Source organism: Bos grunniens, chromosome 6 (genome assembly GCF_055505025.1).
Source record: "Bos grunniens cultivar Pamir isolate PY7600 chromosome 6, Bosgru_T2T1.0, whole genome shotgun sequence".
NCBI lineage: Eukaryota > Metazoa > Chordata > Mammalia > Artiodactyla > Bovidae > Bos > Bos grunniens.
In genome coordinates this window covers 33608844-33740925 of record NC_141170.1, presented here as the reverse complement: position 1 = coordinate 33740925, position 132082 = coordinate 33608844, and the positions used below count along the sequence as shown (strand labels likewise).

Below are 132082 nucleotides of genomic sequence, written 5' to 3'. Positions count from 1 at the left end.
TCTGACCGTTCAACCAGTGCTTCAGAAGTTGAAAAAATTGGGCTATGAAGTTTTGCCTCATCCACCGTATTCACCTGACCTCTTGCCAACTACCACCTCTTCAAGCATTTTACAACTTTTTGCAGGGAAAATGCTTCTACAACCAGCAGGAGGTAGAAAATGCTTTCCGAGAGTTCATTGAATCCTGATGCATGGGTTTTTGTGCTACAGGAATAAGCAAACTTGTTCCTCATTGGCAAAAATGTGTTGATCGCGGTGGTTCCTATTTTGATTAATGAAGATGTGTTTGAGTCTAGTTATAATGACTTAAAAATCACAGTCCAAAACCACAATTAACATTTGTACCAGCCTAATAGATATATATTGTTCAGTTGCTCAGTTGTGTCTAGCTCTTTGTGACCCCATGGACTGCAGCACATCAGGCCTCCCTGTCCTTCACCATCTCCTGGAGCTTTCTCAAAAACTCATGTCCATTGAGTTGGTGATGGAATCCATTCATCTCGTCCTCTGTCGTCCCCTTCTCCTCCTGCCTTTCAGTCTTTCAAAAAAAGGATTTATTTTAAATCTCTGCAGTGGGGTTGAGAAGAAAGAACACTTATGTATTAAGAAACCTGGATTCTGAATCAGCATTGCCTTTGATTAAACCAGTTGGTAATAAATTTCACTAACATTTTGTTTATTCACCAGTACATTTTACAAGTTAATATCAGTTCAGTTGCTCAGTCGTGTCTGACTCTTTGCGACCCCGTGGACTGCAGCACGCCAGGCCTCCCTGTCCATCACCAACTCCCGCAGTTGACTCAAACTCAATGTCCATTGAGTTGGTGATGCCATCCAACTATCTCTTCCTCTGTCGTCCCCTTCTCCAGTCTTTAATTTTTCCCAGCATCAGGATATGTGTACATATATTTAATTCATTGACCCAACCATCATAAAAAATTTTGCTTCTTTCCATATCAGCCGTATTTTTTATCTCAATCCCTCCACTGAGGAATTGTGACCACTATCTTTAGCTTCAGAAAAAGCTTTGCTTGTCTCTTCATCTTCCTTTACTGCAGATTCTTTTACTTCTCTCTTTGCCAGCACTTTGGCTGTTCTAAATTGCTAGTCTGATGGGATGACATGAACCTTGACCCTCAAACCACCCTACCCATGTCAGTTCATGGTTATCACTAGCACTGAGTTCTACCCCCCTAAATTTTAGGCACCCCTTTGCATCCTGGGGCTTCCCAGGTGGTGACACTGCTGCTGCTAAGTTGCTTCAGTAGTGTCCGACTCTGTGCGACCCCAGAGATGGCAGCCCACCAGGCTGCCCTGTCCCTGGGATTCTCCAGGCAATAACACTGGAGTTGGTTGCCATTTTCTTCTCCAGTGCATGAAAGTGAAAAGTGAATGTGAAGTCGCTCAGTCGTGTCTGACTCCTAGCAACCCCATTGCCTGCAGCCTACCAAGCTCCTCTGTCCATGGGATTTTCCAGGCAAAGAGTACTAGAGTGGGGTGCCATTGCCTTCTCTGCAGGTGGTGCTAGTGGTTAACTCACCTGCCAATGCAGGAGATGTAAGAGACTTAGGTTCGGCCCCTGGGTTAGGAAGATACCCTGGAGGAAGGTATGGCAGCCCATTCAGTATTCTTGCCTGGAGAACCCCTTGGACAGAGGACTTTGGCAGGCTATAGTCAATGAAGTTGCAAAGAGTTGGACATGACTGATAGATTTTAACACACAGCATAGCATGCCGCATCCTGAGTCTCAGATTAATCCCTTCTTTCCCTGTCATGTAACTATGATCCTATCTCCTGACTTGGATCAGGGTTCGTTGTCCACTCTTAACAGTTACTATTTTCTTTGCCCACCGAGTGACTGGTATGAAGAGTCAAAAATGTGATATTCATAGCTTTATGTTTAGTGGTGACTTTACTGTGACCCCTGATAGAACTGTCTTCACTACTGTACCCCCAGAAGCAGAACCTAGAAGATCCTGGGTATTGAGCATTTTCAGGCTTACTCCCCCAACCCAGGTTTCAAGAGTTCCCCATTTTTCTATCTAGACCCTGACTTTGGTAGGAAAACTGTTGAGCTTGAGTTGAGTCTTCTTTGTAGGCTTCTATCTTAGCAATTATATTCTAAGCCTGGTTTTCTGCTGCTGCAGAAGAAAGAGGCTAAACACTGCCAAGGAGAACTTCTGACTTGCACAGCGTATTTTGATTTGATGTCTACTTAAACTGAGTTTATCATTTATAAGACTTCTAAAACTTTTTGTTTGTTTTAAAAAAAACCCATGTCACTCTGTAAACTGTATTATTACCAATAGTAATTTCCACATAAGCATTATCTGGTGACTCAGATGGCAAAGAATCTACCTGCAATGCAGGAGACCCGGCTTCCATTCCTGGGTCAGGAAGATCCCCTGGAAAAGGGAATGTCTACCCACTCCAGTATTCTTGCCTGGAGAATTCTGCAGGGAGCCAGCCTGAGGAACTCTACCCGTGGCAAAGGTCATGAGGAAGGAGGCTCAGCATACGCAAAGGCGGGATCGAGCCTCAGGAGTCCCCCTGGAAATTCTCGAGCATCTACCCCCAAAACCAGAGTCTGCCTACTTTACTGCTTTGTGCTCTCACCTACACCTCTGACTTTATGGGGGGCTGTCTCCCACCACCATCTCTCTCCTGAATAGGTTCTTCCGGCCACATGTGATTGTTCAGAGCCTCCCAACTGTGAGAGGCATAAGATGTTCTAAACTGTCTACAGATTCCTTTGAGCAGTTAAAAGATTGATTAGAAATTGTATTGGTGAAGGGTTTTTCACTTGTTGGGCCAATGTTTGCTGCTAAGTTTCCATATCCCTTACCTGCTGTGTCCCTGGCAGTGTATTGATTAATATAATTGGTGTAAGTAGTAGCTTTAATGTTTGTAACCTTGGACCCTTGAGTTAATTCTTTTTATTGTTATGGCCCACCACACCTTTGCCCTGTAGTAATGCAACTTTATCTAATGCTTTTGGAGGGTGGTGCCTGACTAATTACCTTTAGAGAAAAATAAGTTTTCTGAAGAAAGGGTCTTAAAATGTTAACAGGCCTCTGGGCCAGAAGATGATGCAAATCACCTAAACTTTTGCATATGATAAGTTTGCAGGAAGAAAGCCTGGCTTGCTGCCTGACTCTACCCCTTCCCCCATTATCCTCTATGCATAACGTAAGGTATAAAAACTACTTTGGAAAATAAAGTGCGGGCCTTGTTCACCGAAACTTGGTCTCCCCATGTCGTTCTTTCTCTCACCTTCTGGCTGAATTATTCAGCCTCTTTTCTCCACTGAACTTCCTCACTGAGCTATCCTTATTTAACCACTCTTTATATCCTTAATTAACATTTAATTAAGCAATTGTTTCCTGATCCTCGCCGACACGGTCGCTGCTTTGAATTCCCTGGATCCACCGGGGCTGGACCCCTGCAGAATTCCATGGACAAACGAGCCTGGCAGGCTATAGTCCATGGGTTGCAAAGAGTTGGACATGACTGAGTATCTAACACTTTCACAGTGTACTGTCCATAAATGAATACTTTTTATCTTCTGCACATACCTCACTGGTTGTACGATTCTTATAAATTGTAATGTTGCCAAATGCTAGGATCTCTCAGTGTTGCACATGTCATCAGGAGTGAGATTGTTATTGCTAGTTATCAATGAGTTAGCCAGTTCCCACGTCTTATCGTGCAGGTCTGCTTTTTAGAGCCAGTTCTGGTGCAGCCTATTTCAGTATATTCTCAGAAAACAGAGCCTGAGATAAGGATCAGAAAGCAGTAATTTATTTTGAGCAATCCTAGGGTACAGGAGTAGGGAACAGGAAAGGATGAAACAGGAAGCGAGAAAAGTTAGTACATGTATTACGAAGCTAATGAGCACATGGAACCTAAGTCCACTGGGACCCAGTAAGAAGCCATGTATAATATACTCACAAATGACCACCTGCACGATGGGAGGGGGCTCCTATTCAACATTCTGCTAGATTATGCTTGTGTGAGATGCGTTCCTTCAGCAGTTGCATGCAGTGGTGTTAAAGAAGCTCTTGTGTAGAAAGTGAGAGATCTGTACTATCCAATTGTAACTGCAGAAGCTCCTTGGCACAGCAAAAGCTAGTGAGCAAAATAGGTTTAAAAAGGTAGGAGATAGGACATAGAGGTGTGAAATATACAAGACCCCTCCCTTTTTCCTCATTTCATTTTGTAGTAATTATGAATGAAATTTTTGATGACCTCTGAGGTTACTAAGGAGAAGGCAATGGCACCCCACTCCAGTACTCTTGCTTGGAAAATCCCATGGACGGAGGAGCCTGTTTGGGCTGCAGTCCATGGGGTCACGAAGAGTCAGACATGACTGACTTTCAGTTTCACTTTTCACTTTCATGCATTGGAGAAGGAAATGGCAACAACTCCAGTGTTCTTGCCTGGAGAATCCCAGGGACGGGGGAAGCTGGTGGGCTGCCGTCTCTGGGGTCACACAGAGTCGGACACGACTGAAGTGACTTAGGAGCAGCAGCAGAGGTTACTAAATAAGGTTAAACTTTATTTTTTAAAATTCTCATTTGTTCATTATGTTTATTCTGGTGTGTGTGTGTCTGTGTGTGTGTGTGTGTGTGTGTGTTGTGTGTGCTGGCCTTAATCTGGCATTTTATAAGCTATCCATAAATGTTTTCTGATCTTTGCTTGTCTCTTCGTATTTAAGAATGAGCAATAGATCAAAGAAATCACTGGGAACACTCTGTACCTGTACAGGATTTGTTAACTATCTGGCTTTGATTTTTATGCTGAGTGCGTATTACTAGATAGGACTCAAGGGAGTTATACGTGCCAGAATGAGAAATGATTTACTTTGATGTGTTACACTGATTTTAGGTACTTTATTTCTCCCTGGACAATTTTTCAATTTCTTTACAAAAGAACTCTAATTCTGGGAGTTGGTGGGTGGGGGTGGAAAATGGGGGTAGGTAGAATGTAGAAACCACAGTGTTAACAGTCTGGCTACAGATTTTTCTGTTTCTAACTTTTTCTACACCAGGATCCAATCCAGGTTCATAGATTGCATTTAGTTGTCACATCTTCTTAGTCTCTTTTAGTCTTAGATAATTAATCTTTTAATCTTAGCATTTAGGTGTTACACCCTTCAGTTCAGTCACTCAGTCGTGTCTGACACTTTGCGACCCCATGAACCGAAACACGCCAGGCCTCCCTGTCCATCACCAACTCCGAGTCCACCCAAACCCATGTCCATTGAGTCGGTGATACCATCCAACCATCTCACCCTCTCATCCCCTTCTCCTACTGTCTTCAATATTTTCCAGCATCGGGGTCTTTTCCAATGAGTCAGCTCTTTGCATCAGGTGGCCAAAGTATTGGAGTTTCAGCTTTAACATCAGTCCTTCCAATGAACACCCAGGACTGATCTCCTTTAGGATAGACTGGTTGCATCTCCTTAAAATCCAAGGGACTCTCAAGAGTTTTCTCCAACACCTCAGTTCAAAAGCATCAATTCTTCAGCACTCAGCTTTATAGTCCAGCTCTCACATCCATACATGACTACTGGAAAAACCATAGCCTTGACTAGACGGATCTTTGTTGACAAAGTAATGTCTCTGCTTTTGAATATGCTGTCTAGTTTGGTCATAACTTTTCTTCCAAGGAGTAAGTGTCTTTTAATTTCGTGTCTGCAGTCACCATCTGCAGTGATTTCAGAGCCCAGAAAAATAAAGTCAGCCACTGTTTCCACTGTTGCCCCATGTATTTGCCATGAAGTGATCGGTCTGGATGCCATGATGTTAGTTTTCTGAATGTTGAGCTTTAAGCCAACTTATTCACTCTCCTCTTTCACTTTCATCAAGAGGCTCTTTAGTTCTTCTTCACTTTCTGCCATAAGGGTGGTATCATTTGCATACCTGAGGTTATTGATATTTCTCCTGGCAGTTTTGATTCCAGCTTGTGCTTCCTCCAGCCCAATGTTTCTCATGATGTACTCTGCATATAAGTTAAATAAGCAGGGTGACAATATACAGCCTTGATGTACTCCTTTTCCTGTTTAAACCCAGCCTGTTGTTCCATGTCCAGTTCTAACTGTTGCTTCCTGACCTGCATACAGGTTTCTCAAGAGGCAGGTCAGATGGTCTGGTATTCCCATCTCTCTCAGAATTTTCCACAGTTTATTGTGATCCACACAATCAAAGGCTTTGGCATAGTCAATAAAGCAGAAATAGATGTTTTTCTGGAACTCTCTTTTTTGATTACTTAAAATTATGTATATATTATTAAACATATGCATTCTAATACTAATGAAATAAAAATTGATGTAATACTATTAATTTCAAACAAGTAGAATGAAAAACAAAAAGTAAAATGTGATAAACATTTCTATGGGTAGAAGTAACTGACCAAGAATTAACACATAAAAATTGTGATATTTTAATGTACTCTTGGAAACTGATAGTCAAGCAAACAAAAATTAGTATGAAACTTGGATTATTTGAGAAAACAAGTTTCATCCGTTGAATTCTGTAGCTCCATATAGAGTATATACATTCTTTTAAAGAGCACACACATGAAACATTTGATAAGATTGACCTTGTGCAGGGTCACAAATGAAATCTCAATGAATTCTAAAGTATTTATAGAAACATCTCTGACTTCATTAAAATTTAAAAAATAATTAAAAGGGAATGTCTTATCTGAAAATGCTGTAATTTGAAAAGATGGCATCACTCCAATATTCATAGCAGTATTTAGCAAAGACAAGCAACCTAAATGTCCACTGGAGGATGAATGGATAAAGAAGATGTGGTGTGTGCATGCACACCCACACATACACACATAAATATAGTGGAATATTGCTCAGCCATAAGTGCATGCATGCTCAGTCATATCCTACTCTTTGTGACCCCATCCATCTGTAGCCTGCCACGTTCCTTAGTCCATGGAATTTTCCAGGCAAGAATATTGGAGTCGGTTGCGATTTCCTACTCCAAGGGATCTTCCCAACCCAGGGGTTGAATCTAAGTCTCCTGAATTGGCAGCCAGATTCTCTTACCACTGAGCCACCTGGAAAGCCCCACTCAACCATGAAAAGAATGAAATAATGCCATTTGCAACAATATGGATGGACCTCGAGATTATTGTACTAGGTGAAGTAAGTCAGATAAATATCATTTGATATTGTTTATATGTGGACTCTAAAAAATAATAAAAATTTATTTACAAAACAGAAACAGATTCACATAGAAAACAAATCTATGGTTACCAAAGTAGAAGTGGGGGAAAGGATAAATTAGGATTTGGGGATTAGCAGATACAAACTACAAGCTGCTATATATAAAATAGATAACAACAAGGTCCTACTATATAGCACAGGGAGCTGTATTCAATATCTTGTAATAAACTAATGGAAAAGAATATATATATATATATCACTTTGCTGTACACCAGAAATTAACATTGTAAATCAACTGTATGTCAATAAATTTTTTTATTTAGAAAGGCATGTTTAGACTGTTCAGAGATGAAAGTGCAGGTAAGAATGGGTTGGGGTGGGAAGTTGACTATAAAAAGAACCGTTAGAAATTCTAGAAATCAGAAATATATTCATTGATTGTATGAACTAAAATGGAACTGAATGGATGAAGAGAAGAATGAGTATGATAAGTTGTAGACAGAATTAGTGAATTTTCTGTTTTTCTGACTGAATCTTAACAGATAGAGCCTCTAGCTTTCACATCAGAGCTCTCCTGATTATCTATGGTGCTTTTAAAGTTCTTGTGTTTCTAATTGTTTTCCTGGCCATACTTACCCATTCTGTGCTACATTGTAGTATTTGTGATCTGATTCAATGTGTTTGCCTTCCTTTTTATTTCATTCTTTCTTGGGTCATGTAACCTGCATGTCCTCATTATGACTGATCAACCCAGCTCCAAAGCTCAACTTCTCTGACCTTGAATTTCTGGTTAATTTTTACCAGTTAATCTGTCTTTTGTGAGTCTTGTTTCTTTGCCAGTCACTTTCACTCATGGTCATCCATGACTCTGGGATTCTAGATTTTTTGTTTTTACAAATGACAAATTGACCTTTCATACCTTCTCTAAGCCAAGAAAGAGTCAATAGAAAAGCACCACAATAGAAAAGGAGTTCAGTACGTACAAAAAAGAGACTTGAATGGATAAAAAACAACAAAACCACTATACAAAAAAATGGGTGATCGTATTAATAGAGATTTGCCAGTTAAATCAATAAAATACTGTATTTCCATTTATTTTGGATTGTTTGATTTAATATCCATCATAGAGGAGACACCAATTATCTGGTCACTCTAGTGCTGGTTTGATGGATGTTTGAACAGATTGGTGATGGGTTCAGAGATGAAGGCTTATGTGGGCTTTTAGGGGAGGAAAACTTTCCTTCTCTTCCAGGTTCATTGTCTGATCTAATAATTAAATTTATGTAAGACAGATAAACAGGGAAAAACATTTAATTTTGTATATACGAGAGCCCATAAAAATATGAGACTCAAAGAAATGACCAGACAGGCAGATATTATACCTTTTAGACAAAGAAATAATACCTTAATGAAGAATTGACAAGGTAAAGGGGTTTGCCCTTGGCATAGCAAATTCATGAAAAAGTAACAAGTTTTGTTTAAATAAGTCTTAGCCCTAAATTCCTTATCTCTGTTGATAAGGATGCCTTCCACTCTCCTGGAATAGAGGGTAGCCTCACAGGGCAATTTATTTCCTGCTATCAGTGGGGACAGAGGAAAGTCAGAGTATCCTTATACCAGTTTTCTCCTAAGTAACTTTACTTTCCTAAGTATTTAATTCAAAGTAACATGCCAAAGTGGCATAGTTTGGGATGGCATATTCGGCTCACCTTCAGGTCCAACATAATGGATTTCCCATAACCTAGACTGAGCTAGCTATTACGTAGAAAATCTAGTCTATTCTACCATACATTTGGACATTAAAGAAGAAAGTCATCATTTTTGGTTGATGTAAGAGGAAGATGAAATTTGAATTGGGTTTTGAGAGATAGGCAGGATTTGAAAAGTTGAAAAAGAGAAAACATTATTCTGGGCATCATTCCAGAAATAAAAGGCAGTATGAATATTTACATGGAAGGTGAATATGAAATGTTTGGAGGCACAGCGAGTAGATCAGTCTGGCTAGAGGAAATGAAGTTGAGGCATACAGTTCAGTTCAGTTCAGTCGCTCAGTCATGTCAGATACAAGACAGGGCCAAAAAGGTAAGAGATAAGGCTAGAGGGCAGGTGTAGAAAGCCTTGTAATCAGTCTGGATTTTATATAACAGATGATAGGATAAACTAGTTAAAACCAGAAATTAAAAGAAATTAGGAAGATTATCTTTTTTTCTTTTTCTGGCTGCACTGAGTCTACTGCATGCAGGCTTTCTCTAGTTGAGTCATACAGGGGCTTTATGCCTGGGACAGGTGAGATCTTACTCCCAGATGAGGGATCGAACACACATCCCTCACATTGGAAGGCAGATTCTTAACCCCTGGACCACCAGGGAGTTCCCAGGAAGAGTAATCTAAAAGAACATTTGAGATTACTTAAGGGCTAGACTTTCTCCATCTCTTGTTTTTTTTCTTCCTCCATTTCCCTACTCCACTTTCAGTTAAAATTCAGTCTCAAAATAATTTTTTATTGAATTATAATTAAAATAGATAAATAAATTATTAGTTTCAAGTGTGAAAAAAAAAAAAAAAGAAGTGACCACCAGGGGTGCTGCAGACCCGAGGGGACCTAACTTTTATTCATCTTTGTCAGGAGCTCTATCTACTACCACTTCTATGAACTTCATTTTAAAAACAAGCTGTGCCTTTTATTTGGCTTCCCAGGTGACACAGTGGTAAAGAATCTGCCTGCCAATGCAGAAGGTACAGGTTCATTCCCTGGATCAGGAAAATCCCCTGGAGAACGAAATGGCCACCCACTCCAGTATTCTTGCTTAGGAAATCCCATGGTCAGAGGAGCCTGGCGGACTACAGTCCATTGGATCACAGAGTCATACATAACTGAGCACCCACACATGCCTCTATTCACCTGAATTTTATTATGATGCTGGGCCCAAGGATGCAAAAACCTTTGGGATGTTAATGAATGAAAAATTTGAAGTACTATTGTCTGTCATACCAGTTTTCAATTTATTGTTTCAACTCCAAATTCAGCTTTGTGATACAGACGTATTGTGTTTTGCTTTATTATTTATTTATTAATCTGTTTGCTGTAGGTTTGTCATGCTACTACTAAGTCACTTCAGTCGTGTCAGACTCTGTGCGACCCCATAGACGGCAGCCCACCAGGCTCCCCCGTCCCTGGGATTCTCCAGGCAAGAAAACTGGAGTGGGTTGCCAGTTCCTTCTCCAATGCATGAAAGTGAAAAGTGAAAGTGAAGTCGCTCAGTTGTCATGCTGCTGCTGCTGCTGCTAAGTCGCTTCAGTCGTGTCCGACTCTGTGCGACCGCATAGACGGCAGCCCACCAGGCTCCCCCATCCCTAGGATTCTCCAGGCAAGAACACTGGAGTGGGTTGCCATTTCCTTCTCCAAAGCATGAAAGTGAAAAGTGAAAGTGAAGTCGCTCAGTTGTCATAAATGCCCTTAATTATGTTGAATATGCTCCATTGCTCAGTTGTGTCTGACTCTTTTTGCTACCCCATGGACTGTAGCCTGCCAGGCTCCTCTGCTCATGGGATTTTCTCAGCATGAGTACTGAAGTAGGTTGCCATTCCTTCTTCTAGTGGATCTTCCTGACCCAGGGTTCCAACCCGTGTGTCCTGTGTCTCCTGCACTGCAGGCTGATTCTTTATCCCTGAATCACTGGGGAAGCCCCTGTGTTGAAATATGTTTCCTCTGTACCCACTTTGATGAGAGTTTTTGTCATGAAGAGATACTGAATTTTATCAAATTGGTGATATTTGTGTGATTTTTATCTTGCCTTTTGTTACTGTAGTGTATCACATTGATTGACTTTCATATGTTGAGCCATCTTTGTAATCTTAGAATAAATCCAAATTGATCATGGTGTGTGATTTTTTTAATGTATAATTGAGTTCAGTGTACTAATTTTTTTGTTAGCTAATATTTTAAAAGGATTTTTGCATCAATATTCATCAAAGATATTCACCTGTAATTTTCTTTTTTGTTGTAAGTTCAGTTCAGTTCAGTCGCTCAGTCGTGTCCGACTCTTTGCAACCCTATGAATCCCAGCAGGCCTCCCTGTCCATCACCAACTCCCAGAGTTCACTCAGACTCACGTCCATCGAGTCAGTGATGACATCCAGCCATCTCATCCTCTGTCATCCCCTTCTCCTCCTGCCCCCAATCCCTCCCAGCATCAGAGTCTTTTCCAATGAGTCAACTCTGCATGAGGTGGCCAAAGTACTGGAGTTTCAGCTTCAGCATCATTCCTTCCAAAGAAATCCCAGGGCTGATCTCCTTCAGAATGGACTGGCTGGATCTCCTTGCAGTCCAAGGGACTCTTAAGAGTCTTCTCCAACACCACAGTTCAAAAGCATCAATTTTTCGGCCCTCAGCCTTCTTCACAGTCCAACTCTCACATCCATACATGATACAGGAAAAACCATAGCCTTGACTAGACGGACCTTTGTTGGCAAAGTAATGTCTCTGCTTTTCAATATGCTATCTAGGTTGGACATAACTTTCCTTCCAAGGAGTAAGTGTCTTTTAATTTCATGGCTGCAGCACCATCTGCAGTGATTTTGGAGCCCCCCCCAAAATAAAATTATACATAAATCAGTATTTTAAAAAGTAGAATTAATTACTGAAAGATTTATGAAATTAGAATTTTAAATTGACTATAATCCACCTTATATTTTTAGGTACCATTTTTCTTTGGTTTGATGAACAGAACTGATCATTTCAAGAGGAATATTTAAGTGTTTATCAAGAAATACACAGGATTTTCATCCTTAGAGTTGAGTGGATTAACTAACACAATATATTCAATCAAGATTAAAATTTTGGGTAAAACAGGAAGACACAGTTCTTGTCAAATATGGAGGAAAATCTGGTCACAACTTGATCCATAGTGGTTGAATTAAATGGAATAACACTATCTATCATGTCTGCTAGCCTGAGATCTCACAGTCTACTTCCTCTTTTTCTTCTTTCCTGTCTTAACAAACTTTTGATAGCAAAGCAAGCAACCTTTTATGAGAAGGAAAATAACAGTTGTCATACAGGCCAGCAGGAACCCAGTCATATCCAGGGAGTGGTACTGGAAGCAGTTGAGGTAGTCAGCTGGCCACAGGTGCTTGGCTCCTTTGTGGCACATGACAAACTCAATCCAGAAGACTGCTCGGTCTAGGAGCTTCATAGGCTGATCACGTAGAATGGTTGATAACCTCATCACATTCTCTGTATACCTAAAGGAAAACCAAAGAGACATTAATTTATACAACAAACCAGAAAAGATAAATGTGTGAAATTTTCATGCAGATGGTATAAATGAATGCCACATAAAGGAAAGAAAATATATTATTTTCCTTAGGGACAATTATAGAGAGCTTATGGGCTAGAATTTATTAAATGAATAGAATTTCAAGCTAAGAGAGAAAAGATGGGGAAGGAGAAACATTGAAGCCTAAAGAGTAGAATTAGTTAAGTCCCTAAGGCAAAGAAAGAGAAAGAAGAGAAGAAATAAATACATGATTTGAGTGTTCAAAGCTGGAATCATCCAGTAAAGAATTTTTAATAAGTTTTAAAATGCTGTCATAACCCAGAGATACCTGGTATATCTATGATGAGGTTCAGAGATACATTCAGGCAGGGATGAGGAGGAGTAGCCCAGAAATTGATGATGATCTTTTATTAGTGAAGTAACAGTTAAAAGTGTGGCAGTGAATTGCCTTGGTTTGAATCCTGACTCTGACACTTATTTGCTGCCTGTTTTTCATTCTTCCTAGTTCACAGTTTTTTATTGTGAAATGGAATGAATGGAAATAGTACCTTATCTGATTATTTTGAAGAATAATGTATTGATTCTTAGAGGCATTCCTAACATAAAGTAAGCTCTCAGCAAATGTTTGCTAATATTGTTTTCCTTGTTAGTTATTTTAGAATCTGGAGAAGGCTCAACATTTCACTTTCAGGCTTTGCAGTTACATTTATTTCTACAGTTGAAATGATGATGGACTAACAGTCAAGAAAGAAGGAGGAATAAAGAAATTCAGGAGCTCTGAATCACAAAGTGCTACAAAATGGCACTGTAGCGATAATTATTGAGGTAACTTCTCTCCCTGTTCTGTACAAAACATATGGGGAGCACTGGGTTTTTGAGAAAAGGTCAGTAATCCAGACACATTTTTGTTATACTCTAGGGAAAGACTATAATGAAAAAGTTACTTAGTATGTGCCAAAAGACTTAGTACACCTTGTAGAGTTTCATAAACATTCAGTATATATCTGGTAATAAATTATTTTCATTTTTGGACAGCAACTTTACAATACTAAAGATTAAGAAATATATAAAGATACTAGAGAGATGTACTTTTACATAAAAACCACCAAATGAAGCCTATAGCTCTTAAAAAAGAAGAAACTGTGATTCTTATGGTACTCATTTATTGTATTTGTGCTAAAATAAAAATAATACTACTTTTAAAACAAAATTGTCCACTGTCACTGTGCTATTATTATCAATATATTCTCAAAATGTTTTCTTTCCAAAGTTACCATGAAGCAAAAGGGGGAAGATATATACATCATAGTTATGATATTAATAATAATAATATTGAAATTAATGCATATCCTGAAATAATTTGGAAATCTAATATTCCTGGTTTAAGAAAATTTGGCTTTTCTACAGGAATGTCCCAATGTATATCTTCTAAATCAATTACATTATGATTTTACATTCTTCTAAATAACATAACAACCAAAAGAACTAAGAATATACCTATATTTATAAGTGATTCCTCTCATTCTAATGAGTAACTCTTCCAAAATTGTTCCACTATCCCTAAACCTGAGATAAACCTTTTCCCTAAAAACCACAGAGAAAAAACTCAATGTGACACTCAAAATGGTTACTGATGACTGTTTTAAAAGTGTTGAACAATCTTACTCCTCATTGTGTTTATATGAAGACTCATTTGTCTTCATATGAGAACTTCTCTAGGAAGAGTAGAAAAACAAAACTATACTTAAAAAGGATTATTAATGACTTGCTTCAAAGCATTGAGCAAATCTGTCCTTAACATTTTCCAAGTCCAATCTGACGGCTGCTCCCTTGGCCTTCATATGAGTGATGTTATCATGTTGATCAGCAAACAAAGGAAGGCCCACCATAGGGATCCCATGGTAGATCACCTTGTAAATGCCACTGGTTGTACCACGAGTTATGAAAGCTTTGGTTTTTGGATGGCCTAGGGTTGAGTGAATTTCAGTAGAATTATTAACTTTAAGTCTTAGAAATAAAATGAAAAATGGATATTATAAGGCACTGAAAGAAGCAGTGTCTTTTAGATAACAGATGATGATACATGGGAAACTGCATTTAAACTGCTTTCAGAACTCAGAGCAAGAATCCATTAAGTCTGCTGAAGAGGTAAGTGAAGACTTTCTGAAAAGAGTGCTTCGTCACTTTAATTCCAGAAGTGAATCCAAGATTGGCAGGTGAAGAAATGGAAAGAACAGTCTGGATAAAAGGAAGCACATGAACAAAAAAAACAGGGAAGGGCATGTCAGAAATATTCTCTCTTAAAGAAATACTGAAGCTATTTATTCAGATAAGAAGGGAGTCAAGGCAACAGGAAGCATAATTGTAGTGGGAATGCAAGCAGAGGGAGGAAAAACCAAATTTTATCATGAAATGTGACATGGAATGCCCACATTTTATGTACTTATTACTGTTTCTATGCAGCCATGACCTTTCACACATAATGGCATAGACAAATGAGATTTTCAATGACAAGTATAAATATTTGAGAAATCATTAGGTGGTCTTCACTCTAGTGCAAAAACAGTCACAGATTACTAATAACTTGCAATTTACTTTATTTCATATACTAGCTCTCAAATTTAATAGTTACTGGTTTATTTCTTTTTGACTGTTATAGAAGGGAGCTAACTTATATTCACTTAATATAACTCATTATTTCATTAGAGTTTTTATTTTTTTATTTACAGAAAGGAAAGTGCATACAATCATGCATGCAATGAGAAATATTTTTACAAATTGATGTAATTGTGTTCAATTCTTTGTGACTCCATGGACTGTAGCCCACCAGGCTCCTCTCTCCATGGGTTTCTCCCAGCAAGAATACTGGAGTGGGTTGCCATTTCCTTCTCCAGGGGATCTTCTTGACCCAGGGATCGAATCCAGGTCTTCTGCACTGCAGGCAGATTCTTTACCATCTGAGCTATAGGGAAGTCTCTAATTTATCAATAATCAATTTAACTTATGCTGCGTAGGAAGTATAAGTTCTTTGAGATTGCAAATTGTTAAGCCCTACTTCCAACAAATATGGCAACTGGTAGTATCTTACATGAATCCAGAGTATTAGCACTATTACTAGTTTCAAAATTATTTGAATTTAGAAAAGAAAACCATGTTACTACTTTTAAATATCAATAAGGCTGTTGAAAAAGTTCCAAAATGATGTTGCTAAAATTTATTGAATCAGTCCTGAACATTTTGACAATGAGGCACAAAGCATTGACAGCACTGATTAATGTGGTTTGCTTGCCCAGAATCAAAATAAGATAACCAACTTTGATTCCCAAGCAATTCCTTTAACGGTATTTTAATTTACTAGCATTTGACTTCTACTTGTCATGTGAATGTAAAATAACTCTAAGTTCTCAGCAAAAAATTAGTGTAGGTGCTTAGAAGAAGACTATAATATCAGATAGCAAACTAAAAAGTAGTTCACAAATTTCCAAAACGATATTTAACATAGTAGAAGATAACAGCCAAGGGTATTTTACATAGTAGAAAATAGATTACTACTATATTTTATGGAGGAGGAAGCAACTGAATCTTTTCCATGCCAGTCTTCCTCATACTTGACATCTTCTTACAGCCTCTTTTCCTTCCTCAATTTGGAGGAGAAACAGAGTCCACTAGGAGTCAGACTTTACAATGGGCAGGGTTCATTCTAAGGGCAGGACCCCATCTTCACACTTTGGTCTTTGATCTGACAGGGCCCAGTCAAACAGGGATGTTGATGTTTCTCTTTCTCTAAATCACTGTGGCTGGTTGGATGTCTGGAGGCAGTTTGGGGGGCCCTGACCATCCTTTCTCTATCTAGGTAGTTCCCTTGAAAAGCACACTGAATAGCACACTAAAATTTAGAGGAAATAAAAGGGGCCAGGATTACCTCGCAAGTATACATTGCATGGCACATTTCAGGCTTTTATCAAAATTAACATTATTGTGCTACTATGCTTACTGGATCATCAAAAAAGCAAGAGAGTTCCAGAAAAACATCTATTTCTGCTTTATGGACTATGTCAATGCCTTTGACTGGATTACACTAAATTGAGGAAAATTCTGAAAGAGATGGGAATACCAGACCACCTGACCTGCCTCTTGAGAAACCTGTATGCAGGTCAGGAAGCAACAGCTAGAACTGGACATGGAACAACAGACTGGTTCCAAATAGGAAAAGGAGTACATCAAGGCTGTATATTGTCACCCTGCTTATTTAACTTATATGCAGAGTACATCATGAGAAATGCTGGGCTGGAGGAAGACAAACTGAAATCAAGATTGCCGGACGAAATATCAATAACCTCAGGTATGCAGATGGTACCACCCTTATGGCAGAAAGTGAAGAGGAACTAAAGAGCCTCTTGATGAAAGTGAAAGAAGAGAGTGAAAAAGTTGGCTTAAAGCTCAACATTCAGAAAACTAAGATCATGGCATCCGGTCCCATCACTTCATGGCAAATACATGGGGAAACAGTGGAAACAGTGGCTGACTTTATTTTTCCGGGCTCTGAAATCACTGTAGATGGTGATTGCAGACATGAAATTAAAAGACACTACTCCTTGGAAGGAAAGTTATGACAACCTAGACAGCATATTCAAAAGCAGAGACATTACTTTGTCAACAAAGGTCCGTCTAGTCAAGGCTATGGTTTTTCCAGTAGTCGTGTATGGATGTGAGAGTTGGACTATAAAGAAAGCTGAGTGCTGAAGAATTGATGCTTTTTTTTAATTTAATTTAATTTTATTTTTAAACTTTACATAATTGTATTAGTTTTGCCAAATATCAAAATGAATCTGCCACAGGTATACATGTGTTCCCCATCCTGAACCCTCCGCCCTCCTCCCTCCTCATACCATCCCTCTGGGAATTTATGCTTTTGAACTGTGGTGTTGGAGAACACTCTTAAACACCAATACAGTATACTAACGCATATATATGGAATTTAGAAAGATGGTAACAATAACCCTGTGTACGAGACAGCAAAAGAGACACCAATGTATAGATCAGTCTTATGGACTCTGTGGAGAGGGAGAGGGTGGGGAGATTTGGGAGAATAGCATTGAAACATGTATAATATCATGTATGAAACGAGTCGCCAGTCCAGGTTCGATGCACGGTACTGGATGCTTGGGGCTGGTGTACTGGGACGACCCAGAGGGAGGGTAGGGGAGGGAGGAGGGAGGAGGGTTCAGGATGGGGAACGCGGGTATGTATACTTGTGGCGGATTCATTTCGATATTTGGCAAAACTAATACAATATTGTAAAGTTTAAAAAAAAAAAAAAAAAAAAGAGTCCCTTGGACTGCAAGGAGATCCAACCAGTCCATCCTAAAGGAAATTAGTACTGGGTGTTCATTGGAAGGACTGATGTTGAAGCTGAAACTCCAATAGTTTGGCCACCTGATACAAAGAGCTGACTCATTTGAAAAGACCCCGATGTTGGGAAATATTGAAGGCGGGAGGACAAGGGGATGACAGACGATGAGATAGTTGGATGGCATCACCAACTCAATGGACATGGGTTTGGGTGGACTCTGGGAGTTGGTGATGGACAGGGAGGCCTGGCGTGCTGCAGTTCATGGGGTCACAAAGAGTCAGACATGACTGAGCGACTGAACTGACTGACTGATGTTTACTGTTAAAATTTAACTCCTGAGAACATCTGTATGTGTACTGTATCCTCTGGAGTCCTTCAAGGTAAAGGAGTAAATAACAGGGCATAATTTGGCAATTTCTGTACCTGCCCACACTACTATTATAATACCAGAATTCACAATGCATCTCTTAAATATACTTCTTTCTTATCACAATACTACTTCAAAATTCTCATCAATCAAAGGCACGCTGTGCTACTTTAGCACCTGCTGTGTATATTTTGGTTTTTATATATATATATGAGGGGCTTCCATGCTGGCTCAATGGTAAAGAATCCGCTTGCAATGCAGGAGACACAGTTCACTTCCTGGGTTGGGAAGATCCTGTGGAGAAGAAAATGGCAGTCCACTTTATTATTCTTGCCTGGGAAATCCAACAAACATAGAAGCCTGGCAGGCTACAGTCCATGGGGCCACAAAAGAGTTGGATACAACTTAGTGACTAAGCAATAGCAACAACATAAATATTTGAGATAAGCTGAAGCTATTAAAATGGTTTATCTTTCTTACAGAAGATGTCTAAAATCTGACCTTTTATAGAGTGTAACCAAGTTATTAAATATTTATTTATGTATTTATTTTAATTAGAGGCTAATTACTTTACAATATTGTATTGGTTTTGCCATACATCAACATGAATCCACCACGGGTGTACAACGTGTTCCCAATCCTGAACCCCCCTCCCACTTCCCTCCCCATAAAGAAAAACACCAACTTATTAAATGTTAATAGTTGCCCACTGGTTAAGTTACTGTGCATACCTTTTGTGGAATCTGGGCAAGGGCTGATGCAATAATATTAGCTCTTTCTTCTGACGTGTTAGAAGTTTTCTTCTAACAATTGACCCCAAAGAAAACACCACAATACCATTTTCTCCAGAGGTCTGCACAAGCTCTTTAATTTCCCGTGAAAAAAAGCATTTGCTCCATCACAAAAGAGCAACAGCATACGAAACATTTGTTGAAGGATGACTACAAACAGTTAAAGAGAAAATCTGATATTTTGAGGAATTATTAGAGTTGCGGCTGTTTTTCAAAATATTGTGGTAAAATACATATAAAGCTTACCACCTTAATTACTCCTAAGTGTATAGCTTAGTAAAGTATATTCATATTCTGCAACCAATCTCCAGAACTTTCTCATCTGGCAAAAGTGGTAGTCTATGTCCATTAAGAAACTCTATTTTCTTCTTTCCCCAGCCCCTGGCAACCTTCATTCTTCTCTATGTTTCTACTAATTTTACTAGTCTGGATACCTCATATCAGTTGAGTTTTACAGTATTTGTTTTTTTTTGTGATTTACTTATTTCACTCATGTAAGATTCTTCATTGTGACAAATGTCAAAATTTTCTTTTAAAACCTGAGTAATATTTCATTGTTTGTAGATACCACATTTTGTTTATGGATTTATCTGTTGATGGACACTTTGGTTGCTTCAGCCTCTTGGCTGTTGTGAATAGTGCTTTTGTGAATGTGGTGTGCAAATAGATCTTGGGATCCTAATATCAATTCCTTTGGATACATGCCCAGAAGAGGAATTTATGGACTTTAATTATATTTTCAAATTTTTGAAGAATATCCAAATTGTCTTCAGTAATAGCTGTCTTTTAAGACTTCACTCCTTAGGTCCTTGAGAAGGATATGTGTGATTTGAAGACAGTTTTTTCTATTAGGTATATTTGTGGGAATGTTTGTGTGTGTGTGTGTGTGTAAGCAAGAAATGAGATAAAGCCAGTACACATAGTAATGAGGGGATAATATAAGCTTAACACGATTATGCTTAGACTCTTTATCAGTAATGTTATCAATTACTAACATAGATTCTTAGCAGGAGGGATGACCACAGGATCTTAAGTCACCTTTAATTCTCTCTCTCTCTTTTTTTTTAGAACATTCTAAAGCCTTTATTAGTATCAGGTAGATTATTTCATTATAACACTTGTTAACTTTGAGACAGCCATTGAAATAACTTACTGGCAGTTACCTAAGGCCCCTAGGAGCAAAATCTCAGTTTGGGGTTGGGTAGATAAATATCATGTGATTAATGTGCCCCAATTAAAGGGGCAAAGCTACTGTATAGTAGGTCTCCGTACATATCTTAAGTACACAGGTGCCTTGCAAACCTGAAATGCACAAGACCTCCTTTTATATAGTTTGATATTTATAATACATGAATACAACTGAGTTTCTCTGGTGGCATTTGCCACTGGAAGTTGAAGCATTTAAAAAGGTTTGTCATTATGTAATGATGGTGCCTAAAACCTCTATTTTTATGGTATTTTTGTGAATTGCTAGGTTTTACACATGTTTTCAAACATACAATTCAAACACCTTTTAATTCTAATGACATTAATTATAGAAAATTGTAAAAGTAAATTCAGAGTACTAAAATAAGCAAATGAAATACCTTTTCCAGCTTCGAATTTTCAAATTAGGAATGTCTCTTCCGAACACTCAGACATTTTTTTTTTCTTTTTAGGGATGGGAGGGGGCAAAATTGAGAGGATTAGTCTAAAGAAAAGCCATCTTTTCAATGTAATCTTTACAAAATGACATACACCTCTATATTTGAGCATATAAACCTTGTATAGGAGAATTTTAAACATTTCAAAGTTAAATCTAAAACATTCAAGCATGACATCATAAAAATATTCAAAATAACTTGATTTGGGTTACTATATAATTCCATAAAGCTAAAGTTACATTTAGGTATAAACCTTCGGTAAATATGGCAACAGCAACCATCAAAAGCATATTTGCCAGCAGTTTCCCATACCTCTGTATAAAATAGTATTCCAAAGAAGCACGACCTAGCAGAATTACCCATTCTTCCTAAGACTTTAATCACTGGTATCACCCTATACCCCACTTCTGTTGGGTGAAGGGCAAATTATCATGAGAGGGTTTTTTCCGTTTTTTTAAAAAAATGAGTAGAAACCAAGGAAGAAAATTTTAAAACATAGGTTTAAGATTTATCTGCAGATGAGTCAAAACGCCCCAACTTGTCTACATTTTAATAAATGTCAGGCAAATTGAAGTAGTTTCTGTCCCAGTAGCTGCCTGAATAAAGCCAGTCCTGGGCTCCGCTGTAGGGATTAGGGCCTTGATGGAACCACCTCGTCTTCCAGTCCTCCTCCGACTTGGACCTGTTCTTGCGGGCCGCTCTCTGTTTCTCCTCGAGTCGCTTTTTTTCTTCACTAGCTTGATCTATCTCCCCGTTCTCCATGGCTCTGATGTCAGGCCGCAGCTTGCAGTCTGTCTTAGGAATCACGCTCTCCATCTCCTTGTCTACTTCATTCAAAACCATTGCAAAGCTAGTAAAATTGTACATCTGGGCTGAGTTCGGAGGCCGCGGGGCTATTCGCCACAGGAGAACGCTCCTGGGGATGACGAACACGCTCTCAGAATCCGGCATTGGCATTTCATCCGACTCCTCAGAAGCGCTCACCTGTTTGCTGTTTTTCTTCTCTTCAGTATTTTTCTTATCATTTTTTTTGTAAGCATCAAACGTGGCTGGGTCAACACTGTACGAACATTCTGTCCATTTCCCGTAGAGGGCACGGAGCTTCTTTTTGCTTTTATCTTGAATGTAGCCTTCAACTTTGTGTAATTCTTTACCAAAAAGGCCGCACGGCTTAAAATTCAACACACATTTATCCCCAGTCTTGTGGTTTGTGATCTCCACGTTGCCGTACTGCTCAATCCAGAGCTTTCCCACGATGATGTTGTGCACACAGCACGTAGGATTCGTCCACGTATATGCTTCATTGTGCTCAAGAAGCTCCAACGTGATGGTTCCTTTGGGTTCTGCTTCTACGCTCTTCCCCCAGAACTTCAGTTTGGGATAGATTGAGCCATGAAAGATGAAATCATTGTTTAATCCTTCAGCATGAAATGCACTAATGGGTGGGTGATGGCTGACCTGCTCAGAGATGAGTCTGAAACCAAGGTCATCTCGAACTAACTCGTAAGTCTCTCCCAGGAGTGGGTTGAAAGGCTTTCCAGTGCGTTCCCACTGCGAGGCAACAGCGGAGACAGCAAATGCAGCCACACACTGCATCCTTTCCACAGGATCAGCGAGCGAACTGGCCTTGTGGATGAGGTATGTATGCTCCATATAGTCAGTGAGTCGCTGGAGGAAGCTCAAAGGCTCATTAAATATAACTGGCATGGTGATCTTGGAGAGTTCCATTCCGATGCATTTTCTGAGGATGCTCCAGATACTGAAGTCATTTCTGGAAAACATACGGGAAGGCAGGCTTGTTCTGACAGTGCATCATAAAACTCGTCCTCACTAAAGATGCTCAGAGGCGGGGAACCTTTAACCAGAGACTGCTCTAATTCGTGATGTTCAGTGGCTACAGTCGCCAGCGCTTCTGATAAAATTTTGTTTTTTTCTTGTTCCTGTTCCAATTTAAAATTCCTCACCTGGGCCGGGGTCGGGGCTCTCCCCGGCGGCGCGCTCCGCCCGGCGCAGCTCGCAGCTCTTGCAAGAACGCGCTCGACCCGTCCCTCCGCCTCCTCTCCAGCCCAGCTGCGAGGCGCGATCCAGGGCGGCACCGCAAGGGCTCTCTAAGTCACCTTCGCGCGGCCCGCCCCCGGCTCCCGGCGAGGTCGAGCAGGGAGAGAGGCGCGGCCCAGGACTAGCGCCCGGGCCGCCCGAGGTCCGCGCTGGCCCTTCGGCCGCACCGCCGCCCTCCGGGACTACAGCCGGCGAATGAATCTAATTCTTTATTGTTGTAGTTCTACTACATTATCTGTTTACTCCAGTCAGACTTTATAGGGAATTATTTTAGTTTAGTCATTACTGTTTCACTTCTCTATGAGCATTAAGAAAGAATTATAATATAAATGACTTTATCAGTTGGTCAGCTCTGTAATTTTTATGCCTTACTTTAAACTCTTTCAGAATTTCTAAAACACTCTAAATCATTAATCACTGACATTGAAGAGTCTGGTATTATGGTTTGGAAGTTCTGTAAAGCAATCCTTTGAGTCCTATTTATATATGACCCAGAGATATGCCCATGTCGTTACATATTTCAGTGACCATATTGCTGAGTTTGTTTACATATTACACCCTTTGCCCTGAGCTCATATTGTATGATCAATGTCACAGTCGGCTGTGCTATATGCAACTGCTGTGAGGGACTCTTGCCATCATCTCAATGGGTACCCCAGAGAGCACCTGTTCCCCAGTGGGACAACATTATCCTGATACAAAATAAATAGGAACATCACAATAAAAAGCTATAAGACAATATCCAGGATGAATATACATGCAAAAATTCTCATCCAAATATCAGTAAACCAAATTCAAGAATACATTAAGAGGACCATATAGCATGACCAAGTGAGATTTATCCCTGAGACGAAAGGATGGTTTAACATACCAAAAGCAAATATAATACTTTATACCAATAGAATACAAGACAAAATAACTTGATCATCTCAGTAGATGCAGAAAATGCATTTGACAAGACAAAAAAAATCCTTTTATGATTAAAAACCCTCAACATACTGGATATAGAAAGAACATACCTCAATAATAACAGCCATATATGACAAATCCGAAGGTAACATTATACACAATGGTGAAAAGTTAAAGGTTTTTATCTAAGATCAGAAACAAGACCAGGAGGCCCACTCCCACACTTAGTCAGTTTAACCTAGAAGTTCTTGCTAGAACAATTAGGTAAGACAAAGGAATCAAAGGATCCAAATCAAAAAGAATGAATAAAAATTATCACTTTTTGCAGATGACAAATGTTTTTTTGTATAGAAAATCCCAGTCAACCATAAAACTGAACTAATCAACAAATTAAGTAAAGTTGCAAGATACAAGGAGAAGGCAATGGCACCCAATTCCAGTACTCTTGCCAGAAAAATCCCATGGATGGAGGAGCCTGGTAGGCTGCAGTCCATGGGGTCGCTAAGAGTCGGACATGACTGAGTGACTTCCCTTTCACTTTTCACTTTCATGTATTGGAGAAGGAAATGGCAACCCACTCCAGTATTCTTGCCTGGAGAATCCCATGGACGAAAGAGCCTGATGGGCTGCTGTCTATGGGGTCGCACAGAGTTGGACATGACTGAAGCCACTTAGCAGCAGCAGCAGCAGCAAGATATAAAATCAACATACAGAAATCAGTTGGATTTCTGTATACTAACAATGAAACATCTGAAAAAAAAGTATCTCATTCACAACAGCATCAAGAATAAGAAAATAACTATAAATAAATTTAACCATTGAAGTGAAAGATCTGTATAATGATAACTACAAGACTTTGTTGAAAGAAATAGAATAAAACACAAAGAAATAGTTAAGTGTCCACACTATCCAAAGCCAAAGATAACACACCTCTCAATTTCAAATTATAGTACAAAGTTACAGTATTTAAAATAATATGGCATTGGCCTAAAAATAGACACATAGGACAAGGGAACAGAATACAGGATTCAGAATTAAATCCTTGCATGTACAGTCAACTAATATTCAACAATGAAGGCAAGAACACCCAATCTTGAAAGGTTAGTCTCTTCTTTCTCTTCTGAGGAAACTAGATTAACACATGCAAAAAAAAAAAAAAGAATGAAATAAGACCTCTAACTTACACCACTCACAAAAATTATTCGAAAATGGATCAATGGTTTAAATATAAGACCAAAAATCATAACACTCCTAAAAGAAACTCTTATTTTTTTTTTTTGATATGACATCAAAATCACAACAAAAGAAAAAGAAATCAACTAAGTGGAACTAAATCAAACATAAAAGTTTCTGCACAGCAAAAGAAACAATCAGTAAGATAAAAATGCAACCTACAGTATAGGAGAAAAATATTGCAAACCACACATGAAAAGAGGCATTAACATCTTATTTATATATATATTTATAAATAGTAAATAATATATATTATTTATATATAATATATAATATAAATAATTATATATATAACTCATACATCTCAATAATCAAAAAATTCATTGCAATTAGCAGATAGACAGGATAGATTTTTCCAGAGGTACCCAAATGGCCAGCAGGTATATGAAGAGATGTTTAACATCACTGATACTCAGGGTAATGGAAATCAAAACCTCAATGAGATACCATCTCACAACTGTTAGAAAGTCTACCATCAAGAATATAAGCAATACATGTTGATGAGATGTGGAGAAAAGGAAATGTAAATTGGTTGAGTGTCTATGGAAAACAAAATGAAGTTTTCTACAAAATTAGAAATATATCTATTACGTGATCCAGAAATTTCACCTCTGGGTATATACCTAAAGAAAGCAAAAGCAGTGTAGTGAAGAGATCTATGCTTCTATGTTTGTTGCAGCATTATTCATGGAGCCAAGGGGAAAATTCCAGTCCCTTATAATGAAAAAATAAAATGGCTGTCTGAGCAGGCCTTAGAAATAGCTGTGAAAAGAAGAGAAGCAAAAAGTAAAGGAGAAAAGGAAAGATATACCCATTTGAATGCAGAGTTCCAAAGAATAGCAAGGAGAGAGAAGCCTTCCTTAGTGATCAATGCAAAGAAATAGAGGAAAACGATAGAATGGTAAAGACTAGAGATCTCTTCAAGAAAATTAGAGATACCAAGGGAATATTTCATGCAAAGATGGGCTCAATAAAGGACAGAAATGGTATTGACTTAACAGAAGCAGAAGATATTAAGAAGAGATGGCAAGAATACACAAAAGAACTGTGCAAAAAAGATCTTCACAACACAGGTAATCACAATGGTGTGATTACTCACCTAGAACCAGACTTATTGGAGTGCAAAGTCAAGTGGCTTTTAGGAAGCATCACTATGAACAAAGCTAGTGGAGGTGATGAAATTCCAGTGGAGCTATTTCAAATCCTAAAAGATGATGCTGTGAAAATGCTGCATTCAATATGCCAGCAAATTTGGAAAACTCAGCAGTGGCCACAGGACTGGAAAAGGTCAGTTTTCATTCCAATCCGTAAGAAAGGCAATAACAAAGAATGCTCAAACTACCACATAATTGCACTCATCTCACATGCTAGTTAAATAATGCTCAAAATTCTCCAAGTCAGGCTTCAACCATAGGTGAACTGTGAACTTGCAGATGTTCCAGCTGGTTTCAGAAAAGGCAGAGAACCAGAGATCAAATTGGCAACATCCTCTGGATTGTTGAAAAGGCAAGAGAGTTCTGGAAAAACATCTGTTTCTGCTTTATTGACTATGCCAAAGCCTTTGACTGTGTGAATCACAATAAACTGTGGAAAATTCTGAAAGAGATGGGAATACCAGACCACCTGACCTGCCTCTTGAGAAACCTGTATGCAGGTCAGGAAGCAACAGTTAGAACTGAACATGGAACAACAGACTGGTTCCAAATAGGAAAAGGAGTACATCAAGGCTGTATATTGTTACTCTGCTTATTTAACTTACATGCAGAGTACATCCTGAGAAACCCTGGGCTGGATGAAGCACAAGCTGGAATCAAGATTGCAGGTAGAAACATCAATAACATCAGATATGCAGATGACACCACCCTTATGGCAGAAAGTGAAGAGGAACTAAAGAGCCTCTTGATGAAAGTGAAAGAGGAGAGTGAATAAGTTGGCTTAACACTCAACATTCAGAAAACTAAGATCATGGCATCCAGTCCCATCACTTCATGGCAAATAGATGGATAAACAGTGGAAACAATGACAGACTTTATTCTTTTGGGCTCCAAAATCACTGCAGATGGTGACTGCAACCATGAAATTAAAAGATGCTTACTCCTTGGAAGAAAAGTTATGACCAACTTAGACAGCATATTAAAGAGCAGAGACATTACTTTGCCAACAAAGGTCCATCTAGTCAAGGCTATGGTTTTTCCAGTAGTCATGTATGGATGTGAGAGTTGGACTATAAATAAAGCTGAGCACCAAAGAATTGATGCTTTTGAACTGTGGTGTTGGAAAAGACTCTTGAGAGTCCCTTAGACTGCAAGGAGATCCAACCAGTCCATCCTAAAGGAAATCAGTCTTGAATGTTCATTGGAGGACTGATGTTGAAGCTGAAACTCCAATACTTTGGCCACCTGATATGAAAAACTGACTCACTGGAAAAGACCCTGAGGCTGGGAAAGATTGAAGGTGGGAGGACAAGGGGATGACAGAGGATGAGATGGTTGGATGGCGTCACCGACTCAATGGAGATGAGTTTGAGTAAACTCTGGGAGTTGGTGATGGACAGGGAGGCCTGGAGTGGTGCAGTCCATGAGGTTTCAAAGAATCGGACATGACTGAGTGACTGAACTCTAATGAACTGAAGGGAAAAAACCTAAGTGCCCATCACTTGATGAATGCATAGAGTAGATCTGAAATACACACACACACACACACACACACACACACACACACACACAGGCACAGACGTAGAATAATATGCATCCATGGGAAAGAAATTTTGTCATATTTGATAACATGGATGGACTTTAACAAGATTATGCTAGAATTTGTACATTCATTCTAGTCTTTTATCTACTTCTATAATTAAATATACATTATGACATGTATTTTGAAAATTGTAATCTAACTTATATTCTTTTTTATCCTACAGGAAAATTATGATCTTATTATGTTTGTTATTTTCCACTTGTTTCCAAATAAGTCTCATATGTAGATGATTTAGGGTAATTAAGGGTAAGTAAGGGTAAAAAAATTTCTTTGATAGTTCAATTATAATGGTATGATGTGCACATTGATACATTGTTTAATCATTGCTTAATATTGGATATTTAGATTGCTTCCTGTGTTGACTCTTATGAATTACTGCCCAAAATATTGTTTTTGCACATCTTGATTATTTTTTTCTGTATCATTTCATAGGAGTATATTGTGAAGCCAAAGGCTATATGCATTTTTAAGATTCTGGACACATTTTGCCAAACATCTTGTTTCTTCAAAAAGTACAGAAATTTTCTGAAAACCTAATAATTAATGGAAAAGGTGATAGTTTGAAAGAACCATTTCTCTGTATAATAAAGTCTTCACAGTCATTGACTTGGATTCTAATCTTGTTTCTCCGACTTAATAACAACACATATTATTACTAATTATTGTGATTTACTGCTATTTATCTTTCTCTTTTACCTTCTTCCTCTCCTGCTAATCTCTTCTCCTATTAGCATTGTCACTTTCCTGAAATGAGAATGGGGAAATCTTTTAAAAAATGGAGTTAGGTAGCACATAACTTTCACTAATCTTATCTCAGCTTTTGGACATGCTGAAAGTTACCAGAGATAACCCAAGCTTTTGTAATCAAAAATGATATTGTGTTTTACCTTTGAAAAAGATGTTTCATTTTTCCACCAGTAAGAGACAAGAAGAATTACTTGAGCCATCACAAAATAGTTTACAGATTAGATTCTTGCTTTCCTTCACATGGACTGTCATGTCATCCTAAACCAAAGACAGTTTTTTATAATTTGAAAATATGGGCAATTTTCAGATTCATGTATGAATAATTGTTTGGTCCTTATTACATGTGCAGAATTTATGGTTCTTATGTATGCAGTGTAAATTCTATCAGGAAGCTATGATGTTGAGACCTACATTCTTTTAAGGGAGATTTTCTGATGTTTTCTTTAGGCTTAGTATAGGCAGAAAACACCCGGTTATTAGAATAAATGAGAATAAATTCTTCCTTTTATTCTGTAAGATGTAAAACCCAGGAGTTTTTAGTGAGGAATGGTTTAAATGCTGGTGTGAAGGTGAGGAAATGTTGGATTTTGTTGCAAAAATTGTTAGGTCATACATTTCATACATTTATATTGTTGAATAATTTTTTTTTTAAAGCTAAAGCACTGGTGAAAATCCTCAACCCTTACAAAAAAAACATTGCATTTTATCTTGCTCATCTGTTTGGCAAAACCTTAAAAAATTCTTAACATTATAATTTTAAATTGAATATACTCATTAGACTCTTGAGAGTCCCTTGGACTGCAAGGAGATCCAACCAGCCCATCCTAAAGGAGATCAGTCCTGAGTGTCCATTGGAAGGACTGATGTTGAAGCTGAGACTCCAATACTTTGGCCACCTGATATGAAGAACTGACTCATTTGAAAAGACCCTGATGCTGGGAAAGATTGAAGACAGGAGGAGAAGGGGACAACAGAGGATGGGATTGTTGGATGGCATCACTGACTCAATGGAGATGAGTTTGAGTCAACTCTGGGAGTTGGTGATGGACAGGGAGGCCTGGCGTGCTGTGGTCCATGGGGTCACAAAGAGTCAGACACAACTGAGTGACTGAACTGAACTGATTATATTTCATTTAACTTAATTTTATTAAATGTACTAAAATTTTTGATTAACTTTATATTTTAACATAAAACATTAAAAAATTTACTTTTAAACAACTCCCTAGAATATCTACTCTCTAGGACTTTACTGGATTATATAATCTTGATGTATTGGAAAACTGATTTCTAAATATCAATTCACAAAGAAAATCCAAGTGGCTGGTGCACATTGGGCTATTGATAGTATGTTATAGTAACAAAATTACAATAATGACAATAGTTAATATTTCTTCTGGATCACTGAGTATGTGTCAGAAACATTTTAGGTACTGCATACCTACTAAAATTATTTTTTCCTAAAATGACAATATGAGGTTGGTACTGTTGTTATGTTAGTGTGCTTATATCTCTATGAACACTGTAGTCTAGTTTTCCATCCTTGTTGTCTGTGTCTTGCCTGCTAAATGATGGCCATTTCCACTCTAGCCCCTTTACAATCCAACACAGTGACTAAATCTTGTGTTTCTTTTAAATGTGATTATCTCTCTCCCTTTCTTAACCTTTTTAATTTTCTCTGTAGTGCTCCTACTAGATGTTTCAAACTCCTTATACTTATCTGTCTCCAGCTTACCTCTCTAACATCATCTGCTTCTTTACTCAGCCTCTTCCTGTTTAGACCAAACTTAGACTTCTTGGGAACTGTCATTACTACTCCACCTGTTTTTCTTTCCTGTCTTCCCCCCGCACATGCCCTATCCCTTCTGTTTTTTCCTAAATATCCTTCAGATCTCACCTTAATAACAGTGCCTCAGAGATAATTTCTGTGATTCACTCTGGATATTTCCTTAGTGTTGTGGTCTTTTCTTATTATAATAATTTTCACACAATTTTTGTGTGCTGCTATTCTATCTTTTACTTCCCTGGTGGCTCAGAGAGTAAAGCGTCTGCCTTCAGTGTGGAAGACCTGGGTTCGATCCCTGGGTCAAGAAGATCCCCTGGAGAAGAAAATGGCAACCCACTCCAGTATTCTTGCCTGGAGAATCCCATGGACAGAGGAGCCTGGTAGGCTACAGTCCACAGGGTTGCAAAGAGTCAGACACGACTGAATGACTTTACTTTCCCATTCTATCTTTCCACATAGAGTATCAGGTGGCAGAAACTGTGCCTACACATCTCTGCATTGTAGCACTTACTTCTGGAATATGCTAGTCACCATTATAATTATTTTTGAATGAATGTCTGATGCTTTATTATGTGTTCAATAATGAATTCATGATTTGATCAGCATATTCTCAAAGTCTCATGGGTTTCTCATTTCCCCAGGATACTCTCCTTCCCAGTTTATTCTTTTTTTTTTTTAACTTTACAATATTGTATTGGTTTTGCCATATATCAATATGAATCCGCCACAGGTATACATGTGTTCCCGATCCTGAACCGTCCTCCCTCCTCCCTCCCCGTACCATCCCTCTGGGTCATCCCAGTGCACTAGCCCCAAGCATCCAGTATCGTGCATTGAACCTGGATTGGCGATTTGTTTCATATATGATATTGTACATGTTTCAATGCCTTTCTCCCAAATCATCCTACCCTCACCCTCTCCTACAGAGTCCATAAGACTGTTCTATACATCAGTGTCTCTTTTGCTGTCTCATACACAGGGTTATTGTTACCATCTTTCTAAATTCCATATATATGCATTAGTATACTGTATTGGTGTTTTTCTTTCTGGCTTACTTCACTCTGTGTAATAGGCTCCAATTTCATCCACCTCATTAGAATTGATTCAAATGTATTCTTTTTAATGGCTGAGTAATATTCCATTGTGTATATGTACCACTGCTTTCTTATCCATTCATCTGCTGATGGACATCTAGGTTGCTTCCATGTCCTGGCTATTATAAACAGTGCTGCAATGAACTTTGGGGTACACGTGTCTCTTTCCCTTCTGGTTTCCTCAGTGTGTATGCCCAGCAGTGGGATTGCTGGATCATAAGGCAGTTCTATTTCCAGTTTTTTAAGGAATCTCTACACTGTTCTCCATAGTGGCTGTACTAGTTTGCATTCCCACCAACAGTGTAAGAGGGTTCCCATTTCTCCACATCCTCTCCAGCATTTATTGCTTGTAGACTTTTGGATAGCAGCCATTCTGACTGGCGTGATATGGTACCTCATAGTGGTTTTGATTTGCATTTCTCTGATAATGAGTGATGTTGAGCATCTTTTCATGTGTTTGTTAGCCATCTGTATGTCTTTTTTGGAGAAATGTCTATTTAGTTCTTTGGCCCATTTTTTGATTGGGTCGTTTATTTTTCTGGAACTGAGCTGCAGGAGTTGCTTGTATATTTTTGAGATTAGTTGTTTGTCAGTTGCTTCATTTGCTATTATTTTCTACCATTCTGAAGGCTGCCTTTTCACCTTGCTAATAGTTTCCTTTGTTGTGCATAAACTTTTAAGTTTAATTAGGTCCCATTTGTTTATTTTTGCTTTAATTTCCAATATTCTGGGAGGTGGGTCATAGAGGATCCTGCTGTGATGTATGTCAGAGAGTGTTTTGCCTATGTTCTTCTCTAGGAGTTTTATAGTTTCTGGTCTTATGTTTAGATCTTTAATCCATTTTGAGTTTATTTTTGTGTATGGTGTTAGAAAGTGTTCTAGTTTCATTCTTTTACAAGTGGTTGACCAGTTTTCCCAGCACCACTTGTTAAAGAGATTGTCTTTAATCCATTGTATATTCTTGCCTCCTTTGTCAAAGATAAGGTGTCCATATGTGCGTGGATTTATCTCTGGGCTTTCTATTTTGTTCCATTGATCTATATTTCTGTCTTTGTGCCAGTACCATACTGTCCTGATGACTGTGGCTTTGTAGTAGAGCCTGAAGTCAGGTAGCTTGATTCCTCCAGTTCCATTCTTCTTTCTCAAGATCGCTTTGGCTATTCGAGGTTTTTTGTATTTCCATACAAATTGTGAAATTATTTGTTCTAGCTCTGTGAAGAATACCGTTGGTAGCTTGATAGGGATTGCATTGAATCTATAAATTGCTTTGGGTAGTATACTCATTTTCACTATATTGATTCTTCCAATCCATGAACATGGTATATTTCTCCATCTATTAGTGTCCTCTTTGATTTCTTTCACCAGTGTTTTATAGTTTTCTATATATAGGTCTTTAGTTTCTTTAGGTAGATATATTCCTAAGTATTTTATTCTTTCCGTTGCAATGGTGAATGGAATTGTTTCCTTAATTTCTCTTTCTGTTTTCTCATTATTAGTGTACAGGAATGCAAGGGATTTCTGTGTGTTGATTTTATATCCTGCAACTTTACTATAGTCATTGATTAGTTCTAGTAATTTTCTGGTGGAGTCTTTAGGGTTTTCTATGTAGAGGATCATGTCATCTGCAAACAGTGAGAGTTTTACTTCTTCTTTTCCAATTTGGATTCCTTTTATTTCTTTTTCTGCTCTGATTGCTGTGGCCAAAACTTCCAAAACTATGTTGAATAGTAATGGTGAAAGTGGGCACCCTTGTCTTGTTCCTGACTTTAGAGGAAATGCTTTCAATTTTTCACAATTGAGGATAATGTTTGCTGTGGGTTTGTCATATATAGCTTTTATTATGTTGAGGTATGTTCCTTCTATTCCTGCTTTCTGGAGAGTTTTTATCATAAATGGATGTTGAATTTTGTCAAAGGCTTTCTCTGCATCTATTGAGATAATCATGGTTTTTATTTTTCAATTTGTTAATGTGGTGTATTACATTGATTGATTTGCGGATATTGAAGAATCCTTGCATCCCTGGGATAAAGCCCACTTGGTCATGGTATATGATCTTTTTAATGTGTTGTTGGATTCTGATTGCTAGAATTTTGTTAAGGATTTTTGCATCTATGTTCCTCAGTGATATTGGCCTGTAGTTTTCTTTTTTTTGTGGGATCTTTGTCAGGTTTTGGTATTAGGGTGATGGTGGCCTCATAGAATGAGTTTGGAAGTTTACCTTCCTCTGCAATTTTCTGGAAGAGTTTGAGTAGGATAGGTGTTAGCTCTTCTCTAAATTTTTGGTAGAATTCAGCTGTGAAGCCGTCTGGACCTGGGCTTTTGTTTGCTGGAAGATTTTTGATTACAGTTTCAATTTCCGTGCTTGTGATGGGTCTGTTAAGATTTTCCATTTTTTCCTGGTCCAGTTTTGGAAAGTTGTACTTTTCTAAGAATTTGTCCATTTCTTCCACGTTGTCCATTTTATTGGCATATAATTGTTGATAGTAGTTTCTTATGATCATTTGTATTTCTGTGTTGTCTGTTGTGATCTCTCCATTTTCATTTCTAATTTTATTGATTTGATTTTTCTCCCTTTGTTTCTTGATGAGTCTGGCTAATGGTTGGTCAATTTTAAGTATCCTTTCAAAGAACCAGCTTTTGGCTTTGTCGATTTTTGCTATGATCTCTTTTCTTTCTTTTGCATTTATTTCTGCCCTAATTTTTAAGATTTCTTTCCTTCTACTAACCCTGGGGTTCTTCATTTCTTCCTTTCCTAGTCACTTTAGGCGTAGAGTTAGGTTATTTATTTGACTTTTTTCTTGTTTCTTGAGGTATGCCTCTATTGCTATGAACTTTCCCCTTAGGATTGCTTTTACAGTGTCCCACAGGTTTTGGGTTGTTGTGTTTTCATTTTCATTTGTTTCTATGCAAATTTTGATTTCTTTTTTGATTTCATCTGTGATTTTTTGGTTATTCAGCAGCGTGTTGTTCAGCCTCCATAGGTTGGAATTTTTAATAGTTTTTCTCCTGTATATGAGATCTAATCTTACTGCATTGTGGTCAGAAAAGATGCTTGGAATGATTTGTATTTTTTTGAATTTACCAAGACTAGATTTATGGCCCAGAATGTGATCTATCCTGGAGAAGGTTCCATATGCGCTTGAGAAAAAGGTGAAATTCATTGTTTTGGGATGAAATGTCCTATGGATATCAATTAGGTCTAACTGGTCTATTGTATCATTTAAAGTTTGTGTTTCCTTGTTAATTTTCTGTTTAGTTGATCTATCCATAGGTGTGAGTGGGGTATTAAAGTCTCCCACTATTATTGTGTTATTGTTAATTTCTCCTTTCATACTTGTTAGCATTTGTCTTACATACTGCAGTGCTCCTGTGTTGGGTGCATATATATTTATAATTGTTATATCTTCTTCTTGGATTGATTCTTTGATCATTATGTAGTGACCATCTTTGTCTCTTTTCACAGTCTTTGTTTTAAAGTCTATTTTATCTGATATGAGTATTGCTACTCCTGCTTTCTTTTGGTCCCTATTTGCATGGAAAATCTTTTTCTAGCCCTTCACTTTCAGTCGGTACGTGTCCCCTGTTTTGAGGTGGGTCTCTTATAGACAACATATGTAGGGGTCTTGTTTTTGTATCCATTCAGCCAGTCTTTGTCTTTTGGTTGGGGCATTCAACCCATTTACGTTTAAGGTAATTACCGATAGGTATGATCCCATTGCCATTTACTTTATTGTTTTGGGTTTGAATTTATACACCATTTTTGTGTTTCCTGTCTAGAGAATATCCTTTAGTATTTGTTGGAGAGCTGATTTGGTGGTGCTGAATTCTCTCAGCTTTTGCTTGTCTGAAAAGCTTTTGATTTCTCCTTCATATTTGAATGAGATCCTTGCTGGGTACAATAATCTGGGCTGTAGGTTATTTTCTTTCATCATTTTAAGTATGTCTTGCCATTCCCTCCTGGCTTGAAGAGTTTCTATTGAAAGATCAGCTGTTATCCTTATGGGAATTCCCTTGTGTGTTATTTGTTGTTTTTCCCTTGCTGCTTTTAATATTTGTTCTTTGTGTTTGATCTTTGTTAATTTGATTAATATGTGTCTTGGGGTGTTTCTCCTTGGGTTTATCCTGTTTGGGACTCTCTGGGTTTCTTGGACTTGGGTGATTATTTCCTTCCCCATTTTAGGGAAGTTTTCCACTATTATCTCCTCAAGTATTTTCTCATGGTCTTTCTTTTTGTCTTCTTCTTCTGGGACCCCTATGATTTGAATGTTGTAGCGTTTAAAATTGTCCCTGAGGTCTCTGAGATTGTCCTCATTTCTTTTAACTCGTTTTTCTTTTATCCTCTCTGATTTATTTATTTCTACCATTCTACCTTCTAATTCACTAATCCTATCTTCTGCCTCTGTTATTCTACTATTTGTTGCCTCCAGAGTGTTTTTAATTTCATTTATTGCATTATTCATTATATATTGACTCTTGTTTATTTCTTCTAGGTCCTTGTTAAACCTTTCTTGCATCTTCTCAGTCCTTGTCTCCAGGCTATTTATCTGTGATTCCATTTTGATTTCAAGATTTTGGATAAATTTCACTATTATTATTCGGAATTCTTTATCAGGTAGATTCCCTATCTCTTCCTCTTTTGTTTGGTTTGGTGGGCATTTATCCTGTTCCTTTATCTGCTGGGTATTCCTCTGTCTCTTCATCTTGTTTAAATTGCTGAGTTTGGGGTGTCCTTTCTGTATTCTGGCAGTTTGTGGAGTTCTCTTTATTGTGGCATTGTCTTGCTGTGTGTGGGTTTGTATAGGTGGCTTGTCAAGGTTTCCTGGTTAGGGAAGGTTGTGTCGGTGTTCTGGTGGGTGGAGCTGTATTTCTACTCTCTGGAGTGCAATGAAGTGTCCAGTAATGAGTTATGAGATTTCTATGGTTTTGGGGTGACTTTGGGAAGCCTGTATCTTGGACCTCAGGGCTGTGTTCCTTTGTTGCTGGAGAATTTGCTTGGTATGTCTTGCCCTGGAACTTGTTGGCCCTTGTGTGGTGCTTGGCTTCAGTGTGGGTATGGAGGCGTTTGATGAGCTCCTGTCAATTAATGTTCCTTGGAGTCAGGAGTTCCCTGGAGTCAGGGTTTGGACTTAAGCCTCCCGCTTCCAGTAATCGGTCTTATTTTTACAGTAGTTTCAAAACTTCTCCTTCTATACAGCACCATTGATAAAACATCTACGTTAAAGATGAAAAGTTTCTCTACTGTAAGGGTCACCCAGAGAGGTTCACAGCTTTATATGGAGAAGAGAAGAGGGAGGAGGGAGTTAGAGGTGACCCGAATGAGATGAGGTGGAATCAGTAGAGGAGACAGTGGGCTAGCCAGTAATCACTTCCTTATGTGCACTCCACAACTGGACCACTCAGAGATGTTCACGGAGTTATACAGAGAAGAAAAGAAGGAGGAAGGAGACAGAGGTGGCCAGGAGAATAAAAGGGGGGAATGAAAAGGAGGGAGACAGATCCAGCCAGTAATCAGTTCCCTAAGTGTTCTCCACCATCTGGAATACACAGAAATTCACAGAATTGGGTATAGTAGAGAGGGGTTAGGGAGGAGACACAGGCGACCTGGTGGAGAAAATGGAGAGTCCAAAGGGAGAGAGAGCAGTCAAGCCAGTAGTCTCGCTCCCTAGTGAAAAATGGGTACTGAAGATTGGGTTCTTAAAGGTACAAAATTGGTAACAAATACATAAAAGCAAAAATTAAAAATCTAGAGTAGAGTTTGGAATTTCAAAAATACGATGTTAAAGAAAAGAAGAAGGAAAAGTAAGAGAGAAAAAAAAGCAAACAAGGTCACGAAAATTATAAAGAAAATGTAGGTACAAAATTGATAACTAATACCAAAAAGCAAAAGTTAAAAATCTAGAGTAGAGTTTGGAATTTCAAAAATACAATGTTAAAAAAAAGAAGAAGAAAAAGAAAGAGAGAAAAAAAAACAAACAAAAACAAAGTCACAAAAGTTATAAAGAAAATACAGGTATAAAATTGATAACAAATACCAAAAAGCATAAATTAAAAATCTAGGGTAGATTTTGGAATTTCAGATATACAATGTTATATAAATGAAGAAGAGATAGAAACAGAGAAATTAAAAAGTCACAGAAATTATTAAAAAAAACTATAGGTACAAAATTGATAACAAATACCAAAAAGCTAAAATTAAAAATCTAGAGTAGAGTTTGGAATTTCAAAAATACAATATTAAAGAAAAGAAGAAGAAAAAAAAAACAAGGTCAAAAAAATTATAGAAAATGTATATATGAAGTTTGTGTTAAAAAAAAAAGGGTCTTTTTTTTTTGCAAAGTAATAGGTTATAAAAGTGAAAATTAAAGGAATAATAGAGGACGTAAAATTTTTTTTAAAAATTAAAGAAAGAAAGAAAGAATGATCGTAAAAATAGTAAAAATATATCTAGGACTTTCTCTGGTTTTGTTGTGAATATTGTGGGTTCAGTTCATTTTTGGCTAGTTCTTTGGTCTGACTTATATTTCTCAAGATCTATAGGCCCCTTCCTATGTAGTTGGTACTAACCACAGGGTTTTAATCTATTGCATGTAGCTTCCAAGGCGGTTCCCTCTGTTATAGCTTCTTCTGTTTGCTGGTCTCTTCAGTGTCTGGTTTCCACCCTGACACAAAGGGGACGGTGGAGGACACTTTTTTTTTTTTTTTTTTAGGCTCACTTGTTCATTTGTGCTGTAGGGAGGGAGGGAGGGATGCTGCAAACAAATAACACTGGCATGTGTTCGCAGTGCCTCAGCCACACTGGGTCTGCCCCCGCTCACGGCGCGTGTAGCCTCCCTGCCCACACTGCTCAGGCTCTAGGTTACTCCGCCAGGAACCATCCGTGGCTGGCCCTGGGCTGCCTGCACCTCCCAGGTCCAAGCCGCTCAGGGTAGTCCTCAGAGGCCCAGACTTGGTTGGGCCTGCGTTTTGTGCCCTTCCCAGATCCCAGCAGCTCAGGTGATGAGGTGTTTGGCGCACGCGATTGCTGCGACTTATCGCCTCCCTGCCGCCCGGTTATCTAGGTGTGCAACCGGTGCACCTTCTCAGGCAGATATTGACTGTCCAGACCCCCAAGAAGTTTTAGTTAGCAAAGAAGCCTGCTTACAGTTTTATAGATAATGTCTCTCTGGGGCAGCGAATGCCCTCTTCCGGCTCTGGCTGTCTGTCACCGGAGGGGGATGGTATGCAGCCGGCTATCTCTGTTCAGTCCTTTGTTCCATGCATGGGCCTGGCGGTGTCTTAGGTTAGGGCTGGCTTTTTGCGTGGTAGATATCCCACAGTCTGGTTTGCTAGCCCAAATTATTTTGCTCAGATAGCGCTCGGGTTATTCAGGCCAGATCCTTACTCTAAGTGGTGCAGCCCGTGCCACGCCTCCCTGCCCAGCCCCTGATTGCTAGTGGCGTATGCAGGCATCTGCGCTGCTTCTCCGCTGGGGGAGTTACCGTAGGGCTCCTAATCTGCAGGTTTTAATTGTTTATTTATTTTTCCTTCCTGTTATGTTGCCCTCTGTGCTTCCAAGGCTTGGCACAGATTCGGCAATAAGGAGGTTTCCTGGTGTTTGGAAACTTCTGTCTTTTTAAGACTCCCTTCCCAGGACGGAGCTCTGTCCCTCCCTCTTTTGTCTCTTTTTTTGTCTTTTATATTTTTTCATACCTCCTTTCGAAGACTTGGGTTGCTTTTCTGGGTGCCTGATGTCCTCTTCCGGCATTTAGAAGTTGTTTTGTGGAATTTACTCGGCGTTTAAATGTTCTTTTGATGAATTTGTGGGGGAGAAAGTGTTCTCCCCATCCTACTCCTCCGCCATCTTAGCTCCTCCCATCCTGATTTTTTTTTTTTTAAGTTAAAAAAAATTTAGTAAGTTGGATATATAGTTGCTTGGAGAATTTCCAAGTTATTCAGTTTGTGGCTTGTTACTTCCTGAAATGTTCTGTGTTAGTGACGGTCCATAGGCTTCTACTTTCAGTTCAGTTCAGTTCAGTTGCTCAGTTGTGTCCAACTCTTTGTGACCCCATGGACTGCAGCACGCCAGGTCTCCCTGTCCATCACCAATTCCTAGAGCTTTCTAAAATTCATGTTCATTGAGTCAGTAATGCCATCCAACCATCTCATCCTCTGTCATCCCCTTCTCTTCCCACCTTCAATCTCTCCCAGCATCAGGGTCTTTTCAAATGAGTCAGCTCTTCACAGCAGGTGGCCAAATTATTGGCGTTTCAGCTTCAACATCAGTCCTTCCAATGAATATTCAGGACTGATTTCCTTTAGAACTGACTGGTTATATCTCCTTGCTATCCAAGGGACGCTCAAGAGTCTTCTCCAAGACCACAATTCAAATCATTAATGCTTCAGTGCTCATCTTTCTTTATAGTCCAACTCTCACATCCATACATGACTACTGGAAAAACCATAGCTTTGACTAGATGAACCTTGTTGGCCAAGTTGTCTCTGCTTTTCAATATGCTGTCTAGCTTGGTCATAGCTTTTCTTTTAAGGATCAAGCGTCTTTTAATTTCATGAATGCAGTCACCATGTACAGTGATTTTGGAGCCCAAGAAAATAAAGTCTCTCATTGTTTCCACTGTTTCCCCATCTATTTGCCATGAAGTGATGAGACCGGATACCATGATCTTAGTTTCCTGAATGTTGAGCTTTAAGCCAACTTTTTGACTCTTCTCTTTCACTTTCATCAAGAGGTTCTTTAGTTCTTCTTCACTTTCTGCCATAAAGGTGATGTTATCTGAATATCTGAGGTTATTGATATTTCTCCCAGAAATCTTGATTCCAGCTTGTGCTTTATCCAGCCTGGCATTTCTCCTGATGTACTCTGCATATAAGTTAAATAGTTAAGTTCAATTCAGTCGCTCAGTTGTGTCTGACTCTTTGCGACCCCATGAACCACAGCACGCCCAGCCTCCCTGTCCATCACCAACTCCCTGAGTTTACCCAAACTCATGTCCATTGAGTTGGTGATACCATCTAACCATTTCATCCTCTGTCGTCCCCTTCTCCTCCTGCCTTCAATCTTTCCCAACACCAGGGTCTTTTCAAATAATTCAGCTCTTTGCATCGGGTGGCCAAAATATTGGAATTTCAGCTTCAACATCAGTCCTTCTAAATAAGCAGGGTGAACATATACAACTTCGATGTACTCCTTTCCCTATTTGGAACCAGTCTGTTGTTCCATATCCACTTCTAACTATTGCTTCTTGACCTGCATACAAGTTTCTCAGGAGGCAGGTAAGGTGGTCTGGTATTCCCATCTCTTTAAGAATTTTCCAGTTTGTGGTCATCCACACAGTCAAAGGCTTTGGTATAGTCGATAAAGCAGAAGTAGATATTTTTTCTGGAACTCTCTTGCTTTTTTGATGACCCAACAGATGTTGGCAATTTGATCTCTGGTTCTACTTTGCCATATAATTTAAGTGTTTCTGTATTACTTATGAGATCAGTGGATCATTTTATATTTTCATTCCATCTTTACACTTACAGGAGAAAAATTATTGGAATTCTATACAAACACACTTTCTGAGGCACCAGAAAAGTTAGGGCTCATCCTAAAAACTAAAAGATAACTTACCTAAGCACTTCACTGTAAAACAGACTCCATTTGTTTACATTAAATGCCTGGAAACAGAAGTCAAAATAAAATACATATATCATATTTTTTTAGCCTTTCCATAATGTCATATGGTCATTTAGTTCTGACATAATAACAGGTATCTAGGATGGTGGGAATGGAATTTTTCCACTATATTTTTCAATTGAATAACCAGGGGTGAAACGAAGACTGTACATTAAAAGAATTTTAAGTATCTCAGCCAGAAACTCACCACAAGTCCAATGGCATCTGCAAGAACAACCTTGAACCTTGATTCCTGTAGCTTTGTCATACGTTTCTTGTTTGAAACAACATCTTCTCAAAACTTCATAGTAGTATCAAAATATTCCCAAATTGCATTTTTCAGCATTGAGAAATGTTAGCTAAAGATGCATGGAAAGCCTCAAACTTAATAGCAGATGGTTTGTTGGGATCAATAAGAGTGCAATGAAGATGTCAAAACAGTCAGATCATGACCCCTTGTGACAAGTTGATCCAGAATCATCTTCATTAATCCAATGACTATATTTCACTGGCCATGCCAGCACCTTTCCACAACTTCCAGAGCTAAAGTAGCAAGTCAGCCTTAGCAGCAACAGGTTTCCAAGGCAAACCATTCAATATCATAGTAATCCAAGTCTATGCCCTGACCAGTAATACTGAAGAAGCCGAAGTTGAATGGTTCTATGAAGGCCTAAAAGACCTTCTAGAACTAACACCCAAAAAAGATGTCCTTTTCATTATAGGGGACTGGAATGCAAAAGTAGGAAGTCAAGAAACACCTGGGGTAACAGGCAAATTTGGCCTGGAGTACAGAATGAAGCAGGGCAAAGGCTAATAGAGTTTTGCCAAGAAAATGCACTGGTCATAGCAAACACCCTCTTCCAACAACACAAGAGAACTCTACACATGGACATCACCAGATGGTCAACACCAAAATCAGAATGATTATATTCTTTGCAGCCAAAGATGGAGAAGCTCTATCAGTTCAATTCAGTCGCTCAGTCGTGTCTGACTCTTTGCGACCCCATGAATTGCAGCACGCCAGGCCTCCCTGTCCATCACCAACTCCCGGAGTTCACTCAGACTCACGTCCATTGAGTCAGTGATGCCATCCAGCCATCTCATCCTCTGGCGTCCCCTTCTCCTCCTGCCCCCAATCCCTCCCAGCATCAGTGTCTTTTCCAATGAGTCAACTCTTCACATGAGGTGGCCAAAGTACTGGAGTTTCAGCTTTAGCATCATTCCTTCCAAAGAAATCTCAGGGCTGATCTTCAGAATGGACTGGTTGGATCTCCTTGCAGTCCAAGGGACTCTCAAGAGTCTTCTCCAACAGCACAGTTCAAAAGCATCAATTCTTCAGTGCTCAGCCTTCTTCACAGTCCAAATCTCACATCCATACATGACCACAGGAAAAACCATATATAGAAGCTCTACACAGTCAGCAAAATCAAGAGTTGGAGCTGACTGTGGCTCAGATCATGAACTCCTTATTGCCAAATTCAGATTGAAATTGAAGAAAGTAGGGAAAACCTTTAGACCATTCAGGTATGATCTAAATCAAATCCCTTGTGATTATGCTGTGGAAGTGAGAAAAAGATTTAAGGGACTAGATCTGATAGACAGAATGCCTGATGAACTATGGACGGAGGTTCGTGACATTGTACAGGAGACAGGGATCAAGACCTTCTTTAAGAAAAAAAAAAAAAAATCCAAAAAGCAAAATGGTTGTCTGAGGAGGCCTTACAAATAGCTGTGAAAAGAAGAGAAGCAAAAAGCAAAGGAGAAAAGGAAAGATATACCCACTTGAATGCAGAGTTCTAAGGAATAGCAAGGAGAGATAAGAAAGACTTTCTTAGTGACCAGTGCAAAGAAATAGAGGAAAACAACAGAATGGGAAGACTAGAGATCTCTTCAAGAAAATTAGAGATACCAAGGGAATATTTCATGCAAAGATGGGCTCGATATAGGACAGAAATGGTATGGACCTAACAGAAGCAGAAGATATTAAGAAAAAGTGGCAAGAAAACACAGAAGACATATGCAGAAAACATCTTCAGGACCCAGATAATCACCATGGTGTGATCACTCACCTAGAGCCAGACATCCTGGAATGTGAAGTCAAGTGGGCCTTAGAAAGCATCACTATGAACAAAGTTAGTGGAGGTGATGGAATTCCAGTTGAGCTATTTAAATCCTAAAAGATGATGCTGTGAAAGTGCTGCATTCAATATGCCAGCAAATTTGGAAAACTGAGCAGTGGCCACAGGACTGGAAAAGGTCAGTTTTCATTCCAATCCCAAAGAAAGGCATTGTCAAAGAATGCTCAAACTACCGCACAATTGCACTCATCTCACACACTAGTAAAATAATGCTCAAAATTCTCCAAGCCAGGCTCAACAGTAGGTGAACCGTGAACTTCCTGATGTTCAAGGTGGTTTTAAAAAAGGCAGAGGAACCAGAGATGAAATTGCCAATATCCGCTGGATCATGGAAAAAGCAAGAGAGTTCCAGAAAAACATCTATTTCTGCTTTATTGACTATGTCAAAGCCTTTGACTGTGTGAATCACAATAAACTGTGGGAAATTCTGAAAGAAATGGAAATATCACCCCACCTTACTTGCCTCTTTAGAAATCTGTATTCAGGTCAAGAAGCAACAGTTAGAACTAGGCATGGAACAATAGACTGGTTCCAAATAGGTAAAGGAGTACGTTAAGTTTGTGTATTTTCACCCTGCTTATTTAGCTTGTATGCAGAGTACATCATGAGAAATGCCAGGATGGATGAAACACAAGCTGGAATCAAGATTGCAGGGAGAAACATCAATAACCTCAGATACGCAGATGACACCACCCTTATGGCAGAAAGCAAAGAAGAACTAAAGAGCCTCTTGATGAAAGTGAAAGAGGAGAGTGAAAAAGTTGGTTGAAAGCTCAACATTTGGAAAACTAAGATCATGGCATCTGGTCCCATCACTTCATGGCAAATAGATGGAGAAACAGTGGAACTAGTGACAGACTTTATTTTTTGGGGACTCCAAAATCACTGCAGATGGTGACTGCAGCCATGAAATTAAAATATGCTTACTGCTTGGAAGGAAAGTTACGACCAACCTAGACAGCATATTAAAGAGCAGAGACGTTACTTTGCCAACAAATGTCCTTCTAGTTAAGGCTATGGTTTTTCTAGTAGTCATGTCTGGATGTGAGAGTTGGACTATAAAGAAAGCTTAGCACTGAAGAATTGATGCTTTTGAACTGTGGTGTTGGAGAAGACTCTTGAGAGTCCCTTGAACTGCAAGGAGATCCAACCAGTCCATTCTGAAGAAGATCAGCCCTGGGATTTCTTTGGAAGGACTGATGTTGAAGCTGAAACTCCAACACTTTGGCCATCTGATATGAAGAACTGACTCATTGGAAAAGACCCTGATGCTGAGAAAGATTGAAGGCAGGAGGACTGGGGAATGGCAGAGGGTAAGATGTTTGGATGTCATCACCAACTCAGTGGAGATGAGTTTGAGTAAACTCTGGGAGTTGGTGATGGACAGGGAGGTCTGGCGTGCTGTAGTTCATGGGGTCACAAAGTGTTGGATACAACTGAATGACTGAACCGAACTGATGCTTACATCCAAAGAGAAATCAGTCAGGAAGTTAAATTAAAACAGCTCCATCTCAAGTAAATATGTAAATAGCAGATGTAGAAAGCAATTGAAAGGGCAAAGTCTAGAACACTTCCAGATTATACAGTGTGTTTAATATTGTTTTGTCAGTCATCACACATTTAAATATTAATGTCCTTGCATAGAACATCAACTATATCTTGTAAGGGATAAAAAGTGTAAAAATAATAGCAAATGAGAGGTTCTTGTGACTGCAGCCCCTTTGACACAGAATTAGAAATAAAGTGACATTAGCAAGTTGGAGGGTTAGGAGGGTCCCAACACTTGTATCCCCCATAAAATCTACAAAAACAATAAATGCACAATTAGAAACCATTGAAAAATGTGTAGAACTAAAATTTAAATTCTCTTCATTGGAAATTCAGTGTATTCTTTAAGATTTTCCCTGTGGTATGCAAATTTACATATATTTACATATGTTTAATTTTATGTCCAAAGAAGAATGTCATGCTTATTTTTTGTAATTTTTGCAACTTTTTATTTACTTAGTAATGTGACATGGAGAGTATTCAACAATATTGTCCATAATCCATCTGTTTTCTCTCATGGCTGTATAACGCATACCTATGTTGTAGGTTAGTGTGTTTATAAACTGATAGCAATTTAAGTGCTAGTGGGAATTCAGTATATAATTATGAACCCACCTACCAATGCAGGAAACATAAAAGATGTGGGTTTAATCCCTGGGTTTGGAAAATCCCCTGGAGGAGGGCATGGCAACCCACTGCAGTATTCTTGTCTGGAGAATCTCATGGACAGGAGAGCCTGGCAGGCTACAGTTCATGGGGTGGCAAGAAGTCAGACATGACTGAAGTGACTTAGCATGCATGAACACTTGTAAGTCTTTCTGTATGAAAGATAACCAAGATGTAGAGTTGCAGTGTTAAACAGTACATTTAAATTTTATTTTCAAAGGGTATCTCCACATTATACATACAGAAAAATAGTTCTCCTATATTATTTGTTCTGAAAATTATTTTTGGAAAATAATTTGCTTTAAAAAAATTTTAAATTATGAAAATATGCATTTTCATATAGTTCCCTGTATATTAGAATTTTTTAGGTAGATAAGATTTTTAGTTAGAATTTCAATATCAAACTCTCAGAAATTAATAGAATGCATCTATAGAGAAGTAGAAGAATACAGTAGACCTTAAAATCATCATGAATCAATTCAACATATTAAGATTTATGCAATTTTTACACAACAGTAGAATACAAATTCTACTCAAGTTCCCATAGACTATAAACTAGGAGACACTGAAATATATCCAGAGACATAAGTGGCTTAGTTTCCATTTCCAAAGCACCAGTGACTTTTGTCCACTTCTACATGTCATCGGCCATTTCACTTCTGTGACTTTCTTATTCATCTTCATCTATTTTCATATTGGACTGTTTGAGTTTTTTTGGAGTTTTGGAGTAATTCTCACTATACAGTAATGACAAACGCTTTTTTTTGTTACAAGTGTTGCAGGATAGATTTCTGGAAAATTATTTAGAACTATATGTGTGGTTTAATAATATTATCTACTATGGTACCATATTAATTCTATCTTTTTTAAATATGGCAATTATGTTGAGAGGCAGTATGGAAAATTCTGTGGTACATATTTCCTATCATTCCCCAAGCATCAATTTATTTTTAAATAATTTGAATAAATTATGCCTTAGACTGATGAATGTTTGTTATATGACTTAGATGGTGGTCCTCTTGATCAATAAGACCCATTTCCTCACCTGGACCACCTTGATTATAAACTGCTTTCCTGATGTGCAATTTACAAAAGTGACTTCATATTGTTTTCATTTGATTTACCAATTTTCCATAAACTTCATGTAATTTTTGTATTTTGCCCATTGTTATCTGATTATGTAAGTCAGAGGAGGTCTAGGTTTATCATTCTAGTGTCTATGCACACCATGTGAAACACTGTTATACCATATTCAATAATTTTTTAGTAAATCTTCTGATTTAAAATAATAAATTTCAATATTTACCCATTTACTTTTATATAATTTTCATCAGCTTTCATCTTGGTATGACATTTTTCTAAATCTAAAACAGTTAAAAAATTCCTTGTAAACGAATTTTGAAAGGAGGTGCTGAACTGTGAAAAGCCATTTTGTCACAGGAAGATAGGAGCCTTTTCATAACTCCTTCCTGTTGAAATAAGCTGGAAGAATTCCACCTCTGGGGCATTACTGCTTTGGGACCCAAATACAGCTATTCCCTTTTCCTCTTCTTTCCTGTTTCAGCAAACTTTCGGCAACAGAACAGAAAACATTTTGTGATGACAAATACAGCAGTTGCCACACAGGCCAGCAGGAACCCGATCACATCCAGAGAGTGGTACTGGAACCAGGTGAGCTTGTGGGCGGCAGGTCGCAGGTACTTGGCTCCTTTGTGGCGCATGACAAATTCAATCCAGAAGACTGCTCGGTCAAGGGGCTTCATAGGCTGATCACGTTGAATGGTTGATAACCACATAGCATTCCGTTTATACCTGAAGGAAAATCAAAGAGACATCAATTTATAGAATGAACTATAAAAGTTAAATATGTGAAATTTCCATGCAGAGAGAGGAAATGAGTGCCACATAGAGTGGAAGAACGATTGATTGTTTTTCTAAGAGATAATTATAGAGATCTAAGTTCGTCGGCCTGGAGAAGGAAATGGCAACCCACTCCAGTGTTCTTGGTGGAGAATTTCATGGATGGAGAATCCTGGCAGGCTACAGTCCATGGGGTCGCAAAGACCTGGATATGACTAAGCAACTGAACACAGGCACAGGAGCTTATGGGCTTGAATTTGTTGAATGCATAGAATTTCAAGCTATGAAGAAAAGAGAAGACAAGAGAGAAGTGTCTGTAGCTTGAGAATGGAGTAAGTTAAATTGTGAAGGTGAAAAGAAAAGAAATACATGACTTGAGCTATCCAGTAAGGAATTGTGAAGAGATCTGGCAGAAAAGCTTTGAAACACTATCATAATCCAGAGATAAGAGGTAAATACATCATGAGCTTCAGAGACATGGCCAGATAGCACTGGCCAGGAGTTGGTGTTGACCTTATATTAGTGAAGCAGTGGTTAAAGTGTGGAAATGAATTGCCTTCGTTTGAATTCTGACTCTGACACTTACCTTGCTGCCTGCTTTTTAAACTCCATTTCTTAGTTTTTCATTGTTAAATGGAATGCATAGCAATAGTATCCTATCTGATTATTTGGAGGAATAATATATTGATCCTTAGATGTATTATTAGTATACAGTAGACTGAGTAAATTTTTCCTAATATTATTGTTGTTTTCCTTGCTAGTTATTTTAGAATACAGAGTGTGCCAAACATTTCACCCTCAGACTTTCGAGTTTTATTTGTTTTTATTGTTGAAATGATGATGGACTAACAGACAAGGAAAGAGGAATAAAGCGATATGATGCATGAACTTTTATAAATAACAGTGTGGTAACAATGGAGGTAACTTCTCTCCCTGTTCTGTAAAAAACTCAGGGGGAGCATTGGGTGTTTGAGAAGAGGGTAGTAGTTCAGAAATACTTTTAATAGAGTAGGGAAAGTTTATAATGAAGAAGTTACTTAATATGTATAATGGACTTAGTACAATGTGTACCATATCATAAATAGTCAATATATATCAAGCAGTACATTATCTTTCTTTATTGACGCTAGCTTTGCTGGTGCCGCTTACTGCTGCTGCTGCTGCTAAGTCGCTTCAGTCGTGTCCGACTCTGTGCGACCCCATAGATGGCAGCCTGCCAGGCTCCACCGTCCCTGGGATTCTCCAGGCAAGAACACTGGAGTGGGTTGTCATTTCCTTCTCCAATGCATCAAAGTGAAAAGTGAAAGTCAAGTCGCTCAGTCATGTCTGACTCTTAGCGACCCCATGGATTGCAGCCTACCAAGCTCCTCCGTCCATGGGATTCTCCAGGCAAGAGTACTGGAGTGGGGTGCCATTGCCTTCTCCGGATGCTAGCTTTACATTATTAAAAATTAAAAAATACACGAAGATACTAGAGAGAGTTACTTTTACATAAAACTGCCTACTGAAACATATATTTCTTTTAAAAATAAAGAAACTATTCTTCTAATGGCAGACATTTAGTGTAATATTTGTGCTAAAATTAAATAACACTGTTTTTAAAGCACAAATGTCCATTGTGCTATTATTGCCAATATAGTCTCAAAATGTTTTTTTCCAAAGTCATCATGAAACAAAAGGGGGAAAATACATACATCATATTTATGATATTAGTAGTAATAATATTACTCAAGTTAAACCATGAAACAATTTGAAAACAAAATGTTTCTGGTTTCAGAAAATTTGGTTTTTACATAGGAATATCCCAACTTGTCTTTTCAAAGTCAATTACTTTTTGATTTTACAGTTCTTCAAAACAAGACAAAAACAACCTAAAGAAGAACTAAGAATGTACCTATATTTGGGCTTCCCAGGTGGCACTGGTGGTAAAAAATAGTCTCAAAATAGTTGTAATTAGATAGTTCTAGATGTTTATCTTTCATCTTTTATGGAAAAAATATTAGCACAGAAAATTTGAAAAGTGCTCAATGTAATGAGAATTTGAGATGGATCATGTCATGGTGATTTACTAAAATTAGACCATTTTAGAAGAGTCTAATGGAGAAGGCAATGGTACCGCACTCCAGTACTCTTGACTGGAGGATCGCATGAGCAGAGGAACCTGGTGGGGTGCAGTCCATGGGGTTTCGAAGAGTAGGACATGACTGAGCGACTTCACTTTCACTTTTTCACTGTCATGCATTGGAGAAGGAAATGGCAACCCACTCCAGTGTTCTTGCCTGGAGAATCCCAGGGACAGGGGATCCTGGTGGGCTGCCCTCTATTGGGTCACACAGAGTCGGACACGACTGAAGTGACATAGCAGCAGCAGCAGCAGCAGCAGCAGCAGAAGAGTCTAAAACATTTGCGGAATTCATATGCTGAAGGAAAGTTGTAAGTGTGCAGATGAGTGCTTAAAGAGTTCATGGTTTCCTACTTTAACTTTGTTCTCAGTGCTTCCTCCTAATCCTTGTTACCACCTAGGGATTCTTCTCATTCTAATGAGGAGCTCTTTCAAAATTTCTCTACAATCCTTAAGCCTCTGACAAACCCTAAAGCCACTGAAAACACACAATGTGATCCAATAGGTTACTAATGACTATTTTCAAAGCATTGAGCAAATCTTACTGAAGACTCCTTGCTGCCTCTTGTGTCTTCCTATGAGAACGCCTCTAGAAATAATATGTAGTAAAACATATATGTGTATATATATACTCACGAAGGATTGTTAATGACTTGCTTCAGTGCATTGAGGAAATCTGTTTTTGACATTGTTTCCAAGTTCAATCTGACAGCTGCTCCTTTGGCCTTCACTCGGTTGATGTTATCAGGTTGCTCAGCAAACAAAGGAAGGCCCACCATAGGGACCCCGTGGTAGATAGCCTCATAAATGCCATTGGTTCCACCGTGAGTTATAAAGGCCTTGGTTTTTGGATGACCTAGGATTGTGTGAATTTCAGTAAAATTATTAATTAAAAGTCTTAAAAATGAGAAAAGGGCATTAGAAGACACTGAAAGAAAGCAATGTTTGTTTGTTTGTTTGTTTAATATCACCCTTGATTACACACAGGAAACTGCATTTAAATAGCTTTTGGAACTCAGTGCAAGAATCCACTAAGTCTGCTGGAGAGGTAAGTGAAGACTTCATGAAAGAAGTACTTCACCTTTTGAATGTCATAAACGAATTCAAGATCAGCAGGTGAATAGCTTGAAAGAATATTCTGCGTAAAATAAAGCGGATGAACAAAAATACCAGAGGAGGGCATGTCAGAAATATATTCTCTTAAAGAAACAGTAAAGTCATTCAGTCCGATAGAAAGGGTGACAAGGCCACAGGAAGGGTAATGGTAGTTGTACTGGAACCAGAGGAAGGAAAATCTACATTACCATAAAATGTGTAATTGCCTCAAGGAAATGATTGCAGAATTTTTCCTACAGAAAATGAAGGGTCATTGGTAATAAAAAAGGAGCCGGTATTTTTCAGTGGATCTTAATATCCCTACGGGGGGGAAAAGATAGAGAATTCAAAGACAGAACAACCATCTCTGAAGTTATTTAAAAGTTCATGGCTCGAAATGATTACAGCTAAAATAAGACATTTTGATTCTAAGGGACATCTCTATGTTTAATAAAGTGACAATTGCTATATTTTCTATTTTCACCTAGAGCTGGAAATAAAAATAAAGGAGTAAAGAATACTTGGTAAGTTTGTTTCCTGTTGAAGTACGATCACCCTGCTCAGCTGTTACCCATGCTTTCAATTGTTCTACCAAGTCTCACCAAGAAGGTCATTCTGGGGGACCCACTTATACAGCCGAGTATTGGGTCCTAAGGTGTCTGGTTTCTTGCCATCATATCTCCATAAAACCTGTTAAAGAAAATATTCCGTAAGTTGAACTTCAAATTTATAGGGATAGAATTCTAAAGAGACTGAAGACAACTAGTTAAAAGTCTTCCATATGGAAGACTTTTCATATGGAATTTGTCATATTCCATATGAAATGTCATATTCCATATGATATTCAGTTGAAGCTGAAAGTCCAATACCTTGGCCCCCTGATGTGAAGAACTGATTCTTTAGAAAAGACCCTGATGCTGGGAAAGATTGAAGGCAGGAGAAGAAGGGGACGACAGAGCATGAGATGGTTGGATGGCATCACTGACTCAATGGACTTGAGTTTGAGTAGCCTCTGGGAGTTGGTGATAGACAGGGAAGCCTGGTGTGCTGCAGTCCATGGGGTCGCAGAGTCAGACACAACTGAGTGACTGAGCTGAACTGAACTGATGACAGTTAAGGAAACAAGGACATGACCTCTTAAGTAATGATATTTACTAATACACTGCCATCAATAGGAAGAACCACATTTTATGAACTTATTCAACCAGGTGTGGTATGCACTAATGACTGATGCCATAAAGAAATGAGATCTTGAATAGCAAATTTATATATTTAAGAAATTGCTATTGGTCTCCATTCTATTAAAAAAAGTGGCAAATCATTAATAACATACATTTATTTGCTTTATTTCATACACTAGCTCTTATTTTAAAATTTAATTGTCTCTTACTGATTCCTTTTAGATTCATAGTAGGGACTTTACTTATATACACTTACTCATATAGCTTAAGTAATTTTTACTAGAGTTTTATATCTTTTGGTTTACAAAAAGGAATACATTTAATCAGCCACTTATTACAATTAATATTTCTGCTTATTTAGTAATTTATTAATAGCAAGTAATGGCAACCCACTCCACTACTCTTGCCTGGGGAATCCCATGGATGGAGGAGCCTGGTAGGCTGCAGTCCATGGGGTCGCGAAGAGTCAGACACGACTGAGCAACTTCACTTTCACTTTTCGCTTTCATGCATTGGAGAAGGAAATGGCAACCCACTCCAGTGTTCTTGCCTGGAGAATCCCAGGGACGGGGGAGCCTGGTAGGCTGCTGTCTCTGGGGTCGCACAGAGTCAGACACGACTGATGCAACTTAGCAGAGAGAATTAATGCTGTTTAGGAGATAGCTTCTTTTAGATTACAAATTGTTAAACACTACTTCTAAGAAAAGTGTCTATTAGCAATTTTTGACATGAATCCAGTGTATTACCACTTTTCTAGGTTAGGAAATTCTTTAAATTTAGAAAAGAAAAGCCTGTCAGCAATTTGTAACTATTAATAACAAAACAGCTGTTGGTAAAGTTCAAAAACTGTGGTGCTAAATTAGTACCAAGCAATCTTTATAAACTGGATTATAATTTTTAGTTGTTTAACTTCTATTTGCTATGTGAATGTAAAGTAGGTTTCCAGCAAAAAATTAGCATGTGTAGTTAGGAGAATACTACGATCGATATCAGATAGTAAACTAAAAAAGAAGTTCACAAACATCCAAAGACCCTTGGTGTATTTTATACATTAGAAAATAAGTTACTGCTATATTTTATGGAGAAGGAGGCAGCTGATCCTTTTCCATGGCAGTCTTTCTCATGCTTGACTCCTTCTTACAGCCTCTTTTCTTTCCTCAATTTAGAATAGTAATAGAAGCAGAGTCCATTAAGGACCAGACTTTACAGTGCACCAGGTTCATCCAAAGGGCAGGACCCCACCTTCACCCTTTTCCTTTGCTCTTCCTGCCTCAGACTTTGGCAGGACCCAGTCAACCATCAGAGAAGGCGATGGCACCCCACTCCAGTACTTTTGCCTGGAAAATCCCTTGGACGGAGGAGCCTGATAGGCTGCAGCCCATGGGTCGCTAAGAGTTGGCACGACTGAGCGACTTCACTTTCACTTTTCACTTTCATGCGTTGGAGAAGGAAATGGCAACCCACTCCAGTGTTCTTGCCTGGAGAATCCCAGGGACGGGGGAGCCTAGTGGATTGCCGTCTATGGGGTCGCACAGAGTCGTACACGGCTGAAACGACTTAGCAGCAGTAGCAGCAGTCAATCAAGGAGGCTGATGTTTCTCTTTCTCTGAATCACTGTGGCTATACGGATATCTGGCAGCAGATTGCGGTTCCCTGACCATCCTTTCTCTGTGTAGCAACCAGAAAAGGACACTGAAGAGGGCTGTTTCAACATTTAGGACAAAGAAAGGGGTTGGGATTTCCTGGCAGGTAGAAATTGCATGGCACATTGCAGGTTTTTGTCAATATTGCTTAACATTATTGTATTATTGGGTCTTCCCTGGTGGCTTAGATGGTAAAGAGCCTGCCTGCAGTGTGGGAGACCTGGGTTTGATCTCTGGGTTGGGAAGATCCCCTCAAGAAGGAAATGGCAACCCATTCCATTATTCTTGCCTGGAAAATCCCATGGACAGAGGAGTCTGGCTACAGTCTACGGGTTTGCAAAGAGTCGGTATTATGCCTACTGTTAAAATTTAACCTCTGAGAACACCTGTATATGTATACTGTGTCCTCAGGAGCCCTTCAAGGTAAAGGAGTAAACTACATAACAGAATGTGAGATTTCTTTTCCTGCCTACAACACTATTATAATACCAAAATTCATACTACATCTCTTAAATATATCTCTTTTTGATTACAATGTAAGTCCAAAGTTATTGTCAATCAAAAACACTCTGTATACCACTTTAGCATCTGCCATGTATATTTTGTTTTTTTATAAATATCTCAGATAAGTTGGAGCTATCATAGTAGTTTACCTTTCTTGCAAAAGTTTTCTGTAATTAGACCTTTTATAGAGTTTAACGGACTCATTAGTTGCTGTTGTCATTCAGTTACTAAGCTGTGTCCAATGCTTTGCGACCCCATGGACTGTAGCCCACCGGGCTCCTCTGTCCATGCGGTTTTCCAGGCAAGAATACTGGAGTGGCTTGCCATTTCCTTATCCAAGCGATCTTCCCAACCCAAGGATCAAGCCTGAGTCTCCTGCATTGACAGGCATACTCTTATACTGAGCCACCAGGGAAGCCCAACTTGTTAAATAGTTGTCCACTATTAAGTTACTGTGTGTACCTTTTGTGGAATCTGGGCAAGAGCTGATGCAATCATATTGGCTCTTTCTTCTGTCACGTTAGTGACCATTGACCCCAAAGTAAACACCACAATACCATTTTCTCCAGAGCTCTGCACAAACTCTTCCATTTCCTGTGAAAAAAGCATTTGCTCCATCACAAAAGAGCAACAGCATAGCAAACATTAACTGAAGGATGGCTACAAACACTATAATTAGGAATTATTGGTGACTTTTCAAAAAAAGTGGTAAAATATACGTAAGATAAAATTTACCATCTTCATCATTTCTAAGTGTATAGTTCAGTAGTGTTAAATATATTTGTCTTGTGGAACCAATCTCCAGACATTTTTCATCTGGCAAAACTAGAAGTCTATGTCCATTAAGAAGCACCATTTCTTCTTTGCCCAGCCCCTGGAGACCTTCATTCTACTCTAGTTTCTACAAACTTGAGAGTCTAGCAATCTCATAAAAACTGAATTGTATAGTATTTGTATTTTTGTGATGGATTATTTCACTTTGCCTAAGGTTCATCCATGTTTTGCCTTGTTTCATATTTCCTTTTAAAGGCTGAGTAATATTTCATTGTTTGCAGACACATTTTGTTTTTTTTTTGCTTTATCTGTTGATGGATGCTTGGGTTTCTTCAACCTCTTGACTCTTGTGAATAGTGCTTTCATGAACATGGTGTGTAAATATCTCATCCTAATTTCATAACTAATTTCAATTTTTTATATATATCCCCAGAAGGAGAATTGTTGACCTCTATGGTAATTCTATGTTTTATTTCTTGAGGAATCTCCATAGCATTTTCATTAATGGCTCTCTTTTAAACAGATGTTATCCCTGAGATCCTTGGGAAGGAGATATGTAATATGAGGTTAATTTCTTCTAATATGTGTATTTGTGCAAATGTGTATGTGTGTAAAAGCAAGAAAAAGACAGTAGTGAGGAGATACTATTAAACAATGCTACACTCAGATTCTTCATCAATAATGTTATTGATTACTAACATAGATTATTGGAAAGATTTGCTTCCTTTGTGCCTCAGCTGGCAAAGAATCTGCTTGCAATGTGGGAGACCTGAATTCGATCCCTCAGTTGGGAAGATCCCCTGAAGAAGGGAACGGCAACCCACTCCAGTAATCTGGCCCGGAGAATTCCATGGACTGTGTAGTCCACAGGGTCACAGAGAAAGAATTGGACACAACTGAGCAACTTTCAGTTTCACTTTTTGCTTCATCTTATTTATTATTATAATCCTACTAAATCACTTATTTATTCCATACATTCTGGTGAGTTATTTTAGTTTCATCATTTGTATTTTATTTCCCTGACTATTAGTACTAAGAAGAAGTTATGATTCTAATAACTTTCTCATTCTTTCAGCTCTATAATCCTTATACCTCAACTTAAACTTTGCCAATATTTCCCAGACTCTCTCTCTAAATTACTAATCACTGACAATGAGGAGTCTGGCATTGCTGTTTGTATGTTCTACGAAAGAGTCCTGAGTCCTATATGTAAAACCCAGAGATATATCTGTGTATTTATATATATATTTGAGTGATCATATTGCTGAATTTGTTTCAGTTCAGTTCAGTCGCTCAGTCATGTCCGACTCTTTGCAACTCCATGAACCGCAGCATGCCAGGTCTCCCTGTCCATCACCAACTCCCAGAGTCCATCCAAACCTATGTCCATTGAGTCGGTGATGCTATCGAACCATCTCATCTTCTGTCGTCCCCTTCTCCTCCTGCCTTCAGTCTTTCCCAGCATCAGGGTCTTTTGTTTACACTTTCTTAATGTCACAGTAGGATGTACTATGTGTAACTTCTGTGAACTTGTGGTTCACATCAAACTAAATAAAGCTCCTGGTGAAGCTGTATTTGCTGGAATTGTTTTAGAGTTATTTTGTTGAGTAACCCCAGATCCTCACCAATTAAAAATAATTTTGTCACTAATATACTAGAATAAATCCACATTGCTCAATGTACTCTCCTAAAAAAATTGTACGCTTGGAATTGTATCAGAATTATTTTGTCTTGTAGTCCTTCACACTTTCCAATGTAAAATTTTTATCTTCTATATTAGAATAATTCCACATTCCTCATTGTACTCTATTACAAAAAAAATGCAGAGAAATTTTCCTGAATAGCTAGTGAAAATGATGTACATATCTTTTAAACTTCTTTCCTTTTTTTCTGTTTTCAATTTACTATTTTTTTCTTCTGGAGAATAATGACTCAACCCTTCCATCATAAAATGTATATTTTTTGACCCTACTTATGATCATAAAATATTTTTTTAACCTATTTTTAACAGAAAAAAAAAGACAATGGAATCTTTTTTCAAACTTTAACCTTGCAGATTACATTGTGTAGAGAATTCTTTAAAAATGTAATTTCACCCTGATGATATCAGTCTCAATATGAACTTCAGTGGACTTTCCTATGACTCACTTGTGTGTGCATGCTCAGTTGCCTCAGTCATGTCCGATTCTTCACAACCCTGTAAGACTGTAACCTACTAGTCTCCTGTCCATGGGATTCTCCAGGCAAGAATACTGGACTGGGTTGCCATGCCTTCCTCCAGGGAATCTTCCTGACCCATGGATATAACCCACATCTCCTTTGGCACCTGCATTGCAGGTGGATTCTTTACCACTGAGCCATCAGGAATGACTGACTCACATGGTACATCCAGGTCATATGTATATTTCTAGTGACCTTTAGCAGTATTTAAAGTTATGTGTCTTCAGTATTTTGTTTCATTGTCTTACTATTCAAAGCTCATTTTTCTCTGCTCTGGAAGATGCATCCCTATCATATTGTAATACAGCCTTTCTTTAAAAATTAATCACAGATGTGGACTGATTATTCTCCTTCTCTGACATCTTTATGAAAATAACACAAGCAGTAATCCAAGTCTATGCCCCAACCAGTAATGCTGAAGAAGCTGAAGTTGAAAGGTTCTATGAAGACCTACAAGACCTTTAAGAACTAACACCCAAAAAAGATGTCCTTTTCATTATAGGGGACTGGAATGCAAAAGTAGGAAGTCAAGAAACACCTGGAGTAACAGGCAAATTTGGCCCTGGAGTACGGAATGAAGCAGGGCAAAGACTGATAGAGTTTTGCCAAGAGAAAACACTGGTCATAACAAACACCCTCTTCCAACAACATAAGAGAAGACTCTATACGTGGACATCACCAGATGGTCAACACCGAAATCAGATTGATTATATTCTTTGCAGCCAAAGATGGAGAAACTCTATACAGTCAGCAAAAACAAGACCAGGAGCTGACTGTGGCTCAGACCATGAACTCCTTATTGCCAAATTCAGACTTAAATTGAAGAAAGTAGGGAAAACCACTAGACCATTCAGGTATGACCTAAATCAAATCCCTTATGATTACACAGTGTAAGTGAGAAATAGATTTAAGGGCCTAGATCTGATAGATAGAGTGCCTGATGAACTATGGAATGAGGTTCGTGACATTATACAGGAGAGAGGGATCAAGACCATTCCCATGGAAAAGAAAGGCAAAAAAGCAAAAAGGGTGTCTGGGGAGGCCTTACAAATAGCTGTGAAAAGAAGAGAAGTGAAAAGCAAAGGAGAAAAGGAAAGATATAAACATCTGAATGCAGAGTTCCAAAGAATAGCAAGAAGAGATAAGAAAGTCTTCTTCAGCAATCAATGCAAAGAAATAGAGGAAAACAACAGAATGGGAAAGACTAGAGATCTCTTCAAGAAAATCAGAGATACCAAAGGAATATTTCATGCAAAGATGAGCTCAATAAAGGACAGAAATGGTATGGACAGAACAGAAGCAGAAGATACTAAGAAGAGATGGCAAGAATACACAGAAGAACTGTACAAAAAAGATCTTCATGACCAAGATAATCACGATGGTGTGATCACTGACCTAGAGCCAGACATTCTGGAATGTTAAGTCAAGTGGGCCTTAGAAAGCATCACTATGAACAAAGCTAGTGGAGGTGATGGAATTCCAGTTGAGCTATTCCAAATCCTGAAAGATGATGCTGTGAAAGTGCTGCACTCAATATGCCAGCAAATTTGGAAAACTCAGGAGTGTCCACAGGACTGGAAAAGGTCAGTTTTCATTCCAATCCCAAAAAAAGGCAATACCAAAGAATGCTCAAACTACCACACAATTGCACTCCTCTTACATGCTAGTAAAGTAATGCTCAAAATTCTCTAAGCCAGGCTTCAGCAATATGTGAACCATGAACTTCCTGATGTTCAAGCTGGTTTTAGAAAAGGCAGAGGAACCAGAGATCAAATTGCCAACATCCACTGGATCATGGGAAAAGCAAGAGAGTTCCAGAAAAACATCTATTTCTGCTTTATTGACTATGCCAAAGCCTTTGACTTTGTGGATCACAATAAACTGTGGACATGTCTGAAAGAGATGGGAATACCAGACCAACTGACCTGCCTCTTGAGAAATTTGTATGCAGGTCAGGAAGCAACAGTTAGAACTGGACATGGAACAACAGACTGGTTCCAAATAGGAAAAGGAGTTCGTCAAGGCTGTATATTGTCATCCTGTTTATTTAACTTATATGCAGAGTACATCATGAGAAACGCTGGACTGGAAGAAACACAAGCTGGAATCAAGATTGCCGGGAGAAATCTCAATAACCTCAGATATGCAGATGACACCACCCTTATGGCAGAAAGTGAAGAACTAAAAAGCCTCTTGATGAAAGTGAAAGTGGAGAGTGAAAAAGTTGGCTTAAAGCTCAACATTCAGAAAACGAAGATCATGGCATCCGGTCCCATCACTTCATGGGAAATAGATGGGGAAACAGTGGAAACAGTGTCAGACTTTATTTTTTGGGGCTCCAAAATCACTACAGATGGTGACTGCAGCCATGAAATTAAAAGACTCTTACTCCTTGGAAGGAATGTTATGACCAACCTAGATAGCATATTCAAAAGCAGAGACATTACTTTGCCAAAAAGGTTCATCTAGTCAAGGCTATGGTTTTTCCTGTGGTCATGTATGGATGTGAGAGTTGGACTGTGAAGAAGACTGAGCGCCAAAGAATTGATGCTTTTGAACTGTGGTGTTGGAGAAGACTCTTGAGAGTCTCGGACTGCAAGGAGATCCAGGCAGTCCATTCTGAAGGAGATCAGCCCTGGGATTTCTTTGGAAGGAATGATGCAGAGGCTGAAACTCCAGTACTTTGGCCACCTCATGCGAAGAGTTGACTCATTGGAAAAGACTCTGATGCTGGGAGGGATTGGGGGCAGGAGGAGAAGGGTGCGACAGAGGATGAGATGGCTGGATGGCATCACTGACTTGATGGACGTGAGTCTGAGTGAACTCCGGGAGTTGGTGATGGACAGGGAGGCCTGGCGTGCTGCGATTCATGGGGTCGCAAAGAGTCAGACACGACTGAGCGACTGATCTGATCTGATCTGATGGCAAAAGCAAGAGAGAAGGCAATGGCACCCCACTCCAGTACTCTTGCCTGGAAAATCCTATGGACGGAGGAGCCTGGTGGGCTTCCGTCTATGGGGTCGCACAGAGTCGGACACGACTGAAGCGACTTAGCAGCAGTAGCAGCAGCATGGCAAAAGCATGCAAAATACAAAAAGTTATAAAAATGAAATAAGGTATACTACTGAGTAGGGATATCCTTATTTTAAAATTCATGCACTTTTTTAGAAGAATAAAATATATTTGACATAAAGCATTATGGAACTTAAGACATAATGATTTGATACATTTATATATTGTAATAGGTTTGCCATTTTAATGATAGTTTACATCTTCATAATGTTACATAATTATATTTTCTTTTTTTGTGGGTGTAATAACTAAGATCTAGTCTCAGCATGCTTGATGATTATAATATTGTTGTCTACAATCACTGTTCTGTACCTTATGTCTATAGCACTTATTTACTCTGAGATGCAAGTTTGTACCCTTAAAAGCATCTCTTTATTTCTCCCAGCCCTTAGCCCCTGGTAACCACTACCATATTACTCTCCTTTATTAAAAGTCTGACCTTTTTAAGTTTCCTCAAACAAGGGATTGGTGTGTGTGCTTAGTCACTCAGTCGTGTCCGACTCTTTGCAATCCCATGGGCTGTAGCCTGCCAGGCTCCTCTGCACGTGGGAATTCTCCAGGCAAGAATACTGGAGTGGGTTTCCATGCCCTCCTCGTACAAGGGATATCATACAGTATTGGTCTTTGTCTTTTCAAAAAGATAAACAAAAATGACAAACTTTAGCTAGACTAACAAAAGAAAGAAGAAGACTCATAAATAAAATTAGAAATGAAAGAGAAGACATTAAACTAAAATCACAAAAATACATAAGGTCATAAGATACTGCTGTGTAGAATTATACACCAACAAATTATGTACCACAAAGAATAGATAAAGTCCTAGAAATACATAATATGTCAAGGCAGAATCAGGAAGAATTAGAAAATCTGAATAATTATAATGAGTAAAGATACTGAACCAGTAATCAAAAATTTCCCAACACAGAAAACACCAGGACTAGAAGACTTCACTGACACATTCTATAAAATATTAATATTTACTGTTGTTCTTGAGTCACTAAGTTGTGTCTGACTCTTTGTGACTCCATGGCCAGTAGCATGCCAGGCTACATGGGGTTTTCCAGTCAAGAATACTGAAATGGATTGTCATTTCCTTCTCCAGGGGATCTTCCCAGATCAGGGATTGAAACTGTGTCCCCTGCTTTGGCAGGCAAATTCTTTACCACTGAGCCAACAGGGAAACCAAATTATACATTCTTTTTTTCCTCCCTATTTGTGTATGTATTATAAATTCTCAACGATCTTAGTTTAACTTAGAATAAAATTTATTTCCTGGTCCATAGGTCCTGGTCCTTAGAAGTATATGAATTTCAGAATTTGGAGGAAAGAATTCTGAAAATTTTGGAGGAATTTGATGCTGGTGACAATTAAAATCTAAAAAAAAAAAAAACTACAATGTTCCTTCAAGGTCAGGGAACTGCATCCACCATGTCACACATGGAAATGGTCATCACTGCATTGTTGTCCAAGCTCTTTAACTCGGAGATCCCCATGGCCACACTGACTTCTGAGCCCATTCTCAGCTCTTCCTTGGAGGCCACAAGCAAAGTTATATCAACAAGGGGAAAGACTATATGACCAAAAATGCCCCCCACCCAAAGGGTTCTCTCCTAAGATAATTTTCCCAGGCTTTATAAATGGCTTCTAAATTGCAGGGTTCTTTCTTATTTTGGGTTCTAGGAACCCTAGGTATCCACTGGTTGGAACTCGAGGGTTCTTAAACTCCCCTGGGGTAGGGACATTTAACATGCATATGTGTGATTTTTTTTTTCTTCTACTGAAGTATAAACATTATCAGAATCAAAATAATATTAAAGGAAGATTTTCATCTCTGTACATCAAAGAACTGTAAGTACCATTAGTTCAAATATGGTTGATGAAAATTGTATGAAACTTATCGTGAAGTCTTTCATTAGAAAAGACAGTAAGTTAATATCAGTTTTGCTTTTTCAACCTGAATCTCTTTAGTTCTCCCAGCTGATTCACTTGTCAAGTCTTTTAGGAGTTGCACGGTTACATTTCAGAGACTGCTTAAACAGTATGGACCTCATTTTATAAACAATAATATGATTATCTGAAGAAAATATGAATTTCTCCTCCAAATATGTCTATGTAAACTTGTAATATGGAGAAGGCAATGGCACCCCACTCCAGTACTCTTGACGGAAAATCCCATGGACGGAGGAGTCTGGTAGGCTGCAGACCATGGGGTCACGAAGAGTCGGACATGACTGAGCGACTTCACTTTCACTTTTCCCTTTTATGCATTGGAGAAGGAAATGGCAACCCACTCCAGTGTTCTTGCCTGGAGAATCCCAGGGACGAGGGAGCCTGGTGGGCCGCCGTCTATGGGGTCGCACAGATTCGGACACGACTGAAGCGACCTAGCAGCAGCAAACTTGTAATATAGTTTAAAAAGCCAAAGAGAGGAAAGTAGTAATTCTGAGACTATGAAGCTTCATAGAGACTAAAGTGGGATCTCTGTCAGTCCCTCATTCAGACACATCCCCACATAGCATGAAGCTCATCAGTACTTACTCCAAGGGTTGAGAATCACTGCTTCAAAAACTTTTCCTAAAAAATTAAACAGGAGAGAAGGAACATTTCTAAACTCATTCTACAAGGCCAATATTACACCTTGATATCAAATACAAAAGGACATTCTAAGTAAAGGAAACTATATGCCAATATCCAGGGTAAATATATATGCAAAAATTTTCATCCAAATATCAGGAAACCAAATTCAGCAGCACATTAAAAAAATTATATACCATGACCAAGTGGAATTTATCCATAGGATGCAAAGATGGTTCAACATCCAAATCAATAGATGTAATACATTGCATTAATACAATAAAAGATAAAATAACTTGATTATCTCAAGAGATGGAGAATAACATTTGACAAGATAACATCCTGTCCTGATAAAACCTCCTATATATTGGGTGTAGAAAGACCTCAACATAATAAAGACCATATATGGTAAACTCAAAGCTAACATGATCAACAATGAAAATTTGAAAACTTTTTCTCTAAGATCAGGAACAAGACATGGATGGCCTCTCACACTCATTCAACATAGTATTAGAAGTCCTAGCTAGAGCAAGGAGGCAAGACAAAAAGATAAAAGGTATCCAAATCAGAAAAGAAGAAGTAAAATCGTCATTCTTTTTTTTTTTTTTTTTGGTGGATGACATAATTTTTTTGTACAGATAATCCCAGAGGTTCAACTAAAAACCTGAACTAGTCAACACATTCAGTAAAGTTATAGTATAAAAAATCAACATACAGAAATTAGTTGCATTTTTCTATGCTAATAATGAAACATCTAAAAAAATTATGCTATTTACTATATGATCCAAGATAATAAAATAACTAGAAATAAACTTAACCAATGAAGTGAAAACTCTGCACGGTTATAAGCCTTTGTTGGAAGAAATAGCAGAAAAAACAAATAAATGGAAAAACATCATGTATTCATGGATCATAAGAGATAATACTATTGAAATATCCACACTACTCGATGCCAGCCAGAGCATCACACCTACCAATTTCAAATTATACTACAAAGCTGTAATATTTAAGACAATATGCTATTGGCCTAAAGATAGACAAATAGAACAGTGAAAGAGAATGCAGGGTCCAGAATTAAAACAGCATTTATAGTCAATATTTCACAAGGAAGACAAGAACACCTAATTGGGAAATGTTAGTCTATTCTTTGTCTTCTGAGAAAACTAAGCACTTGCAAAAAAGTGAAAGGAGATCCCTATTGTACACATTTCACAAAAATGAATCAAAGACTTCACATAAGACTAGACAGCATAGTAGTCTTTAAAAAAAAAGTGGAGAGAAGCTTCCTTAATATTGGTTTTGAAAATGATTTTTTTGAATATGACACCAAAATCATGATAGAAGAAAAAAATCAATGATAGGACTATATCAAACTCAAAAGCTTCTTCACAGCAAAAGAGACAATCAACACAATGAAAGTACAAGCTACAGAATGGGAGAAAAGTTTTTCAAATCACATACTGAATGAGGAATTGATATCAAAACTATTGATGCATTTTGCCAAAAGTCAATTCTTTCAAAGGAAATGAAAATTTCTGAGAACCTAATAATTAATAGAAAAGTTATTGTTTGAAGGAATAATTTTCTATATGATGAAATCCTCACAATAATTGACTTGGATTCAAATCTTGCTTTACAACTTAATAGCAACAGCTACATTTACTGATTATTATCATTATCCTACTGTTCATCTTTCCTTGTCATTCTCCCTTTCCTTCTAACCTCCCTTCTTACTAACACTATCATGTTCCTGAAATGAGAATGGTGAAATCTTTCAAAATACATGGTTAGGTAGTGAAGAACTGTCACTAATCTTATTTCAGCCTTTAGACACTATGAAAATTACCATAGATAACTCAAACAATTTGCAATCCAAAGAGTTTTCCCTTTGAAAAAGATATCAGTTTAATTTTTCCACCAATAATGAGTAGACTAAAGAATCTCTTAAGAGATCACAAAATAGTTTGCTGAAGATTATTTGCTTCCTATTTAAGTTTTAGCTACATTAAAAACTAATCATTTTAATTTATAACAAATTATATTCTTGCTTTCCTTCATTAGAAATAGAGCCCTATGAACTGAAGAAATTTTATAATTGGACAGTTTTCAGATTCAAGTGGCACAAATTATTTGGTCTTTATCATAATCTGCAGAATTTATGATTCCTATATAGGCAGTGTGCATTTTCTCTGTGTTCATTCTGTCAGGCAGCTATGATGTTGAGACCTACACTCCTTAAGAGAGCTTTGCTGAGGTTTTTGTATAAGGTCAGGGTAAGCAGAAAACACTTGGCCTAATAGACGAAGTTATTCCTTTTATGCTGTAAGCTATAAAACCCTGGGATTTCAAATGAGGACTGGTTTAAAAGCTGATGTGAAGGCAAGGAAATGTTGTATTTGACTGCAAAAATTGTTAGGGCATACATTTATGTTGTCAAAGAATAATTTTCATTTTGTCTAGAGCACAGGTGAACAGAAAATAATTCTAGCTTTTCATCTTGCTCATTTAATTACTGAAACCTTAAGAAATTCTTAATATTAAAATCTTAAATTGTTATTAAATTATATTTTATTTAAATTTTATTAAATTACTTTTATTAACTTAATTTTTTTCTAAAAAAAATTAAAAATTTATTTTTAAATCACTTCATGGGATATCTGCTTTCTAGGAATTTACTGGAGAGCATAATCTTGATGCGTTAGGAAACCAGTCTTGATTCAATTAGGAATTAAATCCAGGTGGCTGGCACACATTGTGTTATTGATAGTATGTAATAGCAGCAAAAAAACAATACTTAATATTTCTTCTAGGCCACTGAGTTTGTGTCAGGGACATTTTGGATGCTTCATATGTACAGTTTTTTTCCCCACAAGAACAATATGAGGTTGGTACTATTATCATGATTTAGTGTGGTCATATCTTTTCCGTCCTTGTTTCCTGTATTTCATAGCAACTTGCTAAATGGTGTCCCTTTCTACTCTTCCCCCTTTACAATCCAACCCAGTGACTATATCCTATATAGGTTTTTTTTTTTTTTAATGTGATCAAATCTCTCCCTTGACCCTTTTAAAGTTCTACCTAACACCTTTACTAGATGCTTCAAACTCCTCATAATTCTCTGTCTCCAACTTACCTCTTCAGCATCATCTGACTCTTTACTGAGCCTCTTCCTCTTTTGATGAAACTTGGACTTCTTGGCCACTATTATTACTACTCAACCTGCTTTCCTTTTGTATCCACTTCTGCCCTTATACCTTCAATTATTCCTGAATATCCTTTGGATCTCACCTTAATTATTAATGACTCAGAGATATTTCTGTGATTGCTGTTAGATGTTTCCTTATCATTGTGGTCTTTCCATATTGTAAAAATTAATACACAAGTTTTATTACTTGTCTGTATTCTGTTTTTCCAGGTAGAGCATCAAGTGGCAGAAACTGGGTCTCTACCATTTCTCTGCATATTATCACTTACTTTTGAAATATGCTAGTCACTTTATAATTATTTTTAATGAGTGTCTGATGCTTTATTATGCATTAAATGATGAAATCATAATTTAACTGACATATTCTCAAAATCTCTCAGGTATCTCTCTTTTATTCTGTAATGTTAACGAAATTCAGATACTTGTGTTGGTGTGGAATATGAGTTTCTAATTGGAAGTCACTTTAGTTTCCTACATCACTCTCACTGTAATTAAACATTATAAATAAAGAATGCAAAATTATTCCTACTGAAAATGCAAAGTTAAAGAAGCACAACAGAGAAGAGTAGGTGACCTTAGGCAGAGGTTTGGCAGGTTTGCAGTGGAGGCCTCCAATAAATTCAACATTTGGTAGTAGTGGGCAAGGATATTCAAAATCCCAGTAGGATCGAAAGAGCCAAAATTCAGCTTTTCCCATTGTCTCTAATAATGTAGTTGGTCTCCCTGGAAGGAAGGAAAAAAAAAAAAAACAAGACTCAGATCAAATGAGAATATTGCCATATATATATATATATTAGGTAAGTTTTATAAAAGAGATTGGGGGAATGATGTAGCCAAAGATGTTTGAATATTTCTATTCTTTGATAAAGCAAATATATATGTGTGTGTATAATATATATTAAACATAAAATGTCTGAAAACTGAACTATATAAATAAAAAAAAATTAATGCTACCTGGAAGCTTGTGTTACAAATATGTGTGTAACTCTTCAATCTACATGTCTTCATTTATTAAGACATTTTATGAATTTTCTAGTGACTTTTTTCAAGTTAAAAAAGTTTAGTAAGATGGATATACAATTGTTTAGAGAAGTCCTAAGTGTTTCAATCTGTGGTTTATGACTTTCTGGAGTGTCCTGTACTAGTAATGGACCACAGGATTATATCTTACCCTATCATGTAATGTTTCTATACATTTTATGAGATTGATGGAACATTTTATATTTTCTTTTCATCATTTTACTTATAATAGACAAATTTCTGTTTGTCTTTTATTCCAAGGAAAATTAGGACTTTATGCCATCAACTAAAAACCTGACTTACCTAGTACTTCACTGTAAAACTGGTCCCACTTCTTCTCATTTAACATCTGGAAGTAAAAGTCAAAATAAAGTACATATATCATATTTTTGACCCTCTCCATGAATGTCATGTGATCACTTAATTCAGACAATATAACAGGTACGTAGGATGGTGAGTATGGGAGTTTCCCACTCTTCCTTTCAATTGAATAACCGGGAGTGAAGCGGACACTGTACACTAAAGGTACTTTAAATATCTCAGCCAGCAGCTCTCCACAGGGTCCAACGGTATCTGCAAGGACAACATCAAACCTTGATTCATGTAGTTTTGTCATAAATTTCTTGTTTGAAATAAGTTCTTTACAGATCTTTAGAGTAAGATCAGAATATTCATCAAATAAGCTTTGCAGTAACAAAGGAAATGTCCAAAATGAATTTGTCAGGTCTGTCCAGTTCCCGACAAAATTCTTCAAAGCATCCTCAAAATCATCTTTAGTTAAAGATACTGAGAAATTCTCAAATTTGATGGCAGATGGTTTGTTGGGATCAATCAAAATGGAAGCTGAAGATGTCAAAACAGTCACCTCATGACCCCTCATGACAAGTTCATCCAGAATTATCTTCATATTCATCCAGTGACTATATTCTACTGGCCACACCAGCACCTTTCCACAACTCCCAGAGCTAAAGTAACAAGTCAGCTGTAGCAGCAGCAGAAGCAAGAGCCGTTTCATAGCCATCATGTTCATATGCAGTACTTCTTTAAAATAACTGTATCTGGCAGCTCAAGCTCATAGCCAAAGAGAAATCAGTCTGGAAGTTAAATTATAACTCCTCCATTTCAAGTAAATACATGATATGAACGGTCAGCAGGTGTGGAGAGCAGCAAAAGGGCAAAGTGTAGAACACTTCCAGATGAGTGTGTTTAATGTTTTGCCAGTGCTATTACTCATCTAAAAGTCAAGGATCTTGTACAACAAATTCACTATATTATGTAAGAGATAAGACTCGTGTAGAAACAGTAGGAATGAGAGGCACTTTTGTCTGCAGTCTCCTTGACACAGAATTTGAAATAAGGTGACATCTTCAAGATGGAGGGCTAGGAGGTCCCAACACTTGTATCCCTCACAAAAACAACAAAAATAATAAATGAACAAGTACAAACCAATGTAAATTATTTGGGGAAAGTTCTATTATAATGATGAAGGAGTAGAAACCCTGAAGAGGGCAAAGCAAAAACTGAAGATGTCCATGTAAAAAACCATGGGAATGATTTTACATACATAGCAACATCCTTCAGTTCAGACCAGCTTGGCAGCATTAAGGATCCCTCCATCAGGATCTTCCCCATGGAGAGAAAGAGAGCAGGAGAATTCCAAAGAGCATCACCTCTGTAAGCATCTGCAGCCTTTGTTACTGAGGACTTCTATAGTCTTTACCAGCGCTGATTTCATTTGACAGAACTGCCAAGAGTTCCTGATGCTGTGTCTTTCCTGAAGCTGGAAATGTCACTGTGGTGAAACCTGAGCTTGGGGCCCCATCACTCCTGTACCCTGCTTTCCTTGGTTGAGATGTTACAGTGCCTTGCCATCTATGAGACTGGAGCTGCTGACTGTGTTCTGGCCCCAGGTTCTAAGTCAGTGCTTTTTTTGCCATAACTAGGGCCACTCTGCTGTTTCCTTGGCCATCACTCTGTATTCCTGAGGGTTCCTGGGTAGTGCTAGTGGTAAAGAACCCATCTGTCAATGCAGATTATATATAAGAAACTCAGGTTCGATCCCTGAGTCTGGAAGATGCCCTGGGGAAGTCCACGACAACCCACTCCAGTATTCTTGCCTGGAGAGCCCCATGGACAGAAGAGCCTGGTAGGCTACAGTCCATGGGGTCACACATTGTTGTACATGACAGAAACAACTTAGTACAGCACTCTGTATTCTTAATCGTGACTTTGACTGGACATACCTAGGCTGAGCTGCTGCTGGTCGACATAGCCTCTCTGTATCCTAAGCCACAGCTTTAATCTATCATGCTGTACCACTGCAGCAACAGCTCCCCATCTAATATTAATATATTAACTACATTGTAATGTGCTTAACAATATAACTATATGCTTGATTTACATGCTTGCATTTTATATTTGTTAAGGGAAGAAAGGAGAAGAAATGTGTGTTTGCTGTTGTTCAGTCACTCAGTCATATCCGACTCTTTGTGACCAGATGGACTGTGTCATGCCAGGCTTCCCTGTCCTTCACTATCTCTGAGAGTTTGCTCATATTCATGTCCATTGAGCCAGTGATGCCATCTCTTCCTCTGTCGTCCCCTTCTCCTTCTGCCTTCAATCTTTCCCAGCATCAGGGTCTTTTCTGATGATTCAGCTCTTCAGTCAGGTAGCCAAAGTACTGGAGCTTCAGCTTTAGCATCAGTCCTTCCAATGACTATTCAGGATTGATTTCCTTCAGGATTGACCGGTTTGATCTCCATGCAGTCCAAGGGACTCTCAAGAGTCTTCTCCAGAACTACAGTGTGTTTGTATTGTCTTGTATAATTCTTTAGTTATCGTCACCAGTGCTCTTTGGTTTATTATGGTGATTAGAATTGTAGTCTGGGTTTATTTTCTTGAAAACCTGAAAACCTCTGAAAACCTCTCTTTGGCTTTTCCTGTATGTCAGAATTCATAGCAAAGAATTCTTTCTGGGGTGGGGTATAGAGAAATGTATGTATTTTGCCCTCAGTTTTGAAAGATAGCTTTGTTTGACAGAATTTTTGGCTGACAGTTTTGACTTTGAGCACTTTGAACATGACATCCCATTGCCATAGAGCATCCATTGTTTCTGATGAAAAATAAATAGTATCTTTTTGGAGTTTGCTTTTATGGATGAATAATTTTTCTCAATGCTTCAAGATTTTCTGTCCTTAGCTTTCAACATTTCACTAATGTCTTTATATGGCTCTCCTGTGTTTATCCTACTTGAAATTGGTTGAGCAAATGCAGTGTGTAGATTAATAGTTTTCATCATAATTGGGATGTTTTCAGGCATTATTTTTTGAAGATTTTACTTTACATTTTTCTTCTGGCACTCCCCTTTTTGAGTGTTATTGTTGTTGTATTAGTCACTGAGTCATGTCAGGCTCCTCTGTCCATGGGATGTTCCAGGCAAGAATACTGGAGTTGGTTGCCATTTCCTTCTCCAGGGGGCCTTCCAGAGACTGAACCTATGGCTTCTTTTGTATGTCCTGCATTACAGGCAGATTTTTTCCTACCGAGTCACAGGGTCAACCCCTTGTGTATGTATTGTGCTTAATTATGTTCCACAATTATCTACCCCTCTGTTTATTTTTCTTTACTCTTTTTTTCTCTCTGTTCTTTGGAGTATATTGTTGATCTATCTTAAGTTTTCTGGCTTTTTCATCAGTTCTTCAAATCTACTTGTTAAATACCTCCCACCTTAGTGAATTTTTTGTTTCAGATATTTCAATTTTCTACTTCAAAATTTTCATTTGTTGCTTCATAAAATATGGTTTCTATCTATTATTTATAGACTCTATTAGGTGGGACATTTTTATTATATGTTTCTTCTTTAAGCATAGTTTCCTGAGGGTAGGTTGTATACTTTCAAGAATGTATCCATTTCTTCTAAATTCTCCACATTGTAGGAATAATACTATTTCCAATAGTTTCTTATGATCATTTATATTTTTTATTTTAGCTTCTTATTTTATATATTTCAGTGTTTTGTCTTTTTTGGTGGTTTCCTTTGGGTCATTGAGCCCATTGAGATTAGCTAATTTTGAAGTTTTTCCTGTTAAAGCCAACCATTAGTACCTCTAACAGGCAGTTTCTTTTGCCTGTTTTTTTCTCCATATAGGTCACATATTCATACTTTTTTATATATATGTTGTGAAGTTATTGTTAAACTTTGCGTTTAGACAATAGAGTGTAGCTACTCTGGATACTGGCCCTTTCCAGCTCCATGTATTGTTACTGGTATTCATTTAGTGACTACATGGACTATTTTAGTGAAGTCTTTTTCCCCTACTGTGTTAAGGCTCTGACATGGTTTCTTGGAGGGTGCAGCCTCGGGGATATTCACATTACTGGGCAGCAGTGATTTTAGTAGGGTGCTCCTTTTAAGTGCCTCTTTTCTTACTTTTAGCTTTCACTGATTGCTGGGTGATGAGTAATATTTTCTGATAATATATTGGGAGCATAAATTGCCTCAGAATCTGATCCCAGAAAGTTTAGGCTCTTTTGCGGGCATACTCTTTGAAATCAGCATCTCAGGTGGATTTTTACCTCAGGAAGGCTCTTCAATAGCTGTATCCTTGATAAACTTGTTTGTCAATGGTTTGACCTGTATCTATTATGAGACAACCAGATTTCTTTTAATTGCTTACCAAATTATCTTTCATAGTTTGTTGGCGTTCTTAGATTTGAACTTCCCACAGAAATTTTGAAATAAAGTGAGTTTCTTATGGAATAGCTTAGAGCTCTGTGTTTATGTCCTGAGTCTCCATCTGGTCAAATTCTCTGAACCTTGGCTTCCAGAGCTGGGGAATAATAGTGGCATGCTTCTTTCCAAGTGGCATCCCCACTTTAGCAGTCAGACCATGGCCTCTCTTTTTAGTTTGCCTGTTTCCTCATGGAAACTCCATCCTTTGAATGACCTGGGGAAATGAGTATTTGGAATTTGGTATTCTCAATATGTTGTGCATTAATGGAGCTTCTTCCTATCACTGGGGCTCAGGGAATAAGGGAGATCCCTCTCAGCAACATTTGTCTGAACTTTGCCTCTGTAACACATAACTGTGTGTGTGAGAGAGATATAGAAAGTCAAGCAGCTTGACCCTTCCAAGAAGATACCACGGCACTCAAAAGGGAGCTGTGGGGAGTGAGAACCCCGTGCTCTTTCTGAATCTACCTGGAATAGAGTCTCTCACTCTGAGTAGAGAGGGTGAGAGAGGGAGTAAATTGAGGTTCAAATGCCACAGGCTATCACTCATTTTGCTGTTAGTGTATTTCTGGAACAAATGTATCTTTATTTGCTGTATGTCTTTAGGATAATTTCTTTAAAAGACACTTTAAATAGTTGTCTTAAAAATATTTTTCACTTGTGATGCTTGTTTCATGTGGGAGCTAGTCTGTGGAACATGCTGTACTGCCATTCAGAAATTGGGAGGTTCAAAGTGTTCTTGAAAAGTTTCTCTATATTCTAACGCTTTGACACATTCTGTGTTCTTGTATACATTCAATAAAAGAACAATCAAGGAATTAATAGTAAATTTTAATTCATCAGATAATTTTAATTTAAGAACCAAGAAAATACGTGAAAAGTACAGAAAGAAGCCTGGTTAAAGTTTTAGTCTTGCATTTCTTTTGTTTGTTTTCTGGTATTTCTTAAATGCTGCACAGTGATGAAAGCACAAGGCTTACTTGCTAGGGCCTGGGAGTGGGTGGACGGGAAATAACTATCTAAAGGCTATAGAGTTTAAATACTCTGGATCCAGATACAGGTGACAGTTGCACATCATTGTACATTCATTAACTTAACACAGAATTATACAATTTATTACAGTTAAAAACGTGAATTTCCTGTAACATGAATTTTAACTCAATGGAAAAACGCAAATGGCTACCAAGAGTTAGGTCAGAGGCCATGGTTTTGCAGCCCTTAATTTGTACATATATATATTTGCTTGCTTATTTATATTAGTTGATTTATAATTTTTTGTTAGTTTCACATGTTCAGCAAAACGATTCAGTATTTTTATAGATTATATTTCATTATAGTTTATTATTAGATATTTGGTACAATTCCCCTTGTAAGTGAGTGAAAGTCGCTCAGTCGTGTCTGACTCTTTGTGACCCCGTGGACTACACGGTCCATGGAATTCTTCAGGCTTGAATACTGGAGTGGGGAGCCGTTCTCTTCTTCAGGGGATCTTCCCAACCCAGGGATTAAACCAGGGTCTCCTGCATTGCAGGCGGATTTTTTACCAGCTGAGCTATCAGGGAAGCCCATAATTCCCCTCGCTATTCGGTAGATACTTGTTTCTTTTATGTAGTTTGTTTTGGTTATACTGTATTCTTAATTTGTCCTTCCCCCTTTCCCAGGTAACCATAAATTTATTATCTATGTCTGTAAGTCTGTTTCTACTTTGTATATAGATTCAATTTGTGTTAATTTTTAGATTCAATGTATAATTTATATCTTACAGTATGTGTCTCTCTCTGACTGATTTATATCACTTAGCACAATATTCTCTAGGCCCATCCATATTGCCACAAATAACATTATTTCATTCTTGCCTATGACTAATATTTCACTGTACACATATCCCACATCTTTCTAAGACAGTCATCTGTTGCTGGGCACTTAAGTGACTTCTGTGTTTTGGCTATTGTACTGCTATGAATATCAGGGTGGATGTATCATTTTGAATTACAGTTTTCTATTTTTTTGGATATATACCTAGGCATGGAATTTCTAGATATTGTGGTAATTCTATTATTACTTTTTAAGGAACCTCTATACTGTTTACCATAATGGTTACTTCAATTTATATTTCCAGCAATAGTATATGAAAGTTCCCTTTCTCCACATCTTCTTCAGCATTTATTATTTATAGACTTTTTGATGTTAGTCATTCTAAGCAGTGTGAAGTGACACCTCATTGTGGTTTTGATTTCCATTTCTCTGATAATTCAATGTTGAACATCTTGTCATGTGTTGGTTAGACATCTGTATGTCCTCTTTGGAAAAGAAGATCTTTTCTTTGGGTGTTCTGCCCATTTTTTGATTAGGTTCTTTGCTTTTTGATATTGAGTTGTATGAGCTGTTTGTATATTTGGGATGTTAACCCCTTGTATTTTCTTTTTTTCTGCTAAATTTGGTCTTTCTTTGTTCTTTTTTTTTCTTTTCTCTAATTGTTTTGTAAGGTAGGTTACATTTGAAATCTTTCTTGTTTCTTGAGGAAGGCTTGCATCATTATGACCTTCCTTCTTAAAATTGTTTTTGCTACATCCCATAGATTTTGTAGAACTGTGTTTTCATTTTCAATTGCTTGTGGTGTTTTCTTTTTTTTAATTATTATTGTTGACTAACCAGTAGATTAAAATGTGCTAAATTGTAAGAATTCACAAGTATTCATGACATAAAATATATTTTTCAAAGGTCATATTTCTTTTCAGTGTTCCATATTCAAACTGACTAAAAGTTTTTTTAATATAAATTTATTTACTTTAATTGGAGGTTAATTACTTTACAATATTGTCTTGGTTTTGCCATACAAAATAATTTTTGTTTTCTCATTTATTCTTTGATTTCACTGTTGACCCATTGTTTTCTTTATAAGCATGTTGAATAGTGTTAATGTGTTAATTATTTCCATCTTTTTCTTTTTTGTAGGGGATTTCTAGTTTCATACCATTGTGATTTAAAAGATGCTTCATATATTTCTAGTTTTTGCATGTCTGAGAAATTCTTTTCTTTCCTTCTTTTCCAAATGATAATCTTGCTGGTCAGAGTATCCTAGGTTTCAGGGTTTTCCCATTCAGGACTTTGTCTATAGCAGCACTCTCTGTATGGCTTGCAAAATTTGTTCCAAGAAATCAGCTGATAGACTTATGAGGGTTCTTTTGAAAATATATTTTTTTTCTTGCTTCCTTAAATTCTGTCTTTATCGTTAACTTTTGCATATTAATTATATGTTTTTTTGTGTCTATTTGGGTTTATTTTGTTTTTTACCCTTTGTGTTTCCTGTGCCTGGAAATCTGTTTCCTTTTCTAGGTTTGGAAAGTTTCCATCCATAATTTTTCAAATACATTTTTGATCCATTTCTCTATCTATTCTTCTTCTACAACCTTTATAATGCATAAATTGGCATGTTTTATATCATCCCCTGGGTCTCCTATTTGCCTTCATTTTTCAAAAATTTCTTTTTCTGTTTGCTGTTCTGATTAAGTCATTTCCATTATTCTGTCTTCCAGATCACTTATTCATTTTTCTGTGTCATTTAGTCAACTATTCATTGCTTCTGGATTGTTCTTTGTCTCAGAAATCATTCCTTTTTGATCAGTTGAACTTTAAAATGTTTAATTCCTTGTTACAGTGATCTGTGTTTATGTCTATAATTTTTCTTAATTCAGTTAGTATATTTATTACAGCCTTTTTGAACTCAGTGTCTGATAGACAGGTGTCTGTGTTTCTTTCTTTATTCTTTCAGGGGATGTCTCTTGCTCTTCTATTGGGGAATATTTTCTCTAGCTTTCTATTTCACTTAACTTTTTTGTCTCCATGAATTTAGGAGAAATAGTCTTATCATGGTCATGAAATGGCATTTTTATGTGGGAGTGTCCTGGTATAGACTGCCTGTTTCCAGTGTGTTTTTGTTGTGAGCAGTGGTTTAGAAATGAATGTCAGTCACAAGTTTTATCAGTGTGCACTGGGCATTATCACCTTGATAGGGGATGCTGTTGTGGTCAGAGTGTCTAAAGACTGTGCAGGTTGGGAGGCAGGACTTCCTCTCTGCTACATGGCTTTCTGAACTGAACTGAACAGGGCTTTCACTGCCCTGTCAGAGGTAGGGTCTGATCTTTGCTTTTTTGGAGTAGAAGCCCTGGGGTCAGACTCAGTTCAGTCACTCAGTCATGTCCAACTCTTTCTGACCACATGGACTACAGCACCCCACGCCTCCCTGTCTATCACCAACTCCCAGAGCTTGTTCAAACTTATGTCCATCAAGTGGGTAATGCCATCCAACCATCTCATTCTCTATTATCCCCTTCTCCTCTTGCCTTCAATCTTTCCCAGCATCAGTAAATAGTGAGAGTGGGTCTGGGAAGAATTTTACAACCTTGAGACATTCTTTTGATTTACTGTATTTTTTTTTTAAATGATGCAGCAAAGATTGTAATTGGAAGAGTAATAATATCATTTACAGAAATTAGAAAGACTTGAAAAGAAGCAGATTGACCATTCTTCTAGTTGGCCACGACTTTTTTTTTTTTAACTTTGAAGATATTTACTGTAATAACCAGTTGAAAAAGTATATAGCTCCCTTGCTAAGATTAGCAAGGGGGGTGCTCTCTGTCCCCCTTCTGATATCAATGTCAGAAGCTTTCTCTGTCCTTTTTCACTTTAATAAAACTCTGCTACACAAAAGCTCTTGAGTGATCAAGCTTGGTCCCTGATCCCAAAGCTAAACCTTCTTCGGATATCATGAATCCTACATCATTCACCATAAGCTATCATTGTGTTCCTTGCCCTAAGGGTGGGGAGTGCTGAAGCAATGAGGTCCGTGTGCTCACAGATGTCCTATATACAACCTGTGTAGGCATCTGTGGCTCTGCTTACATGCAACTTGAGTTCAATTCGTGTTACTTCCTTTATTGTGGTTGTCCCAGACGTAATGCAAGGCTATGATATGAAGTAGGTGGGGCCACAGTCTTTGGTAGATGGACCATGGTATGCTGGTAGTGGTGACTCTTGAAACACTGCCTAATAAGTGCCAGTATTGACATGACTTCCCACCTGGACCATACCCAAAACCCCCAGATTTCTCTGTATAGTCAGTCTGAGTCTTTTCCCAGCTGATATGTGAAATGAACAGGCCTGGGATGTTTGTGCTGCTTGGATTCAGGAGAATGGCAAAGTGACAGCTGCTGGTGTGGAGCTTCTCCTTACTGTCTGTTAATAAGCCAGCCACTTCTGCACTTTTTGAGAGCAGCACCTAGGCATTTGCAACCCTGATGTTTGTTTCAGTGGTTTCCCAGCAGCCATATAGGACCCCAGGATGGGCTGTCTGATCAGCAGTTCTGCTTGCTAGCTCTCCAGGATGAGGGTCCACCTGTGAGGGAGTTCTCTTTTTATTCAGATCTCTCTCAGGGGCTGAGGTTCCAGTTCTATGCCTTTTTTTCTGTCCTACTCGATTACAAGGCTTCCTGGGTAACTCAGCTGGTAAAGAATCTGTCTGGAATGCAGGAGACCCCTGTTTGATTCCTGGGTCAGGAAGTTCCCCTGGAGTAGGGATCAGCTACCCACTCCAGTATTTTGGGACTTCTCTGGTGACTGAGATGATAAAGAATCCACCTGCAGTGCGGGAGACCTGGATTCAATCCCTGAGTTCGGAACATCTCCTGGAGGAGGGGATGGCAACCCACTCCAGTATTGTTGCTTGGAGAATTCGCATGGACAGAGGAGCCTGGCGGGCCTACAATCCATGGGGTCACAAACAGTAAGACATGACCAAATGACTAAGCACTTGATCACAAGGAAATGTTTCCTGCAGCTATATTTTTATAGGAGTTTTGCCAGTTTCCAGTTAGTTTTCTCTGAATTGTTACACATGAAGATGTATTTTTGATGTGTTTGCAGGGAGAAGGGGTTTGAGATCCTTATACACCATCATCTTGTCAGATTCCAAACCATAAGTTTAATTCCTACATATTTCTCAGGAAATTATCATTTTGTTTTTGTTGTTGTTCAGTCACTAAGTCATGTCTGACTCTTTGCAACCTCATGGACTGCAGCATGCCAGGCTTCCCTGTCCTTTACTATTTCTCAGAGTTTACTCATATTCATGTCCACTAAGTTGGTGATGCTATCCAACCATCTCATCTTCTACCCCTCCCCCCCTTTTCCTTTTGCCTTCAATCTTTCCCAGCATCAGGGTTTTTTCCAGTGAGTCAGCTCTTTGCATCAGGTGGCCAAAGTATTGAAGCTTTAGCTCAGCATCAATCATTCCAATGAATATTCAAGGTTGATTTCCTTTAGGATTGACTGATTTGATCTTCTTATTGTTATTTACATGTTACATTAAAATATATTAGGTCAATGTGAAGACTAAAGTCATTGTGGAAATTTTCTATGTATTTAAATGAGAATGTGCTTAATTGTTCAGTCGTGTCCAACTCTTTGCAACCCAATGGACTGTAGCCCACCAGGCTCCTCTGTCCGTGGGGATTCTCCAGGCAAGAATACTGGAGTGGGTTGTCATGCCTTCCTCCAGGGGATGTTCCCAACCCAAGGATAGATTCTAGGTCTCCTGCATTGCAGACGGATTCTTTTCCATCTGAGCCACCAGGGAATAGTCAATGCAAATTACATTTTACTATATACAGCAACTATTCAGTTGTATATATTTTTTGTATATATTTGTATGCTGTATAAAATTTACAATATTAATATATTTAGACTTTTAACAACCTATGAAGTAGGTGATACTGTTACTTTATCTGCATTCCATTGATGAGGCAGAAGAGGCATAGGGAGGTTGAGCATCTGGTCCAAATCCATGTAACTCTGTGGTTGTTTCATGGTGACTTATGGATATACTCTGTTTAAACTGCAGTCTCTTAAACAGTATGGTATGGTGGCTCCCCTTTCTGTGTTATAGTTACCTTAAAAATGAAATATTAAGTTTCCCATTAAGATATGTCATAATTGTAATATTATTCAGTTCAGTTCAGTTCAGTTGCTCAGTCGTGTCTGACTCTTTGTGACCCCATGAATCGCAGCACACCAGGCCTCCCTGTCCATCACCAACTCTTGGAGTTCACTCAGACTCACATCCATTGAGTCAGTGATGCCGTCCAGCCATCTCATCCTCTGGCGTCCCCTTTTCCTCCTGCCCCCAATCCCTCCCAGCATCAAAGTCTTTTCCAATGAGTCAACTCTTCGCATGAGGCCTTCATCAAGAGGCTTTTTAGTTCCTCTTCACTTTCTACCATAAGGGTGGTGTCATTTGCATATCTGAGGTTATTGATTATTACAGAAGTATAATTATTGTTCAGTTATATATTAGTGCACAAAAACTGCCCTTAAATGAAAGGACTTAGAACTCATAGTTCTGGGTGTTGCTGGGATCAGCTAAGTGGTTCTTATAGGAAGTTTCTCAGGCAGTTACTGTTTTGTGGTGGCTGGGGTTGTAATCATCTGAACATACCTGGTGATTGGTTTATGAAGACTCAAACTGCTGGGGGGCTGGAACTAGGAGGAATTGTTCAGTTCAGTTCAGTTCACTAGGCTTCCCTGTCCATCACCAACTCCCAGAGTCCACCCAAACCCATGTCCATTGTGTCGGTGATGCCATCCAACCATCTCATTTCTCTGTCGTCCCCTTCTCCTTCCACCCTCAATCTTTCCCAGCATTAGGGTCTTTTCAAATAAGTCAGCTCTCTGCATGAGGTGGCCAAAGTATTGGAGTTTCAGCTTCAACATCAGTCCCTCCAATGAACACCCAGGACTCACCTCCTTTAGGATGGACTGGTTGGATTTCCTTGCAGTCCAAGAGATTTTCAAGGGTCTTCTCCAACCACAGTTCAAAAGCATCAATTCTTTGGCGCTCAGCTTTCTTTATAGTCCAACTCTCACATCCATACATGACTATTGGAAAAACCATAGCCTTGACTAGACAGACCTTTGTTGGCAAAGTAATGTCTCTGCTTTTCAATATGCTGTCTAGGTTGGTCATAACTTTCCTTTTAAGGAGCAAGCATCTTTTAATTTCATGGATGCAATCACCATCTACAGTGATTTTGGAGCCCAGAAAAATAAAGTCAGCCACTGTTTCCACTGTTTTCCCATCTATTTGTGATGAAGTGATGGGACCAGATACCATGATCTTAGTTTTCTGAATGTTGAGCTTTTATGCATATCTATTTTGTTGTTTAGTCACTCAGTCACATCTGACTCTTTGTGACCCCATGGACTTCAGCATGCCAGGCCTCCCTATCCCTCACTGTCTCCCAAAGTTTGTCCAAGTTCATGTCCACTGCATTGGTGATACCATCCAGCCTTCTCATCCTCTGATGCTGTCTTCTCTTTCTGCCCTCAATCTTTACTAGCATCAGGGACTTTTCCAATAAGTCACATTAGATGACCAAAATTCTGGAGCTTCAACTTCAGCATCAGTCCTTCAAATGAGTATTCAGTGTTGGTTTCTCTTAAGATTGACTGATTTGATGTCCTTGCTGTCCAAGGTGCCCTCAGGAGTCCTCTCCAGCACCACAATTCAAAGTACTGCCTTCTTGATGGTCCAGCTCTCACAACCATATGTGACCACTGGGAAAACCGTATGTCTACAAATGGTCTTTAATCACAGAGACTTTCCATATAGTACAGGGCTCCATAGTGAGTAGAGAGATAGAGAGATGATGGAGTGATACACACACAGAAGAAATACAGATACAGAATGTGTTGAATTTTCTAACTGAGCCTTGAAGGTGAAGCCAAAACATTTTTGAGATGGCAGCAAGACTTACTAAACTTCAAAAGAGGAAATTACTTGGTGGGCTGCTGCTGCTGCTAAGTTGCTTCAGTCGTGTCCAACTCTGTGCAACCCCATAGACAGCAGCCCACCAGGCTCCACCCTCTCTGGAATTCTCCAGGTAAGAACACTGGAGTGGGTTGCCATTTCCTTCTCCAATGTATGAAAGCAAAAAGTGAAAGTGAAGTCACTCAGTCATGTCTGACTCTTCAAGACCCCATGGACTGCAGCCTACCAGGCTCCTCCATCCACGGGATTTTCCAGGCAAGAGTACTGGAGTGGGGTGCCATTGCCTTCTCTGACTTGGTGGGAAAGCTGTCAAAATACTTGTAGTCATGTCTCAAAAGGACTACAGATATTTGAAATAAGCCAATAGAGGTCCTCAAGCTCTTGTAAAATTCATTAACTATTGATATTAAAACCACAGTAAAGTCATTAAAATTTTGTGATTTAATTTTTGAAGCTATTTAAATATTGAAGCTATTGTAAATATATGTTGTAATATATTTACTTATAATATTTGAAACATAAAGTAAATATCCTAAAAAAGTCTATCATTTGATATATTGGGTAGTAAGTATGTCAGGTTTTTCCAGTCAAATGTTCTGAATGAAACTAATACATTGATTACATCGTATGAACATCTTAGAATTTAATATATGGAATCAATTAATTTTTTTCACTAATTATTTTTTAAACCACAAAATTAATAAATGAAAAAATTATTGTTAAAGGTCAAATAATAAAGAAATATATAGAATAAAAATTTAAATTCTCACCATTGGAAATTAGGTGTATTCTTTAAGATCATTTCTTCTGTGGCATACAAATTTACATATATTTCATTTTATTTTGGAAGAAGAGAGTCATGCTTATTTTTTATAATTTCTGAAACTTGATTTTTATTTAGCAATGTGACATGGCAGTATTCGCCAACATTGCCCATAATCTATTTTCTCTCCTACTATCCCATACTTATGTTGTAGGTGAGTGTGTTCCTTAGCTGAGAGCCATATAAGTGCTACTGGGAATGTTTAGATTATAGTTATGAACATGTGCAAGTCTTTCTGCATGGCAGATTTCTAATGTAGGTGGCAATATCAGCATTGTGTTTAAATTTTCTTAAAAAGGTATTTCCACATTATACTTCCAGAAAAATAGTCCTCCCATACAATTTGTTTTACAAATCATCTATAGCAAAGTAGTTCATTGACTTAATTTCCATTTCATAAAGAATCAGTGACCATTGACACCTTTTATATGTCACTGGCCAGTTAACTTCTGTGAATTTCCTGTTCATATACTTCATATATTCATATTCATATTGGGCTGGTTGACTTTTCTTTGGAGATTTGTAGTAGTTCTCATTGTACAGTGGACTACCAGTCCTTTTTCTGTTACATGTGTTGCAGGATGGATTTGAGAAAAATTATTTAAACCTATATGTGTGATTGAACAATACTATCTACTATGGCACCATATTAGTTCTATTTTTCTTTAAAAATGTGTCAATTATTTAGGCAGCTTTCATGGAAAATTCAGTGGTAAATTTTTCTTATAATTCTCCCAGTGTCAGTGTTTTATTTTATTTTTGAAATAAATTATGCCTCAGGTTGATAAATGTTTGCCATATGACATGGACAGTGATCCTCTTGACCAATAAGACAAGTATGCTTTCCTCAGCTGGACCACTTTCATTGTACACTGCTTTCCTGATGTTCAGTTTTCAGGAATGTCTTAAGATTGCTTTCATTTGATTTATCAATTTCCATGAAATTTATGTAATTTTTGTATCCTGCTCATTGTTATTATGTCAGTCATAATGTGCCTAGGTTTATATACATATATATTCGTGTGCATTTTGAGAAAATGAAAATTCAATAAGACCATTTATTATATTATCTTAATATAAAGTTGAGACCTACATCCATTATTGAAGGCTGAATATTGATGCGAAAGAGATAAGGTGATTATTTTTAAAGGTGATGAGGAAAAAATAATTAGGTCAAAATATCAAAGATTTTCCCAAATATCTCAGTTGTTTTTTTTTTTTTAATAGGAAGCAGGTAGCAGAGGCTATATTTCTAATTCCACAAACATTCCACTGGGAAATGAGTTAAACTGGATGAAGACAAATGTTACATCATGGCTTTAGGTAAGAAGTAATGGTGAAGCTGGATGCACAGTTAAAAAGCAAGAAGAAGTGTTATTGGTCTCACAAATGAAACAAAAAGGTGAATCAACACAATTCTGATTATTGTACAGTTTCTGTAGCAAGATAAAATTATAAAATTCTGCATCAAAATGAAATTAAAATATTCTGGATATCTACAAAATAACATGGATACTAGGAATAAACTTGTTGCTGTGCACAATATGTGAAACATTGTTATATTCAATAATTTTTTGTATAACGTTTGTATTAAAATCAAAATGAATAAAATAAAAATATGAATTTCAATATATAGTCATATGGTTTTATTTTTATTTAACATGACACATTTCTACTCTTAAGCATAGAAAATCCCTTAAAAACTAGTTTTGATCTAAGGTGCTAAACTGTGACTAGCCATTTTGTCACAGGAGGATGGGAGCCTTAACTCCTTCCTGTTGGAATTAGCTAGAAGAGTTCCAGCTATGGGGCATATTTGCTTCAGGCCTCACATCCAGCTACTCCCTCTTCTTCTTTCCTGTTTTAAGAAACTTTCGGTAACAAAATAGGTAACATTTTGTGATGACAAACGCAGCAGTTGCCACACATGCTAGCAGGAACCCAATCACATCCAGAGAGTGGTACTGGTACCAGGTGAGATTGTGGGCGGCTGGCCGAAGGTGCTTAGCTCCTTTGTGGCGCATGACAAACTCAATCCAGAAGACTGCTCGGTCAAGGGGCTTCATAGGCTGATCACGTTGAATGCTTGATAACCACATCACATTCTTTTTATATCTGAGGAAAAATCAAATAGACATCAGTTTATAGAATGAACTAGAAAAGATAAGTATGTAACAGTTTCATACAGATGGTAAAATTGAATGCTTCATAGAGTGGAAGAAATACAGATTATTTCCCTCAGAGTTGATTAGACATCACAGCTTATGTAATACAATTTATTAAATGCATAGGATTTCAAGCTATGAAAAAAGAGAAAATTGGAAAGAGAAGCATTTGTAATTTAAAGAATGAATGAATTAAATCCCAAAGGCCAGAAGAGAGAAAGGAAATACTTGAGTGTTCAAAGTTCGAGCTATCCAGGAAGGAGTTGGTAATAGATTCTGGTGGATAGATTTTAAAATACTATTATAATCCAGAAATAGGAGACCTATCCATGATGAGATTCAGGGACATGTCCAGGCAGTGCTGGTCAGGAGTTAATGTTGACATCATATTAGTGGAGTAATATTTAGAAGTGTGGACGTGAAGTGCCTTGGTTTGAATCTTAACTCTGATTGCCTGCTTTTTTCATTGTCAAATGGAATGTTAGGAATACCATCTTTTCTGATTATCTGGAGGAATAATACATTTATTCTTAGGGGTATTCTTGGGCTTCCTTCATAGCTCAGTTGGTAAAGAGTCTGCCCTGGTTCGATTCCTGGGTCAAGAAGATCCTCTGGAGAAAGGATAGGCTACCCACTCCAGTATTCTACCCACTCCAGTATTCTTGGGCTTCCCATGTGGCTCAGCTGGTAAAGAATCTGCCTGCAAAGTGGGAGACCTGGATTCGATCCCTGGGTTGGGAAGATCCCCTGAATAAGGGAAAGGCTATAGGGAGCCTGTAGTGTGAAATCAAATGGGCCTTAGGAAGCATTACTATGAACAAAGTTAGTGGAGGTAATAGAATTTCAGCTGAACTATTTCAAATCCTAAAAGATGATGCTGTTAAAGTGCTGCACTCAATATGTCAACAGATTTTGGAAACTCAGCAGTGGCCACAGGACAGAAAAAGTCAGTTTTCATTCCAATTCCAAAGAAGAGCAATGCCAAAGAATGTTCAAGCTACCATACAGGTGTGCTTATTTCATATATTAGCAAGGTTATAACCAAAATCTTTCAAGCTGGACTTCAGCAATGTGAACCAAAACTTCAAGATGTACAATCTGGGTTTAGAAAAGATAGAGGAAACAGAGATCAAATTGCCAACATTTGCTTGATCATGGAGAAAGCAAGTGAATTCCACCAAAACATCTAGTTCTACTTAATTGACTACGCTAAAGCCTTTGACTGTGGATCACAAGAAAATATGCAAAATTCTTAAAGAGATGGGAGTACCAGACTACCTTACCTATCTCCTAAGAAACCTGTATGCAGGTCAAGAAGAAATAGTTAGAACCAGACATGGAAAAATGGACTACTTCAAAATTGAGAAAGGATATCTCAAGGCTGTATATTGTCACCCTGCTTTCTTAACTTCTATGCTGAGAACATCACGTGAATTAACAGAGTAGATGAATCACAAGCTGGAATCAAGATTGTCAGGAGAAACATCAACAACTTCATATATGCAGATGAGGTTACCACTCTAAGGGCAGAAAGAGAAGAGGAACTAAAGAGCCTCTTGATGAGGGTAAAAGAGGAGAATGAAAAAGCTGATTTAAAACTCAGCATTCAAGAAACTAAGATTCATCACTTCAAGTCAAATAGAAGGGGAGAAATTGAAAGCAGTGACTTTAAAAAAGCAGATTTTATTTCCTTGGGCTCCAAATTCACTGTGGATGGTGACTGCAACCACAGAATTAAAAGATGTTTGCTCCTTGGAAGAGAAGCTATGACAAACTTAGACAGCATTTTAAAAAGCAGAGATATCACTTTGCCAACAAAGGTCTGTGTAGTCAAAGCTATGGTTTTCCCAGTAGTCATGTACAAATGTGAGAGTTGGACCATAAAGAAGACTGAAAGCCAAAAAAATTTATGTTTTTGAATTGTGGTGCTTGAGGAGACTCTTGAGAGTCCCTTGGACTGCAAGGAGATCAAGCCAGCCAATCTTAAAGGACATCAACCCTGAATATTCACTGGAAGGACTCATGCTGAAGTTGAAGCTTCAATACTTTGATCACCTGATGTGAAGGGCAGACTCATTAAAGACCCTGATGCTGGGAAAGATTGAAGGCCTGTTCTGTAAAAAAGCACAGTGGAAACACTGTATTTTTGAGAAGAGGGCAGGGATTCAGAAATATTTTTGTAATACAATAGGGAAAGACTATACAGAAGTGCAAAGTGCAAGTGTTAGTTGTTCAGTCATGTCTGACTCTGTGTGACCCCACCAACTGTAGCCCACCAGGCTCCTCTGTCCATGGAATTCTCCAGGCAGGAATATTGGAGTGGGCTGCTATTTACTTCTTCAGGGGATCTTCCTGACTCAGGGATTGAACCCAGGTCTCATATAAACCTTGCATTGCAAGCAGATTCTTTACTTTCTGAGCTACCTGGAAAGTCCTAATGTAATGGGAATTTGAGATGAATTATGTCACTGTGATTTACTAAAATTAAACCATCTTAGAAGAATTTAAAACATTTGTGGATTTTACATACTGAAAGAAAGTATGCAGATGAGTCCTCATAGCATTCATGGTTCCCTACTTTAGCTTTGTTCTCAATTCTTCCTCTTCATCCTTGTTACCTTTGAGGGATTCTTCACAATCTAATAAGTTCTTTCAAAATTTATCCACCATCCTTGAGCCTTTGACAAACCTTTTCCCTACAACCATGGAAAAAACTTAAGGTGACACAATAGGCTATTGTTGACTGTTTTCAAAACATTGAGCAAGTCTTACTCCTCTGTTTTTATGTGACAACCCCTTCCTGCCTCCCATGTCTTCCCAAGAGAACACCTCTAGAAATAGTATATAGTAATATGTATACACATGTACATATACATATACATATACATATACATATATATATATATATACTCACGAAGGATTATTAATGACTTCATTCAATGCATTAAGCAAATCTCTTGTTGACATTGTTTCCAAGTCCAAACTGACAGCTGCTCCCTTGGCCTTCATATGAGCGATGTTATCAGGTTGATCAGCAAACAAAGGAATGCCCACCATAGGGATCCCATGGTAGATGGCCTCGTAAATGCCATTGGTTCCACCATGAGTTAAAAAGGCTTTGGTTTTTGGATGACCTAGGATTGAATGAATTTTAGTAAAATTATTAATTGAGTCTTAGAAATAAAATGAGTACTAGAAGGCACTGAAAGAAACAGTGTATTTTAGATAGATGATTATACACAGGAAACTTCATTTAAATTGCTATCGGAACTCTTAGCAAGAATCCACTAATTCTGCTGGAGAGGTTAAGTGAAGGCTTCTTAAAAGAAGAGCTTTGTCACTTGAACTTCATAAATTCAAGATTGGCAGGTAAACAAATTGAAAGAACATTCTGGGTAAAAGAAACCACATGAACATCAATCACATCAAAACAAACAAACAGGGAGGGCATGTCAGAAATATAGTCTATAAAGAAATTCTGAAGACATTTAGTTTGATAGAAAGGGTGTCAAGTGCAAAGGAAGGGTAATACTAGTGGTACTGGAATCCAAGGAAGGAAAATCTGTATTTTATCATAAAATGTGTAATTTTTCAAGAAAAATATTGTGATACAAATTAAGTTATTTGTTTAACAGGAACAGACTCACAGATTTAGAGAACGAATTCATTCTTATCAGGGATGGGGTGGGGAGGGCCAGACGGGGTTTTGGATTGACAGGTACACACTGCTATATTTAAAATAGGTAACCAAAAAGACTCTACTATAAAACAAGATTATATATAAGAGAACTACTGGTAATAAAAGATGAACTGTTATGTTTTCAGTTCAATTCAGTCCCTCAATTGTGTCCAACTCTGTGACCCCATGAATCACAGCACGCCAGACCTCCCTGTCCATCACCAACTCCCGGAGTTCACTCAAACTCGTCCATCGAGTTGGTGATGTCATCCAGCCATCTTATCCTCTGTCGTTCCCTTCTCCTCCTGCCCCCAATCCCTCCCAACATCAGAGTCTTTTCCAATGAGTCAACTCTTCGCATGAGGTGACCAAAGTATTGGAGTTTCAGCTTCAGCATCAGTCCTTCCAACGAACACCCAGGACTGATCTCCTTTAGGATGGACTGGTTGGATCTCCTTGCAGTCCAAGGGATGCTCAAGAGTCTTCTCCAACACCACAGTTCAAAAGCATCAATTCTTTGGGGTTCAGCTTTCTTCACAGTCCAACTCTCATATCCATACATGACCACTGGAAAAACCATAGCCTTGACTAGACGGACTGTTGTTGACAAAGTAATATCTCTGCTTTTCGATGTGTTATCTAGGTTGGTCATAACTTTCCTTCCAAGGAGTAAGCATCTTTTAATTTCATGGCTGCAATCACCATCTGCAGTGATTTCGGAGCCCAAAAAAATAGTCTGACACTGTTTCCACTGTTTCCCCATCTATTTCCCATGAAGTGATGGGACCAGATACCATGATCTCATTTTTTGCATGTTGAGCTTTAAGACAACTTTTTCACTTTCCTCTTTCACTTTCATCAAGAGGCTTTTTAGTCCTTCTTCACTTTCTGCCATAAGGGTGGTGTCATCTGTATATCTGAGGTTATTGATATTTCTCCCAGCAATCTTGTTTCCAGCTTGTGCTTCTTCCAGCCCAGCATTTCTCATGATGTACTCTGCATATAAGTTAAATAAGCAGGGTGACAATATACAGCCTTGACGTATGCCTTTTCCTATTTGGAACCAGTCTGTTGTTCCATGTCCAGTTCTAACTGTTGCTTCCTGACCTGCATATAGGTTTCTCAAGAGGCAGGTCAGTTGGTCTGGTATTCCCATCTCTTTCAGAATTTTCCACAGTTTATTGTGATCCACACAGTCAAAGGCTTTGGTATAGTCAATAAAGAAGAAATAGATGTTTTTTTATGGAACTCTCTTGCTTTTTCCATGATCCAGTGGATGTTGGCAATTTGATCTCTTGTTCCTCTGCCTTTTATAAAACCAGCTTGAACATCGGGAAGTTCACGGTTCACGTATTGCTGAAGCCTGGCTTGGAGAATTTTAAGCATTACTTTACTAGCATGTGAGATGGTAGGTGTTGTGAGAGGGCTTCAGAGGGCAGACACACTGAAACCATAATCACAGAAAACTAGCCAATCTGATCACACAGACAACAGCCTTGTCTAACTCAATGAAATTAAGCCATTCTGTGTGGGGCCACCCAAGACGGGAGGGTCATGGTGGAGAGGTCTGACAGAATGTGGTCCACTGGAAAAGGGAATGGCAAACCACTTCAGTATTCTTGCCTTGGGAACCCCATGAATGGTATGAAAAGGCAAAATGATAGGCTACTGAAAGGGGAACTCCCCAGGTCGGTAGGTGCCCAATATGCTACTGGAGATCAGTAGAGAAATAACTCCAGAAAGAATGAAGGGATGGAGCCAAAGCAAAAACAATACCCAGTTGTGGATGTGACTGGTGATAGAAGCAAGGTCCGATGCTATAAACAGCAATATTGCAGAGGAACCTGGAATGTCAGGTCCATGAATCAAGGCAAATTGGAAGTGGTTAAACAGGAGATGGCAAGAGTGAACGTCGACATTCTAGGAATCAGCGAACTAAAATGGACTGGAATGGGTGAATTTAACTCAGATGACCATTATATCTACTACTGTGGGCAAGAATGCCCTAGAAGAAATGGAGTAGCCATCATGGTCAACAAAAGAGTCCAAAATGCAGTACTTTGATATAATCTCAAAAATGACAGAATGGTCTCTGTTCGTTTCCAAGGCAAACCATTCAATATCACAGTAATCCAAGTCTATGCCCCAACCAGTAACACTGAAGAAGCTGAAGTTGAACGGTTCTATGAAGACCTACAAGACCTTTTAGAACTAACACCCCAAAAGGTGTCCTTTTCATTATAGGGGACTGGAATGTAAAAGTAGCAAGTCAAGAAACACCTGGAGTAACAGGCAAATTTGGCTTTGGAGTACAGAATGAAGCAGGGCAAAGGCTAATAGATTTCTGCCAAGAGAATGCACTGGTCATAGCACACACCCTCTTCCAACAACACAAGAGAAGACTCTACACATGGACATCACCAGATGGTCAACATCGAAATCAGATTGATTATATTCTTTGCAGCCAAAGATGGAGAAGCTCTATACAGTCAGGAAAAACAAGAGTGGGAGCTGACTGTGGCTCAGATCATGAACTCCTTATTGCCAAATTCAGACTTAAATTGAAGAAAGTAGGGAAAACCACTAGACCATTCAGGTATGACCTAAATCAAATCCCTTGTGATTATGCAGTGGAAGTGAGAAATAGATTTAAGGGACTAGATCTGATAGAGTGCCTGATGAACTATGGATGAAGGTTTGTGACATTGTACAGGAGACAGGGATCAAGACCATCCCCATGGAAAAGTAAGCAAAATAGCAAAATGGCTGTCTGAGGTGGCCTTACAAATAGCTGTGAAAAGAAGAGAAGTGAAAAGCAAAGGAGAAAAGGAAAGATATAAGCATCTGAATGCAAGTTCCAAAGAATAGCCAGGAGAGATAAGAAAGCCATCCTCAGCGATCAATGCAAAGAAATGAGGAAAACAACAGAATGGGAAAGACTAGGGATCTCTTCAAGAAAATTAGAGATACCAAGGGAGCATTTAATACAAAGATGGGCTCAATAAAGGTCAGAAATGGTATGCACCTAACAGAAGCAGAAGATATTAAGAAGAGATGGCAAGAATACACAGAAGAACTGTACAAAAAAGAGCTTCATGACCCAGATAATCACAATGGTGTGATCACTGACCTAGAACCAGACATCCTGGAATGTGAAATCAAGTGGGCCTTAAAAAGCATCACTACGAAGAAAGCTAGTGGAGGTGATGGAATTCCAGTTGAGCTATTTCAAATCCTGAAAGATGATGTTGTGAAAGTGCTGCACTCAATATGCCAGCAAATTTGGAAAAGTCAGCAGTGGCCACAGGACTGGAAAAGGTCAGTTTTCATTCCAATCCCAAAGAAAGGCAATGCCAAAGAATATTATGTTTTAGTAACATTTAAAATATCCTAATAGAGCAGACAAGTGTAAAGAAAGAGTTCAGAGACAGAACAACAGTCCACAAAGTTATTTACAAGTTCACTGTCAGAAGTAATTACAGTTAAAATAAAGGTTTTTCATTTGGGCCCTAAAAAATGTATTGTGTATAATGACATGAGAATTTTTTCATTTTCTTTTTTTTTTTTTTCACCTAAGGCTGGAAATAACAATGAGGAAGTAACTTTTTCTTTTGAGTTTTTCAATAATAAATACTCAATAAGTTTGTTTTGTGTTGAAGTACTATCAGTCTGCTCCGCTGTTATTCTTGTTTTCAATACTTGTTCTATCAAGTCTCACCAAGAAGGTCGTTCTGGGGGATCCAGTCATACAGCCGAGTATTGGGTCTTAAGGTGTCTGGTTTTTTGCCACTGTATCTCCATAACACCTGTTAGAGTAAAGTAAATACCTTATTCCATAACTTAAATTTCACAGTTTTAGCATTAGAATTTTGTACAGGTTTAAAGATATCTAGATAAATGTCTTGTGTATGACAATAAGGAAATAAGGATCAGAGATTTTAAGTAAAAACTACTAATGCATTGGCCTGAACAGGAACACACACATTTTACATACTTAATTGTTATGTTAAATAAGTATGGCTGGCAATCAGATTTCACACATGATGCCACAGACAAATAAGATTTTCCTTGACAAATTTAACTAAGAAATTTTTAGGTGGTCTTGATTCTATGGTGAAAATATTAGTGGCAAATTACTAATAATCTACATGTTTATTTTGAGATAAGTTGGAGCTATCATAATAGTTTATTTTTCTTGCAGGATATATTTGTAATCAGATCTTTTACGTTATTTAAGAGACCCATTAAATAGTTGACACTTTTAAATTACTATATGTACCTTTTGTGGAATCTGGGCAAGGGCTGATGCAATTGTATTGGCTCTTTCTTCTGTCATGTTAGTGATCATTGACCCCAAAGTAAACACCACGATACCATTTTCTCCAGAGCTCTGGACAAACTCTTCTATTTCCTATAAAAAATAATTAGCTCCGTCACAAAAGAGCAACAACATAGCAAACATTACTTAAAGGATGCCTACAAACAGCTAAAGAGAGAAATCTAATTTTTCAAAGAATTATAAGAGTAGTGGCTTTATAAAAAGTGTAGTAAAATACACGTAAGATAAATTTGCCGTCTTAATCACTCCTAAATGATTCAGTCAAGTCAAGTCAAGTGTTAGTCAAGTGTTAATCACTCAGTCATGTCTGACTGTGACCCCATGGGCTGTATCCCACCAGGTTCCTCTGTCCATGGAATTCTCCAGGCAAGAATATTGAAGTGGGTTGCCATTTCATTCTCCAGGGGGATCTTCCTGACCCAGGGATTGAACCCAGGTCTCCTTCATTGCAGGCAGATTCTTTATCAGATGAGCTACCAGGGAATCCCTTATGGTTCAGTAGTGTTAAGTATATTCATGTTGTGCAACCAGTCTCCAGAAGTCTTCATCTTGAAAGACTGGAAATCTGATCCCACTAAGAAACTCCATTTTCCTCTTTCTCCAGCCTCTGGCAAACTTCAGTCCTCTCTATGTTTCTACAAATTTGTTTAGTCTAGATACCTCATATAAGTTGAATTATTTAGTATTTGACTTTTTGGACTGTCTTATTTCATTTAAAGTTCACCCATGGTGTGCCATGTGTCATATTTCCTTTTAGTGGCTGAATAATGTTTTATTGTTTGTGAATACCACATTTTGTTTATGGATTTATCTGCTGATGGACACGAGTTGCTTCAGTCCTTTGGCTCTAGTGGATAGTGCTTTCATGCGCATGGTGTGCAAATATCTCATTGGGATCCTCATTTCAATTCTTTTTGGATATATGCCCAGAAGAGGAATTGCTGGATCATTCGGTCATTTATTTTTTGAGGAAACTCCGTAATGTTTTAAGTAATGGGTTTTTTTTTTTTTTTTCACCAGACCTAATTTTCGAGGTCCTTTGGAAGGAGATGTGTCATATGAGGTCAGTTATTTCTATTGTGTGTATTTGTGCACTTGTGTGTATGTACAAGTGAGAAATGAGATAGAGCCAGTACACAGTAGTGATGAGGTGTGCTTAGTCACTTCAGTTGTGTCTGACTCTTTGCAATTCTATGGACTGTAGCCCACCAGGCTCCTCTGTCCATGGGGATTCCCCAGGCCAGAATACTGGAGTGGTTTGCCATACCCTCCTCCAAAGGATATTCCCAACCCAGGGATTGAACTCAGGTCTCCAGCATTGCAGGTGGATTTTTTACCATCTTAGCCACCAGTGATGAGGAGATACTGTTAAACAATTGCTGTTTAGACTAAGACTACTGTTAGACTCAAACTCTTCATCTATAATGTTGTTAATTACTAACATAAATTCTTGGAAGAAAGCTACACTCCAGGATTTTTCTCACTCTTATTTTTTATTATAGTTCTACTAAATTGTCTTTTTCCAGGCAGAATTATTTTAGCATAGTCATTCATATTTCATTTCCATGGCTATTAGCACTGAAAAAAAATTATGATTAGATTCATTTTATGTCTGTCATTCTATACCTCTATAATCCTTGTTCCTTATCTTAAACTTTGTCACAATTTTCCTGACTCTCTCTATATATTACTTATCAGTGACAGTGAGGAGTCTGGTATTGTAGTTTGAAGTTTTTGTGAAACAGTCTGATGAGGACTATTTATAATCCAACAGTTTCATACTATGAGATCTTTTATAACCCAGATGTGTACTTGTGTACTCACATATTTGAATAACCTTATCGCTGGTTTTGTTTACATATGACATCCTTTGCCATGAACTCATTTTGTGTAATTGATGTCATAGTAGGATCTGCTATGTGCAACAGCTTTGAGGGACCATCATCATCATCACCTTACTGAGTTTCCCAGTGAGCACCTTTCCCACAGTGCGAGAAGTGCCTCAGGGCTTTCTGCAGCAGAGATGTGGTCACTTTTTGAGTAGTCCACATCAAACTAAACACAGCTCCTGGAGAAGCTGTATTTACTTAGAATTGTTTCCTAATTATTTTGTCACTTTTTCCTTCATACTTTTCCAAGTAAAAAATCATTACTCTATACACTAAAATAATTCCACATCATTCGGTGCGCTTTATTATAAAAAAAAAAATGTAGAGGCAAAATTTTCCAGGGTATTTGGTCAAAATCATACATTCATTTTTTAAATTTCTCTTTTCTGTTTCAAACTCATTATTCTTTTCTTTCTGGAAAACAATAACCCAACTCTTTCACCATAAAATATTTATTGTCTGAGTATAACTATTGTCATTAAACTTCTTTTAAAAAGTATTTTTTACAAAAAGAATAAGATTTTTTTCAAACTTTAACCTTGCTGACTATATTGTGTAGTACATTCTTTGAAAGTATAATGTCATCCTGATATCAGTTTCAATATTAAGTTTACTGAACTTTCCTATGATTCAACATGGTCCATTCAGGTATTGTGTGTATTTCCAGGGACCTGTAGCAGCTTTTAAAGTTACCTGTATTCATTGTTTTGTCTCATTCTCTTACTACCCAAAGCTGCTTATCTTTTCCATGGAAAATGGATCCCTATCATATTATTGGAGAAGTTCCTTTATTTAATGATCAATCACTGCTATGGACTGTTTATTCTCACTTTTTGACATCTTTATGAAAATAATATGAGTTCATGGTGAAAAAGTATTAAAAATACAAAAAAATTATAAAAATAAAGATGTACTCACTTTCACTGTCAAGAAATAGTTTAAAATTCATATGCTCTCTTTAAAGACAAAAAAGATTTTTTACATTTTACATAAAACATATTAATGTGTATAATATATTGATTTGATGCATTTATATATTGTAATAGAATCATTTTCATGATATTTTGTGCCTCTATCATGCTGCATAATTATCATTTCTATGATTGGAATAATTAATTAAGATGTAGTCTCTTAGCAAATTTGATAATTATAATCTAATATTGTTGTCTATATTCACTGTTCTCTATCTTAGATCTTCAGGATTTATTTTTCTATGAGAGGCAAGTTTGCACTCTTGAAAGACATCTCTCCTATTCTCCTACCCCACAGATCCTGGAACCATTGTATTAATATTACTCTCTGTTTTTAAAAGTTTGAATTTTTTTAAACTTAAATTTATTTATTTTTAATTAGAGGCTAATTACTTTACAATATTGTATTGGTTTTGCCATACATCAACATGAATCTGCCACAGGTGTACACGTGTTCCCAATCCTGAACCCCCCTCCCACCTGCCTCCCCATACCATCCTTCTGGGTCATCCCAGTGCACCAGCCCCAAGCATCAAGATTCCACATATAAGGGATATCATATAGTATTTGGCTCTCTCTGTCTTTTCAAAAAATAAACAAGAATACCAAACTTTAGCTAGACTAACAAAAGAAAGAAAAAGACTCATATAAATAAAATTAGAAATGAAAGTGGAGACATTGCAGCTGTTATTACAACTACATAGGCTCTTAAGAAATTATTGTGTAGAATTATATACCAACAAATTACATTACCAAGAAGAATGAATAAATTTCTAGAAACACATAGTCTATCAAGACTGAATTAGGAAGAACTAGAAAATCTTGACAGCCATAATAGCTAAAGATATTCACTTAGTTTCAAAACCCTCCCAACGGAGAAAACCCCAGGACCTCAATAGCTTCACTGACAAATTAGATGAAATATTAAAAAAAAAATTAATGCCAGTTCTTCAAAAACTCTTCCAAAAAATTAAAGAGAAGGAACACTTCTGAAACTCATTCTACAAGACCAGTATTACCTTTATACCAAATCAATAAGGATATGAATATAGATGCAAAAATTCTCATCCAAATATCTGCAAGTGAAATTCAAGAACACATCGAAAGGATTACATACGGTGACCAGATGAGATTTATTCCTGGGATGCAAAGGATGGCTCAATGTACCCAAATCAATTAATGTAATATATTCCATTAATAAAATGAAATTTAAAATAATTTGTCCATGCTAATTGATATAGAATAATATTTGACAAGATGCAACATTATTTCCTGATAAAAACCCTCAACACTGTGACTATGGATGGAAGATATTTCAACATAAGTCATATATAACAAACTCAAAGTTAGCATCATGTTTAATAGTGAAAATTTGAAAGCTTTTTCTCTAATATCAGGAACAAGACAAGGATGCCCACTCTCACACTCATTACATATATTATAGTATTAGAAGTCCTAGCTAGAGTAACTAGGCAAGACAAAGAAATAAGACATCCAAGTCAGGAAGGAAGAATTAAAACCATTTCTTTTGCAAATAATATATATATATATATATATATACATATATATATATATACATATATATATATATATACACATATATTTTAATACAGAAAATCCCAGAGATTCAGCCAAAAATCTGAACTAATTGTCAACTTCAGTAAAGTTGTGGGATAGAAAATTAGCATAAGGAAATTAGGTGTATTAGAGTTCACATTATAAGGACTTCCCTGGAGGTCCAGTGATTAAGAATCCATCCACCAATGCAATGTACATGGATTTGATCCCTCATCTGGGAACTAAGACCCCATATGCCACAAGGCCTTTAAGTTCATGCACCAAAATGACTGAGCCTTCAAGCACAATGTACTTAAATACCACTGAATATTATATGCTTTTAGCAATTTTGTTAAATGTGATGTTTGAAACATATTTTAATTTGCATTTCCATGATTAACAGTGAGGTTGAAAAAATGTCAGTTGGATTTCTAATAATAATAATGAAACATCTGAAAAAAACCTATCCCATTCACAATTGGATCAAAAACTAGAAAATAACTAGAAATAAGTTTAACCAATGAGGTGAAAGATCCGTATAGTGATAACTATAAGACTTTGTAGAAAGAAATAGAATAAAGCACAAATAAATTGAAATTTATCTTGTGTTCATGATCTCAAGAGGTAATATTTTAAAAATATTGACACTACCCAAAGCCAAAGGCATCATACCTCACAATTTCAAATAGTACAAAACTATGATTTTTAAAATAATATGGCACAGGGATAAAAAAGACAAATAGATCAGTGGAACAGAATACAGGTTCCAGAATTAAAACCCTGCATTTATAGGGAAAACCTTGACAAAATTCAACATTCATTTATGATAAAAACACTCCAAAAAGCAGGCATAGAAGGAACATGCCTCAACATAATGAAAATCATATATTATAAACACACAGCAAACATTATCCTCAATGGTTAAAAATTTAAAGCATTTCCCCTAAAATAAGGAACAAGACAAGGGTGCCCAGTCTCACCACTACTATTCAACATAGTTTTGGAAGTCCTAGCCATAGCAATCAGAGAAGGAAAAGAAATGAATCCAGATTGAAAAAGAAGTAAAACTCTCACTGTTTACAGATGACATGATCCTCTACATAGAAAACCCTAAAGACTCCACCAGAAGATTACTAGAGCTAATTAATGAATATAGTAAAGTTGCAGGATATAAAATCAATATGCAGAAATCCCTTGCATTCCTATACACTAACAATGAGAGAACAGAAAGAAAATTAAGGAAACAATTCCATTCACCATTGCAATGAAAAGAATAAAATACTTAGGAATAAATCTATCTAAAGAAACAAAAGACCTATATATAGGAGACTAAAAAACACTGATGAAAGAAGTCAAAGATGACAAAAATAGATGGAGAAATATACCATGTTCATAGATCAGAAGAATCAATATAGTGAAAATTAGTATACTATCTCAAAGCAGTTTATAGATTTAATGCAGTCCCTTTAAAGCTACCAAGAGTATTTTTCACAGAAATAGAACAAATAATTTCATAATTTGTATGCCCCAAATAGCCAAAGCAATCTTGAGAAAGAAGAATGGAACTGGAGGAATCAACCTGCCTGATTTCAAACTATACTACAAAGCTACAGTCATCAAGACAGTATGGTACTGGCACAAAGACAGAAATATAGACCAATGGAACAAAATAGAAAGCCCAGAGATAAATCCACATACCTATGGACACCATATCTTTGATAAAGGAGGCAAGAATATACAATGGAGAAAAGACAATCTCTTTAACAAGTGGTGCTCAGAAACAGGTCAACCACTTGTAAAAGAATGAAACTAGAACATTATCTAACACCATACACAAAAATAAATTCAAAATGGATTAAAGATCTAAACATAAGACTAGAAACTATAAAACTCCTAGAGGAAAACTTAGGCAAAACACTCTCTGACATAAATCACAGCAGGATCCTCTATGACCCCACCTCCCAGAGTAATGGAAATAAAAGCAAAAATAAACAAATGGGACCTAATTAAACTTAAAAGCTTTTGCACAACAAAGGAAACTATAAGCAAGGTGAAAAGACAGCCTTCAGAATGGGAGAAAATTATAGCAAATAAAGCAACTGACAAAGAATTAACCTCAAAAATATACAAGCAGCTCCTACAGCTGCATTCCAGAAAAGGAAATGACCCAATCAGTAAATGGGACAAAGAACTAAAGAGACATTTCTCCAAAGAAGACATACAGTTGGCTAACAAACACATGAAAAAATGCTCAACATAACTCATTATCAGAGAAATGCAAATCAAAACCACAGTGAGGTACCATCTCATGCTGGTCAGAATGGCTGCTATCAGAAAGTTTACAAACAATAAATGCTGGAGAGGGTGTGGAGAAAAGGGAACCCTCTTACTGTTGGTGGGAATGCATATTAGTACAGCCACTATAGAGAACAGTGTAGAGAGTCTTTAAAAAACTGGAAATAGAATTGCCATGCGACCCAGCAATCCCACTGCTGGGCATACACACCAAAGAAACGAGAATTGAAAGAGACACATGTACCCCGATGTTCATCGCAGCACTGTTTACTATAGCTAGGACATGGAAGCAACCTAGATGTCCATCGGCAGGTGAATGGATAAGAAAGCTGTGGTACATATACACAATGGAATATTATTCAGCTATTGAAAAGAATGCATTTGAATCAGTTCTAATGAGGTGGATGAAACTGGAGCCTATTATACAGAGTGAAGTAAGTCAGAAAGAAAAACACCAGTACAGTATATTATCACATATATATGGAATTTAGAAATATGGTAACCATGTGCAAGACAGCAAAAGAGACAGATGACACAGCAAAAGAGAACAGACTTTTAGACTTTGTGGGAGAAGGTGAGGGTGGGATGATTTGAGAGAATAGCATTGATTCATGTATATTACCATATGTGAGATAGACCACCAGTCCAAGTTTGATGCATGAAACAGGGCACTCAAAGCTGGTGCACTGGGACAACCCTGAGGGATGGGATGGGGAGGGAGGTAGAAGGGGGATTCAGAATGGGGGACCCATGTACATCCATGGCTGATTCATGTCAATGTATGGCAAAACCCACTACAATATTGTAAAGTAATTAGTCTCCAATTACAATAAATAAATAAATAAATAAGTAAATTTAAAAACCCTTGCATGTATAGTCAACTAATATTCAACAGAGGAGGTAAGAGCATTCAATGAGGAAACTGGATAAATACATGTGAAAAAGTGAAATGAGACCCCTTTATTACACCTGTCACAAAAATCAACTCCAAATGAATCAGACTTAAAATAAGGCCAAACACTATAACACTCCTAAAAGTAAATATAGGGAGAAAGCTCCTTGACATTGGTTTTGAAAGTATTTTCTTTGGATATGACACCAAAATCATGACAAAAGAAAAAATCAACAAGTAGAACTACATGAAACTTCTAAGCTTCTCCACCGTAAAAGAAACAATTGACCAGATAAAAATATACATAAAGAATGGAAGAAAATTTTTACAAACCACATATTGAAGGGCTAATATCATATATATATATATATATATTTATACATAATATGTATAAATATATATTATATACATGTGCTGTGCTTAGTTGCTTAGTTGTGTTTGATTCTTTGTGACCCCATGGACTGTAGCTGGCCATACTCCTCTGTCCACGGAGATTTTCCAGGCAAGAATACTGTAGTGGGTTGCCATGTCCTCCTGCATGGGATCTTACCCACCCAGGGATTGAACCCAGGTCTCCCACATTATAGGCGGACTCTTTACAATCTGAGCCACCAGGGAAGCCCATATTATATAAACTTCTAGCAGGTGTTGCTTTTTTTCTCCATTCTTTAAATTTTTCTTTTATGTTGTATGATTTACAAATATATATAGATATATACACATACATATAGATATATATATAGATCTTCCTGACCCAGGGATCGAACCAGGATCTCCTGCATTGCAAGTAAATTCTTTACCATCTGAGCCATCAGGGAAACCATATATATACCTATGAGTTACATTTATATGTGACTCACCCAAACACAAGAAAAATTTAGTTAAATAATGGGGAAACAAATAAAATAGACAATTTTCCAAAGAAGACATCTAAATGGCCATTAGGTATATGAAAAGATGTTCAACATCACTAATTATCAAGGAAATTCAAATCAAAACTACAATGAACTATCACCTCATACCTGTTAGAAGTTTACCACCACGAGGAGAAAACTGTTGGTGAGAATGTGGAAAAAAGTGAACGCTTGTACATTGTCAGTATAAATGTAAATTTATTAAGACACCATGGAAAACAAAATGAAAGGTTGTAAAAAAAAATGAAAAATAGGTCTACTATATGATCTGGACTGGATGCAAAAGTAGGAAGTCAAGAAACACCTGGAGTAACAGGCAAATTTGGCTTTGGAGTACAGAATGAAGCAGGGCAAAGGCTAATAGAGTTTTGCCAAGAGAAAACACTGGTCATAGCAAACACCCTCTTCCAACAACACAAAAGAAGACTCTACACATGGACATCACCAGATGGTCAACACCAAAATCACATTGATTATATTCTTTGCAGCCAAAGACGGAGAAGCTCTATACAGTCAAGAAAACAAGACTGGGAGCTGACTGTGGCTCAGATCATGAACTCCTTATTACCAAATTCAGACTTAAATTGAAGAAAGTAGGGAAAACCACTAGACCATTCAGGTATGACCTAAATCAAATCCCTTGTGATTATGCAGTGGAAGTGAGAAATAGATTTAAGGGACTAGATCTGATAGAGTGCTTGATGAACAAAGGACGGAGGTTCGTGACATTGTAGGAGACAGGGATCAAGACCATCCCCATGGAAAAGAAATGCAAAAAAGCAAAATGCCTGTCTGGGGAGGCCTTACAAATAGCTGTGAAAAGAAGAGAAGTGAAAAGCAAAGTAGAAAAGGAAAGATATAAGCATCTGAATGCAGAGTTCCAAAGAATAGCAAGAAGAGATAAGAAAGCCTTCCTTAGTGATCAATGCAAAGAAATTAGTGATCAGTGCAAAGAAATAGAGGAAAACAACAGAATGGGAAAGACTAGAGATCTCTTCAAGAAAATTAAAGATACCAAGGGAACATTTCATGCAAAGATGGGCTTGATAAAGGACAGAAATGGTATGGACCTAACAGAAGCAGAAGATATCAAGAAGAGGTGGCAAGAATACACAGAAGAACCATACAAAAAAGATCTTCACGACCAAGATAATCATGATGGTATGATCACTCACGTAGAGCCAGACATCCTGGAATGTGAAGTCAAGTGGGCCTTAGAAAGCATCACTACAAACAAAGTTAGTGGAGGTGATGGAATTCCAGTTGAGCTATTTCAAATCCTGAAAGATGATGCTGTGAAAGTGCTGCACTCAATATGCCATCAAATTTTGAAAAGTCAGCAGTGGCCACAGGACTGGAAAAGGTCAGTTTTTATTTCAGTCCCAAAGAAAGGCAATGTGAAAGAATGCTCGAACTACCACACAATTGCACTCATCTCACACGCTAGTAAAGTCATGCTCAAAATTCTCCAAGCCAGGCTTGAGCAACACATGAACCATGAACTTCCAAATGTTCCAGCTGGTTTTAGAAAAGGCAGAGAAACCAGAGATCAAATTGCCAACATCCGCTGGATCATTGAAAAAGCAAGAAAGTTCCAGAAAAACATCTATTTCTGTTTTATTGACTATGCGAAAGCCTTTGACTGTGTGGATCACAATAAACCGGAAAATTCTGAAAGAGATGGGAATACCAGACCACCTGACGTGCCTCTTGAGAAACCTGTATGCAGGTCAGGAAGCAACAGTTAGAATTGGACATGGAACAACAGACTGGTTCCAAATAGGAATAGGAGTACGTCAAGGCTGTGCATTGTCACCCTGCTTATTTAACTTAAATGCAGAGTACATCATGAGAAACGCTGGACTGGAAGAAGCACAAGCTGGAATCAAGATTGCTGGGACAAATATCAATAACCTCAGATATACAGATGACACCACCCTTATGGCAGAAAGTGAAGAGGAACTCAAAAGCCTCTTGATGAAAATGAAAGAGGAGAGTGAAAAAGATGGCTTAAAGCTCAACATTCAGAAAACGAAGATCATGTCATCTGGTCCCATCACTTCATGGGAAATATATGGGGAAACAGGGGAAACAGTGTCAGACTTTATTTTTGGGGCTCCAAAATCACTGCAGATGGTCACTACAGCCATGAAGTTAACAGACACTTACTCCTTGGAAGAAAAGTTATGACCAACCTAGACGGCATATTGTAAAGCAGAGACATTACTTTGCCAACAAAGGTCTGTCTAGTCAAGGCTATGGTTTTTCCAGTAGTCATGTATGGATGTGAGAGTTGGACTGTGAAGGAAGCTGAATGCTGAAGAATTGATGCTTCTGAACTATGGTGTTGGAGAAGACTCTTGAGGGTCCCTTAGACTGCAAGGAGATCCAACCAGTCCATTCTGAAGGAGATCAGCCCTGGGATTTCTTTGGAAGGAATGATGCTAAAGCTGAAACTCCAGTACTTTGGCCACCTCATGCGAAGAGTTGACTCATTGGAAAAGACTTTGATGCTGGGAGGGATTGGGAGTAGGAGGAAAAGGGGACGACAGAGGATGAGATGGCTGGATGGCATCACCTACTCGATGGACCTGAGTCTGGGTGAACTCTGGGAGTTGGTGATGGACAGGGATGCCTGGCGTGCTGTGATTCATGGGGTCGCAAAGAGTCAGACATGACTGAGTGACTGAACTGAACTGATATGATCTGGTAATTCCAATTTTTGGTGCATATTCTGAAAAGATGAAAACAGGATATCAAAGAGATATATATGCTCCCATGTTTGTGAAAGTCAGCTCAGTCATGTCTAATTGTTTGCCATCCCCTGGACTGTACAGTTCATGGAATTTTCCAGGTCAGAAAACTAGAATGGGTATCAATTCCCTTCTCCAGGAGATTTTCCCAACCCAGGAATTGATCCGAGGTCCTCTGTATTGCAGGCGGATTCTTTAGCTGCTGAGCTACCAGGGAAGCCCAAGTTTATCATACCATTATTCACAGTAGCCAAGGGAAAGAATCAAGTATCTGTCAACGAATGAATACACATAAAAGATGTATATTCAAAATACACATAAAAGATGTGTATTCAAAATACACATACACACACACAGAATGAAATGTTTTTCATCCATGAGAAAGAAGGAAATCCTGCCATTTTTGACAACATGGATGGGCTTTTAGAGCTTTATGCTAAAACTTGTGTTTTCATTCGAATTTTATTCCATTCCTATAATTAAATACACATTGTGACATATATTTTGAAAGTTGCAATTTTAACTTATATTTTTATCCTACAAGAATACCGTGGTCTTATCATATCTATACTTTCCAACTAAACCTCATACTATAGCTGATTTAGTGTAATTCAGTATTGTTTAATAAAATGATTGATATGGTATGATGTGTATACTATAATTTATTTAATTATTGCTTAATTTTGGATATTTAAATTACATCTAGTGTTGCATTTTATGAATTACTGCCCAAAATATTGTTCTGTACATCTTTATTTTTCCCTGTATGGTCTCATGGATGTATACTATGAAATAAAAAGCTGTATGCATTTTAAAAATTCTTGATGCATTTTTCCAAATGTTTTAATTCTTTAAACAAGAAAGAAGGAACATACGTATAACCTACGGCTGATTCATGTTGATGTTTGGCAGAAACCAACACAATTCTGTAAAGCAATTATCCTTCAATTAAAAATTAAATTAATTTAAAATAAAAAGATCATACATCAGGTCAAGTGGGCTTTATAAAAAAGAATTACAGACATTTTCTGAAAATCTAATAATGAATGGAAAAGTTAGGAGTTTGATGGAATAGTTTCTTTATATAATGAAATCTTCACAATCATTGACTTGAATTTAAATCTTGTTTTCAACCTAATAACAACAGCTACTATTAGTTAGTTATCATTATCCTATTCTTCTCTTTTTCTTTTTTCTTATTCCCCTCCTCCTTCCCTCCCCTCCTACTAACACTATCACTACTATACTCTGTCATTATCTATATATTATATATCTATATATTATATATCACTATATAACAGTATCACTGCTACTACTATAACACTAACACTATTCCTGAAATTTGAATGGGAAAATCTTTAAAAAAAATTAGGATTAGATAGCACAGAACTTCACTAATCTCATCTCAGTCTTTGAATACTATGAAAGTTGCAAATTATTGGCAATTCACAGAGAGACTGAGTTTTATTTTCAAAAATAATATCAATTTAATTTTTTCACCAGCAAGGGGAAGACAAAAGGAACTCTTAAGAGATCACAAAGTAGTTAGCTACAGATTGCTTTCTTCCTATTTATGTCTTAAGTCAAGTTAAACGAGATCATATAAATTTAAAACAGATTAGATTCTTGCTTACCTTCATAAGGAATTCTTTGTAATTTTAAAGTATGGGAAGTTTCCAGATTCAAGAGATGCAAATTATTTGCTCTTTAGGGTCTGTGCAGAATTTATGGTTCTTCTACATGCAGTTTATATTTTTCCAGTGCTCATTCTCTTAGACAGCTATGATGTTGAAATGCACATTCCTAAAGGGATCTTTACTGAGCTTTTCTTTAGCGTAGGTGTAGACACAAAATAGTTGTCCTAATAAACTTAGTGATCTTTTTTAATCTGTAAATTGTAAAACCCTGGGACTGCAAATGAAGATTGGTTTAAATGTTGATGTTAAAGCTAGGAAGTGCTGAATTTAACTGTAAAAACTGTTAAGTCATACATTTATATTGTTGAAGAATGGTCTCTATTAGCTAGAGCGCTGGTGAAGAGCTGCAATCCTTTGAAAAGAATTTTAGCATTTCATCTTAGTTATCTGATAGCCAAACCTTAAAAAAATTCTTAACATTAAAAACTTTTAAATTAAATGTTTTAAATTATATTTTAACTTAAATTTTCTTAAATGCATTATTATTTAATTACTTTTATTTTTTAATTAAAAAACTTTACTTTTTAACAACTCCTTGGGATATATACTTTCTAGGACTTTCCTAGATTATATTGATATAGTCTTGATGTATTGGAAAACCAGTTTCCATTAGTTTAGAGATTAGATCCAAGTGGCTGGTACACATTGGGTTATTGACAGTATGGAATAGCAACAAAATGAAATTGATTACAGTAGTTAATATTTCTTTTGACTCACTGAATAAGTGCCAGAGGGATTTGTTTTATACTAACAAATATTTTCACCCACAACAATATGAAGTTGATTCTATTATTATAAGAGTTAGTGTGGTCATATCTCTATGAATATCATAGTCTAGTTTTGCATTATTGTTGCCCGTAATTCACAACAAACTGCTAAATGGTGTCCCTTTCCACTCTTGCCCCTTTATAAGGCAACTCAGTGACTAAATCCTGTGTGTGATTTTTTTTTGGTAATGTGATCATCTATCTCCTTCTCTTTACTCTTTTAGTTTTCTTCCTAATGCTCCTACTAGATGCTTCAGTTCAGTTCAGCAACTCAGTCATGACCGACTCTTTGTGACCCCATGGACTGCAGCACGCCAGGCCTCCCTGTCCATCAGCAACTCCCGGAGTCCACTCAAATCCATGTCCATTGAGTCTGTGATGCCATCCAACCATCTCATCCTCTGCCGTCTGCTTCTCCTCCTGCCCTCAATCTTTCCCAGCAGCAGGGTCTTTTCCAATGAGTCAGCTCTCTGCATCAGGTGGCCAAAGTATTGGAGTTTCAGCTTCAACATCAGTCCTTCCAAAGAATATTCAGGACTGATTTCCTTCAGGATGGACTGGTTGGATCTCCCTGCTGTCCAAGGGACTCTCAAGAGTCTTCTCCAACACCATAGTTCAAAAGCATCAATTCTTCAGCACTCAGCTTTCTTTATAGTCCAACTCTCACATCCATACATGATCACTGGAAAAACCATAGCCTTGACTAGACAGACCTTTGTTGGCAAAGTAATGTCTCTGCTTTTCAATATGCTGTCTAGGTTGGTCATAACTTTTCTTCCAAGAAGTAAGCATCTTTTAATTTCATGGCTTCAGTCACCATCTGCAGTGATTTTGGAGCTCCCCCAAAATAAAGTCAGGCACTGTTTGCACTGTTTTCCCATCTATTTGCCATGAAGTGATGGGACCAGATGCCATGATCTTCATTTTCTGAATGTTGAGTGTTAAGCCAACTTTTTCACTCTCCTCTTTGACTTTCATCAAGAGGCTCTTTAGTTCTTCACTTTCTGCCATAAGGGTGGTGTCATCTGCATATCTGAGGTTATTGATACTTGTCCCAGCAATCTTGATTCCAGCTTGTGCTTCATCCAGCCCAGCATTTCTCATGATGTACTCTGCATATAAGTTAAATAAGCAGGGTGACAATATAGAGCTTTGACGTACTGCTTTTCCTATCTGGAACCAGTCTGTTGTTTCTTGGTTCAGTTCAGTTCAGTTCAGTCATTCAGTCGTGTCCGACTCTTTGCGACCCCATGAATTGCCTCTAACTCACCTCTCTGACATTATCATCTGTCTCTTTACTCAGTCTCTTCACATTTAAACTAAATTTGGACTTCTTTGGTACTGTTATTACCATACTATCAGCTTTCCTTTTGAGTCTTCCTCCACACCTGCCCTATGCCTTCTACTTATTCCCGAACATCCTTCAGATCTCAATGTTAATATCAGTGCTTCAGAGACACTTTCTATAATTCATGATGAATGTTTCCTTATTATTGTCATCTTCCCTTATTATAACAATTTTCACACAATTTTTATTACTTATTGGTATTCTATGTTTCCAGTAGAGTGGCAGGTGGCAGAAACTGTATTTACACCATTTCTCTGCATATTAACACTTGCTTCTAGAATATGTTAGTCATTTTAAAAATTATTCTTTTTATTTTATAATTCTTCTAAATATCATTCTTTACTATGTGCTGAATAATGAAGGTCATAGTTTTACTGCCATATTCTCAAATTCTCCCACTGATCCCACTTTGTTCTGTATTGATACTGAAATTTAGATACTTGTGTTGCTATAGAAATAAATATATGAGTTTCTAATTGGCAAGTCACATTATCTAGCATCCCACATCTCTCTTATTGTAACTGAACATTATAAATAAAGAATGTAGGATTATTCTTATAAAAAATGCAATGTAAACAAAATAAAATAAACAGGAATAGGTAACCTTAGGCAGGGGTTTGGCAGGTTTGCAGTGAAGGCCTCCAACAAATTCAAAATTTGGTAGTAATGGGTGAGGAAATTGAAAATCCCAGTAGGTTCGAATGAGCCACATTTCAGCTTTTCCCATTGTCTCTGATAATGTAGTCTGTCTTCCTACAATGAAAAGCAAAAACAACAAGAGTTATATGAAATGATAATATTGTCATGTGAATACATTAGCTAATTTTTTGAAAGGAGCTTGGAATGATATAGTCAAAGATATTTGAAAGTGTCTGTATTCTGGTAAAGCAAATAAACATGTATGTGTATAGTACATGACTTCCCTGGTGGCTCAGTGGTAAAGAATCCATCTGTCAATGGAATAGTCATGGGTTCAACCCCTGGGTTGGGAAAATACCCTGGAGAATGAAATGGCAATCCACTCAAGTATTCTTGCTTGGGGAATCCCATGGATGGAGGAGCCTGGCATGCTGCAGTCCATGGGGTTGCAAACAGTTGGACCCAACTTAATGACTAAACAACAACAGTGGCATATAATATCATATTGTATCATATCATATCATGTCACACTATATAATACAGCATAACATAATACAGAAGCTGAGGTATACAAATAGAAAACAAATTCTAAATGCTACCTAGATACTTGTGCTAGAGATATTTGTGTATTTCACTCCATCTGTCTTCTTTTATTGAGACATTTTGTGAGGTTTCTAGTGACTTTTTTACATTAAAAAAGGAAGTTCAGTCATATGGATATATAACTGCTTGGAAAGTATCTAAGTGCTTCAAATTTGTGGTTTATGACTTCCTGGAGTGTCTGGACAAGTAATGGGCAACAGGTTTATACCTTATTCTATAGTTTAATATTTTTATATATTTACTAGATAATTTTATATTTTCATTTTGTAGTTTCACTTATGAGACAAAGTTTTGTGACTTTATACAAATTCATTTTCCAAGGCACTAGGAAAGTTAGGACTTCACACTACCAATTAAAAACATGACTTACCTAGTACTTCACTGTAAAATTGATTCCATTTCTTCTCATTAAATGTCTGGAACCAAAAGTCAAAATAAAGTACATATATCATATTTTTTACCCTCTCCATGAATGTCATTTGATCACTTAATTCTGACATAATAACAGGTACATAGGATGGTGGAAATGAAAGGCCCCCACTATATTTTTCAATTGAAAAACCAGGAGAGAAGCGGAGGCTGTACACTAAAGGCACTTTAAGTATCTCAGCTAGCAGTTCACCACAGGGTCCAATGGCATCTGCAAGAAGGACATCAAACCTTGATTCCTGTAGTTTTGTTATAAGTTTCTTGTTTGAAACAACTTCTTTACACATCTTCATGGACACATCAGAATATTTCCAAAATAAACTTTGCACTGCTGAAAAATACGACAAAAATGAATCTTTTTCCATATATGTCCACTTCTCAAGCAAATCCTTGAAGATATACTCAAAATCACCTTTAGTTAAAGATACAGGGAAATTCTCAAATTTGATACCAAACTCTTTTCTGGTATTAATCAAAATGGAAGCTGAAGATGTCATAACAGTCACCTCATGACCCCTTGAGACCAGTTCATCGAGAATTGTCTTTATATTTATCCAATGACTATATTCCACTGGCCACACCAGCACCTTTCCGCAATTTCCAGAGTTGAAGTAGCAAGTCAGCTGTAGCAGCATTAGAAATGAGAGCTGTTTCATAGACATCATATTCATACACAGAACTTTTCAAAAATGACTGCATCCTTTTGTCATCGTTCATGTTTATATCCAAGGAGAAATTGATCAGGATGTTAAATTATAACTCCTGTGCCTCTAGTAGTGACTTTATATGAGCAGTCAGCAGTTGTGGAAAGCAAGTGAAATGGTAAAGTGTAGAATAGTTCATGTTTACACAATGTGTTTAATATTGTTTTCTCAATGCTGTCACCCATCCAAAAAGCAAAGACTTTGCACATGCAGATCAATTATATTGTGTAAGAGAGAAGACTAGAGTAAAAACAAAAGCAAGTGAGAATTTCTCCTATCTGCAGTCTCCTTGACATGGGATTAGAGATAAGGATACAGCAACAAGATGGAAACTTAGGAATTTCTGACACTTGTATCCCTTACAAAAACAACAAAAGCAATAAATGAACACTTACAAACTAATGTAATTTACTTTGGGAAAGTTCTGGACTACAGTGAAGAAGTTTCAGAAGCTCTGCAGATTGCAAAACCTGAGGATGACTGTGCAGAAAAGCTTGGAAAGATTTTACCTTCATTACCCTATCCTCTAGTTCAGAGGAACTTGGAACCAGCAGAGATTCCTTCAAAGGGATTTCACCCCATGGGGAAAAGGACAGCAAGAGAATCCTAGTAAGTCTCACCATCATAGACTTGTGGAGATTTTAGCTACTGAGGACTTCCACAGTCTTCACCAGCACTGATTCCATTTGACAGAACTGCCCAGAGTCCTTGCTTTTGGATCTTTCCTGAGGCTGGAAATGTCACTGTGGTGAGACCTGACCTTGAGGCCCCATCACTTCTGTACCCTGCTTGCCATGGATGAGTTGTCATAGTGCTTTGACTTCTACGAGACTGGAACTGTTGATCTGTGCCCTGCCCCCAGTACTAAGTTAGTGCTTTGTATGGCCATAACTAGGGCAATGCTGCTATTTCTTTGGACCTAACACTGTATTCCTAGTTGTGGCTTTGACTGGCCATTACCTAGGTTGAGCTGCTGCTATTTTACACACCATTTCTTGGTCCTAAGTCAGAATGGTTTTAGCCTATCATTGCTTGGGTTAAGTGCTACTTAAAACTCAACATTAAAAAAACTAAGGTCATGGCATCTGGTCCCATCACTTCATGGCAAATGGGGAAAAATAGAAACAGTGGCAGATGTTTAATTTCTTGGGCTCAGAAATCACTGTGGATGGTGACTGTAGCCATGAAATTAAAAGACACTTGCTCCTTGGGAAAAAAATTATGACAGACCTAGACAGCATATTCCAAAACAGAGATATCACTTTGCCGACAAAAGTCCAGAAAGTCAAAGCTATGGTTTTTCCAGTCGTCATGTGCAGATGTGAGAGTTGGACCATAAAGAAGGCTGAGTGCCTTCAAATAGATGCTTTCAAATTATGGTGCTAGAGAAGACTCTTGAGATCCCTTGAATAGCAAGGAGATCAAACCAGTCAATCCTAAAGACAATCAACCCTGAATATTCATTGGAAGGACTGATGCTGAAGCTGAATCAATATTTTGGCCACCTGAGATGAAGAGCCGACTCATTAGAAAAGAGCCTGATTCTGGGAAAGATTGAGGGCAGGATGAGAAGAGGGTGACAGAGGATGAGATGGTTGGATGGCATCCTCAATTCAATAGACATAAGTTTGACCAAACTCTGGGAAATAGTGAAGGATAGAGAAACCTGGCATGTTGCTTGCTGTTCACTGGATTGCATAGTTATTGGACATGACTGAGTGAGTGAACAGCAAAAACAAACTGCTGCTACTCTGTTCTTCACCCTGGGTCCTAGTCAGGGTTCTGATCCACAATTACTATGGCGACACTGCTGGGGCTCTGCACCCCACACCGTGGATTTGACCTGTGGCTTTAACAGGCCATCACCAGGAACACGTTGCTGCTGCTCTGAGACTTTCACTAGGGCCAGAATTGGAATCTTGGCCCATCATCCCCAGGCTTTGCTGCTATAGAACCTTGGACCCCAAGGACCTAAGCCATTGTTGAACCCTGTCATCCCAGGGCCTATAACACCACTGACTCCCCCAAATATATTATCTATATGTCAAATGCTTAGGACTAGAGTTATATAATGGAGAAGGCAATGGCAACCCACTCCAGTACCCTTGCCTGGAAAATCCCATGGGCAGAGGAGCCTGGCAGGCTGCAGTCCATGGGGTTGCGAAGAGCCAGATATGACTGAGCGACTTCACTTTCACTTTTCACTTTCATGCATTGGACAAGGAAATGGCAGCCCACTCCAGTGTTCTTGGCTGGAGAATCCCAGGGATGGTGGAGCCTGGTGGGCTGCCATTTTTGGGGTCGCACAGAGTCGGACACGACTGAAGGGACTTAGCAGCAGCAGCAGAGTTATATACATTTTTTATATGCTTGCGTTTTATGTTTATTAAGAGAAGGAAGGAGACGATATATGCATTTACACTGTCTTGTATCTTCATCAGCACATTTGCTTTAACGTGGAGATTAGAATTGCAATCTAGGTTTACTTTCTTCAGTTTGAAGAATTCCCTTCAGTTTTTCCTATAGGGCAGATTTCCCAGAAATGATTTTTTTTTGGTAGGACAATGTGGGGGGAGAGATATATCTATCTTTTACTCTCCTTTTTGAGAGGTAGTTTGCTTGCCTGGAGAATCCCATGGACAGAGGAGCCTGGTGGGCTACAGTCCACGGGGTCGCAAAGAGTGGGACATGACTGAGTGAGCACCTTAACTTGCTTGATACAGAACTTTTGGTTGACAGTTTTGTCTTTCAGCACTTTGAGTATGTCATCCCACTACGAGAGAACATCCAATGTTTATTTTTTTATAATGATATCATTGGGGTCTATTTTACTTTCATTTTCTTTATCTTTCTAAAATTTTTTTTTGTCTTTAATATAAAGTTTAATTTGGATTGTTTTTTCTAACAGCTTTATCCAAAAGTAATCCAATAAAGAAACAGTTTTGGAAGACTAAAAAGATCTATTATGTTAAATGCAGCTATAAATTCTTTATAGATTGTTAGTTGATTTTATTATTTATTTTTTTAAATTTTATTTTATTTTTAAACTTTACATAATTGTATTAGTTTTGCCAAACATCAAAATGAATCCATCACAGGTATACATGTGTTCCCCATCCTGAACCCTCCTCCCTCCTCCCTCCCCATACCATCCCTCTGGGTCGTCCCAGTGCACTAGCCCCAAGCATCCAGTATCGTGCATCGAACCTGGACTGGCATCTCGTTTCATACATGATATTTTACATGTTTCAATGCCATTCTCCCAAATCTTCCCACCCTCTCCCTCTCCCACAGAGTCCACAAGACTGCTCTATACATCAGTGTCTCTTTTGCTGTCTCATACACAGGGTTATTGTTATCATCTTTCTAAATTCCATATATATGCGTTAGTGTACTGTATTGGTGTTTTTCCTTCTGGCTTACTTCACTCTGTATGAAGCTATTTTTATTTATTCATTTTTGCCCTCACTGGGCCTCCTTTGCTTTTTTTGCTTCAGGCTTTCTCTAGTTGCGGCTAGTGGGGGTTCCTCTTCATTTTAGTGTGTATGCTTCTCATTGTGCCAACTTCTCTTATTGCAGACACAGGCTCTAGGGGTATGGGCTTCAGTAGTTGCAGTACTCAGGCTCAGTACTTGTGGCGTGTGGGCTCTAGTGTGCCACCAGGGAAGTCCTCCATCGTTTTTTTTTTTAAACTTTTTGTTTTATATTGGAGTGTGACCGATTAACAATGTTGTAATAATTGCAGGTGGACGGCGAAGGGACAGAGCCATACATACGCATGTATCCATTCTCCCCCAGACTCCTCTCCATTCAGGCTGCCACATAACATTGAGCAGAGTTCCCTGTGCTCTACAGTAAGACCTTGTTGGTTATCCATTTTAGGTATAGGAATGTATACATGTTGATCCCAAACTCCCTATATCTTCCCTCTGTTCTTTCCCCCTGGCAACTATATGTTTGTTCTCTAATTCTGTGAGTCTGTTTTCTAAATAAGTTCATTTGTATAATTTCTTTTTAGATTCCACATATAAGGGATGTCATATGACATTTATCCTTCTTTGTCTGATTTCACTTTGTCATACTTCACTCAGAATGACAATCTCTAGTTCCATCTGTCCATATAGCTGCAAATGGCATTATTTCATTCTTTTTAATGGCTGAGTAATAGTCCATTGTATATATGTACCATATTTTCTTAAATTTTCTTCTATCAGTGGACATTTAGGTTGCTTCCATGTCTTGGCTATTGTAAACAGTGTGAGCATCATTGTTTCTGATGAGATATAAATAGTGTCTTATTGGTGTTCACAAGTATGGATAAATTTCTTTTAGTGCTTGAACATTTTCTGTCTTCAGTTTTCAACATTTCACTGGTGTCTGTGTATGGCTCTCTCTGTTTATCCTACTTGGAATTGGTTGAAAAATTGGGATAGGTAGATAATATATTCATCATATTTGGGATATTTTCAGGCATTATTTTTAAAAATACTGTTCTATGCACTTCCATTTTGTGTATGTTAACAAACACTTCATAGACATTTAAAAAATGGGAAAATGTGATCTGCATCAGGGAAAAAGCAGGCAATATGATCTGCCTATGAGAACCAATGACGGGCTCTAACACAGAAAAACTTCAAAGTAGTTTTGAAGAAATTTTGAATGGCACTCCTATTTTGTGTATGTTACTGTGCTTAATTATGTGCCACAGATTTCAATACTTCTGCTCCTTTTTCTTCATTCATTTTTCCCATTGTTCCTTGGATTTTATTATCTTATTGATTGATATTCAAGTTTGTAGGCTTTTTAAAAATCAACTTTTTCAAAGCTATTGTTGACATTCTCTAGTGAACTTTTTATTTCATATATTTTAATTTTCAATTTCATAATTTCCATTTTTTAATTTTGTAAATTATGAATTCTATCTTTTGTTTAAAGACTATCAGATGGAACATGGTCATTATAACTTTTTTACTTTTTAAGTGTGGTTTCCTTAAAGTAGATGAGTAGTTCCAATAATTAATCCATTTCTTCTAAGTTGACCAGTTTGTTGAAACATAACAATAGTCTCTTATAGTCATTTATATTTTTATTTTAGTTTCTATATAATTTATTCAAAGTCTTGTTTTTTTGAAATTTTCCCTTAAGTCATTGAATCCATTGACAATAGCTATTTTGAAAATTTTCCCTGTTAGAGCCAATTATCAGTTCCCATCACAGGCAGATACTGTTGCCTGTTCTTTTCCATATTAAGGTCATATTTTTCTATTTCTTTATATGTCTTGTGAAGTGTTTGTTAAAAAACTGTAACTTTTAGATAATAGAGAACTCTGAATACTAGTCCTCTACAGTTCCAGATACTGTTACTATTATTTTTTTAGTGACTGAATAGACTATTTCAGTGAAGTTTATTTTTCCAACAGTGTAAAGGCTCTGATATGCCTACATGGAGGGTGCAGCTTTGGCATAATAACATTCCCTGGGGTAATAGTGGTTTTACTAGGGCACTCCTTCTGCCTCTTTTCTTACTGTGAGCCTTCACCATCTGACTCATTGGAAAAGACCCTGATGCTGGGAAAGTTTGAAGGCGGGAGGAGAAGGGGACAACAGAGGATGACATGGTTGGTTGGCATCACTGACTTGATGGACATGAGTTTGAGCAAGCTCTGGGAGTTGGTGATGGACAGGGAAGCCTGGTGTGCTGTGGTTCATGGGATTGCACTGTTGGGCATGACTGAGCAACTGAACTGACTGAGTCTTCACCATTTGTTGAAGGATTATGCTATATTTTTTTTTTTTTTTTTTAAAGTAATACTTGGTAGTATAAATAGCTCCAGCATCTGATTCCAAGGGTTCAGGGTGTTTGAAAGGGAAACTTTTGGAAGTCAGTATCTGAGGTATGTTCTGAACTCAGGAGTGCTCTTCTTAGCTGTGTTTTTCTCTAGTTTTCTCTAATAAATTTGCTTTCCAATGGTTTAGCTTGTATCTACCATGAAGCAGGTGTGGAGCAAGGCAAAGGCTTGCAGAGTTTTGTCTAGAGAATGCATTGGTCATAGGAAACACCCTCTTCCAACAACACAAGAGATGACTCTACACATGGACATCACCAGATGGTCAATCCTGAAATCAGATTGGTTATATTCTTTGCAGCCAATGATGGAGAAGCTCTATACAGTCAGCAAAAACAAGATTGGGAGCTGACTGTGGCTCATATCATGAGCTCCTTATTGCAGAATTAAGACTTAAATTGAAGAAACGGAAAATCACTAGGCCATCAGGTATGACCTAAGTCAAATCGTTTATGATTATACAGTGGAAGTAATAAATAGACTCAAGGGATTAGATCTGATAGAGTGCCTGAAGAACTACGGATGGAGTTTCATAACATTGTACAGGAGGCAGTGACTAAAACCATCCCAAAGAAAAAGGAATGCAAGGAGGCAAAATGGTTGTCTGAGTAGGCCTTAAAAATAGCTGAGTAAAAACAGAAGCAAAAGACAAAGGAGAAAGGAAAAGATGTACCCATCTGAAAGCAGAGTTCCAAAGAATAGCAAGGAGAGATAAGACAGCCTTCTTAAGTGAACAATGCAGATAAATAGAGGAAAACAATAGAATTGGAAAGACTAGAGATCTCTTCAACAAAATTAGAGCTACCAAGGGAACATTTCATGCAAAGATGGGCACAATAAAGGACAGAAATGGTAAGGACCTAACAGAAGCAGAAGAGATTAAGAAGATGTGGCAAGAGTACAGAAAAGGTCTTAATGATCCAGATAACCACAATGGTGTGGTCTTTCACCTAGAGTCAGACATTCCAAGTGTGAAGTCAAGCAGGCCTGACAAAGCATTATTATGAACAAAGCTAGGGCTATTTAAAATCCTTTGGAAGGAGGTTATCTTCATTACCAGACCTTCCTTGTAGCTCAGATGGTAAAGAATCTGCCTGCAATGCAGGAGACCTGGGTTTGATCCCTGGGTCAAGAAGATCCTCTGGAGAAGGGAATGGCATTCCACTCCAGGATTCTTGCCTGGAGAATCCCATGGATGGAGGAGCCTGACGGGCTACAGTTCATGGGGTCCCAAAGAGTCGGACACAATTGAGCGACTAACACACACACACATCTTGATTACCTTCACCATAGTTTGGCCTCAGGTCAAACAACAGGGAGGAAACACAGCCCATCCAGAAAATTGGATTAAAGATTTACTGAACACAGCCCTGCCCATCCAAACAAGACCCAGTTTCCCCTCAGTCAGTCTCTCCCATAAGGAAGCTTCCATAAGCCTCTTATCCTTCTCCAACAGAGGGCAGGCAGAATGAAACCCACAGTCACTGAAAACTAACCAAACTGCTCACATGAATCACAGCCTTGTCTAATTCAGTGAAACTATGAGCTGTGCTGTGTAGGGCCACCCAAGATGGACGGGTCATGGTGGAGAGTTCTGACAAAATATGGCCCATAGGAAAAGGGAATGGAAAACCACTTCAGTATTCTTGCCTTGAGAACCCCAGGAAACTATGAAAGCCAAAAAGGTAGGACACTGAAAGATGAACTCCCAAGGTCAGTAGGTGCCCAATATGCTACTGGAGATCAGTGGAGAAATAACTCCAGAAAGAATGAAGAGACAGATCCAAAGCAAAAACAACACCCAGTTGTGGATGTGACTGGTGATGGAAGTAAAGTCCAATGCTGTAAAGAGCAATATTGCATAGGAACCTGCAATGTCAGGTCCATGAATCAAGGCAAATTGGAAGTGGTCAAACAGGAGATGGAAAGAGTGAATGTTGACATTTTAGGAATTAGTGAACTAAAATGGACTGGAATGGGTGAATTTAACTCAGATGACCATTATATCTACTACTGTGGGCAAGAATCCCTTAGAAGAAATGGAGTAGCCACCACAGTCAACAAAAGAGTCTGAATTGCAGTACTTGGATACAATCTCAAAAACGACAGTAAGATCTCTGTTCATTTCCAAGGCAAACCAATCAATACCATGATAATCCAAGTCTATGCCCCAACAGGTAATGCTAAAGAAGCTGAAATTGAATGGTTCTATGAAGACCTGCAAGACCTTCTAGAACTAACACCTGAAAAAGATGTCCTTTTTATCATAGAGGACTGGAATGCAAAAGTAGGAAGTCAAGAAACACCTGGAGTAACAGGGACATTTGGCCTTGAAGTACAGAATGAAGCAGGGCAAAGGCTAATAGAATTTTCCTGAGAGAACACACTGGTCATAGCAAACACCCTCTTCCAACAAAACAAGAGAAACTCAACATATGGGCATCACCAGATGATCAATACTGAAATCGGATTGATTATATTCTTTGCAGCTAAAGATGGAGAAACTTTATACTGTCGGCAAAAACAAGATCAGGATCTGACTATGGCTCAGACCATGAACTCCTTATTTCCAAATTCAGACTTAAATTGAAGACAGTAGGGAAAATCACTAGACCATTCAGGTATGACCTAAATCAAATCCCTTATGAATACACAGTGGAAGTGACAAATGGATTCAAGGGATTAGGTCTGATAGAATGCCTGAAGAACTATAGGTGGAGGTTCATGACATTGTGCAGGAGACAGGTATCAAGACCATCCTCAAGAAAAAGAAATGCAAAAAACAAAATAGTTGTCTGAGAAGACTTACAGATAGCTGAGAAAAGAAGAGAAGCAAAAGGCAAAGGAGTAAAGGAAATATATACACATTTGAATGCAGAATTCCAACGAATAGCAAGGAGAGATAAGAAAGCCTTCCTTGGTGATCAGTGCAAATAAATAGAGGAAAACAACAGAATGGGAAAGACTAGAGATCTCTAAAGAAAATTGGAGATACCAAGGGACATTTCATGCAAAGATGGGCTCGATAAAGGACAGAAATGGTATGGACCTAACAGAAGCAGAAGATATTAAGAAGAGGTGGCAAGAATACACGGAAGAACTGTAGAAAAAAGGTCTTCATGACCCAGATAATCATGATGGTGTGATCACTTACCTAGAGCCAGACATCCTGGAATGTGAAGTCAAGTGGGTCTTAGAAAGCATCACTATGAACAAAGCTAGTGGAGGTGATGGAGTTCCAGTTGAGCTATATCAAACCCTAAAAGCTGATGCTGTGAAAAAGCTGCACTTAATATGCCAGCAAATATGGAAAACTCAGCAGTGGCCACAGGACTGGAAAAGGTCAGTTTTCATTCCAATCCCAAAGAAAGGCAATGCCAAAGAATGTTCAAGCTACCTCACAATTGTACTCTTCTCACATGCTAGTAAAATAATGCTCAAAATTTTCCAAGCCAGGCTTTAACAGTAGGTGAACCATGACCTTCCAGTTGTTCAACCTGCAGTTAGAAAAAGCAGAGGAACCAGAGATCAAATAGCCAACATTGGTCGGATCATCGAAAAAGCAAGAGCTCCAGAAAAACATCTACTTATGCTTTATTTGTACACCAAAGCTTTTGTCTGTGTGGATCACAACAAACTGGAAAATTCTGAAAAAGAAGGGAATACCAGACCACCTGACCTGCCTCCTGAGAAATCTGTATACAGGTCAAGAAGCAACAGTTAGAAGGATATGGATCAACAGACTGGTTTCAAATTGGGAAAGGATTACATCAAGGCTGTATATTGTCACCCTGCTTATTTAACTTATATGCAGAGTACGTTATGCGAAATACTGGGCTGGATGAACCAAAGCTGGAATCAAGATTGCCGGGAGAAGTATCAATAAACTCATATATGCAGATGACACCTCCCTTATGGCAAAAAGTGAAGAAGAACTAAAGAGCCTCTTGGTGAAAGTCAAAGAGGAGAGTGAAACAGTTGGCTTAAAACTCAGCATTCAGGAAACGAAGATCATGGCGTTCAGTCCCATCACTTCATGGCAAATAGATGGGGAAACAATGGAAACAGTGAGAGACTTTTTTTGAGGAGGCTCCAAAATCACTGCAGATGGTGACTGTAGCCATGAAATTAAAAGGCACTTGCTCCTTGGAAGAAAAGCTATGACCAACCTAGACAGCATATTGAAAAGCAGGGACATTACTTTGCAACAAAAGTCTGTCTAGTCAAAACTATGGTTTTTCCAGTAGTCATGTATGGATGTGAGAGTTGGACTCTAAAGAAAGCTGAGCACTGAAGAATTGATGCTTTTGAAATGTGGTGTTGGAGAAGACTCTTGAGAGTCCCTTGGACTGCAAGGGGATCATGCCAGTCATCCTGAAGGAAATCAGTCCTGTATATTCTTTGGAAGGACTGATGCTGAAGTTGAAACTTCAATACTTTGGCCACCTGATGTGAAGAAAGGACTCATTAGAAAATACCCTGATCCTGAGAATGTTTGAAGGTAGGAGGAGAAGGGGATGACGGAGGATGAGATGGTTGGTTGGTATTACCGAGTTGACGGCCATGAGTTTGAGCAAGCCCTAGGAGTCGGTGATGCACAGGGAGGCCTGGCATGTTGCCGTCCCTGGGGTTGCAGAGTCAGACACAACTGAGTGACTGAACTGAACTGACTTCAAATCTTGAAATAGGACGCTCCCAAAGTGCTGTACTCAATATGTCAGTGAATTTGGAAAACTCAGCAGTGGCCACAGGACTGGAACAGGTCAATTTTCATTCCAATCCGAAAGAAGGGTAATGCAAAGGAATGTTTCAACTCTCATACAATTGCACTCATTTTACTTGCTAACAAGATAAGGCTCAAAATCCTTAAAGCTAGGCTTCGACAATGCATGAACTGAGAACTTCCAGATGTACATGGTAGATTTAGAAAAATCAGAGCCAACCAGAGATAAAATTGCCAGCATTCATTGGATCATAGAAAGAGCAAGAGAATTCCAGAAAAAAAAATCTACTTCAACTTCTTTGGCTATACCAAGGCCTTTAACTGTGTGGATCACAAGAAACTGTGGAAAATTGTTTAAGAGAGGTAAAGACCAGACCATCTTACTTGCCTCCTGGTAATTCTTTATGCATATCAAGAAGCAATAGTTAGAACCAGACATGGAACCATGGACTGGTTCAAAATTGGGAAAGGAGTACGTCAAGGCTTTACACTGTCACCCTGTTTTTATTTATTTATTTTTTTTAACTTATATGCAGAGTACATCATGTGAAATGCCAGACTGGAAGAATCAGAAGCTGGAATCAAGATTGCCAGGGGAAATATTAGCAATCTCAGATATGCAGTTGTTACTATCCTAATGATAGAATGTAAAGAGGAACTAAAGAGGTTCTAGATGAAGGTGAGAGAGGAGAGTAAAAAAGTTGGCTTAGCACTCAGCATTCTGAAAACTAAGATCATGGCATTCAGTCCCATCACTTCATGGAAAACAGATGGGAAAAAATGGAAAGAGTGTCAGATTTTATTTTCTTTCTTTTTTTCAAAAATTTATTTAATTGGAGGCTAATTACATATTGTAGTGATTTTTACCATACATGGGTATGAATCAGCCATGGGTGTACATGTGTTCCCCATCCTGAACTCCCTACCACCTTCTTCCCCATCCCATCCCTCAGGGTTGTCCCAGTGCACCTGCTTTGAGTGCCCTGTTTCATACATCGAACTTGTGAAAGGTTGTTGTTGAATCACGCGAATACACGGGGATTCTTGGCCCCCGGAGGAGAAGAATTCAATCCGGGGCCAGAGACGAGGCTTGATCGCTCAGAGCTTTTGTGCAATAAAGTTTTATTAAAGTATAAAGGAGATAGAAAAGGCTTCTGATATAGGCATCAGAAGGGGGCAGAAAGAGTACCCCCTTGCTAGTGTTAGCAATGAAATTATATACTCTCCAATGAATCCAAAGAATGTCTGGAGGTTGTAAAGACCTCACCAGACCTACTCCCATAATTTACATTTTAAGATAACAGAATTAGCCAGAAGGTTTAATCCAGAGACTGTCCTCAGGCAGGATACATTATTGTTATATAATCCTAAGGAATGTAGAGAAGGAAAAAAAGTTTGTCCTTTCTTCCTCCTTGAGAATTCCAGACCCCTCTCTCCTTTGGGACCCCTAGACTCCTTATCAACCTGCCTAGGAAATGACTCTCTCACTTGGACTGGTTATCTATTTCACATATGGTGATATACATGATTCAATGCTATTCTCTCAAATCATCCTACCCTTGCCTTTTCCTACAGAGTCCAAAAGTCTGTTCTTTACATCTGTGTCTCTTTTTGTATCTCGCATATAGGGTCATCATTACCATCTTTCTAAATTCCATATATATGCGTTAGTATACTGTATTGGTGTTTTTCTTTCTGACTTACTCTGTATAATAGGCTCCAGTTTCATCCATCTCATTAGAATTGATTCAAATGCATTCTTTTTAATAGCTGAGTAATATTCCATTGTGTATATGTACCACAGCTTTCTTATCCATTCACCTGCCGATGGACATCTAGGTTGCTTCCATGTCCTGGCTATTGTAAACACTGCTGCGATGAACATTGGGGTACACGTGTCTCTTTCAATTCTGGTTTCCTTGGTGTGTATGCCCAGCAGTGGGATTGCTGGGTCGTATGGCAGTTCTATTTCCAGTTTTTTAAAGACTCTCCACAGTGTTCTCCATAGTGGCCATACTAGTTTGCATTCCCACCAACAGTGTAAGAGGGTTCCCTTTTTTCCACCCCCTCTCCAGCATTTATTGTTTGTAGACTTTTTGATAGCAGCCATTCTGACTGGCGTAAAATGGAACCTCACTATGGTTTTCATTTGCATTTCCTGGATAATGAGTGATGTTAAGCATCTTTTCATGTATTTGTTAGCCAACTATGTCTTCTTTGGATAAATGTCTGTTTAGTTCTTTGTCCCATTTATTGATTGGGTCATTTATTTTTCTGAAATTGAGCTGCAGGAGCTGCTTGTATATTTTTGAGGTTAATTCTTTGTCAGTTGCTTCATTTGCTATAATTTTCTCCCATTCTGAAGGCTTGCTTATAGTTTCCATCGTTGTTCAAAAACTTTTAAGTTTAATTAGGTCCTATTTGTTTATTTTTGCTTTTATTTCCATTACTCTGGGAGGTGGGTCATAGAGGATCCTGCTGTGATTTATGTCAGAGAGTGTTTTGCCTATGTTTTCCTCTAGGAGTTTTATAGTTTCTGGTCTTACATTTAGCTCTTTAATCCATTTTTGTGTATGGTGTTAGAAAGTGTTCTAGTTTCATTCTTTTACAAGTGGTTGACCAGTTTTCCCAGCACCACTTGTTAAAGTGATTGTCTTTAATCCATTGTATATTCTTGCCTCCTTTGTCAAAGATAAGGTGTCCATAGGTGCGTGGATTTATCTCTGGGCTTTCTATTTTGTTCCATTGATCTATATTTCTGTCTTTGTGCCAGTACCATACTGTCCTGATGACTGTGGCTTTGTAGCAGAGCCTGAGGTCAGGCAGGTTGATTCCTCCAGTTCCGTTCTTCTTTCTCAAGATTGCTTTGGCTATTCTAGATTATTTGTATTTCCAAACAAATTGTGAAATTATTTGTTCTAGTTTTCTGAAAAATACTGTTGGTAGCTTCATAGGGATTGCATTGAATCTATAGATTGCTTTAGGTAGTATACTAATTTTCACTATATTGATTCTTCTGATCCATGAAAGTGGTATATTTCTCCATCTATTTGTGTCACCTTTGATTTCTTTCATCAGTGTTTTGTAATTTTGATATATAGGTCTTTTGTTTTTTAGATAGATTTATTCATAAGTATTTTATTCTTTTCATTGCAATGGTGAATGGAATTGGTTCCTTCATTTCTCTTTCTGTTTTCTCATTGTTGGTGTAGAAGAATGCAAGGGATTTCTGCATGTTAATTTTATATCCTGCAAGTTTACTATATTCAGTGATTAGCTCTAGTAATTTTCTGGGGGAGTCTTTAGGGTTTTCTATGTAGAGGATCATGTCATCTGCAAACACTGAGAGTTTTACTTCTTCTTTTCCAATCTGGATTCCTTTTATTTATTTTTCTTCTCTGACTGCTGTGGATAAAACTTCCAAAACTGTGTTAAATTGTTGTGGTGAGAGTGGGCACCCTTGTCTTGTTCCTGACTTTAGAGGAAACGTTTTCAATTTTTCACCATTGAGGTTAATGTTTGCTGTTGGGGTTATCATATTTGGCTTTTATTATGTTGAGGTATGTTCTTTCTATGCCTGCTTTCTGGAGGTTTTTTTTTTTTATCATAAATGGATGTTGAATTTTGTCAAAAGCTTTCTCTGCATCTATTGAGATAATCATACGGTTTTTATCTTTCAATTTGTTAACGTGGTGTATCACATTGATTGATTTGCAGATATTGAAGAATACTTGCATCCCTGGGATAAAGCCCATTTGGTCATGATGTATGATCTTTTTAATATGCTGTTGGATTCTGTTTGCTAGATTTTTGTTAAGGGTTTTTGAATCTATGTTCATCAGTGATATTGGCCTGTAGTTTTCTTTTTTTGTGGCATCTTTGTCTGGTTTTGGTATTAGGGTGATGGTGGCCCCATAGAATGAGTTTGGAAGTATATGTTTCTCTGCAATTTTCTGGAAGAGTTTGAGTAGGATAGGTGTTATCTCTTCTCTAAATTTTTGGTAGAATTCAGCTGTGAAGCCATCTGGCCCTGGGCTTTTGTTTGCTGGAAGATTTCTGATTACTGTTTCGATTTCTGATTACAGTTTCGATTTCCATGCTTGTGAGGGGTCTGTTAAAATTTTCTATTTCATCCTGGTTTAGTTTTGGAAAGTTATATGTTTCTAAGAATTTGTCCATTTCTTCCAAGTTGTCCTTTTTATTGGCACATAGTTGCTGATAGTAGTCTCTTATCCTTTGTATTTCTGTGTTGTCTGTTGTGAGTTCTCCATTTTCATTTCTAATTTTGTTGATTTGATTCTTCTCCCTTTTTTTCTTGATGAGTCTGGATAATGGTTTGTCTATTTTATTTATCTTCTCAAAGAACTAGCTTTTAGCTTTGTTGATTTTTGCTATGGTCCCCTTCATTTCTTTTTCATTTATTTCTGCCCTCATTTTTATGATTTCTTTCCTTCTACTAACCCTGGGGTTCTTCATTTCTTCTTTTTCTAGTTGCTTTAGGTGTATAGTTAGGGTATTTATTTGATTTTTCTCTTGTTTCTTGAGGTAACCTTGTATTGCTATGAATCTTCCCCTTAAGACTGCTTTTACTGAATCCCACAGGTTTTGGGTTGTTGTGTTTTCATTTTCATTCGTTTCTATGCATATTTTGCTTTCTTTTTTGATTTCTTCTGTGATTTGTTGGTTATTTAGAAGCATGTTCTTTTGCCTCCATATGTTTGTATTTTTAATATTTTTTTTTTCCTATAGTTAATTTCTAATCTTACTGCATTGTGATCAGAAAAGATGCTTGGAATGATTTCAATTTTTTTGAATTTACCAAGGCTAGATTTATGGCCCAGGATGTGACCTATCCTGGAGAGGGTTCCGTGTGCACTTGAAAAAAAGGTGAAATTCATTGTTTTGGGGTCAAATGTCCTATCAGTTCAGTCACTCAGTCGTGTCCAAATCTTTGTGAGCCCATGAATAACAGCACACAGGGCCTCCCTGTCCATCACCAACTCCCAGAGTTCACTCAAACTCATGTCCATCGAGTTGGTGATGCCATCCAGCCATCTCATCCTCTGTCATCCCTTTCTCCTCCTTCCCCCAATCCCTCCCAGCATCAGAGTCTTTTCCAATGAGTCAACTCTTCGCATGAAGTGGCCAAAGTATTGGAGTTTCAGCTTCAGCATCAGTCCCTCCAATGAACACCCAGGACTGATCTCCTTTAGGATGGACTAGTTGGATCTCCTTGCAGTCCAAAGGACTCTCAAGAGTCTTCTCCAACACCACAATTCAAAAGTATCAATTCTTCGGCGCTCAGTCTTCTTTATAGTTCAACTCTCACATACATGCATGACCACTGGAAAAACCATAACCCTGAGTAGACACACCTTTGTTGGCAAAGTAATGTCTCTGTTTTTTAATATGCTGTCTAATTTGGTCATAACTTTCCTTCCAAGGAGTAAGCATCTTTTAATTTCATGGCTGCAGTCACCATCTGAAGTGATTTTGGAGACCCCCAAAATAAAGTCTGACACTGTTTCCACTGTTTCCCCATCTATTTCCCACGAAGTGATGGGACCAGATGCCATGATCTTCGTTTTCTGAATGTTGAGCTTTAAGCCAACTTTTTCACTCTCCACTTTCACTTTTATCAAGAGGCTTTTTATAGATATCAATTATATATAACTAGTCCATTGTATCATTTACAGTTTGTGTTTCCTTGTTAATTTTCTGTTTAGTTGATCTATCCATAGGTGTGAGTGGGGTATTAAAGTCTCCCACTATTATTGTGTTATTGTTAATTTCCCCTTTCATACTTGTTAGTATTTGCCTTACATATTGCAGTGCTCCTACAGTGGGTGCATATATATTTATAATTTTTATATCTTCTTCTTGTATGGATTCTTTGATCATTATGTCATGTCCTTCTTTGTCTCTTTTCACAGCCTTTATTTCAAAGTCTATTTTATCTGATATGAGTGTTGCTACTCCTGCTTTCTTTTGTCTCCATTTGCCTGAAATATCTTTTTCCAGCCCTTCACTTTCAGTCTGCATGTGTCCCTTGTTTTGAGGTGGGTCTCTTGTGGACAACATATATAGGGTTCTTGTTTTTGTATCCATTCAGCCAGTCTTTGCCTTTTGGTTGGGGCATTCAACCTATTTACATTTAAGGTAATTATTGATAAGTATGGAGAAGGCAATGGCACCCCACTCCAGTACTCTTGCCTGGAAAATCCCATGGATGGAGGAGCCTGGTAGGCTGCAGTCCATGGGGTCGCTAAGAGTCAGACACGACTAAGCGACTTCAGTTTCACTGTTCACTTTCCTGCATTGGAGAAGGAAATGGCAACCCATTCCAGTGTTCTTGCCTGGAGAATCCCAGGGACGGGGCAGCCTGGTGGGCTGCCGTCTATGGGGTTGCACGGAGTCGGACACGACTGAAGTGAATTAGCAGTAGCAGCAGCATGATCCTGTTGCCATTTACTTTGTTGTTTTGGGTTAGAGTTAATACACTTTTTCTGTGTTTCCTGTATAGAGAATATCCTTTAGCATTTGTTGAAGAGCTGATTTGGTGGTGCTGAATTGTCTCAGATTTTATTTGTCTGTAAAGCTTTTGATTTCTCATTCATATTTGAATGAGATCCTTGCTGGGTACAGTAATCTGGGTTGTAGGTTTTCCTCTTTCATCACTCTAAGTATGTTCTGCCATTCCCTTCTGGCCTGAAGAGTTTCTACTGAAAGATCAGCTGGATCCTTATGGGAATACCTTTGTGTGTTATTTATTGTTTTTACATTGCTACTTTTAATATTTTTTCTTTGTGTTTGATCTTCATTGATTTGATTAATATGTGTTTTGGGGTGTTTCACCTTCGGTTTATCCTGTTTGGGACTCCCTGGGCTTCTTGGACTTGGGTGGCTATTTCCTTCCCCATTTTAGGAAAGTTTTCAACTATTATCTCCGCCAGTGTTTCCTCATGGCCTTTCTTTTGGTCTTCTTCTTCTGGAACTCCTATGATTCGAATGTTGGGGCATTTGACATTGTCCCAGAGGTCTCTGAGGTTGTCCTCATTTCTTTTAATTATTTTTTCTTTTTCCCTCTGTGCTTCATTTATTTCCACCACTCTATCTTCCATCTCACTTATCCTATCTGTGGCAGAGCCTCAGTTATTCTACTATTGGTTCCCTCCAGAGTGTTTTTGATCTCATTTATTGCATTATTCATTATTGATTGACACTATTTATTTCTTATAGGTCCTTGTAAAACATTTCTTGCATCTTCTCAATCTTTGTCTCCAGACTATTTATCTGTAAGTCCATTTTGTTTTCAAGATTTTGGATCATTTTTCCTATCATTATTCTGAATTCTTTTTCAGATAGACTCCTTATATTCTCCTCTTTTGTTTGGTTTGGTGGGCATTTATCATGTTCCTTTACCTGCTGAATATTTCTATGCCTTTTCATCAGATTGCTGTGTTTGGGGTGGCCTTTGGGGTGGCTGGAAGTTTGTGGTTCCTCTTTATTGTTGAGGTTCCTCCCTGTGGGTGGGCTTTGAATGAGTGGCTTGTCAAGATTTCCTGGTTAGGGAACCTTGCATCAGTGTTCTGGGTGGGTGGAGCTGGATCTCCTGTCTCTAAAGTGCAATGAAGTGTCCAGTAGTGAGTTTTGAGGTGTCTGTGGGTTTGGTGTGACTTTTGACCACCTGTATTTTAATGCTCAGGTTATGTTCCTGAATTGTTGGGGAATTAGCTTGGCATGTCTTGTTCTGAAACTTGTTGGCTTTTGGGTGGAGCTTGGCTTCAGTGTAGGTATGGAGACTTCTGGATGAGCTCTTGTCGATTAATATTCCCTGGAGTCAGAAGTTTTCTAGAGGTCTCAAGTTTTGGATTTAAGCCTCCTGCCTTTGGCTTTCAGCCTTATTCTTACAGTGGTCTCAAGGCTTCTCCAGCTCTCCTTTCAAAGAGAATGGGCTGCCTTTCTGGGTGTCTGGTGTCCTCCGCCAGTGTTAAGAAGTTGTTTTGTGGAATTTGCTCAGCATTCAGATGATCTTTCAATGAATTTGTTGGGGAGAAAGTGGTCTCCCTGTCCTATTCCTCTGCCATCTTCAGATCACTTCCAGATTTTATTTTCTTGGACTCCAAAATCACTGCAGATGGTGACTGCTGCTGCTGCTAAGTCACTTCAGTCGTGTCCGACTCTGCGTGACCCCATAGATGGCAGCTCACCAGGCTCCCCTGTCCCTTGGATTCTCCAGGTAAGAACACTGGAGTTGGTTGCCATTTCCTTCTCCAATGTAGGAAAGTGAAAGTGAATTTGCTCAGTCGTGTCCAACTCTTAGCGACCCCATGGACTACAGCCCACCAGGCTCCTCCGTTCATGGGACTTTCCAGGCAAGAGTACTAGAGTGGGGTGTGATTGTCTTCTCCGCAGATGGTGACTATAGCCATGAAATTAAAAGATGCTTGTTCTTTGCAAGGAAAGCTGTGACAAACGTAGACAGAGTATTAAAAAGCAGAGTCATCACTTTGCTGACAAAGGTCCATCTAGTCAAAGCTATTGTTTATCCAGTGGTTATGTACAGATATGCGATTTGAACCATAAAGAAGCTGAGGGACAAAGAATTGATGCGTTCAAACTGTGGTTTTGGAGAAGACTATTGAGAATTCCGTGGAGACCAAGGAGATCCAACCAGTCAATCCTAAAGGAAATCAGTCCTGAATATTCATTGGAAGGACTGGCACTGAAGCTGAAGCTCCAATACTTTGGCAACCTGATTTGAAAGAGTCAACTTATTGGAAAAGACCCTGATGCTGGGAAAGATTGAGGCTAGGCAGAGAAGGGGGCAACAGAGGACAAGATGGTTGGATGGCATCACTGACTCAACGGACTTATGTTTGAGCAACCCTGGAGATAGTGAAGGACAGGGAAGCCTACTGTGCTGCAGCACATGGGGTTGCATAGTCAGACATGACTTCGTGACTGAATAACAACAAATTATCGTGGGTATTATTAAGGGAGAACAGTAATTCAATATAATCAAGGCTTTGTATGGGAAATGTCTTTACTCCTTTTAACCAAAGATTTTACTCTCTATTTTTAGGTAGCAAGTCAGTTAGTGCCATTCAGAACTTCTGAAAGAAACAAAAGTTACATGAAAAAATGTTTTGTGTTTCTTGAGGTGTTTGAACTCTAAACTCCTATACAGAACAAAGAAGCTGCTTAAACACTTTGTTAAGAGATTTGACCAACTTCAGCCTCACTTTAACCTGTACTGGATTGTAGATTGTGTCTGTAAAGATAACCCCAACCATTATGCTGAGTTTTGTTCAAGAAAATGTGATCCCACAAACCACAAAATGTACATTGTCTAATGCACCTTAGCAAACCATTTTTAGTACTTTTCTCACTTACCCTTGTAGTGCTAGTGGTAAAGAACCCATCTGCCAATGCAGGAGACATAAAGAGATGCAGGTTCCATCTCCGGGTCAAGAAGATCCCCATTTAGAAGGAAATGCAACCCCTACAGTATTCTTGCCTGGAAAATCCCACAGACAGAGAGGCCTGGCAGGTTACAGCCCATGGGGTCGCAAAATGTTGGATATGACTGAAGCGACTTAGCATATAAGGCACCACTTACCCTTTTTGTAATTTTCCATTTCTACATAGCACCTCATCTCTTTTTTTTCCTTTTCTCACTTCCCCATAGTCTCTTTGTTCCTTATCTGTTCATCCTTTAAAGACCTCAGTCACTGTGTCTAATTTGAAGCAGAATCTCAGTTTATACTGGAATCTCTCTCTCTCCCCTACTTTAGCAGTCTGAATAAAATTTGTCTTGTTGTTCTTCAATGTGTCTAGCTCTGTTTTTCTTTGACAAGGACATCTATCTTATAGTTTTGAATTTTTAATGCAGAATATGTTTCTGAAAATATGTAGTGAAAACAGTCTGCTCAATCTTTTTAAATCAACAGACTGAGATCCTAGCCAGTCTAATTTTTTCATAGTTATGAAATTATATGTAAATCGATATGAAAAGCAGAATTGATCACTGAAAGATTTATAAAGTTAGAATTATAAATTGAATATAATCCACTTATATCTTCAGTTACCACTTTTCTTTGTTTTCATGAACAGAACTGACTATTTCAAGAGGAATACTTAAGTATTTATCAAAAGTTGCACAGAATTATTTCCATCCATGGAGTTGAATGGATTAACAAACACAATATGTATAAGAAAGAACACAATCTTGGGGGTAAATCAGGAAAACACATTTCTTGTTAAATGTGAAGGAAAATCTTGGCACAACTTGATCCATAGTAGTTGAATTAAATGGAATAATCTTCCCTATCATGCCTACTAGCCTGAGGTCTCAAAATCTGCTTCTTCTTTTTCTTCTTTCCTGTCTTAATAAACTTTTGATAGCAAAGGAAGCAATATTTTATGACAAAGAAAATAGCAGTTGCCACACAGGCTGGCTGGAACCCAATCACATCCAGAGAATGGTACTGGTACAAGGTGAGGTCATGGATGGCTGGTCACAGGTGCTTAGCTCCTTTGTGGTGCATGACAAACTCGAACCAGAAGACTGCTCAGTCCAGGGACTTCATAGGCTGAGTGGTTGATAATCACATAGCATTCTCTTTATACCTGAATGGAAAACAATGTGATATCAATTTATATATTAAATTAGAAAAGATAAATATGTGAAAGTTCCGTGCAGATAGAAGAAATATGTGCCTCTTAGAGAGGAAGAATGATAGATTATTTTCTTCAGACACTTTATCTTATGGGATAAAATTTGTTAAATGAAAAGAATTTCAAGCTATGAAGAAAAGAGAGAACATGGGAGAGGAGAAGTATTTATAACCCAAAGAATGGGATGAGTGAAGGCTCACAGATGGCAAGAAGAATATAGAAAAGAAATGAGAAAGGAAAAGAAATACATGATCTGAGTGTTCAAAGCTTGAGTTATCCAGTAAGGTTTTGTTAACAGACCTAAGAGACAAGTTTTACAATACAATCATAATCAAGAAATAGGAGGCAAATTCATGATGAGGTTCAGAGATGCATCCACTCAGAGCTGATCAGGAGTTGGTACTGACCAGGAATTGATTCTGACCTTATTTTAGGTAGTAGTAGTAGTAGTTTTAGTCACTCAGTCGTGACTGACTCTTTGTGACCCCATGGACTATAGCCTTCCAGGTTCCTCTGTCCATGGAATTCTCCAGGCAAGAATACTGGAGTGGGTTGCCATTCCTTTCTCCAGGGGAACTTCCTGACCCAGTATCGAACGAGAGTCTTCTGCATCGGAGGCAGATTCTTTACCATTTGTGCTAAGTTTGGGTTTAGCTTATTTCAGTGAAGTAGAGGTCGAAAGTGTGGAAGTGGATTGTCTTGGTTTGAAGATACTTATCTTGTTGCCTACATTTTAATTCTTTCTGTTCCTTACTTTTTCCTTTTTAAATGGAGTGCTTAGGAATAGTTTCTTATCTGAATCTTTGGAGGATTAATAAATTGATTCTTAGAGGTATTCCTAGAATATAGTAGCCTTTTAGAAAATGTTTGCTAGTTTTATTGTTTTTACTGTCAACCACTTTAGAATCTGGAGAAGGCTCAACATTTCACTTTCAGCCTTTGCAGTTACATTTGTTTCTACTGTTGAAATGATGATGGACTAGCAGACAAGGAAGAAGGGGTAAAAAAGAAATATGGCTCAGGAACTCTGGATCAAAAAATGCTACAACATGACACTGTAGTGAAAACTATTGAGTTAATTTCTCTCCATATTCTGTAGAAAACACAGGGAGAGCACTAGATTTTTGGGAAGAGGGCAGTAAACCAGAAACATTTTTGTTTTACCGTAGGAAAAGACTTGGGGCTACCTGGTGGCTCAGCAGTAAAGAATCCATCTGCAATGCAGGAGATGGTGGGGTCACCAGTTCGATCTCTGGATTGGGAATATCTCCTGGAGGAGGGCATGCAACTCACTCCAGTATTCTGACCTGGAGAATCCCATGGATGGAGGAGTCTTCTGGGTTATAGTCCATGGGGTCGCAAAGAGTTGACACTCCCTGCATGCACACAGGGAATAACTATAATGAGAAGTTACTTAGTATATGCAAAAGACTTAGTACAGAGTGTAAAGTTTCATAAACATTCAGTATATATCAGGTAATAATGTATTTTCATTTTTGGACACCACCTTTACAGTATTAAAGATTAAGAAATGTAAAAGATACTAGAGAGATGTACTTCTAATAAAAACCACCATATGAAAGCTGTATCTCTTAAAAAAAGAATAAAATATGTTTCTTATGGTACTCATTTAGTCTAATATTTATGCTGAAATACAAATTAAATAGCACTGATATTAAGAGAGAAATGTTGATTGTGCTATTATTACCAATATATTCTCAAAATGTTTTTTTTTTTTTCAAAGTCATTATGAAACAAATGGGGGAAAATATATATCACAGTTATGATATTAATACTAAGAGTATTGCTGAAATTAATGTGTATCTTTAAATGATTTGGTAACCCAATATTCCTGGTTTCAAAATATCTGATTTTTCTACAGGAATATCCCAATGTATCTCTTCAAGTCAATTGCTTTTTGATTTTACATTCTTCCAAATAAGACAAAACAAGCACAATGAAAAGAATCAGAATGTATTTTCACTTATAAATAGTATCTACATAGTTGTAGTTGGGTAAATAGAAAAGTTCTAGCTTTTTGCCACTTACTAGAGATGGGGTCAAAATCATAGTACATAATACTTGGAATGTCTTAGATGTAAAGGGAATTTGAAGTTGACCAAATCATGGTGGCTTACTGAGAATAAACAATCTTAGAAGAGTTGAAAACATTTGAGGAGCTCATTTGCTAAAAGAAATCTATGACCGTGCAGGTGAGTACTCTTATAATATTAATTGTTCCTGCTCTAATCTTGTTCTCAATATTTCCTGTTACCTTTGTTAATCCTCCTGTTACCATTGCAGTGATTCATCACATTCTAATGATTAGCTCTTTC

General features: G+C 37.9%; 2 protein-coding genes and 4 pseudogenes across 5 annotated transcripts; all 6 read right to left on the bottom strand.

Moving 5' to 3' along the window:
• Positions 1-12153: 12153 nt before the first annotated feature.
• Positions 12154-16080, bottom strand: LOC147370567 (UDP-glucuronosyltransferase 2B15-like; annotated as a pseudogene).
• A 5021-nt stretch (positions 16081-21101) lies between these two features.
• On the bottom strand, positions 21102-22673 carry LOC147370566 (oxysterol-binding protein-related protein 1 pseudogene; annotated as a pseudogene). The gene has a single exon (XR_015165351.1). The product of XR_015165351.1 is annotated as an oxysterol-binding protein-related protein 1 pseudogene (transcript).
• Positions 22674-40899: 18226 nt separating this feature from the next.
• LOC147370565 (UDP-glucuronosyltransferase 2B31 pseudogene) lies at positions 40900-41448 on the bottom strand (annotated as a pseudogene).
• Positions 41449-44636: 3188 nt separating this feature from the next.
• Positions 44637-67563, bottom strand: LOC147370564 (UDP-glucuronosyltransferase 2B31-like). 2 transcript variants are annotated; one of them, XM_086405541.1, is made up of 7 exons: positions 67343-67559; positions 66781-66826; positions 66032-66180; positions 54075-54206; positions 50887-50974; positions 49826-50045; positions 44637-47019 (listed from the first exon to the last, which is right to left on the bottom strand). In XM_086405541.1, the coding sequence occupies exons 1-7, from the start codon at positions 67505-67507 to the stop codon at positions 46740-46742; spliced, it is 1080 nt and encodes a 359-aa protein (XP_086261667.1). In that variant the 5' UTR covers positions 67508-67559; the 3' UTR covers positions 44637-46739. The 2 variants fall into 2 exon arrangements, with proteins under 2 accessions (XP_086261667.1, XP_086261666.1); XM_086405540.1 differs by having other exon boundaries at positions 44639-47019; positions 66781-67563.
• Positions 67564-82097: 14534 nt separating this feature from the next.
• LOC147370563 (UDP-glucuronosyltransferase 2B4-like) lies at positions 82098-108508 on the bottom strand. Of its 2 annotated transcripts, XM_086405538.1 has the most exons (6): positions 107735-108506; positions 106727-106875; positions 90980-91111; positions 90419-90506; positions 85936-86155; positions 82098-82971 (listed from the first exon to the last, which is right to left on the bottom strand). In XM_086405538.1, the coding sequence occupies exons 1-6, from the start codon at positions 108462-108464 to the stop codon at positions 82695-82697; spliced, it is 1596 nt and encodes a 531-aa protein (XP_086261664.1). In that variant the 5' UTR covers positions 108465-108506; the 3' UTR covers positions 82098-82694. The 2 variants fall into 2 exon arrangements, with proteins under 2 accessions (XP_086261664.1, XP_086261665.1); XM_086405539.1 differs by lacking the exon at positions 85936-86155 and having other exon boundaries at positions 82833-82971; positions 107735-108508.
• A 20780-nt stretch (positions 108509-129288) lies between these two features.
• The window catches only part of LOC147370562 (UDP-glucuronosyltransferase 2B18-like), a 16726-nt pseudogene continuing 13932 nt past the window's right edge, over positions 129289-132082 (bottom strand).

Excerpts from the sequence above, each read along its gene's own strand:
- LOC147370563 (XM_086405538.1), bottom strand. The coding sequence starts at position 108,464 with ATGAATATGATGTCTATGAAACAGCTCTCATTTCTAATGCTGCTACAG. Across the intron at positions 91,112-106,726 it reads CTGCCAAACCCCTGCCTAAG|GAAATAGAAGAGTTTGTCCA; the intron begins GTTACCTATTCC and ends TATTTTTTATAG. Across the intron at positions 86,156-90,418 it reads CCCCCAGAACGACCTTCTTG|GTCATCCAAAAACCAAAGCC; the intron begins GTGAGACTTGAT and ends ATTCAATCCTAG.
- LOC147370564 (XM_086405540.1), bottom strand. The coding sequence starts at position 67,507 with ATGAACATGATGGCTATGAAACGGCTCTTGCTTCTGCTGCTGCTACAG. Across the intron at positions 66,181-66,780 it reads GTTTTACAGTGAAGTACTAG|GGAGACCAACTACATTATTA; the intron begins GTAAGTCAGGTT and ends CCTTCCTTCCAG. Across the intron at positions 50,975-54,074 it reads TTGCCCAGATTCCACAAAAG|GTTTTATGGAGATATGATGG; the intron begins GTACACACAGTA and ends TTTCTTTAACAG.